We start from the raw sequence: 122,828 nt of genomic DNA, 5'->3' as shown, positions 1-122,828 counted from the left end.
GCACCGACATTTTTTCTTTTCCCTGTTTGCACTTTTCATTATATGTCTGCATTTTTATTTTGGTGACACACTGTAACAGAAAACTATGTCAATTTGGATTACTCACAAAGGAAATTACACAGGGTACTTGTCTAGTAAACAGAAAAGAACTATTAGATTAGGATGTTGTCCTAATTTAACATGCAAATGGTAATGCCATAAATGCCAACTAACTGTGTACAATTACCCTAACAAGCTTATTAAACTATACAAATTTATGAAGTTTTATGAAACACATTTCTTTTTCTAATAAATGCGTTCCAAAATGGTGTTTTTTCTTTGCAAATAAAGTGATCTAATGCACTGGTATACCAGCAATATATATATATATAATGCTTTTTATGCATTACATATAAATATCTGTCTGTATAGGTCTGAGAATGAATATATTAGCATATAATGCACATAAATAGATAATATTTTATATTATAGGTTATGTACTTGGGTAGTGACTACCTGTTGTAGGCTGATGAATTGCCATTACCATTAGATGTTGTTTTTCAGACTGTAGGTATGAATAATGTATATAGCCTCTTTAGCGCAAGAACAAAAATGGAGCCTGAGACCTCCAAAGGGCCCAGAAGCGCATGTTTGCCTAATAAAAGGTATCGACTTCATATAAAGGCTCTGTAGGTGTCCAATAGGTAACATTATAAAAACAAGAAAAGTGTTCCTCAGATCAATGACTTTTGATAAACTGCCACCCTTAACTAGTTTATTAAAAGTCTTTGATTTTGACCCAAAGAGTGTCCCTAATATTTGGCACGACCCTGACCCAAAGACAGTTTAGCCCCCTAGACAACTGCCTAGTTTTGTCTCTTAAACCATTCTGTTACTGAAATAAATACTTAATAATATATAATAATAGATAATACATCTTTGTCAAATGTTGACCAATCACTGAGAGCTATAAATCCAAGAAAAGTTAATAATGACGTTCAGGAGACATGTTGACATATGTTTGCAAGTCAACTGGGGCAAGCACTCACGTAATGTGTCAGTCCGAAACATGCTTAGAACATGGATTATATATATATTGGATAGCTATATATTTTTTTCTTACCTTGCCTAATAGGTTTTTGTTGTAGATTGCAAATGCAGCTTCCAATTAAAGTCATGGGGGGGGTAAATAGGCCTTGGGTATGCATTGTCCTCTGAAGAATACGCAGGCTGTCCAATAAATCTCCCTTTGTCCTGATTATGTTCAATGACAATTACTATGACTTTTGCCACATTGAGGCTGCAAAGTTCCGCTAGAAACAATGTTGGTGAACGAAGGCTACAAGCAAGTCATTAGTTACATGAGATCACGTTACAATGAGACAACTGTAGTCGATCTCAGCTTGTTCTTTCATAAAGCTAGTCATTTTCAGAGGCATTTAATAAGCAGCAGACAAATGATAAATTCTGTGTGTTATATCGCTAGTGAATCTTCCGTAGATGGCTGGTGGATAGGAGCTAGAAATATTAAAACGTTTCCTATCTGAGAGTGGTGTGTGAGGACCCGTGGGTGCGAGCACATATGTGGAAGGTATCCTTTGAGGGCGCTTGTAAAATGATTCATAAATTTCTGCTTTCTGTATGTGTCATGTGTTATATGAAAGGGCACTTTGGGATAAGTGTAAATGGGAATAGTCTCCAAATTTGTGTTTTTCCATTTGACCTTTAGACTTTAAACAACATTTCAAACTGGAAATACAATTACATGATGGAAAAGTTACCATATCCAAATATCATTCTTTAACTCCAAATCAAAGGCTCCCTCCTTCCCTTGCCTTGATTCAGCTTCCAGTTATGTTAGTTTGACCTTGTTTAATGCATAATGAAAAACATTTAATTAGAATTTGAAATGGAAATAGTTTAGGTTTTTGGTCGAATGTACTAAGGTTTTATGTGATGATGGTTTGGGACCAACAAGAAATAAGATAACTGGATCATTGTAAAAATGGCAGGTTGTGGGCAGCTGAGAATTGAAAGAAGACTGTGTTTGCAATCCACAGTCTGCCCAAACCTATCAGGAATTCTATAAAGCCAGAGTAGGCAAATATAGAATTGTGACTGGGTAGGTTGATGTGGCCACAATCCAGACATGTGGCTTCATCCAGCATCAGAGGCAATGACTGGAACCAGTGGCATTTACAATTTCCCATTTGGAAGATGGTCCTAGAGACTTGTGGTTCCAGGTGGTGATTTCTGTCTGCAACAGAAAAAAATAAATATATAGTTTGACAGCAGTTAAGAGCCATTGGGAACATCTAGTCTGCCTGATTTTCTTGCCTTGGCTCTCAATCAGCTTAGGCTTGGCCCACCTGTTGTTTTCTCTGGCTTGCCCACCTCCTATACCTTGTGTCTACTGTTCTACAACCCATAAAACCTCTGACATTTGTCTGTTGGTTGCTGAGTTAACAGCTCTAATTCATGTTGTAGTATTGATGTTTCTGTTTAACCCTCTTACCACAGAAGAACAAAGAGAGAAGAGCCCATATTACAATCGAATGATATCATGTTCCACAATGTAAAACTGTATGCTGTTTGGAACCTCTCAAAAACCATTGACTGTTCATTGATGTATGAATTACAGGCAGTGCACACAAATAAACTGCTGCTAGTCACTGGGCATAAATGATTCATGGATTTTATGCAACACATGCCCTTTTTTAAGAGAAAAAAGAAGGCTTTCTGTTCTTTTATCATGACTAGGACATTGGCCTGTTTTTTTGCAACTGGCGGATGTGTTTGCATCATCTGAGGAACGGAAGGGGTTGATGAAGGTTTCTCACGAGGAAGAGTTTCAGCCGCGGGATCCACTGAAGCTCAGTTAATAGAAAGCATATGACGAGTCTGTCTGGATAAATGCCTGGTACGATTTGATTTTCTCTGTTACCCACTCACAGCATTTCAGTGGAAAGTGCCAAGAGTGCACTTGTCCCTGGTTTGTGAGCTAAGGTCTGCTCCGTAATTAGAGATGACAGGAGATACAGCAATATGGCTTTAGTTTGAACCTCTTTCAGGAATCCTAATAGATTCTCTGACAACTTGGTGGCAACACATACTCCAACACAATTCTCGTGTGGCTGTTAGAGAGATTGAAAACATTACCGAGTGCCCTTGTCTATTTTTCAAACTCTTCAGAGAACTTAAGCAACTGCATTCAGCGATGAATTCAACTTTGAAACAAATAAGAGAAAACAGAACACTGAGGACTTTTTTTTTTTCAAAGAATGCATAAGATATAGAACAGATTATTATGGTTTCCCTTATGGTAAATTTAACTAATTAAATACACAGCTCGTGGTTCAGAGGTCATCCTAAATGGTTAAAATGTTCTTTGAGTCGTTTTCTGGGAAAAAAAAATGCCTATTCTGTTTTCAGTTTGTTCTGCCTGGTCAACTTTACTTCTTCAGGCGGTGTTCATTGAAGAAACAATGAGCGTTTGGTTACATTCCCATAGGGAGAGAAGAGACTTTAAATTTTGGAGTTGTATAGACCCACCTGTTCATAAGAGGTCTCCTTGTGGCTGTATATTACACTAAATTATATTTGACTAGTTATGTATCATTTATAATCATATATATTAATAATTTAAAGTAGATTTACAATTCAGCAGAGAAAGTTATGAGTCTGGGGATGCTATTAGCCAATGAAAGTTGTATTGAAAATAAGAGTTGCCCAAGTATACTATTTATATTGGGATTGCTCCAAAATTAGCAGTTTTCACCAGAGTTGCTCCAATTCAGTGTCAGGCCCTGGGTCATAAAAGAAGCAGATTCACATAGCTGCTCCTGTCCATGAAGTTAGTGGACTGGAATCACCATTTGGAAAGTGAATATGAGAAAACCAGATGATGAAGAGTTAGCTTGAAACATGCTGAGCAGGAATTTTATTACAGTAATAGTCACCTCTGGACTGAAATTCCTTGAATTTCACTTTTCTCTCACCCTACTCAGTTCTTAGAAGTTGTCCATGGTACTTTTAGCATATTCAATAGTTCTACATACTTTAAGTGAGTATGACATTAGAACAAAAGAATGCTCATCTTATAAGAAAAGGTCACCTTTGGGTTATTCAAATTAAAGTTCTGAAAATTTGAAAGACCTTGCTAATTAGGAAGTCCTGAATATTAGAGTTTAAATAGAGCAAGCAGAAAAGGTCACGATGATGACCTTTTTTTTACATTTTACCATTGAAACACATTGTAAAAAGATGAAGATCCAAGAACCCATAAACAGTAGATATATGAGATAAATATTTTATTTTGTTGCACTAGTTTGCTAAGTATGTTCATTAATGGGTAAGTGCCAATATCACAGAAATCACAACATTATTTTCTCATCTATTTTGGTTAACAATATATTTTAGACAATATCTGTTTTCTCATTTAAGTGTTTTTTGGGAGAGGGTGAGCATCCTTTGCTTTGGTTTGTGATAAAGTTGTGCAACTTGAGATAAATAAAAATAAACCATTAAAACAACAGCTTTGTAGACATTAAAGAGGGTTGCCACTAAACCTTTACCTCTTTACTGAAGCATTGTTGTTACAAAGTGCATAACAAAAGGAAAGCAATGTTTTTCCATGGGACAAAAATTATGAGCACATGCAAGCTGTAAAGAAACCCAAACAGACATGTTGAATGACACAGGACATTCAAGAAAAAAGAAGAAGCTATGAAAAAAAAAAGTAAAAAAAATTAAGAGGATATTCTGAGGGGCTACAGCATATGCATGCGACACAAAAACAAGAGCAGAATCTGAGAACCAAGCTGTTTTTTCCAGGGGGGGGGCAAAATATCCTCCCCACCTTATCTCCTTACTTCCTCCCCGTTGCCTACCTTTGTTAGCTCAGTTGAGAGGCTGAGTTGTATTAGTTACCTATTTATAGGAAAGGTTATATGACCATGGTAATAGTATTGCTTGCAGTGAAATCCTCTCCCCATTCTGCAATCGGGGGAGAGGACGTTACTGAAATCGTCATCATTTTGCCCTCACTTGAACTCGGGGCAATCTCAGAGATGCGGAAGAAGATAGAAGATAGCAGATTAAAGATAGAAGAAGATTTAATAAGTATTTAGCAGAAGTGATCGGCAGAGAAGGTAGGAAACATTTAGAGTGTGAGAGGGAGAGTGAACATGAATGAGAGTGTGAGTGAATGTGGGCCCATTTATTTCATATAAAATTATGAGCTTTATGCTTTTTTGTGGGGGGTCTGACCTACTTTTTAATGGCTTGGTACAAATACAGAATTTACCAAAACTCTGTAAATTTTCAATTCTTACAAATCTAATATTTCATACAAGTCTGATATATATCTATGTAACACTAAAACACATCCACTGTTGTTCAGCTTCTGTTGCCAGTTCAGACCTAGTCATGTATACCAAGCTGGCCAGAACTTAGTAGACAACAAGCTGAAGGCAAATAACCTTTGGATGATTCCAGCTTTTAGTAGTATATTAGTTAAAGAGTTTTATGCTTTCAGAAAAGAATTAACCCTGATTATAATGCATTTCTTTAAAGTGACTAATGCAACTTTAACACAAAAATAGCAAATATTTATTTTACTTGGATCACTGTGAATACACCAAATTTCAAGGAAGTTTTCAATCATATCTAGTGTTACTACACCTCATTTTTAAAGTGGGTTGTAAAATGATTTCAGCCTGTCAACGTCTCCTCCAGCTGTCAAACTACTTAGCGAGAAGCAGTAAAAAAAAATACTATGTGCCTCAAACAAAATGTACAGAAAACCGTTGAAATGTAACTTATGTAAACTTACATTTCAATAAAAGGCTGGATCCTATTACTGTAACTGGTATATCCCCCACCGCAAACACTGTTATACAATAGCATAAAGTATAGTATTAAAAGAATATCTAGATAAATAAACATGTACCTTAGGTTGAATTGCACATGGTTAAACATTCTGAAACATGCTGTGTCACCTACAGTGCAGAATGTAACACTTTTACAACTAAACCTAATTCCTTTTACCGCCGAATGCCCAAAGCCTTCCTAGAAATATCTATATGATCATGTCAAATTTACTCAGAGGATGCTTACAAAACGCATGTAACTGATAGGTAGTTATACAATATCTTTTTTAGAAGTTTCCCTTGTTTTACAATATTAAACCGTCAGATGAAAGAATAAAATGACAGATCTACTAAATGGTTTGCTTCCATGACGTACTAGAGAGTGTAATTAATGATTTGTCCAGGAGGAACAGCACCTTGAATGATGGCATCTTCATATAATCTTCATTAGCAAATATATTTTTTTATGAGAAGTGAACTGATTGTATTTATTGAAGCAAACCTTCCTAGTGGGTTTTCCATTGTCGTCCACATGGAGAACACGACTAAAGACCCACAAACTACTGAAGTGAACACTATTTACACTGAAAACAATTGGACTGGACGCTTTTACGATAATGGTTTTTGCTCACTAACAGGGAGTTATAGAGAAGTTGCAATGAGATAACTATTCTGATTTCACAGCGTTGACTGGAGAGTTGACCTATTGAAATGTACGCTTAACACAGTACAAACTGAATTGTTCATCTATAAAGTTGATGAGATTATACTTTTTGTACTAATAAAAATATAAAGTATATATAAAAGTATAAAGTATATATAAAAGTATATATAAAAGCAAAATTAGCAAATATTGAAACCTGCATGTAATAGTATGGACTAAACAATCAAAGTTCTGCATTTTTAAACCTTTATTCTAGGATTTTCCTATATATGTGTTTAAAAAAAACGACACAACAAAAGTGGATGAATATTATTTTTTTATTTAAAAAATATTACATCACAGTTTAGAATACACCTTAGGATTTTTAATTATCTATGATCACACTCATTATAAAATATGATTCTCGTGAAAGGAAATATTAACAACTTAAAAAAACCCTTCCCTGTAAAATATCCCCTCTGAAAAAAACATCTTGCTTAAAATTTTCCTTTTTCTTTCAGAAAATATAATTTATTACATAACATTTACAACACATGGAAATGGCATTCCATCTACAACACACATACTGGAATTAATAAGTGTATAATTAATACATAGAGGCAATGGCGGCAGATGAAAAATACAAGTTAGATGTGGTATCGATCTCACTTTCATTACTGATAAGAGGTCTATGAGAATTTTGCGAATGGTAAAAAGTTGGAGAAGAGACTGAAAATATTGTGTAGGGAGGTGAGATACAAAAGAAAAAGTCAGTTAATTAAAACCCTTGATTAAACAGCTAGATTAGGAAGCTTAAATGATAGCACTTGAATTCTTGGCTGAGCCAGTCTCTTTTTTAGGGCATTTGACCCAAATTTAGTAGTGACTATTGAATATGATCAATAGTCTTAGTTTGCTTGGATGCTGTGGGTATCTGATCTGATTACTGGGCCTTGTGGGCAGTTCTTTATCCCAGGTTAACTCTGCGTTGTTGGAGTGGTGTTTGGCCCATTTTTGACCAGTTTTGGACACTCCCGATCACCTTATGACGTTAAAGGAATTGGTTACTAATCCTTCTACCCCTCGGAACCTGGCCCAAAAACTCCTGACAGCCATACTTAGCAGGACAGTTGAGGGTTCTAGGTAAGACAGCTTGGAAAGCTCCTACGTAAGACTACAGTTATAGACCAATTCATATTGTCACCAATATGATCCCAGTGTTCGGCTCAGCAGGAGTAATCCCTACATGCAAGCTCTAAATTGAATATATCTACAGACTAAGCGGTGTATTCACTAAAATGGGAATTTGCAGTTTAATTTCAACATTTTGATAAAATCCGATCCGTTACTTGTTACTAAAAAACTTCCAATTTATCGTGTACCAGATATTGATCTGATCCAGTATAACAAATCATTGTTGTATCTTCTCTACTACACTGTGAAGTTTTTAACAATTTCATAAAACAAATTAATTTTTGAGGTAATTCAGCTTGGCATTATCTAAGATTTAGAGGTTGCTAGGAATGCAAATTTCATAAAAAAATGTGCATTATAATGCAGGGCACGTTCCTGCGCTCAGCATACAAGCTTATATGTAGCACATACATTTTCAGTTTTGCATATGATGTAGAATAAAATGCTGTATTATTCCAAATGTCGTGGAGATGTTGATGAGTACCTTGTGTTAACAAGTGAAATAATCCGTGCATAAGCAACTCGAAAGGCCACACAATATCATTCATTAAATGAGGAGGTAACGTTGTCAGACATACAGTTGGGAAAATGAGAATTGTGGAAAAGCTTATAAACCAGTCATTATATAGGAGAAGTCGAGCAATCATTGTTTAGAATTGTGCCCAGTGCTTTCACATTCGCCCCGGCCAACGTATACAAAACATAGACGGATTTAATCAAAGTTTATATATATATATATATATATCTTATCTGAAATAAAATTATTACATTCGTATCTATATCTTATATAGTCTACAAGGGAACAAGTCTCCACTTTCTGTTTTACTGGAAATACAAAAAGTTACCATGACTCAATGGAGACATACCAAATACAGGAGAACTTTGACCCCCATTTAGTTCCCAGTCCTGTATCATAATTCAGTCAATTTCTCCAACAGTGCTGCGTTACAAGCTGCCAGATCCCCGCTGTGTGTGGTGTTTAATGGAAGTAACAAGCAGAAGATGAACCACCGGTCCTTCCTGCCCTGGGACAACAAAGCGGTTGGGGTGCATTGCAGAATTTTTACAGATGTTTATATTCCTATCTGATCTCCATTAAGGCTTCATCAGTCTGTGAATATATGGCATGTGAGTGCTGCTAGGGGCCATTGCATTTTATGGATTACAAATATTGAACAAGTCCATGCAAATTGGAACTGGGAGGTATCCTATATATGTGTGTATGTCCAATAAATATTCAGTTATGGAGCGGCCACAGTCTTCATTCTTGGATATTTCTGGCTGTCTATGGTAATGAGAATGTTCTTTTCACACAACAAAAGTTTGATCTAAGTGAACTGATGGGGAATGTTACATTAATAGCAATAACTACCTTAGATCTCATAAAAACCTTTAAAAAAATCAGATTACAGGAGGTACTAATAACACTGTAGTGTTTAGGATCTCTAAAGAACCAAACAGAAAATTCTGCTGACAAATAATATAAGAACATTTGTAAAGAATTAGAATTTTGGTGAATGGAATGAAGATACATGGAGATTTATTTGAGGCACACTTAATGGTTACTCACCTAAAAGACTTTTAGTTTGTCTCTCATTTAATTAACATAAGGGTATTTTGTTGACTGTTTTCTCAGCCATTTTTTTATGGGGTTATCTTCAAAGTGCTGCTATAAGTGTTTTTTTGCTACATTAAAACTAACACATTCCGTTTACTAAAATGTTACTATTTCTAAAAGTACTTCAAAAATGGAGGGTGACTCTCGGGGCAGATGACACTCAGGGTACGCTCCCTGCCAGCGGGGTAACTAAGACCCTGCTAGACAAGTAGAAAGGATAATGTCCTACTTTATCTTATCGTTCTCTGTTAATAAACAATTTGTTAGTACATGGTGCCATATATTTCAGTACAATCCATGTTTTTATATGTTCAAAAACCTATTAGATTAGGCAATAGGCCTTTACGGGTGGATGAACATGAAATAAGACACAAAACACTCATAGCGTGAAAGGTCATTGGTTCTGGAGACATAGTTGTCGTTCATACATGTGTTTGTATTGATCAGTGTGCAAAAGTTTAACTACCGATATCGACAAGCCACAGCATTTACATTTTTCACCACATAAAAGCCAATGGTTAGTGGAGGGATAACAAGCGTACGGCCCGGACGCAAAGGTCGCGGTTTAAGTTCGGGGAGGGTTCCATCATCCACCATCACAAGATGTTGCCCATTCAGCTGCACAGACCTAAGAAGGAAAAAAAACACACTTGTTAAATTAACTAATTTATCGGTAAATACATGGAAGTTATTCACTGCTGTGCTGGGAGGCTTAGAGTCCCTCAGGCCTCCTCTTTGTATTCCAAAAGATTTATTATACACAACCTTCCTTAGTATACAGGTAAAAGAAATATTTGAAGACAATCAATCATAAATACGCAGATAATCAATGGGGGATTTGGTTGGACATATGGCACTAAACTAAAGATGTGATTAGACTTTTTTGTGATGGTAACCTACATCATCTTGAAAGTAATTCCATAACCATATTACTAACTTAATCTATCAATTATCTATACTTTCTTGTGGTTTCCATTGATGTGTTCTTAGGTTGTTTAGGGTCTATTTCACACATTTAAGAAAGCCGAGATCTTTGTCAAAAGGTAGCCAATCCAATATTTAATCTAATAATTTCCTGTCCTGAAATGACCCCCTGTGGATCCTCACCCAGACTTAACTAGGCTGTCTGAACCAACCAACAACAATCAGCAACGTTACAATACCCATACAGATCCTGAGGAAGAGCAAGATAAAATAATAACTCCCATAGTATGCACATAAAGTATCCTTCCAAACGGCATATCTTCCTTGTTTTAATCTGTAAATTGTATTACATGGGATTATGTGCTGGACAGAAATACAAGAAGGCATTGAGAATAGGACAGATAAGCTTTAAACAACTTCGGTCTTCTAAGAAGGATAGTAATTCTAGCTACAAGATAGCTTTCTTTGTCATGTTCTGTACATTTAATTTGCTGCTACAAGGAATTGTTCTTTGTGGAAATAAAAATTGATGATGAATTGAATTGAGAGCTCTTTGTAATCCATAAAAAAACAGGCTTTACGCAGAATTTTTTTCTCTTTCATTTTAAGTGAAGTTTGCATCTTTTATTTATTTAAACTCTGTGTACACAAAACACTCAGGGCTAAAATTCTGAAAATGTCTTAACTTGGCCAAAGCTAGAGAACTTGGCAGCAAATATTAGGTTCAGAGACAATAAGATTGTAGATTTGCTTATTATCTTTTACAGCAGAAAAAAATGGACAGACAACTGAAAAGTATATTTGATATTATTGTGTATTTAATACTTTTCCCAAAAGGATAAAGGTAGGGAGTCGATCTGCTAAGAGCCTACTCTCCACCCTTATAGTTTTTGGCTATAGCTCTCAGCCACCTCTCCACCCATTCTGTGCATCCATCCTTTGCTTTCTGTAGCTAACTTTCACTCCTCCATCCAGACCACTCTACGGCTAGCTCTCCCTTCTCTGCCCCTGCCCTTTCTGTGGCTACCTCTTTCCCTTAATTCTGCCCATTCTGTACCCAGCTCTGTCCTCCATCCTGCCCATTATGTGGCTAACTCTTTGCCCTTTCTTCTGTCCATTGTGTGGCTATCTCTCTCTCTCCATCATTCTCATTTTGTGTCTAGCTCTCTCCCTCCATCCAGCCTATTCAATGGCTAGCTTTCACCTTCCATCCAACTCTCTGCCCTCCACTGTTCCCATTTTGTGTCTATCTCTAGATTGTAAGCTCATTGAGCAGGGCCCTCCTCACCTGTTGTTCTGTAAGTCAAATCGTTATTTGATTTACTACTTGTTATGTCCTGTCTTCCCATTCATCCAGCCTATTCAATCGCTAGCTTTCACCCTCCGTCCTGCCAATATACATATATAAATGATTCTGTATTTTTTTTAAATTAAATTGTGGAATAGTAATCCATCTTTTAAAAGGTTGTAAAAGGAAATGTCAACTAACCACTAGAGGGAGTCAGTGGAATTTATACAAATTACTATAATCTCTACCAAAGAAATTGGAATTTACTAGGATTCAGGGTGTCATTACAGTAAGATGTATTATTTAAACAAAACTTGGTTTATGTGAACCATTGGCTATGCTCCGTGACCATAATTTTCCAAAATATAAATATGCTGTATTTCAATAACGACTTATTTACAAATGAATTGTAAGGTAGGAATGAGGACCAACTTGCAGAAAAAATAGAAGCTAGAAGTGGTTTACTACAGAGGGGACCGCCAAGGGCTAAACATCAGGTTCTTTTACTGGGTAAATATTAACTTATAAGATGGTTTCTTGATGCTGTCCCATTTATGTGAATCTTTTGTATTGGAAGCTGAAAATATTAAGGGCTTCACCATTTAGTGCTGTTATTTATATTTGCCCCAATGTACTTTGCTGTCTTATCATTTTGCTGTTTTCTGCATTTCAGTTATCCTGTAAATAGCCATTTTCCAGTACAAATATATAATATAGCAAATAAAAACAAGGTTCTAAATGTACCATAGAAACCATAATGAAAGCTCAATTTCCATTTTTGCATCAGATATTGCTCATAAAGTTGTCATGTTTTCCTAAATAGCAACAAATGTAGCTGTGTGCTCAGCGTGGCCCTAGGGCAGACAACTATTACAAACACAGGGGGAAAAAATTACAGACCTGCACATTTACTAACTGTCTAGCGCAGGGGCGTCCAAGTTTTTTCTGCAGTGGGCCACTTCATCAGAATTGTATACGTGCGAGGGCCGCACTCATTTTTCACTGAGAGAAAATATGGCCTTTAATAAGATGCGCAGATTAAAATAAAGTAAATGACACAAAACCTTTACTTTTCCTCTCACTGATTTCTGGGATTTCTGGGCCTACAAATTCAGGATTCTGGATAAGTAAAAATAAAATAGTTCTATTTATTTTAGCGATCACTAAAATGAAAATTCGGGACCAAAACCGAAAATTCAGGGTTCACTTAGCCCAGGGGTGGGCAATTAATTTTCCCATGGGGCCACATGAGAAATTGGAATGGTTTTAGAGGGCCAGACCTCTACAAACTACAAACTCCGAAGCCTTGTCCATTTTGTTAACTTATGTGCTGTTTAATAAAGTTATTCAAGCCTACGTCATTGGTAGAGGTGCTTGAATAAGTAAGGCCTGAATAACTATTAGCACAGCACAGAAGTGAACAAAATGAACAAGGCTTCGGAGTGCATACCGTATTTTTCGCTCTATAAGACGCACCTGCTGATAAGACGCACCTAGATTTTAGAGGAGAAAAAAAAGGAAAAAATATTTTGAGCTAAAAAATGGGCTAAAATATTTATTACAATAACTGAATAAGCTATGAACACAGTAAGACACACGCAGTAAGACACACACAGACACAGTAAGACACACACAGACACAGTAAGACACACACAGACACAGTGAGACACACACAGACACAGTAAGACACACACAGACACAGTAAGACACACACAGACACAGTGAGACACACACAGACACAGTAAGATACACACAGACACAGTGAGACACACACAGACACAGTAAGACACACACAGACACAGTAAGACACACACAGACACAGTGAGACACACACAGACACAGTAAGACACACACAGACACAGTAAGACACACACAGACACAGTGAGACACACACAGACACAGTAAGACACACACAGACACAGTAAGACACACACAGACACAGTGAGACACACACAGACACAGTAAGACACACACAGACACAGTGAGACACACACAGACACAGTAAGACACACACAGACACAGTAAGACACACACAGACACAGTGAGACACACACAGACACAGTAAGACACACACAGACACAGTAAGACACACACAGACACAGTGAGACACACACAGACACAGTAAGACACACACAGACACAGTAAGACACACACAGACACAGTGAGACACACACAGACACAGTAAGACACACACAGACACAGTAAGACACACACAGACACAGTGAGACACACACAGACACAGTAAGATACACACACACACAGTAAGACAGACACACACACACAGTAAGACCTCCCTCCCTAACCCCCCTTCTCAGTATCTCCCCTCTAACTCCCTAACCCCCCCTTCTCAGTATCTCCCCTCTAACTCCCTAACCCCCCCTTCTCAGGATCTCCCCCCCCGCCCCGGTCACTTACCTTAAACTCCTGTGTTGGAAGCGTGAGGCGTTTGTCTCGGGTGCCGGCGCTTCACTGCTGATCGCCGGCGTCTGACGTCATATGCCGGCGCCCAGCGTAAAGCGCCGGCACCCGAGACAAACGCTTCCAACACAGGAGTTTAAGGTAAGTGACCGGGGCGGGGGGGGACACCGGACTCATTGGTGAGTCACCAGGACACTCTTTGCGGGCCGGTCCGAGCTATTCAGCGGGCCGGATGTGGCCCGCGGGCCGTGCTTTGCCCAGGTCTGACTTAGCCGAAACTGAAAGTGCCCCCCCCACACACTTTTAATAAAAGTAAGTTACACACCAAAATTGTACAAAAAATTATATATTATGATTGTTAATAGCAATCTCAGGCAAACCCAGATTCCAGCAATACTAGTTGGCTGGGCATTGTATTTTGTGTCCAATTTTAGCGTGTAACCACGCTTTTATTAAAAGTAACACACCACAATTGGACAAAAAAAATCAACAATATGACTTGGCATGATTTTTATACCCAGGCAACCAGTGAATGCTGGAACCTAGGCATGATGGGACTGTGATTGCTGTTAGCAGATTGCTGTTAGCTGTTAGCAATCACACTCCTATCATGCCAAGTCAGCCAGTACATGCTGGTACAGGGTGGCTGTAAGTGCAGACCCCATACTGCTGGCAGCATCAATACACAAGGGGGACAGCTAGCCAGGTTTCAGCATGTACTGGCTGACTTGGCATGACAGGAGTGTGATTGCTAACAGCAAACACACTCTTTTTATACCCAGGCAACAGGTAAATGCTGGAACCTAGGCATGATGGGACTGTGATTGCTGTTAACAGATTGCTGTTAGCTGTTAGCAATCACACTCCTATCATCCCAAGTCAGCCAGTACGTGCTGGTACAGGGTGGCTGTAAGTGCAGACCCCATACTGCTGGCAGCATCAATACACAAGGGGGGCAGCTAGCCAGGTTTCAGCATGTACTGGCTGACTTGGCATGATAGGAGTGTGATTGCTAACAGCAATCACAGTCCCATCATGCCTAGGTTCCAGCACTTACACATCCATGCTATCACACACAAATTCATTCATTCACAGATTCATTCCCTCAATCAGACATACTCATTCACACAACCTCCCCCACCCCCTTACCTGCTCTACAGCTCTCGATGCCGCTCACAGACTTCAGCAGGGGGCGCGGCCTCCCTCGTTCTCCCCACAGAGGAGGCAGGACTGGAGCAGAGAATAGCCCCTCCCACAAGTAAGCAACAGGGCTCTTGTGATCCTGGCTGCCGATCTCACGCGGGCCGCACCTCGAGGTTCCGCGGGCCGCACCTCGAGGTTCCGCGGGCCGCATGTTGGACGCCCCTGGTCTAGCGCAATGCATGAATCATTTTTATGAACATTTAGATAAGGCTATCTTTTTTGGAAGGCATGTTCTGTTTAAGGTTGGTATTTATAATTCCTCCTGAGGCTTCTGACAATGAGATCCTTGTTTGTAATCTTTATAGGAATTGCCCGACGCTGTCGTACATGTGCAATTCTATTTCTTCGAGTTCCAATCAAAGCTTTATTTTAACATATTTTCATGCCTGAAAAAATTCAATATATTTGATGTCCATAGTAGGAATGTAATCATTAATCTGAACCCCAATTCTGTGCCACAAGATCAGAAATAGGGTCATTAAAGTACACAGTGGAGTGTGTTCATCAAACGGAAAGACATTTGGAACACATTGATGACTAACAGAGGGAGAGATCGTGCAAAAGATAAATGAGAACCAGGAATAGGTTAGACCTCCACACACTGCTACATACTAAAACTGGGAATGAACCATGATGGAGTTAGGTTGCAGCCAGAGTTTGCCCCAAGCTGTCATGCTGTGACACCAGTGTGAAGATGAAATTTACACTGCACCCCACAGTTTTTTCATGTATGCTGATAGGGTTTAGTCTCGGCTCTTACAGTTTCCTGTCCAACATCTGCATAACCAGTTAAGGATTCCTGAAATTCACCATTCTCAATATTCTCTGATCAACTTAAAGGAAAAGTGGCTGATCAGCTTCCAACGGCAGCTAACCATGATGTTCCTTCCAAGAGATAGTAATAATTATAAATAAATAATGCCCCATAGGCGATTACCTCTGGTCAGAGGGTTAAAGAGTGGATAAACATAGTGGCTATTTTATAGATGGTGGTAGGTAACATTAGTGTCCACCATAGACTGCGCACTTGGGTTCAAACAAATTTAAACTTTAACAAAATTTTCCAATTTTGTGAATTCATATAAATGTCCGAAAAAGGAGGGTCCCACAACAAACAAAAACGAAGCAGAGAGCTCAGAATTTTAATTTGCATTTCTTTGATTTTCTCATTCTCTCACACTCTCTCACCCTGTCTCTCAATGTCTCCCTACCTTCTCCACCTACCGCTTCCATGTCTTGGATGAGTAAATGGACTAAAAACGAAAAATTTGTCCAAAGTCATTGATGCATCTGGGGCATTTAATGTCTAATGTCTTCCAAAAAACCCCCAGAGAACTGTTGCCCATCCCAGTTTATAAGCAGAGTGAATATTTAAAATCTATAGTTTTACATTCATCTGCAATCTTGAGCATTAATTTCAAAAATGTTTTATAACCTGAAATTAATAATTTATCAACAAAATATATTTTTCCTAAAAGCAAGGTTTATAAAAATAGAGGAAACTACCTGTTTAGTGCATAATTCCCACACGGCTCCTGTCTACTGTGGTGCAGAGAAGCCCCAGAGCCATCTACTGAATGTGGTGCCATCAAATAGACCAGGAAGACATAGGAAAAAAATATATAGTTTTCTAATGGCACTTAGGTAGTTAAGTGTAGTTAAAAAATTAAATATTACAAAATTAATGAGAATCCTTTTTAAATAAACTAATTTCAGGGGAAATAATATGAAAATAAATTTTTTTCTTTGGCCATAACATGCAGTAATATAGGTTAGTTGTATCTTATGTTGTCCACATAAACTTATCTGCAGACCATTGTTGTCAGCCATGTAATATGTTGCATGATTTTCCCGGCTCATATGCCACACTGAGCTGATTCTAATGAAGTCTGTTCCTCCCTCGGCTTTCTTTCGTCAGAGTGTCTGTCTGGGTGAATAAAACAGAGTAATTCTATTGTTTCCTGCAGGCAGTATGATAAGGAGCCAGCGTGTTTGTCTAGTAGATTGGGGCTCAGATAACAGAGCGAGAACTCATACTAATGTTTGTCAACATTATCTGATGAAAAACTAGAACTGTTTAATTTGAATCTGTTACTAGTAATAAAAAATGGTGGAAGTTCCCCTTTAAGGGATAAAAATGATTATGTGTCACCGATTAAGTCAATTTAACCCAATTACCTAATTATCTAATTTTTATATTGCACTTTTGCATGATTAAATCATGTGTATCACAGATACAGATTTTACTTATCTCTATCATTGGGAATATGAATTTTACTCTCTAATTGCCAGCAGTGATCAATGTGTTCCTTTTGTTGTATGTTTTGTTAAGAATGCCTGATATTATTATTATTATTATTATTATCCTTTATTTATATAGCGCCAACAGTTTACGCAGCGCTTAATACAATACATAAATTCAAGGGATATGACAAGACAAGAATTGACAGACTAAGACAAACCGATACATTTGGTGGAGAGAGCCCTGCTCGCAAGCTGATATAACTACTACCTAACATTATTATGTCAACCCAACCACAGCGTGGGTCATGGCTCGATCACAGGGTGGGGACAGATATTACAAAGGAAAATATAATGTCGGGTCGAATGACATTTCACTTAGTGGATCAGAAACTGGCAGAATATTTGAGGCAGAATTCTGTTGTCTGCACAATTTACTTAATAAAGTCCTTCCAATATCTTTATGGTCTCCCACGTCTTATTCAGAAGATATTTTTGGGAGCTGTGTATAAGTACTTTGTACAATAAAAAGATCATGTTACCATAGCTGGCAAAAGTGTTTAACACAAAATCTAAACATGTCCAAACCTCTTTAAGATTAAGAACATTTGTTTAGAAATGTTGGAATCTCAATTTTCTACCAATCTTTACAGAGGAGTTAAATGTTTGGGTTTGGATCCAGAGGTCTGGATGAAGCACTAATTCTCAGAACATTAATCTAAGCCAGGACTGACACACTAAGCACTACAAAACCTTTCTGAAGCACAGTCTGGTTTTCTTGTTTTAAATTGTATTCGGCTTTTTTAAGAGGGCCTTGGGTAGAATTTAAATGCTTAAGAAGCCATGGCTTTGATAAATGCACCCCTATTTTACAACTGCCTGGTTTTAAGAATCTCTTGAAACTTATTAAAAGGAAAGGCGGCTACTAGAAGTTTAACAGAATCTTTCCAGAATCTTTATGGATGTTATCATCAGAACGAGCGTGAAAACATGACCGACAAAAGCCAGGGCTGCTCGTTGAAGGATACTTCTTGACTGATTTTTATGCTTCTTAATTCTTACAGTGATGACGGTGGATCACTGGAACCTCTATTAATCAAATAATCATAGGGAGCTGTAAACTGCTTCATTATCCAAATCTGATATAGTTCTCCTTGTCAAGTCAGGTTATCGGTCTCTATTGTGCTATTAGCAACTTTTACAATTGCAACAAAGTGGGAGAATAAAGGCTTTGGTCCCAAATCTATTACAATGACAAAGGTCTTGTTGCAAGATTTGTGTTGCCGCAGTGCTTGGTCCATCAGTGATCCCAGTGGTATTAGACATGATACAATATAAGGGAAAATTTGCTAAGTAAACTGGGAGCATCAGAAATTTATCTTCAGCACAGCCACAGGCCTGACTCAGGGCATTGACCCTTTCACAGCCTCAGTCCCATACCTGGGAACTTTTGGGCTCTGGCTACCTGGAGCCTACCCTTGCAGAATGTGGCCAGCACTACTACCTGCTGACGCCAGTGGGCATTCCTGCTGACGTCGCTGGACATTTAAGGGAGGAAATTTGCGGGAGTGGAGTCTTAGGACCCCGCGACCCAGAAGATTCAGGTTGATCTGTGAGGTTAGAAAGTCTTTAATAACCCATTGTACCTGTCTGCTGGTACCATCTAAATAATAACAATAATTAACCCGCAAACATGATTAGTCCTTTGTAATTCATAGTGAGGTTGGTGAGTTGAAACTCCTGCTTTACATACAAGACTCTAGAGAACATCATTTGCATGTCGCTAATGTTAGTTATCCATAAAGTTCTATATTCTCTTTATGAAGACTACAAGAATGACAGAACATAAATAATTCACCCATTACATCCATTCTTATTTTGTTAAAATACCTAGAAGCGTTCTTATTTGATGTGTCAGAAGCCTGAAGTCTTCATTGTTTTCAAGGGGACTAAGCTTAGAGTTTTCATTTGAATTCCGCAACTTTTAGAAGGTGCCCCCCAACATTTCTAACGTGGGTTGTGTTGAGATGGCCCTACATACCTGTCTATGAATACCCTGGGATGAAAATAATAGATTCCAGGCTATTCTCAGCCCTAACTTTACCATGGTGAATAGATCCATTTGTGTACTTGAGATCTGGAATTTTAAATGGTAAACCTACTAGCCTGCTTGCATTGTTTATTGTTTAGTTGCTTTTTTAACTAAATTACATTTTGGTAAAGTCAGTGCAGAATGTCGATTGGTCTGGACTGATTTTTTTCCCTAGCAAATTATTGAAGCATCTTGTCATTTCAGGAAAGAATGGAAATTCCAGGATTAAGTGTGTGATTGTGCAGCACGTGGCTGAATTTGGCACTATTGAGTAATCCATCAAATTTACATTTTCAAGAGAGAGACGTGCCAAATCTACTACAGTGGTTGGGATGTGATTTACAATTGTATATTAAACAGCAGGGGGCAGACGGTGATTCCAAATTTATTTCATGTTTGGGAAAGAGGAGATTCATTATGTGTCTCGTAACCTGAATAAATAACATTTACAGTAACTGGCTATCCACAGAAAGCCCACTGCATAGCTAGCAACAAATCTTTATGTGGATATATTTTAAAAGCTGGGGGCGGCAAACAATCTTACTTTTTTGGCGGAGAAGCCTCTGTTTGTATTCTTAAAGTTCAGATATGAATGCAAGCCATAAGGTGACTTAAAGAGAAAAGTAACCACATCTCGTACTGATTCAATAGTTTAGGAACAGCTAATAGGCAGCCCACAGCTTCTGTTGAACCAGAAGTTCTATCAACTCAGGACCATCAGTGTGATCAGTGATCTTTGTCACTCATCATTGTATCTGTCTTTGAAATAATAATAATAATTCTCCAGTGGCTCTTATGAAGCAATCTAGGAGATTGTTATGTTCCTGGTGTCCTGCTGGTACTTTAAGGTTTAAATTGCCTAACACTGACCTGGAACTGCGGTACGCTTGTTTACATTATACTAAGCACTGCATTTACTGGCATCATAAATTCAAGTAAGTTCTTGAGCTCACAGTTGTTTGGGAGGTCTACATATTTCAGCTGTACTGGGTTTATCCATAGGTAACATATGAGGTCCAGCCAAGAGAGAAACTCTTAAGTTATTATAACAGATACATTGTCCAGTTGGACATTTTAAGACATGCTGACAAAAGAACCCCATGTTTTACTCATTATATCTCATTATATAGATACCTAAAGCTCTGGTTCTGATCTAGGGCATTATTTTATGCCACCGGGGCAGTCATGTCATTCTTTTAAAATGTCATACTGAGTTAGGTTCATTGATCTCTATTTCAATGACATCTGAGCAGTGGTTCATTGAGATTTGCTGCTTGTTCATATACCCAACAACTGCCTGTCGACATCATGGATTTCATGGTTCAAGATTGAACAGGATTGAAGGTCCTTTTTTGGTTCTCCCACTCATCGTTTTACGTTACTATACGTATAGAAGACATATCACTTAAATGGTCAGCTAAAATATGAATTGACATAGAATCAAAGTATCCCAACTATACATGTAACAGGTTTTCAGCCTGCAATGCACTTACCTTGATTGGATTCCCTCTGTCCCATACGGCTGAAGTAGATACTGATGGACAATTCTATCACGCAGTGTCCCAGCTAGCTTAATTTTTTTTCTCGACCGATGTAGGTTGATGATGTAAAGTGTTATTGATCCTCGTACATAATTGTGGCTAATAGGTGAAAATAAACAGTATAAATTCAAACCATTCAACTGATGTTGCATTTTTTTGGTAAATGTTGACATTAGAATTAGACTTGTGCATTCGTCTTCAGGCGAACATGAAAACAAACACGAAGAGTGCGTTTTCATGTTCGTTCCGAAGACACGCCGAAGAGAAGACAGCAGCGGTAAAACGTAGGCGAAGACGAAGACACACACCACGAAGATCTTCGTGATCGTCTTCGTCTTTGTCTACCACTCTCCCCCCTTCTAACTTACCTTGGCATCGCGGCAGTTCACGGAAGTGGAAATCCGCAGGTTCGCCGTCACGGGTTACAGGGCACTGCGAATGAGCCTATTGGTCGCCTACAGGGACCTCCTCTGGCATCAACCAATTGGTTGCTGTGACGGACTCGTCCCTTCAGGCACACCGCTGTGGATATTATACAGCCCAACCACCCGTTCCCCTGGAACCCAGTTTCTATGTTATACCCCTTTTTCCTATTGCCCAGAAGCTGCCCTCTGCCGCCCACACCGCCAGGCCCAGTACCAAGACATACAGGTTTTACTTTTGGAACTGCTGGGCGGCTAGAATAGCCTCCTGCCCCACTATGTGTACCAGACAGGATTATCTCCACAGGTTGCCCAGTCAGGGCTCCAGCCTGACTATCGGTGGAAGATATCAGAGGCTAATCCCGTTATCTCTCCTATTGTTCCTGGGAGACCTGAATCCCCCATTTTAAGGGGGCGGTTATGTTACTCAGACGTCTCATTCTGTGTGTTGATGTGATTATATGGATATATATACCTGTGCCTGTGTACAATAAAGTGTTCTTAATGTTATACCCTACACTGAGTCTCGGCTAGTGACTGGGGAACCGGGGAAAGTGTGTTGTCCCTGGCTAAGAGAGCATTAGATAGCGGAGGTAGTAGGTTGGACTAGCCAGATCCGTGACAGTTGGCTCACTCGCACGCCCTTTGTAATCCCTGACAGCGAACCTATGGATTTCCGCTCCTGTTAACCCCTTCGATGCTGCGTTAGATAACGGGAGCGGAAATCCGTAGGTTAAAGGGCCGTGAAAGCGACCAATAGGCTCACTCGCACGGCCCCTTAACCCCTTAAGGTGCAACAAGTGCACCAGGAGCCTAAAAGTCTGTACGAGCGACCAACAGAGTCGCTCGTACAGACTTTTAAAACCCCAATGCTGCAACTTACCCTGCAGATCCCACTGGTGTCCCTGTTCTATCAGTTAAATGTCCGTACAAGCGACTTTATTGGTCGTTCGTACGGACATTTAACTGATAGAACAGGGAGACCAATGGCATCTGCCGAACAAGTTACGGCACCAGGAGTTTAACAGTCTGTACGAGCGACTCTATTGGACCCTATTGGTCGCCAGCAGGGGACTCGTCTGCCATCAACCAAAAATTTTTTTTAGAAAAGACAGCGTTTTTGCTGTTTAATTGCCTTCAAAACATACACGTGGTGATTATAAGTTAGTTTTCTTTTTTTCAGCAGTTGCACCTATGCTTTGGAAGAAATCCTAACCCAACTTGCAAAAGTTGTGCTAAAAATGCAGTTTTATGTTTTTAGACTATTGTGGAGAAATGGGTAGATGAAAAGTGTTACACTGACCCTGGTGAAATAGCCAAAGTTGTCTGCTTTTCAGGAACATATACTTTTGTGGGACATTTTTGTAAGCTGTGCTATTTAAGGCAAAATTTTAAAATTTTACAGCACCTAGTATTTCTATGCAAAAAATAAATAGATGAAACTCCTAAGCATATGAGGTGTTTTGAGTTTTCTAATTTGCATTAACTGTGTTCAATGTTTAGTGGTTAAAACTTTGGAGAAAAAAAAACTTTTCACTTTACCCACATTTTTATAGTTTAGTCCAAATCCTCTGTATTGTAAGCACAGTGTAACAGATTTATATTATTATTATTATTATTATTATTTGTAGTAGTAGTATTTTGGTATCTCTATCAATATGAATATATGTCTGTCTTTTGTATGTTGCATATAATTTCCATGTTTTGCACTTGAAAACGAAAGGTTTTATACATATTAGCGTTAACTTTTTATTACAAAAGGCTGCAATGACACAGAAGCTGCCTTACCTAGCTTTTGTGTATTATTTTTGAATATATATGCACCAGGAGTCTTCTCTGTATACTCAATAATTAGAAAGGATGTCTACATACTTTTGGTCATATACAGTAGTGTGTATGAATATATAAAGTATTGGGACTCCTGACCATTACACCAGCAGGGACTTTTATCATATTGCATTCTAAATACATATACATTTATATAAAGTTGGTCCCCCCTTTGCAGCTACAACAGCTTCCACTCTTCTGAGAAGGTCTGGCTTGCAGTCTCCATTCCAGTTCATCCCAAAGGTGTTTGATGGGGTTGAGGTCAGGGCTCTGTGCGGCCGGTCAAGTTCTTCCTCACCAAACTCATCCAACCATGTCCTTTGGGATGAACTGATACAGAGATTACGATCGCTATGCTCAATGCCAAGCATGGAGTGTTGTAAAGCACACCGTCACTGAACTCTGTATATAATGTACGTAATAATATTCAATAACCGTTCTGTTTTCATTCTATTGATGATATGTAGAGTGATACAGCATGTTTTAGATATATTTTACATTTAATATGTACTTCTGTAGCTTCCATGGTAACTTACTTATGGTAACTGGTACAATGGGCGTAGATCCTGAGTTTGTCTCGTATTACTTTCCCAGGACGCGGCTTCCTTTGTATACCAGCTACATGAACTGCCAATACTTTGGGACCCACAAGTTTCTTAAAAAGAAGTGAAATCCAGTAATCCTGTAAGAGAAAATGAGTTACTAAGTAGACAATCCTAAATAGATAATCGGTAGTAAGCAAAATGTTTTCTGCCATTCAATGGGCTTCTTGTGCTGGGTTTCACCGTGTCTTCATCTGATTCTATAGGCATGAGATTTTAATGCATGCGCAGCCATCGGTATGTATACTACAGTGTAAAGTTTGGGGTCACTTAGCTGTTTTCATAGAAAACAAGGACATTTCTAGCTGTAACATAATTGCAAAACATACACAAACAATTTGCAAAGAAAGCTGTGGAAAACCAACAAAAATGGTTTGTTGCTACCTTTACTTGGCATTGTTTAAGGAGGTGTTTAAAGGTACAGACAGATTTATCAAAGGCATCTTGATATACATGATATGGGTCTCGGTTTCGAAATAAAGGTGTTTGTGCTAGAGCTTCAATGTTTGTATCATCTGTTATCCTTCTGATATGTTGTTGCCAGCTTCTGGTATTTAGATTATTATGCATCTGCTGCCGGCAATTGACCTTAAATTGTTTTTGACCCTGCATGAACTCAGCTACAACATGACTCTACTCTCATAAGAACTCTGTCCCTCTTCCTTATCTGCCTTTAGTAATTAACTCAACATTAACAGGGCCAGATTGGGATTAAAATTGGCCTGGCACTTTAAGGCCAGCGGCCAATAAAATGACATACACAATGACATTACAGGCCCCATTAGGCACTAACCCACCATTTGCCTGGCTGGCCCAATAGCAAGTCCGATTTTAAGCAATTATTTTAAAAAGTGTTTGAATTGTTACGTTTGAAAACCCAACGGAATGGAATGTTCCTGCTGATTGTCCATTGATTCTAATGGTCGACATGGTAACTTGGTAATAAGACAATTTTTTTCATGCTAGCACCAAATTCACTTTGGCAAAAACGTTATCTAATAAGAATAATAGGAATACAGAACTGACACAGGACCGGACCTGGACTGGCCCTCGAGCAAACCAGGCCAATGATTGGTGGGCCAATGGCCGACAGTTCGTCACCATCTTACACCAGCTGAATATGCCTGACTGCTCGCTGCGTGACATAAAAAATATGCGGCAGCACAAATCCAGCCGGCAACCGCACAAACGTCATTTGTCAGCCACTGACCTTAAAAGTGTCAGGGCCTCCAAGTCATCCCCAGTCCAGTGCTACACAGGACATATATCAGCCACATATGTATAGAATGTCTCTGACTGGGGAGGTATTATGTATATAGTGTCTCAGCTCTGTAAAATGAGTTTATATAGCTATAGATATCGCCATTTGACGCAAACACCCAAAAACCATCTTCCTCCATGTATTACTTTCATTGTTTCACCATCTGAATGTGATAATGAACCATCCTGATCACATTACTAATTTGCAAATTTTGTAATGGCCTTAAAACTACCATGTACCTCGACGGCCTGTATGTTGAGTAAAGAAATAACGAAACTCTGTTTGGTGTGATGGGTGCAATCATGCTTATATGTAAGATTTTAATGCTGCCAGATAAGACAGTAGAGATAAATATCTCTTATCAAGCAGCAGGTGTTATTTACATAGAGTAACAATAACTTTTAAATAACTCATAGTCTAATGCTAGCGTTCCAGCAGTATGACTATCAGAAATAAATGCTTTATTTTCCTTCAAGCTATGTTAGGTTTGGCTACAAAGTAGCTCAGTCCGAGATGTTTGTCCACAGCAGAACGTTGGCTCTCGCACAGTTTGGTCACCTTTCTTTCATTCTACAGTTCCAAAAGTGATTTAAAAGGAAAATAATGATGATGTCTGCTGCAGCTGGGAAATTGATTGTCCTTTGGCCGCCAAACAAGAGACTGTGTCATATTTGGCTAAGTCTGGCTGAGGATGATAGGAGCAATGATTTGGCTTCCCACCATCACAGAAAGCCGCCCCTAATTGCTTCCGGTAGGACTTTTCATGCAAAAACCCTCAGTTTGTTGTAACAGTTTAAAAGAAACACCTACACTTTTTTAGACGGTTCATTATCACGTTGGGCTAAAGCATCTCCCGAAATCAGAGCAGTCGAAAGTAGTAAACCAGGGGCTGCTTTGATGCAGTTCCTGACTCTCCCTGGCTACAGGCACAGTGTTGTCGTAAAGTTATTAATAGCAATTCAAACTTTGGAAGCTGGATCAAATTAGTGCCTAATGAGTAGCTGTGTCTGATTGTTCTTTTTATTGCAAGCAAGTGCAGGCTAAACAGCTGGCCAAAATGAATAGAATGTGAATCATTAGTAGAAATTCAACACATGATTTCCTTGGGCTTATTAACTTAAACTCTTATTCCCTGGTGTTAATATGCTGGCGATTATTTTTTGTCTTGTGAACATGCTCATTAGGATACAGACTTTTTTGTGTTACATTAACTGTAGACTATTATATAGCAGGAGGCAAACGTCAGAACAAAATGCAATGTTCAGATAGGACATATAGAAGTTAAAGAGACAGCATCGTAACTTATTTACTACGTACTAGACAGCAATTTGCTCATTAAAGTCATTATTAATAATTTATTATCAGTTTATTAATAATTTATATTAAGTTATCTGGTTAGGATAGAGCTTGGTTATAGGATCTGTTATTTGGGGGGTGAAAAATATGGAATACTAAAACAACTAGGGAGCTCGTCATCATGAGCCGCTCTTTTAGTCGCAGCCCTTTTGATAAAAATCCATAGGTATTGCATAATATGATAATATCATGATTTAGCTACTAATTTTCAATGAATGAAGGCCTAATTATAACCTTTATGTGTTTATGTTGGATCCAGAACCCCACATTTTGATAATAAAGTATACAGATTCTGTGCATTAATAGTGGCTTGTGGCCAGGTGTGTTCTAGGGGCTGTTAAAGGTTAGATCTCCCTAACCTCACAATGTATTAGGGAGGACCAACTAGAGGGAGCTCCACATGCAGAAGAGGTAAGTTGGACCCACATAAGTCATTACTGCTTGAACTATGGAATATATAGGTCCAGCAAACCCTCATTGCATGAGATGCTCACTGGGATTGGTCTTCATAATGCTTAAGAAACAACACATTGAAATGTTCAGCTCCCTTTAATTTCCCAACCCTTTCATTCTCAATATCTTGAAATTCTTTGTCCACTGGGTTGGGAAACACCCAGCCATTGGGGTTTGGAGTGGTGGCTTAATTGGATTTGAGAATTATAGTAAGTCTGTAAATTGTAAGCAATACTTAATGCTATTTCCAATCAGCAAATGTTTATGCCAATATCACAAGCACACCTTGTACCCGCTAGATCAATATCTTACACTTGAAAAAGGGACTTTATTTAATAAATTAAAGAACAACAAAGAACATTAATTGCTCTCTCCTCCTAATTATAATCATGTGTGTTTTGTCTTACATTGGCTGCTGTCTAATATTATGGTTAGCTCCTGTTCTGTTCACCAAAAGGTATGTTCACTTGCCTATATTTTTAACAAAAAGCATAATTCCATAACACCTGACAATTAAAATGTAACAAATATAATAATTTTTTAATTGCCTTCCTCAGCCCTCCGAGGGTTTAATTAATCCGTTATATATTAATTCATTATATATAAAATCATACTTCTTGGGGTTACTTTATATTTGAAAAATGTTAAAATGATGAACTAAACCAAGCAGTTCTCCAATCCTAACAGCGATGAATGAGAACGGTGAGATTGTTGGCTGCGTTTTCATTCCAGTACAAAGCTTGTAAAACACGGAAGACTTTTAATGCACATCGAGCCTTTTAGGCAGCTGTACCTGTAAATTCACAGTTGGACAGTTAATGTTTCAAGATTTTTTATGGCTGTGAACTCGTTGTCAAAGGACCTGAGAGTGTGAAGCCCCATATGGGTTTAGGATAAGAGATGTTGAAAAGATTTAAGAGCCAATTTATGGAAGGACGCAAACCTTTATAGCTTGCACCCCCTCCATTTTTTCCAAGACAAAACTATTTAAGCTTGAAAAGCCCTTCACACAATACTGATACATCAAACAGCCGGATTTAGCATTAAACTTTCTCTCTTTTGTCTGGGTTGTGCAGCCGTTAGTATTTTTTTATACATTGACTTTTTCTAACAGTATAGAAAAAAATTCCAAACAGCAAAGACTGATTGAACCAAATCCAGCTTTATATGACCCAGTTGGAGTTCCTAGAATAAGCCTTTTACTCTTTTTTTTTTAAGAGGACTTCTCTTAACAAGACAGACTAAGCATGTGGATAAATTTACAAATTGAAAGACTTTATAAGCAAGCATTCCGCCTAAGCCGTGCATATGTGAGTGTAAACAGTATGTATGGGGGTCTTTAAAGTTTCAGTGGATGTTATGAGCTGCTAGACAGACAGTTCTGCCTTACTGGCAGAAATATGCATATATAAAAATAAAAGATGTGCACCAGTAGATCATGTGCAGCGGTGATGGAAGACACTGGGTCAATGGGAAATGGGAAATATAAGATGAAATATTTTAAATAAAAGAGATAGTAGTTCTCCTCTAGCTTATAGACGCACCGTAGGCTGGTTAAACTCAGGAAAATGATGGCGGTTCTCGTGGCTCACTATTGGGTGACATTGAGGAGCAGGTGCTCTTCATCACACCTTGTGTCCTCATAGCTGAGTGCCTGGAAATGATGTCATATCTTCTTTTTCAGAAGGTTGTGTATCAGAAAGGAAGAGTGAAGCTTAAATCTCCAAAGTCTCAGTGGGCTTGTTATCTCTGCAATCCCCAATCGGCCATTTGGTCTGTTGCCCACCAATGAGGCTGATCATCCAATAGGGCGATCTGTTGCTGGTAATCCGGCACAGGGATGCTACTCCACGGCTCTATAGAGATTTTTTCTAAGCCTATTAATGGTACCACAGCCATCATTGAGCCTTATGGCTGAACAGAAACTGCTCATTCTTGAGAATTTAGAAGTGGAAAATAAATTATAATAATTCATTTCATTTATAAAAATTCTACATATGGTTAAAAAGTTTGTATTGCTTTGTCCACTCCAAACATCAATCTTCATTCTATTTCGCACAATAAAAAGCAACCAGATAGACAGATGAGTCTTACATGTCACCGAGTGGACGACCGAATTGTTTGATACCTTGGTGACTGATTGTTCGGATCGTGTTCCACGTCTCTCAACGAGCAGCTGACTTTATACAAAGGCCACATGTGGAAAAGTCTTCATCAGGAGCAGGAATGAGCGGCTCAGGTTTCGCATCACAGCTACCCAGCACAGGTATGTTTGACTGCTTTCATCTTCCTGATAGCTCCCACGGGAAAATAGCAGCCGTTACACCTAGATTCAGGTCAAAATCTGGAGTTGCTGCTTTTTTTTCCTGTCTCTGTGGCTTTTTAAACTGTTTAACAATTTTCACCTGTCCATAACTGTTTTACACCACGGGATGCCACTTGCCAGATTGGAAGAAACTGGTTTTAGAGCTCTCCTTAAAATGCATTTAGTGGAGTGGGATTACATTTAGATGAGTGGGATTTGAACATGAGAAATAAATCACTTCACTGCTGTTTCTTTGGAGTGGTAAAGTCACTATGGGTCACATTTAACACGCATATTTTCAAAATACTAAAGAAAAAGAGGAATGAGCTTAATAATGTAAACGAAGAGATAAATTAGTAGAATTTGTTATGTTGATGTTCACATAATTAAGGAAAAGAAGTAGAACTATGTTTTACAAACAATAGTGCAAGATGGTAAAATAAAATAACTGTGAGTTTGGATCACAATCAGAGTTGAAGGATGTTAAGAACAATTAAGAAGACATAAAGAAAACACTACACTAAACCGTGTAGAAGCAGTTCTGGTCTCTGTTTTTAGCCGCTGTCAAGAAAAGGTTTCATATTTTTGAGATCAAACTATTTTCAACACTTTTTAGTGCATTTGATAACGTTATAAAGGGTCACACTACATAAAATGATTTTCATACTTTTTATGAAAACACTTGCGCTAGAATAGGCTTTAGATCCGGCACACTCATTCAATGTAAGCATCATGCGGGGGACAAGATCATTGACCAACGGTTTAAGTAAAGAAGGATGCTCTATGTTGCCTAGAAGCCTTAGTGGATCCTCGTATATCAGGGATAATGTTGCAAAGTGTCAGTGTTTAAAAAGAAATCAAAGGCAAACGGGAACAAGCTTACACTATTTAGTGCTCTCACTTTCTGACCTCAGGTCTCACCGCAAAATATCTGTTGACATTCTCAGCCTCCCTGTTTCTCTGTGTGACAGTTCATATGCCTCAGCTGCTGATTTGTTTCTTCAGGATGAAGCATTACATTTTGTCTCGTGTTTTTCCAACCTTTCAGAGGTAACACTCTCCATCTGCTTTCAACATGTTACGCCCGACACTAACTAATGTCTCCTATTAGTACTAAAAGAGACCAAGCTGGAGCGAGTCTATTTCAAGCAGAGTTCAAACAAGCCACACGGAAAAGTGCTTTCTACGCCGAATACCCAAAACGCTTTGTCTATTGTGGAGCCAAAATTTCATTTTTTAGAAGGGGCGCAAGCAAAGACTCAGAGTGCTTTATATAGTAGTGCAGGTTACAAGCTTGGCAGGGCTCGAGCTAAAACAACGAAAACCTAGAGCTCCATCAAGTTGAATCCAGCCATCTTGTGAGCTGATGACTTTAAAGTCAAGGTTGGCATTAACTTAAAAGCAGATTAAGCAATTGGTATTGATATAAACAATTATAAACTATTTATCAGAGTACACACTAGGAATAATCTTAATAGAGTGTAAGCTTTTGATACATTTACTTAATGTATCACTTTGTATTCATGTCAAATCTAGTCATCTCATACCCCTTAAATATATATATATACATTGTAGAAAGAGCTGTATAAATTATTGGTACTATTTAAATAAAAGATAATAATAATAATAATAATTAGTGTAGTTATTACAAGCTTACCGGCAGTGGGTTAAAGTTTTGATCTACCAGATGGTCGGATCCGTGATCAAAAAATGAATGCCGTATAACAACATCAATTCCTTGATTAGCAGACATTCCTAAGGTGTTCAGCCACCTAAGTAAAAAGGTAAAAGATTTTTGTTAATCATAGAAGAATAGGGGTAATTACTTTCAAATCCTATCACAAGCTTGGTAATGAAATTGTCTGTTTTGTGTTCCACCTAGCCATAAATGTCAGTGGAAAAAAGATACATTAACCAGACGTACCACTTCTGATTTGGATAAATGATCCAAAGCGTGATATTGACCTTTGGTTAGTGGTACAGGACACTTCACTACAAATTTTTGGCTATTACAATACAAATGAGAAATAATAGTTAATACTACATACAATAAAGAAGAATCAATATTTGAAGAGTGAAATCTGCAGTACATTAGACTAAAGAATTTTATTGATACATTGTCAAAGAGAAGCCAAGATCATGCTGCATCTTCACTGGAGGTGTCACATAACAGACATTGATTCATACTAAAAGGAATAACCTTTCTTGGTCCTGGGAAAAGCCTAATATAATACATTGGGAGGTAACCCCACAGTTGGTACAGTACTGTTTAGTAGACACTCCTCACCCACTATTAGAAAGGGTCTGGAAGGCTGGACCCATAATCAAGTATGATTAAAATCGGGACACGACAGCAGTGTGGTCAACACAACTCAATATCAGCAGCAGCGGTCACCTGCACACCTGACGTGTTTCATCCATTAGGGGCTTAATCAAGAATTCCTAACAAAAAACATGCCTTAAACCCCATTGGGAAATCTGATTTCTATTAATGTTGGGATCTTTTCTTCTGAAAAGTACAATTCTGATTTAGAACAACAATGGGGAACTTGAGCTCAGGTGATGCATAACCACAGATTGTGTTTAGGTCTTAGCAGAGAATTGTGTGTGGCTCAGGGGAATTTTTGTTTATTCTTTAGTAAAATAAGAGTTTTCAATGTACATACACCGATCAGCCATAACATTATGAGAACTGACAGGTGATTGGGATATATAAGGCAGCAAGTCAACATTTCGTCCTCAAACTTCATGTGTTAGAAGCAGGAAAAATGGGCAAGCGAATGGATCGGAGCGACTTTGACAGGGCCAAACTGTGATGGTTAGACAACTGGGTAAGAGCATCTGCAAAACTGCAGCTCTTATGGGGAGTTCCCAGTCTGCAGTGGTCAGTACCTATCACAAGTGCTCCAAAGAAGGAAAATCGGTGAACTGGTGGCAGGGTCATGGGTGGCCAAGGCTCATTGATGCACGTGGGGGGGGCGATGGCTGGCCTGTGTGGTCAAATCCAACAGACCAGCTGCTGTAGCTCATATTGCTGTTTCTGATAGAAAGGTTTCAGAACACACAGAGGAGTGCAGTTTGTTGTGTATGGGGCTGTGTAGCCGCAGACCAGTCAGGGTGCCCATGCTGACCCTGGTCCGCTGCCGAAAGTGCCTACAATGGGCACGTGAGGATAAGAACTGGACCGCGGAGCGATGGAAGAAGGTGGCTGGTCTGATGAATCATGTTTTCTTTTACATCACATGGATGGCCGGGTGCGTCGCTTACCTGGAGGACACATGGCACCCGGACGCATCCATGGAGGCCGCACCTCGCAACTTACAGGACTTAAAGGATCTGCTGCTTCAGAGGTCTAGTGTAGTCCTCTGCAATTATGATACAGATAGAAATGGCCTTGTTTTCCATAAAAGTGTTAACCTTTTGATTGTTGTGTGTTTATATATATATATCTATATATATTCATTACTGATAGCATGAAACCCGTTACCGGTAATGTATGCAAACACTGTTGGAGGAATGTTTAGGTGGCAGACTGCCTTTATGTAACACCCGAATGCAAACATGTTCAAATTATGTCCCATGGTATTAATTTACAGCCAAAAACAAGCATTTGAGGTGTTCTATATAATTTTCTTCTAATAAATGTTTCCAGAACCTGTGATCTACAGAGAAATATAAACACCAATAATTGTTGTTGCCCAAAAGCACTTCTCAAGCAACTCCTATGAAAACTGTTTAAAAAGGAAACCTTCAGAGCTTTTGGCATAATGGCTTATAACGCTTGTTTTTAGTTAGTGTAATCGCTTCGGAGACATTTAGTTTAAACATTTCCATCAGGAAAGCTTAGTTTTTTTGCTAAAGGTGGCCAGACTAGCATATTATATCACTTTCCTTAATTCCTTTACAAAGGCTGCCTAAACCAATCAAGAACAATCAGCAACCTAACAACAGGACAGAGAGAACATAACGGGGAGGAATAATCATGCAGCTGCTGAGAACATGATGATGTATGGCCCCTGGTAAGCATTAGGTTTAGTTAGGGTGTAATACCTGAAAATCGGGTCAGAGCCACTTTCAACCGAACCGCCTCTAATCCTCTTCTCAGTCGGTAACTTTATAGTATTACCGATGCCAAATCTCACGCTTCATGGCTTAGTTAAAGGTAAATCTGGCAACCCCTTTCTTCTCAACTCCATTCTCGCGAAGCACGTGCTCTCTCCATACCTTTGATATCTTTACATTTTAATGCACATGAGCTCATTAATAAATACCAAAGCATAATGATATAAATGCAGGACTAGAAAAGACATAAACAGCTGTGTTTCTATAAAATAGTCCAGATGCTGAAAATTATTTATAGCGTATATTTATGGTTAGCTATGCATTTGCCGCCAACGCTTATATAGTTCAGTAGGGTTAATGATTTTATGTTTGTTGAAGATTTAACAGATTCAAAGGGCCTGATTAGCCACATTTGAAACAAAGAAATTTTGCATTAAGGTAAGTGTAATAATTGCAATATGCATCCAAATGACTTTTGCATGTGAACTGCGATGCTGCTGAGACATAAAGGGAGACGTTTCCGCAGTGAAACTGCGCCAGGTCCGAAGATCAAATATGGCGCATTCTCTGCTATCACACAGATGTTTGATAGAACTTTCTGCCAAATTATTGCACTTGACATGCTTGGAGAAAAAAGGGTAAAATATTAAAGATATTAAAAATATTTAAAATATTGAAGCCCCCGGGGGGTCAGAATGGGCCATTGACTGGGTGGTGAGAGGGCTAGGCCTTGGCGGCATTTTTTGAATAAGGCAGGGTAGGGGTTAATGGAGGTTTATTTAAGGGGTGGGTGCCACTAGGTTAGGCGCCATTTTGTTGTCACCTTACCTCTTGTTGTTTGTACCACCCTCTCTTTTTTGTGTTGAGTGTTCCTGGGGAATGTGTTTTTGTCACGGCCGTGCTGGGAGAGCATGTGGTGGTACTCGTGGTGGGAGGTTTCCTGGCAGGTGGTCTGGGTTTGGGCATCCCCGTATGTCCTTCCCTGTGTGGTACCTGGATAACCTGGTACGCTTGGGGTGATTTTTGTTACAGTTAATGGTTAATGTTAATTATTCATGTTAATTATTAATGTTAATTTATGTTATTTATTGGTTTCAGTGTGTTGGTCATCGTCCTGTTAACGCACCTACTTTCAGTTTTAGGTCTGCGTGGCAATGGCTAGAATTAAAATAAATCGGCTGTGGCCTTTTCTAACCCAACCTTGGTTGTCGTGTATTTATTGGGGGGGTTATGTGTTTTTGGGGAGGCAGAGCACGGGAGTCAAGGCTGCTGCAGTGAAGATTTCTATTATGTTATTAAAATGAGTGTTACTCACCACCACTCAACTCAAGTGAGCTTCTGCTGTAATAGAGTTTGGGTAAGCCCTGTATAATGCATAATTCAATGAGTTTTACATATATACACATACATTACCAATTAAAATATGCATTATGCCACCTCTGCCCTTCTTGTAGGGAAATTGCCAGGGTTTTTTTTTTAATACATATTGAATTCATGCAGTTGAGAACTCTAACTATAATTCAGGTAGGTACGTAGAGCCGCTTTCCAACAGAAGTGGTAGAGGTAAAGTAAATTTAGTATAAAATACACAAATAACATAATAAAATAGAATTTGTGTCTGTATGATACTGTATATACTAATTGATATGTCCCATCTACCCTTTGTATAGTGCTGCAGAATCTGACTGTTATATAAAACAATAAATAATAATAAAAATAATAATAAAAATAATAATAATAATAATAATAATAATAATAAATAAAATACAAGCTGTAAAATGAATCATCATACATATATGTATAGGTAAAGTCTCATGTTATTGGTAAATGTACATATTTCTGTGCATTCTCAGGAATTATGGAAGCTTATCTCCAGAGCCATCTGTTTCTTAAAAAGTTCTAGATAAAAAGTTAAATGGAAAATATATTTGTTACTCACAGGAATCCTGCAGCGTATGTGTCCGACAGGTTGTTGGTACCTCTGGACCATGGAGCTGCCACCCCTCCAAGCCATACCTTCTTTCCAGGGCTGTACATATTTACCACCTGTTCACAAGATAAACAGGGGTATGTTGCAGTTTTAGTACAAAAGCAGCAGTAATAAAGAATATATATACCGTATATTTAGTAAGCTTTTAACATGGTTATTTGTGCAATAGGAAGTTTATGGCGATCAGTGTATAGAGATAGAGACATTCATGGTAGCCTAATGGTAAAACTGGAGTCCTTAAGCATGGTTCGCAGTTAATAGAATTAATAGTATAGTGCTTCAAACAACAGTCTGCCTACTCTCTACATCTATCATGACCCAAGACAGCCATGGCACAGGGGCAGGAAGGGAGGAAAATCTGTCTACATTTGGAGCATGCGGCAACATGGTGGCTTGCAGAAAGCTTGAGGTGTTACAGTAAAAAAGCTAGAAGGTGGGGAAAAAGATAAACGAGAGAGTGAGCATTTTAAGCTAATTTAAAAAAATATAAATAATATAAAACTATGAAATATAAAATATAAAACTTTAGGTAATATAAGCTAGATTGTTTTAATGTTACAAGATAGCAAATCCTATTGGCATTTGTGTCCCAGCCTAATCTTATCTGTTCCTCACTGTAACGTCAGAAAGGCCATGTTATAAATATCATTATTTTATGAGAAATAAGTAAGCAAACCGCTTGGAGTAAAGGCAAACGTTTTCACACTGGAAACATCGTACTTACACAAATCAAAAGTTCCCACGCAATCTATCCCTATGCAAATCATTCCAGGTAACCAACAGTATTATAGAAATATTTAACCAATATGTTATCATATACAGTGTATGTATATATTTATATTTATATATATTTATATATTTATATTTATATATATGTGCTCGTCAGCAGGGCACCCTTTACCAGAGCCGGCCTTAGGCGTTCTGGCGCCCTGTGCGAACTACTCCTCTGGTGCCCCCCTCGCTACCCCCCCTCTGCCCCTTCAAACTACCCCCCCCTCTGCCCCTTCAAACTACCCCCACCCCTCTGCCCCTTCAAACTACCCCCCCTGCCACTTCAAACTACCCCCCCTCTGCCCCTTTGAACTACCCCCACCCCTCTGCCCCTGCAAACTACCCCCCCCTGCCCCTTCAAACTACCCCCCCCTCGGCCCCTTCAAACCCCCCCCCCCTCTGAGAACTTCACGAGCAACCGCTCGGCGCCCCTGCCCGGGACATAAATGAAAACATTGGGATTTTTTTGTTTGTTTTAACTTTATTTAACATCCTCCATGTTAAATTAAGTTAAAAAAACTTTATTTAACATGGAGGATGTTAAAAAAAGTTAAAAAAACAACAACAAAAAAACCGATGTTTTAATTTAGGTGCAGAGGGGGCGGCAGCGGACCCTGCGGCGTTGGCGGCGGACCCCGCGGCGGCGCCCCCTGGAGTGTGGCGCCCTGTGCGGTCGCACAGGTCGCACACCCCAAAGGCCGGCCCTGCCCTTTACCTAATGTATTGGTTTGTCTTAGTCTGTCTATTCTAGTCTCATCATTCCCCTTGAATATATGAATTGTCAGAAATGCTGACACTATATATTTCTTTTTGTGCCATGCTGGAATCACTAATTATATATGTATAACTATTTTAAGTATTAAAACGTATTAAATGCATAACGCCTTAATTTGATTATGAATAACGATAACAATTTATGTCACTATTAGAAACTCACTTTCTGAATTTTTCTAATTTGGTCAGAAAGCGCATCCAGCAGCCGAGTTTTCATGAAGTCCATCACTTTTCCCACACGTCCATCAATATAGTAACTAAAAAATGGAAAAGATTTTTTTTAAGCTAAGATAAATTTCAACCCTCTGAATATCAGTATGTGCAAAAAAAAATAAAAAATGGAAAACAACAATGATAAATTATTTTGTTCTATGTTTAGGTTGTATTAGAGATGCAGATGTTAATGAAAATGTACAAAAAAAGCCTTCGTTTTAAGTCGTTACATTTTTAAGGAGAGAACAAAATTATTTAAAAAAATTCTATACACAAAAAACGAAATTTAAATTAACATTTAAATAAACTTATTTTTGGAAGCAAATGTGCAAAGGCATCTAAAACACCTTTAACATCTTAGTTCTCCAACTGCACATGTTATATTTTTGCAGACATCATATTCCAGAAAAACCTCAGAACTTCAATGTGTTTCCTTTGTAACTAAAAGTGAGTGTCAGCGGCAATGTACTTTTGTGTTATAAAATGCATCTGGGGCACCTATTAACCAAAAACTACAGCCAAGAATAATCTGTTTTCTCCATTCTTAAAAATGGACTAGATTTTGAAGCCACGTGACATTGGTTCCCAATGGCTAATGTCAGATAAATATATGAGTCGGCGTGCATGAAATAAAAATAAAAGCTTTGAATTATACTATTAATAAGAATTGCAGTTGCTGCTCACAAGTAGCTGGAATAATATTTTAACTGGACCGAAACTTAAAACTGCCATTTTTAAGTATCACACACAATTTTGTTTTATTCCAGGTCTAAGAGTGAAAGGCTGCATAACTTCACTAAGCAACACAATAATTATTCACAATATTTTAGGTAGAATAGAATAAAACTTAAAAAATAATATTTGTTTTCACAAACTAAAAGGAATGTTTTGCACATTAAAAAAAAATAAATTACTTAATAATAATAATTAATTGGGTTTTTCAGACTTGATATATACCAATGTGGTATTTTTTGTAACTGTTTGTATAAAACAAATTAAAAATAAATAAATAAATAAATTACATAATTTTAAATATTATTTTTTATATACAAATTTACTGAATTTTCACTATTTAAGATAATTTATTTACAAATAAAAACATTGGTTTATGCGGCTGGGAATTCTAATTGCAGAAAATAATAAAAGCGATGAAAAGTTCTTGAGAAATTTGAGAACACTATATTTTTATAAGTTCATCTTTTGTTAATTGAAAAGTAGACCCCAAATTTAAAATGTCAAATTAAAGAATAAATCTGATGTGATATTGTGGTGTGGCTCAGCATGAAGAAACCTTGGTAGGTGAATGCCGCCATATTTTTCAGCCTTTTCAGAAAATGTGTGCCATTTTATTGAATTTGTGTCAATTATACTTGAGTAAACAAAGTCATTATCTTTAGTCAGCTGATGAAATTTCTGAACCTTGAAAAATGAAAGTCACTTAAGGAACAGACATGAAGAGTCATCGATAGATCTTCTGTAAAGGTACAAAAAATGTTACTTAATATTTACACTACATATGAAAGACACATGTTGATTCTGAAATGACCTCATAACATATAGGTAATCATCCTACTCAGGAAACTATCATATCCAGCTTGAAATATTAATCTTTTCCAGGAACAAATTATATATTATTTGTGCCATGTTTAGGACTGTTACTCTAATATGAAATCTACAAAGAACAAAGGAAAGAAATTATAATTTCGTGGGAATTTTGTGGACAAAAAAAAAAAAAAAAATACCAATTCCGAAAGCTAATGGCAAAGATCAAATTTTGGAAGTTTAAGTCCTAAAAAAAGCGGAGCTTGTCTAGCGAGAACACACATTGAATCGATACATTCATTTTGTCTCCATAAACTATAACATATACGGCCGCTTGTGTAGGGGAGTCGGAAGAGATCAGGTCTACAAATGCACAGCTCGGTTGTTTTATGTATGACATATGACAGTTCACAAGCGCCAACAGTTTCAAGACGTATATCTGGGTAGCGCTGGCCAGTAAACTTTCAACACGTAGTGTTCTGCACCATTTTTTCCCTTAAAGTAACCTATGACTTCATTGTATGTGAACGGGGTCCATGCAGAACAATACGTTTCAATGTATAACCGGCCTCCTCAGAGGCAGAACGGAAAGGAAATTCCCTAAAGCAAAATCACTGTTTTTACTTGCCAATTTCTCCTTTTATTTAACATATTCTAACCCCCTCAACATGCTCATTATATTCCAGCTATTAAAACAGTCTGAGTTTTTGAGGAGCACCATGCCTGATTAGAACAAATTAATTGACTTAAATAGAAATTCAAGACATAATCTTGAGCTCCTGTGAGGTTTTAGGCAATGAAACAAAAATCTGTTTATAATTCTTACTGGTGGGGTGTCTGGATTATGTATCCCCTGCAACTCGCCCCGGAGGAATAAATCTAAAATCACAGGGTTCTCTCGCTCTTTGCAGATTATATTTCTCATTTGGTACGGGTTCCCATTAAAGTAAGACAGCACAGGGTTTTTGTGTAATTTGGTTCTATTTCACACATTTAGTCTTCCTCCAGACTAGGAAGAAAAATTATCCATTTTTGTTAAAAACACTAGATACTGAAACTCTGTTCTACCATAATGAGCAGAAGTGTGTGCGATCAACTATGTAAGCTCTTTTACCCTGGGCCCTCTATTTATTTTGTCCCTATTTCTTTCACTGAGTAGTCTAAGCAAGGAGGGGGAGCCAGACAGATTCCTACTATAGAGCATGGAAGGAAGTCATTGGCGACAGTGGCCAGGCTGAGTATAGGCACGCTTATGAATAGATGCTTTGTAAAGTAATACCTCTGGTGGATATACTAAGTACTGGTCCTATCTATAAGCCATGTTTAATTGGGTAAGGAGACCGTTTAAGAGTAATGTTTGCCGTGCAGCTGGGACCGGGGTGAGTAGCAGGTTAGGACCTGTGATCAGGTTACGGATCCGTGTGCAGTCTATGAGAGATGCAACCTCTGAGCTGTACCACCAGGTCCAGCCAGGTCCGTGACAATCTTCAATTAAACGTCATAATAATTTAATCGAGCAAGTTACTTATTATAGAAAAAAATACTGACAGCAAACAAAAAAAATAAAAAAAAAATATAGAAAAAAACATCCAAAAATCTTAAAAGGGATGTCATTAATGGTCGAGATTTGAAACACTGCTGGCTGAGATTCATGAAAGCTGGAGTTGAGATGGAGACCTTTTAGCCACCGGTGGATTTTGGGTGATGGACATGCGTGTGTGCGCGCGCGTATTCATGTCATTAGCATTACACTCTTTAAACAAACTGTAAATTACCATTCAAATCAAGTAATTACTGATTAATCATTAGTCTAATTAAAGCAATCCCAAGAATAACTAATTATTATTCAAACGCATCAATTCTAAACCACTATATAATTGGTATAACTAATCCTACACTATTTTACTTATCCAAATATTGAGACTGACTACTATTAAAGTAAAACACTAAGTCATGATTAGCACAAGTTCTAAGTCTGTAATTCATCACTAGTAAAGAAACCAGTAATTGCTGATATCACTGATATTAATAAAATGTAAATTACTAATTAACCTCTATTAAAAGATTAATAAATCTGTTTTAATTAAACAATTAGCAAATCTCTAATTATCTTTCAAATACACGATTCCAACTCACTAATTACAATTCACAGTAATCTTATACAACTACCTTCTCATTATTGCCATAAAATAAGTCATTGATTACATGCATTGATGTAACAGAGTGATATTATTATTGCTATACATATTATTAAAGTAAATATAACTAAATATCATAATTGTTATTAAGGAATCCTTAGCCAGTAAATAATCTAAACTATTCAAGAAAGGTAAAGTCACCAATTAACTATTCAAATTATGCAAATTAAAATAAATTTCTAATTAATCACAATTTAAATAACTGTTTAAAAAGAAATGTTAAAAAACCCGATATTACCTACATAAACCATCTTATGTGTGGTTTATAATTTTGTTTATTTATCAAATAAATAATCAAATAAATCTATGAATTATTACTGTTAACCATGGAAGCTTTACAAACGTTCTCATAGATCCCTATACACTGTCATAGAACTACAGTATTAAATCTAACATAAAATGCACTAGAAAGTGTTTATAGTTTATGTTGTTTTTTTTTTTTTTAGATTAAACAAATTGAACGTAATTTAAGGTGAAATTGGGTTTGTGAACTCCATTTAAGTCTTGATCAGTTTGGAATTGTATACGGTCCTATTTAGGTTCCGAAAAAAAATGCAAAAGGAGAAGGAACTAGATACACGTTCTCTAAATCAGACATTACAGCTGAACCAAAAAAGTTCCAGGTGCAAAACTTTCTGGGACCCGTGGGAGAAAGCCAGAATTTAAGCAGTATACTCCAGCTGAGAGGGGAACATCTGCTAGCCGAGTATACAGCACTGTACGCCAGGATTGATGTCCTGAACGCTTCTCAACACTGCATTTCGGTGCAATTTGTCTACAGTATGTTCCATTTGATTGACTAAACAGTTCTAAAACGCTCATCAATACAACTAGGCCTGTAACAAAATACACATTTAACCCAAGACATACCAAAAGGTTCATTGCTTTAGCCTTTTACACTCAAAGTGTAAAACTCAAAGGCTACTTTCATGCCAATAAGGCTGTCCCGGCAAGCAGATGCAATCAAACTAAATCCAGGAGCAAGCTCAATTTTTATTACCTCCATTCGGTGCTTTGTGCTTTAGGTTAGATGCATATATCTTCATTGATAGAACCCGGTTTTGTAATGTTCTGGGTATTAATTGTACAAAAATCTTTTTCCATTTTTCACCTAAAAGTTATAATCGATAGAACGTAAAAAATGGTATGGCAACAATAACATTGTTTTTTAAAAAATATTTTAGTACCACATTCTGCATTATCTTCAGTAGTGTTTAGAACAGGGGTAGGCAACCTTTGGCACTCCAGGTGTTGTGGACTACATCCTCATCGTGACTTTAATGAGTGGATATTTTGAGCTTCAGCACTAGCAACATGGTAATTTAGGTTGAAAAAAGACCTAAATCCATCAAGTTCAACCCTTCTACCTATCTACCTTGCTTCCAATCCAAAAGAAGGCAAAAAAAAAAAATACGTCCATAGGTGTCATCATTCCCCCAGGAGTTGCAAATGCAAATGCAAGAATAAAATTCACTTTTTTCGACAATATCTAGGTTTAATGCGTTATTATAACATTATAGCACAGAGTCATATACACTTGAAGTCACAATTCTGCTCCATCCCATTCTAGGCAGTAATCTGGGCTCAACAGCTTGAAGATTTCACACTAACGGAGAGTACAGTCATCTACTTATGTAATCATTTCTTTTGTCCATGTAGTTTTTTTTTCTAGATACCGGATTTCATGATGTGGAAGTAACACTTATTTGTTTCATTGGAATTGTGATTATGACGGAAGTAGAATCCCACAGGAATCTTATATTCCCAGGCATACCCCCACTCACTAGACTATGAGGGCATTGATATCACATGTTTCTCATATGTTAAAGAATATCAGTAAAGTAATATTATTTACAATCTGATTGAATATTACAACACAATAAACCAGGGAACAATCAATCTCATATCTTTTTTCCATATCTAGTTTCCATATCTTGTACAAATTGTCATACAAAACCAGCTCACCCCAATAATTCATTCTTCTGAAATCAGACATTTCTAAATATTTTACATAGATGACCAATTAACCAAAAGAAAAAAATACTGGAATCAGCAAATACCGGAGTTCATCCGAGATGCAATCATATGTCACCAATTTGACAATGTGGGGGCCGCAGCACTTTCCATAGAAGAAACCATTCTTGATGGGCCCTTCATAATGTATAGTTAATGAGGTGAGATGAAATATTTTATCTCATGAAAACTCATAAATCATTATTTCACGAATGCACCCATCTGCTTATGCTCTAATTTCTGTCTCATTTCTGCCTCCCTCTCTCATTATCTAACCAGACGGCTTCTAAGTTCTCAGTCTCACTACTCCTGTCTCAAGAAGAGAGAGATAAGTGAGAGTTCATTTGATTTCCAGACAACTTCCAAGTCATGGTTAAAAATTCCAGCAGGTGCTTTGATGTCATTAAACTGCATGAACCGAGACTTTCTCTTCGAAGCTAACCGCATCTCCTAATATGCAATATCAACCATAAGTAGGTCCTTATTACCCACTAGCCCATGAGTTCAGTTGGCACGTATCAGAGTTTTACAGAGGCTAAGTACTTTGGCCTAAAATTGACATTAAAACTTTATAATGAAGAAATGCATAAGCTACAATAAACTACTCATTGGTACCCATTTTGCTCTTGGCCACACAGACGTGGACCTCCCTGGTCTCTTGCGTCTAGAGGGATACCAACTGTACCCTACTGACAAGGCCAATGAAGGCCAAAATGTACGTCTGGGGCTATGGGTTTCCTTGTGCAGGGAAAAGTTGCCTCACAATTAGTTTCTGAACATCTTGAGACAGGATCAGACTGATATGTTGAAGGACATTTGTTCCACTGTAAGAGCACAAAAGCTAAAACTTCAGATGCTCCCAAGCGAGGATGCGCCGTAGGACAGGCTATAAAGCGGCTGTCCGTTCTTGGTGGAACATCTCAAATTAATTTTATATAATAAACCATTTTGCTCTTAGAGTAACAAGTGAGGACGGTACTGAACTCTCCAGGTTGGTGACTTTGTGAGGGAAACCATTTCATGGTAACTCCTGCGATATGGAAGCTGTCAATCCTGTCCCACGGACATCAAAAAGACTGCAATGTTTCCTGAAGCGTAACCTACAACATGAAGGCACGCACGTTCAAGATGTAAACAGCTTGGTGCTTGTGACGCTAAAGACAGAGGAAGCAGCTGCGTTATGTTTTTTCACATGCCTAAAAGTGCTACTTTTTCAAATAAGGGATTTATTGGGATTTATTGCCCATATCTACCTGCAAAAGGTTTTGAGACAACTCAGACCTGGTTCCGTTCCAATATCATTTAAAATATTTATTGAAAAGTAATATATATTTTTTGCATATAGTAAAAATAATAACTCTGTTGCTTAGCATTGTAATATGCCAAAAATTTGCTAAATCTGTCACATGGGAACTAAACATTATAGAAAGGAAAATATATGAAACTCTGTCAATATCCTATAGATTGAACTGGGCTTCCAAATTCAACTACTTGTGTGTTTTTCTTTTACAGTAAGCGCCTGCTGACCAGATACAGTTGATTCTCAACGGATCTTCATATTTCTGTTTTACTTGTCAATTGTAAGCAGAAAGGGGCCTTGGGACATTTAAGCTTTTAAAGTCCAGCCACCCCCTACAGGAATGTTAAAATGTAAATTTTAAAATAGACCAACAAATTTCAGCCCACTGTTTTTCCTACTAATGGCATGCTATTGACTTTAATGCCTTTTTCTTAACATAGATTGATTAAGTGTCATTCTAACACACAAAAAAAAGACTGCTGAATGAAACTATCCAGACCCGAGTGGCAGAAACACTATCTTAAGGAAACACAAAAAAAAGTATAAGACCAGATACATGTTCATTCAGTAGTAGAACAATTGTCTAATGTCTAATTTGGCTTATCACAGGTGCATATTCCCCCTGGGCAAATGAAAATTTATTTGTGATCTTAATGTGCGGTAGTGATCGGCTTGGTAATTCCCAGATGTGGTTTTCTCCGAGATTCCCAAGAAGATCATTCCCAGACCATCGTTATTGTTAAACGAGAGTGACTTGTTTCAGAAATGTTTGAAGTTTATTTCCAATAAATATCCTGAGGGGCCCATGTAAAAACCTGCGATTCCAAAATTGAATGAGAAAAGAAAAAAGTATACTTTGCAACAAGTTTTAAGAAAAATGCAAAATACCTACTGTTGCCAGGTAACGGCATCCACTGTTCTCCCAGCCACCTTCATAAAACTGCAATAAAACACAAGTATGACTTTGTCAGTGATTAACACATTAAATGGACATTTACTACATGTACACAGCACGGCCAGCAAAAAAACACTGGGGTACAATGCCAGAGGCGGAACATTGTAGCAACTTGAGTAGTAAATAGCAAAAATGATGATTTTTTTAAAATATGTCTTAAATATATGTATTTCCCAGCTTTTCAATAATTTCAAATAATTATATCCACACATGTGCGCTAGTAAGCAGGAGATGCTTTTCGGCTGAATTCATGTCAGGGAAGGAGTGCAAATATATAGATAGGGAAAAATTACAAAGTGACACTCAAGTGTCCTAAACCAGTCACAAGGGACCAACAACAGTCCAGGATTTAGGAATTACCCTACCGTGTTCCAACCTGGATTTGAGAACCACCATTCAAAATATATTTCCATTCACTAATACTTCATGTATTGGATTCTGAGCTGGAAGGGGTAACTAAGATGTATTTCTATAAGCATGAGCGTATTTGAGAACCTCTTGTTCTATTGGATCTATGGTATGTACTCACAGGGTATAATGTTTTGGCTTACGGTACCACAAAGGCCATTAGCTGTTTTTCTTTTAACTTTTGAATCTAAGAGTATATGGGGAAATAAAAAATAATAAAAGTGAACACACAGTACAGTCCACGACCTTACAATGGAACAAATTACATAACCTCAAAACATCTGATTATTCGCTGAAAATGGAATGTGTATAATCTAATAAAAACATACATGTATTGGTGTCTTTGAAGGCAATCCACACGGGGGAAACATGTAAAAGTGAATATTGGCTCAGCAATAAATTAGAGTCCAATGTACGGTGTAAGCCAAACCAATGGGCCAAAGGTCTCATGTACGAGGCCTAGGACTGTATACTGCACAAAATCTAGCTGACAGCAGAAACTTCCTCTTCTACACCTGGCCTTCCAGTAAAGCTCAATTCTGAGGAAATTGGAAGCCAAGCAAATTGTAATCGAAACACTCAATGTTTTTTCCGATGTAGTTAATGTATCATTAGGTGATATCACAATGTTTCCTAAGTACATCATAGCCTTCTCTGCCAAACGAAGGCTGGTTTCAGTGCTTGCTTAGGGGCAAGGACAGCCAAATAATAAATGTTCTCTTTTCTTTCTGAATTATTTCCTCCTTCTCTGTAGACAAATATTCACTCAAATGATCTTGGAAGTGGGTAACAAATAACTATGTAAAAGTGAACGGTTTAGTCATTCACTCAGGGTCAGCCGTACCGTATAGGTGACCTAGGCTGTCTCTGGGGATGATCTGGTGAAAGGCCATGAGCTTTTCTCCTATGTCCACAAACAAGTTATAGAATATATGCTTTCTTCAGCCATGCTTCAATTATTAAAATTAATCTTGACTTGACTGTCCCAGATTTTTTTTTAAAAACATTTTTTTTTCCATTTTGACTTCAGGTATAGGCTGTGAGCTTCCCCGTGTGTTAGACATTTGCTTCACATATAGGGTTTGCTTGTGATTAGGCTTTACAATGACTGCAATGTATAGTATGCTGATCATACCACTTTCTGCATATAAAATGAAAATAATTACCTGTGAAATACTTTACTTAATAAATGAAAGGTTGTAGGTTTCTAGGAAGTTACTTTTTCTATGTTGGCCTCATAAACGGTATGGACTTCGACTACCCAAAGACAGGTAGTTTGTATTGAAGGTATTACTGTTAGGACACAGGCACTTCATTAATAATTTGGAGGCTCAGTAAATATGCAGTTTCCCCCAAAAAAATAACTAATGGCAATAGTGGCTGAATAATGGCTAAATAGTTGCTAGTGGCAATAGTTTTAATATTGCATGGTTATTCCCATATTAGTAATTAGATATTTGGCAAATAGAGATATTTTTACAACTGCTTGAATAAGGCAAAAAATGTAAATGCTATTTCTGAGAAGCGCAAGTGTGTAGCAATGGGAACTTTTTACAATTTATCAACTGTTTGTTAATGTTTTAATAAATTCTCACGCAACATAATATGTGGTAATTATATTTTTCTATATTTTACTTTTTTAGTACATGCTCTCCTAAGTGTCTCACTGATACCAATTTAAAACAATGATGTAGGATGTACAGTATATCCTAACAGGATACAATATTATATATATATATATATATATATATATATATATATATATATGTACACACACATGCTCACAATCTTTTTTTAGTGGGTATGGGCCCTTGCAAGCTGTTTTGGCTACATATGCTTTTATTTCCTACAATATCAACTTAATTCTTTATTTTATAGCATTTTACAAATAAAGCGTAAAGTCATCACATTTTGCTAAGAAGATAGAACCTTTTTTTAAATCTTCAATCGTCAATAAAACAGTGTTACTTACTTGTTACTGATGTTCTCCGCATATCTAGTCTTTCATGCAATTTTGCCGCACTGCCGTAGACCGGGGAACCACCGACGCTGTACAATTTCAACATTTTAAGAGTGATCATTGACGCATGTGTCTGCCAACATCATCCCCTTTGACCCATACACGTCGATCCCATGTTACCGCCTTCAGTTTCACCTTTGACCGGCTGTTGGACCAAGGGGATCTGAAGATAAAGCGGAGTATGTGGGTAAGTGCAGGTTTGCAGAGACGATCAATGCAGAGAACATCAGTTCACAAGTAATTATAAAATGGGAGCCTTCATGTATTTGGCCAGCATGTCCTATTCTTTGCTTTAATCGTTCTCTCGTTGAAGAAAACTCACCAAAATTGTGGACCAGCTTTTTGAATCTTTTAAAAGTGAAGATTTGAGTGCAAGACACAGAAATTTCGTTCTAAATTACCTACTCCATAAAGAAAGCAGAGAAGGAAGGTAACATACATGGGGTGCTTTAAATGCTGCTTTGAAATACAGCCTACAACTACAAAGGCATCAGCAATACAGAAATAGATAAATACGAATGAAGGATGGTGTGCGAGGCTATACAAGGCAAAGGAGTCAAAAACAGGCTATTTAGGAGCAGCATGGAAGCAACGTGAACTGTTATCTCTCCGGAGTTCCTTTCCTGCCTGTTTTCAGGAAATACAGAGATATGTGACACCAACAAAGATTTTAATTAAAAAAATGGACAGGACTGCTTATTTAACTTAAATTTAAATTAAAATAGGGATCTAGAGTGGGGACTCTTTCCTCGGAGCAATATATATATATCAGAGGTGTTAATAATATAAATATACTATATAATATAACATTGCAAGAAACAATGATTTCAATTATTCCAACTGACATAACTGGTGATAACAAGTTTAGTAGTTAGCTTTGCCCTTGTGCTCCCATGCAAATTAAGCAGAATATGTTTGGTTTTTTTTCAAAAAAAAAAAAATAAAAAGGTAAAAAAAACAAAACCATAATGACAACATCAGATCTTACATTACTCATTGATACATCCATATGGTATCCCATCAAGGGAAAGTGTTTTAAACAGCATTGGGTATTAATATTATTTAGTGATTGTAAAGGTTTCTTTTTTATAACAGATTATAAAGCATTTACTTTTTTGGTTTTGGTTATATTTAATGAAAATATCACCAATAATCTAAAGAATTAGCACGTGGTAACACTAGACTCAGCTATGGAAAGTTAGCTATGCCATAAATTCTCTGCAAAACATGGCTTTTGAAAAGCCATGACAGCCTCCTAAGTTGGGCATTTTACAAAGAAACCTATAAATGCCTAATTTTTTCATGGCTCCTAACAATGATGTGCATATTATTTTTTCATAATATCTTCACAATCTGCACAATCTATTTTAAATGCTTCTGAAATTAGAAGTTATTGGTGTAAAATAAATATCGGGGATAAAAACACAACGTTAGTAACATGTAAAGATTATGTTGCAAAGTGCAAACCTGCCAAAATAGTGATTTGTGGATTCATAACTTAGGCATTAACTGCTGCATGGCTGTGGGAGCTTAGTATAGCAATAAAGTACTAATATGAAGTGTCTTGATTTAGAGGTAGATGACAGGTAGAGTTCAGCACATCTTAGATCTGTGTCCTTACACATTTACAAAACTGTAATGTATTTGACTAAAAATCACATGCTGTACAATAGAAACTATTATTACATACAGGGACGGACTGGCACTTTAGGTAGAGTGGCTACCTGATAATATAGGTGCGGACAATAGCTGGATATGCGGATATACATTTGCCCAGTGTGCCGGATGGCCGGTCTGGGCCAGAACAGTCAGCCCCACTGTCCATCTTTCGCTGTTAGGGAGATCAGAAAATGTCACCAGATCTGTAAAATTGTTGAGGTCTGTGCTTCTGAGGCACAGTCCTTGTAGTGTAGTGAACCTGTGCTTCTGGAAATTATATCTCAATGCTCTCCCTCAATACAATGAAAGTTGTAAGATGAGTACATGGTCTTCCCTTACACCTCCACATGAGTAGGTTTGCTCACTGGGCTGAGGAGTGGTGTTTGGTATCATCCCAATTCCTCCACTCCCTGACCCATTCAAGTCTCTTGGAAGCTAGTACTCCCATTCCTCCCTCCTATAAACTTGGGTTCTGTTGAACATGACTCTACAGATAAAGTTCCTCAGGACCCGGGGACCTACCAAGCTCGTGTCAGGTGGAATGTAGGCTTCTGCATGCATCTCAACTTAAAGTGAGTCTCTCAACAAGCAAGTCCAGAGAGGAAGTCAATGGGGACTCAATTATTATTTTTCCAAGAGCTCAGAAATGTTCCACAATATTGTATCAGAATTCCATTAAGTTCTTAACTGCTTAAAACAGAACAGACCTCTTCATTTGCCGTGGAAAGATATGAGACATCATGAAAGCCCAGAGAGGGTGTACAAGGGGAGAATCAACATTGCTTTATGGCTTTAATGATGAGTATTTTATTTTAAGCTGCTAAAGCATTTTTTCAATAAAGCTTTAAAATAGAGGTTTATGCAGTGGTGTATTTAATCACAACTGATGTTTGTCAAGTCAGAGTTTTAATCCACACATCAAGTAGAAACATGTAACTTGCCTATTCCAGAACTTTAAAACCAGAGCTGTACCAAATGGGCATTACATTGTTTTGGGGTTCCCTTTCTGATAACTGTGCTTTGTGTAGCTGGAGTGCAGGAAAGACGAGCACACGCTGAAGTGTCAGCTACATACCCATCAAGAAGGACTAGAACATTCTTCTTTGGCCGTCCAATATTCGGCCCATATAAATTTGCTCGAGAATAAGTACGAATAGACTGCAGCAAGTTCTTTAGCTGAACATAGTCCTTCCCTAGTTGGCTGCCATTAACGGCTCGGCTATTCAGTGTCCTGTAATTGTTGGGTTCTGTCAAAAGAGTATAACATGTGAAGAATCTATTATTATGATTAGGTAAGAATTAACTTTTTAAAAAACACACAATAAAAATGGAATGGATAAAATATTTTCTATGCAATCCTTTCATGCATTATTTATGATTGTAGGCCGCGCTGTTTTATTATCCCAAAATAGAAAGTACCATGTAGAAATAGTAAATATACATTGTCAGCCTCAGAAAAGCATTAAGGAAATCTATGTTCTCTCTCTGATAACTGTTTTCAGTTATTAGCTCAACCAACAAAGGCAGCAAGACTTCCAGTTCTATATTATGTCGGAAATGGCAGCCTAAAAGAGGCTTTATCTGCTATAAGACAAGTCCATGCCATGCCATGGTAATATTTTTTTTGTTATATAACAAAATGCAAAGTGAGTGAACAGAAGAAAAAAATCAATATTTAGCGTGACCACCCTTCTGGGTACACAAGCACAAAGTCAGGGATGTTGTCATATAGTCATATAGTCAGGTGTAGATCAAACAACTACACCAAACAGGTGCCAATGATCAGCAATTCAATATCTACGTTATATGATAATATTTAAAATGGAATAATCATGTGGTCTGTTTGTCCTTCTACTGCAGTTTCTCATTGAAATATATTTAATGAATGGTGATTGTATTTTCTGGATTATAAAAAATCCCTCTTAAAATATATATATATATATATATCTCATATTCTGGATATTGCCAAATTTGCTGTAATTTTCTTTCCTTTCATTTGTGTTTCAAAAACGTCATTTTTTTCTATTCCAAGAAATATGGAATTTACTTAGTATATCGAAATAATATAATTGGAGGATAGGAAGAGCTCCAGAAATGTTATGTTCTTAACAAGTGGGCTAGAAAACAAAATAAGGAATTTCCTGTCTCTGTGTTTTGGATTTTTTTGTCCTGTTGGAAAATCCAACATCTTCAAGGAACCAATTGAAAACTATAATTTATAGAATTGCAAGAATTAATTCATGCTAGTGCAGCAATGTAAAAATAAATATTGACAAAAAATGCAAAGAAACGTTTTCTAGAATGAGTATATTATACAGTAACATGGATTACGACTCTCAGAGGGCTACACAAGTCTTTATTAATATTTCATATATTGGAAGTTCACGAATTACAGCTGAATGAACCATTTTTAAGTAGCAACACTTAGATTTAGTAATAAAATCTATTTTTATTGCTGCTCGCATTTCTACAGTGGTCTTCTTGACTGCCAAGTCTTACCATAGAATGTACTCCAACCTCCAAGTGAGATGTAAGATTTTTTTGTCTCTTTACTTGTGTACAAAAACAGTGGATCCCAATGCCACAAATAAACAAATACAGGGAAACAAGATGATTTTTCTTACCATTTCCCAATTCCCATGAAATGTTGTACTTTTTGCTGGCGCTGTATTTCAGTAAACTGAGCACGCTGGAGCTGTTCCAAGAATTATCTGCGTTTCGACGAAGAGCATTAAGTCCAAAAATCAGATGAAGTCCAGAGCAGTCGACAAAGTTATAGAGTTTGTCAAGAGACCTGGCTGGGAGGAAGCAAAAAGCTTGTAAAGCACATCAGCATTTCAATATAGAAACCAACTGCAATTTACTAGATGTGATAAGGAGATTAAATGTATTCGTTCTGCAGTAGATCCTGCTCATTTGTTAGGTTCTATTACATGTGTATTCACTGGACCTCGCTCAGGAACGGTATTTCAGTAATGTCATTTATCAAACAGTGCAATGTGTGTCTGTTAAAGTTTTCTTAAAATGGCCTAAACTTAATATGTTTGAGGCCCCAGAACATTCGAAAAATGGGAACACTCCTTGGTTTCAAAACATTTCATATACGTGTTATGTTCCCAAGGCTCAAGCTTTTTGGGATCTACAGTTAACTCTTTTCCTTATAAATAGAAATAATTTGACATTAGACAAGAGAAAGTAGAGGCAGGAAAAAGGAGAGACTATACAGCTGTAGGCAGACAAACCGCAGACACAAAAGAAAAGTGGAGATTACTGGGCAAAAGTAGTAACTCAGAAAATTAATAGTCATGTAGGAAATTATATTTTAACGTCCAATGTAACATTCTCACCATCTGATCAGTATGTTGTTTCATCTCAAGTGACCTCAGAATATTTTAGAGTAATAGCATTTTTTTAAAGTTTCTGTGAAAAACAAGGTATTATTTAATGCTGTCTCTTCCCCTTATCTTTCCTCCACAGAGCTAGTCTGTCATCTGGATTCTATCTTCTCCAGACTGCTGACACCTGATACATTAAAGGACTAAGTGAACATCAAAATCAGAGCTGATAAAGCCCAGCACTCCCTTTATCACCACTTACACCATCTCTAGAAAATTATGAGTGGACATAAATTGTGTATATATAACACTGTAAAAATTACACTTGCTACATGCCTAACCACTTTAGAGTAGGAGAGCACACTGGACTGCAGATAAATGTTTTTTTGTGTTTGGCAGCTAGGAAAGGGACAAGACTTTGGCCGACCCATATCGAGCTAAGAATATGTCTAGCCATCTGGTATTCAAGAGCTGAAAAGTGACTCAGCTTGATATATATGTCTGTAATTGTGTATTTGTGCATATAATATGCACAATAATGCGCGTTCTAACAACAAACATGTATCCTTAGATTTTGGTTTGCCATCCTTTGCTGGCTGGTTATACCCACTGTCCATTTATTTTAAATCAATGTTAAATGGAATAATTTAGCTACAATCATCAATTCAACTCAAAGAGAAAATATTTGGAATCAAAGTCATGTATTTTATAGGCATGTTTCTACTTAAAACATCCGTTATATATGTACATTTATAACATGGCTGCTACATAGCAGCTGATTTTTTGCCTTTGGAGAAAAGAACTATAGATCTAAAATCTGTCCGGAAGTTCAAGCTGTCATTTCCAGTCTGCCTGCCTTCTGACATTAATCTCCAGACTTAATTTGTATCAGTGGGTTAAAGAGCAGTCCCACCGATTCAACGCCTTGGTAAGCAGTATATAAGTGTAAAATTAGACGTAGTGGCGGGATAAGCAATATATGGCCATGTAGTGTGATGGAATTCTCATATAGTGAATCTTTCTTTGTCATTCATTGCAGCGAATAGTGAGTATAATATCCCTTTAAAAAAAACAAAACAGTGAGCATGTGATCACTATCATTTTCCATGGATAGAAGATCTGTCTGTCACTGTTGTTAAAGCAAATTATTGCCCACTTTGGAAAACATGCAACTTTTTGTTTTTTTGGCCAAATCTTTTACAATGCAAATCAGGCTTTTGTCTACCCTTTACAATTTGGTTATTTAAATTTACAGCTACCAAAAGATGCACACAATTTAAGAAAACGGTTCTAGAAAAGCAGACAATATTGTGATTTCTATCAGGGATTGGGTAGGGTAATAAGTAATGTGTTTATTTGTCTAAAGGGATCAGAGAGCCTCATGTCTGGCAGAAAATCTTTTTTTTTGGCAGGCTCCAATTTGAATTCAGACTCCAACCTTGTATTCAAGAGAATTTTTGAGTAGTTTATTATCGTGATTGTACTCGTGCATTCTTTAGTGTCATGGGGCTTCCTTGGGAAATGCTTCATAAATACTGAATCTTCTCCCTTTTTGTAATTACGTAGTCATCCATTAATACATGGACTCACCAGCTTAGCATTTTCTCATACAGAATTTTGGACTGGACACTAACGAGTATATAATCATGCAGAAATTAGCTTGTTGTGACATTTTATTTATTAAATAATTGATTTTGAACCGTGATAATCCTCAGAATACATCCATCATTTATTTGTAGAATTTACTTTTAGAAAGGCTCCAGGGTAAACCAAAGTTACTTTTTTAAAGTTATCTTTTACCTCGGTTCTAACTACGCCATCCCCTCTTAAACATAAAGAAACATTTATGAGATCCCTGGGGTATTAAGTCAAACCTGGTATTTTGACAAGTTCTGCACAGAGGCAAGACTTTGCAATGCATCCCCTATTGATGTTCAAGGCATGGACTATGTCATTCTTAAGTGGTGCCTATGACGTCTATTCTTTTGAAACAATAATCTAGACGGCCCTTTCTCTATTAAAGGAGTAACATTGTACCTTTTTTTTACAGATATCCCAAAGCAAGACAGCAAAATGTTTTTGGAAATATACTTTTGTAATATTCTATGGTTCATTCAAAAAGGATGTAAAATACGTTATAGTGTTCCCATCTTGTTTATCTCAATGTGTAATATCCCTTAGAATTTTTTTTATGTAGACTACTAAAAAAAGTTTAGAGAACATAAAAAAACTATTGTTTTAGGAAGGAAAGAAACTTAATTAATGATTTACCAAATTTACTTAATGTTTTCACGTATATATATATTTTTTATTTGAAAACATTTCTTTTTTTTCGGGGGGGTCAAAGATTTGGTAGCAGAATTACTAATGGATGTCTTTAAAACATTTGTGAAAATGCAGTCATTGCTAACTGTCATACTGAAGAAGGAAGAACAGAAAATAATCCACATCAATGTCCTTTTGCTAAATTAAACTACTGTCATAACTTAATAAGTACAAATATTAACACACACAGTTTGTATATGCTTTTGATAGCAGAGTAGAAAACTGAAGGCTGATTTAAAACATCAAAGGGACTCGAGGGAAAATCCTTAGGGAAAAGCAATCCCTTTTTTTCACCAAACGTTTTTTTTCAATGTGTTTGTGAATTCTGGGCCTGTGTTAGCATCAAAATACCATCATGAAATCAGTTTGGAGTTTGACGGAAGTTCTGGGTAGTTTTTCCAAGCTAATTACATCCTTGTTCTCTGCGGCGCTCTTTGCTTTCATGGGTGAGGTGTTGGTATGGGGTTAAGAGACGCTTCAGTTTTAAGTGGAATCAGGTGTCTTTCTATTTTCAGGGACGTCTGGAAAATGTCACGATCCTCTAACTAACAGGTACTGGCAGGCTAGCAGCATGCTTTTTGGAGAACTTTGCTCCTGCTAGGCTTTAAAGTATCTTTCTTTTTTGTTTTTCTTTTCCATTTTTCTCTTTCCCAATTTCTTATATTTTGTCTTTCTCAGTTTCTTCTCTCTCCTTTTTTTGTACTTTTCCTCTTACTCAATTCCTTCTCTCTTCCCTTCTTCTATTGTTTTCTCTTTTCTTCTTTCCTCGCTTCTTTCCTTCTTTGTTTCTTTTTTTCTTCCCATGTGTATTATTATTATTATTATTATTGTCATTTATTTATATAGCGCTAACAATTTAAGCAGTGCTTTGGTACAGCGCATAAGAAGGAAAGTACAGACAAAAATAGAGAAGCCTATTCAGCCAAAATATGAAGTAGAAGGCCCTGCTCTCAAGCTTACAATATAGAGGGAATATGGAACATGAGAGACATAAGGTGAGTGAAGAGGAGAAAATATAAACAAATGATGGCATTGGAGACCAGTGATAGATGAGTTACACTAGGTTTATAAGCCTGCTGACTCCAGCCACATAGAAATGAAGAAGTGCTTGGAGACTGCCGGTTAGTATACTGAGTGAAAGAATCAATAGACAGCTAATATTCTGAACAGCGGAAAAGGATATTTACCCAAAGGTGGGTTACTATTGGTAGCGTAGGGTGAGTGGGCATTAGACAGTTTGAGTTGAGTTGCTGGGGAAAGGTGTGTCTGGAGTAATCTTTATTATAATTATTATTATTATTTCTATCATTTGTATTTTAGAAGTCTCTATAAACCTAGAGCTATCACTGGAAGGGGCAAACATGTGGCTCGGTGATGAAAAATATATTTGGCAACCAAAAACAAATGTGTTTTATCCAATTATCAATACACATTCACCAAACAGAACCCCACGTAGACATTATATCACAATTTATTTTATTTATAGTTTTGTTCTTATAATATTAAGTGAAAAAAGAGAACTATGAAATCAAAGGGGCAGCTAGGATATTGATTATTTTTAGAATTGTTATTGAATGCATTTATATTCAGCATTTGATCCGTTTTGATATTTAAAATAGCATTTGATCCGTTAAATGCGTTTTCCCCTTTAGTTCGCCCTCTAAAAGGAAATCTCCGTCCCCGTATAGTAAAATCTGGCTAATTATAGGCTACATGCCAGACCTCGCTAATCAAAAGGGCCCTCTGGTTACCACTAATCCACCAAGTTCAATTTTTAATAGCTGTACAAACTCGCAGGTGTCATAGAAATGTCAAACTATAAACTGAATCACACTGTAGAAATTATTGCATGTCTTGAGGTAAAATGTCTGGAAATAGTAACATTTTTGGCACCACTCTATTTCCCAGCCATTATTTCACTATAGTATTTTTTTATATTTTATATATCTGTTATTTCTTTTTTTTCAAGCATGTTGAGCCATATTTATATCCTTAATGTGAATATATATATATATAGGATTGATGAACTCTTATACTCGCTACAGGAATGTTACCAGAAACGTATATTATTTGGGTATCTGGGAGTTTCTCAAACTTCAGGGCTATAGAAAAAAATATTTGTCCTACTGACACTTTATTTCATCTCCATGACCCTCTAATTATCCAACCTATAAACATAGAATACTATGTGATATGTTTAGTTACATCTTTATTTATAACAACTGTCACTTCCTTAGAGCCAAGATATACAAGGTCCTTATTTATGACTTATTTATAAGTCAATGCTTTAGTCAACGTAACACACAACATATATTGTATATTTAAATGTTGCACAGCATAAACTAGATATACTGGTGTTGCAGACATATATTTTGTTTAGTTTTGTGTATTTTTAGTATGACCTGATTTATTTGTTATTTAATCATGCGAGCTGTATCTGCTCCCTCTCTGCTGAAATCTGCAACTAGATTATGGCTCTGCTTCTTGAGATGTTTTACACAGAGGGCAAGTAACATAGTAACATAGTAACATAGTTCATAAGGTTGAAAAAAGACCAAAGTCCATCAAGTTCAACCTATATACATATTGTGTCCCTACTGTGTTGATCCAGAGGAAGGCAAAAAACCCTTATGAAGCAGATGCCAATTGCCCCATACCAGGGGGAAAATTCCTTCCCGACTCCAAATATGGCAATCAGAATAAATCCCTGGATGAACGTTCTGTCCCTATTAATCTAATATCCATAACTTGTAATATTATTGCTTTCAAGAAACACGTCCAGGCTCCTTTTGAACTCTTTTATTGAGTTTACCATCACCACTTCCTCTGGCAGAGAGTTCCATAATCTCACCGCTCTTACTGTAAAGAACCCCCGTCTGTGCTGGTGTAGAAACCTTCTTTCCTCCAGCCGTAGAGGATGTCCCCTTGTTATAGATACAGTCCTGGGTATAAATAGGTCCTGGGAGTGATCTCTGTACTGTCCCCTTATATATTTATACATAGTTATTAAGTCCCCCCTAAGCCGTCTTTTTTCCAAACTAAATAACCCCAATTCTGATAATCTTTCTGGGTACTGTAGTCCTCCCATTCCCCTTATTACTCTGGTTGCCCGTCTTTGAACCCTCTCCAGCTCCACTATATCTTTCTTGTACACTGGTGCCCAGTACTGTACACAGTATTCCATGTGTGGTCTGACTAGTGACTTGTACAGGGGTAGAATTATTTCCTTGTCGTGGGCATCTATGCCCCTTTTGATGCACCCCATGATTTTATTTGCCTTAGCAGCAGCTGCCTGACACTGGTCGCTACAGGTAAATTTACTGTTAACTAAAACTCCTAAGTCCTTTTCCATGTCAGTCGTCCCCAGTGTTTTCCCATTTAATACATATTCCCAGCCTGGATTTTTCTTCCCCATGTGCATAACCTTACATTTATCTGTGTTGAACCTCATCTGCCACATCCCAGCCCAAGCCTCCAACCTCTGCAGATCCATTTGTAATCGTGCGCTGTCCTCTATTGTGTTAACCACGTTACAGAGCTTAGTATCGTCTGCAAAGATTGATACTTTACTATGCAATCCCTCTACAAGATCATTAATAAATATATTAAAAAGAATAGGACCCAAAACTGACCCCTGTGGTACCCCACTAGCAACAGTCACCCACTCAGAGTATGTACCATTAATAACCACCCTCTGTTTCCTATCACTGAGTCAGTTACTTACCCACATACACACATTCTCCCCCAGCCCAAGCATTCTCATTTTATGTACGAGCCTTTTATGTGGCACCGTATCAAATGCTTTGGAAAAATCAAGATATACGACATCCAGCGATTCACCCCGATCCAGTCTTGAGCTCACCTCCTCATAAAAGCTGATCAGGTTAGTTTGACAGGACCGATCCCTTGTAAACCCATGCTGATATGGAGTCATACACTTATTTTCATTGAGATACTCCAAAATAGCATCTCTTAGGAAACCCTCAAACAGTTTACACACAACAGAAGTTAAACTAACAGGCCTATAATTCCCCGGGTCACTTTTTGTCCCCTTTTTGAATATTGGCACAACATTTGCTATGCGCCAGTCCTGGGGAACAGACCCTGTCACTATAGAGTCCTTGAATATTAGAAATAGGGGTCTGTCTATTACATTACTTAACTCCCTTAGAACACGGGGGTGAATGCCATCTGGACCTGGTGATTTGTCTATTTTGATTTTTTTTAGGCGGCACTGCACTTCTTCCTGCGTTAGACAGGCGACGTACTGGGGCATTTATCTCATCCTGCTGTATATTACCTGGCATTTCATTTTCCTCTGTGAATACAGCAGAGAAGAATATATTTAATAGATTAGCTTTTTCCTGATCCCCGTCTATAACTTCTCCCTCATTACTTTTTAAGGGGCCAACGCTTTCATTGTTAACCTTTTTACTATTTATATAGTTAAAGAACATTTTGGGGTTTGTTTTACTCTCTTTGGCAATGAGTCTTTCTGTCTCCAATTTTGCTGCTTTTATCTGATTTTTACATATTTTATTTTTTTCCCGATAGCTTTTTAGTGCTTCCTCACTGCCTTCCTGTTTTAGTAGCTTAAATGCCTTTTTTTTGCCATTTATTGCCCCCTTTACATTTTTATTTATCCACATTGGTTTTCTCTTGTTCCTGACTCTTTTATTCCCATACGGTATGTACCTTTCACAGTGAGAATTTAAGATATTCTTAAAAATCTCCCATTGAGCGTCTGTACTCTTGTTTTTGAGGACATTTTCCCAATTTACAGTGTTAAGGGCTTCTCTTAGTTGATCAAACTTTGCCCTCCTAAAGTGCATAGTTCTTGTGGCTCCTCTAAGAGTTCCCTTATTGAAGGACAAGTTATAATGCATCATATTGTGATCACTATTTCCTAGATGCCCCCTGACCTGCACATTAGTTACTCTGTCAGGTCTGTTGGTTAATATTAAGTCCAGTAGGGCGCCCCCTCTGGTCGGGTCCTGTACCATTTGGGACAGATAATTATCCTTACTTATAGTCAGAAACCGGTTTCCTTTATGAGATTCACAGGTCTCGGTTTCCCAGTTTATGTCGGGATAGTTAAAGTCCCCCATAATAACCACCTCATTGTGATTAGCTGCCTTGTTTATTTGCTTTAATAATTGATCTTCTGCTGCTTCCATTATATTTGGTGGCTTATAGCAAACCCCGATCAGTATTTTATTATTTTTCTTTCCATATATTTCTACCCATAATGACTCCACATTATCATTTCCCTCACATATATTCTCCCGCAGTGTGGCCTTTAGGCTGGACTTTACATAAAGGCAAACTCCTCCCCCTTTTCGTTTTTTCCGATCCTTCCTGAATAGACTATACCCCTGTATGTTAACCGCCCAGTCATAGCTATCATCCAACCATGTCTCTGTTATACCCACTATGTCATAATTTTCTTCAGACATTATTAACTCCAGTTCGTCAGTTTTATTGGTCAGACTTCTGGCATTAGTAAGCATACAATTTAGAGGTGTATGGTTTTTTTCCCTATGCTGTCTGGAGACTCATTGTCCACAATGTAGCCAGTCAAATAATTAAACACCGGCAATTTGGAAAGCGCTTACAATTTTAATAAATTTATATTGATCAAAACAAACCGAATATACTTTATATTGCCAAGTAGCAGGGGAGGGCTGGCAGCCTAAGGCCTGGGGGGCAAATCAAGTGAAGTGGCTCCGCCCCCTCACACTCACCTTTCACCCCTCACGCTGCTCCCATCACTATGCGGCCATCAGACTGCTGGAAAACTGATCTAAACGGCCGCTGGGTGCTGATGCCACCGGCCGGAGCTACTTTAATCCTTTTTTTTAATTATTTAATATGCCGGATCGGCTTGCCATATTAAAAATGAATAAATAAAGTATTAAAGTAGCTCCGGCCGGCAGCATCAGCACCCAACGGCCGTTTAGATTCGATTTCCAACAATCTGATGGCCACATAGTGATGGAGCAGCGTGAGGGGTGAAAGGTGAGTGCGAGGGGGCGGGGGCGGAGCTTTCACCCCTCACGCTGCTCCCATCACTTGGCATACGGCCGCTGGGTGCTGATGCCGCCGGCCGGCGCTGCTTTAATACTATTTTTTTTTTCATTTAATAGCCGATCCGGCTTGCCATATTCAATTTTAAAAAAGCGGATTAAAGCAGCGCCGGCCGGCGGCATCAGCACCCAGCGGCCGTTTAGATTAGATTTCGGGCGGCTTGGGGGGCAATTGCCCCCCTGCCCCCCGGCCCAGCCCGCCCCTGCCAAGTAGTCATGTTCAAAATTTGAATGTCTTTTTTTTACAAAGTGAATTGTATTTGATACAAGAATTAGTGAACATTTTATGAAATTAGACAACTGGTTTGATTGGATTTATCAAAACAATATAAATGAACTAATAATACAATTCCATTTATTATTTTAATGAATGTTGAATTAAATAAAAATAATAATTATCTCGTAATATTATTCCTTTACATTCATTAAGCATTTTGCTCCCAGCATAATCCAGGCACGTATTAAAAGTATGTTTGATTAAATTATTTTTCTCCCACAAGGAATTCATAATTAACAATAACAAAGATAAAATAATTACCAATTAAAAGTAACTAATACTGTAATTTATATAATGCTTCATTTATTCAATAAGGAGAAAAAAAACACTACTCTTGTCTCTATTCACGGGAAGCGGTAAGTTGTGGCATATGGTCCAAGTCAACATGAAATTAGTCAACATTAGTCAAAAACTGATTATGGATAAGTATGGATTTACGTTTTAGCAGATGGACAGCCTTCTATTTCCCATCCCAATAATCAGAACCATGGACAGAGGCTTGGACCTGCTGGACAATCAGTAATGACTGCTAGAAATGGTTCCAGCTTATGGGTGCTATGCTCAAAGCTTCTGCTCTTTTCTTGGAATACAGCTGTCCAGAAGAGCTAATTCATAACGTATACTCGGAATGCATACTAGCTGAGGGTGGGCTGGGAACGTATTTAGTACATAGGGGCCAAAATGTACGTAACAAGAAAATATATCACATTCAGATCAGGAATAGAAACATAAAAACAAAGAATTTAACATCAGGTTTGGGACATTCATTCTAGTCTGCCCATTTTCATACTGTAAATACTCAAACCCAAAATCAGTTCTTGTCCTTGTCTTAGATTCAGGTTAGCCATATACCTGTCCCATGCATGTTTAAATTCCCTCACTGTATATACCTCTACCACTTCTACTGGGAGGCTGTTCCACTTATCTGCTGCTATATAAAGAAAAGAGTTCCTTACATTAGTGAAGCAGGGCTTCCTTATAGCAGCTCTATATCCTAGCCATATGAACCTCTTTCTCGACGGGTCTTCAGTTACTTTCTTACCACATCTCCTGTCCAAATTTCAACCTGCATTGAATTTAATAGATGTAAAAGTCAAACTAAGCCTGTCACACACATTAGAGTGCTGCAGATGATGTCTCCTATTTGCAGTTTCCAAGTATTATCCATTGAACTTCCTTATGCGGATTCTAACCAGATCTGCGAAGTACTGCGGGACATTGGCACCAATGGTGCTCACATTTACACAGGAATTAACACAACAAATACCATTGTCCCCCCCCCCAGTGATTAATATAACATTGATTTTGTCATGGTGATGGATTTCATTTAATGGGATCAGTTATCATCTTTATCATTGGTGTTGTTTTACTAGGCAATAGTCATTGATCAATTATCAGACTCAATCCAATGACTTCCCAAAATGCGATGATTACATTTAACAGAACATGTGTGATGTCACCCCAAGCTACTCGATATTGAAGTCTACAGACTGCAGGGCTTTTCTGTAACATAAAGCAGGAGTTGATTAAGAGAACTGTTTATTTACTAAAAGGGCCCGTTTTCTTTAGTCAGATAGAAAGGTCAATACCCTTAATAATAGTAATTGGCAGATCCTTCCACATTTAAGGAATTAAAGTCCTATGTTCATATAAATGCATATTGCACATTTTGTATGGACTGCAGTACATTTTACTGCATGCATGGTGCAGGAATTCTTTATCCTTATTCGCTATTGGAGAGAGAAAAAATTTCTGCGTGTTTTAACTCCTCCCCCGGGTGCTCCTACTGAACGCAGTGAGCATACCACAGTATGCTCTTCCACATGCTCAGTAAAACCCCCATTCTAGCTGAGCTCCCATGGAAACCAATAGGAGTAGCAGCAGCCAATCACCAATCAACAGGATAATTTTAAAAAATGATTCCTAATAAGCATACAAACAGAGATATCAAGCGTTCTGTTGTATTGCCTTGGCCATTTTTAATTGATACAATAAAGTACAATAAAGATGTATTTTGAATATTTGGGGTAAAAACTGTAGGGGGATTTCTTACCTGACATATTTCTTAGACCCAATATAAAAAAAAAAAAAATAGAATAAAAACTATGGCTGCATGCACGTGGGCGCTAATCCCTGTATATTAATTATTTCCAGCAATATCACCCGAGTTACAACATGAATAACTCTTTTCAGCCGTTTCCATGGATGAAAAAAAGGTGAAAGGAATGTGTTTTATACACATGTGTAAAAGGAGGTGGATAATGTTGGAGTGTTTTTGTTAACCAGATAATATTTTTGCTGTCACCTGTGAGGTCTGTTTGTCCCCAGTCGCTAATGAGCTTGGATTGCGTCCAGAAGTCTGGGATTCATCCACAGGTAGTAAATGTTTGGATGGCAGCCATAATATCTGGTTTCAATATTCAGATGGTAAAGCATTTGCATTACATGTATGGGATTTGGATTCAGTGCCCACTTTAAATCTTCCCTGCTCGGAAATCAAGAATGTGTCAATAGTTGCCAGCTTGTACGCTAGCACCAAACAGGCGATTTTCTTTTAACTTCTCCAACTCTACGCACCCACAGAGCACTCCTGTAAGCGCGGAGATGTACTCATCGGTCCAGGAGACGCTATCCCTGAACAAAACATAGCCCACTGCCAGTTTTTTTGCTGACAGAAAGAGTATTTTCCTCGCATATAACAACAGATGTCTGTAAAGCCCAGAAATCTACGATGTGTGTTCCTAAATGGGCTGACAGCTGGCACAATTGCACCAGATCTCAGTCCTAATTTTTACACAGTTTAGCTAAAACACTTTCCTGTGATCTTTATGATTTATCAACAAACAGCAGTGTCTGGAACGCTTTTGAGAATTCATTCCCAACCAGGCAAATGAAGGAGCAATATATCTGAAGTTTTAAGCTACGTGAATGCAGTCAGGCACGGAGATCATAAAATATAGGTTTGCGAACTATGTGGAAAAAATACCCCGCGATGCTGCTTTGATTTTATTTATTTTTTTAGCTATCCAAATAGAATCTTTAAGATTGTTTCAAAAACTGTTTCAAAATGTTATTGTCACAAATAACCCTTAGAATGACCAGATTTATGTAGAAGAACAAATAATGTTCCTCTGCATGGAGAAAGAGGAAAGTGCCCCGGAGGGCTTCAGACTTTGGGTTAGGCATATGGGCCCAGGTATACAAATAAAATTGTTACTCATGTTTTCTTATTTCAACAATCGCTTTTTTTCACTTAACCTACATAGAAAATGACGGCAGATAAGAACCCTTCGGCCCATCTAGTCTGCCCAACCTCTGAATACTTTCCTTAGTCCCCGGGCTTATCCTATATCTAGCTCAGCCTTATGCCTATCCCATGCTTGCTTTAACGCCTTCATTGGATTTACCTCTATCACCCCCCCTGTCATGTATTTCTCCCAGGTTAGATATGTTAAGATCCTTTAACCTTTCCTGGTAGGTTTTATCCTGCAATCCATGAACGATTTTAATTTTAATAGCCCTTCTCTGGACTTTCTCCAAAGTATACATCCACTTTTTATCACTACATACCTCTCCATTCTCTTGTTTTTCTACTCCAATGTAACCGTCATCTATTGTCTTCCCACGATGTCTCTCCTTCCAAGTTTTACAAGTTTGGTTTGTACATGAATTGGACCTCACATTCCTGAGAATTATGGTGGAAATCATAAACCAGAGTTGTTGAATTCCAGGCCTTGAAGGCCACAAACAGACCAGGATTGAGGTAAATCATTGCTTAGAACACAAATGATTTAATTATGATTGCTCTTGCTGTGATAGCAAGAAAGACCTGGCCTGGTTACAGCCCTTCATGCCTCGAGTTTGACAACCAAAGACAAATATAGCTTTGTTCTCAATGTACTCTTGAGTGAAAAAAGGCAACTATTGGTAACATGAAAGAAAAAACAGGAGATATACTTATATCTGTTTTGAATATTTAATATAGTTAGTAGAACCTTACTTAACAGAATGTTTGGGATGAGATAACATCTAATGAGGGAATTAGTGTTAGCCTCCATGGGTAGGTGAGAAACACGACCTAGTAATAGAGCAGCTAGAAAAACATGGCATGCTATTAAAGCACCAAAAAAAGCTATACAGAAAAAACAAAAAGAAGCACAGAACAAACCCAGTCGTTGGGCTAAAATGCTTTAGATACGGCGGTGATTATACGTGACATATGGGTAGAGGGTTATTTTTTGTTACCATAGTAGATTGCCTGTGCTTTCTATCGCTGCTACATACAGTTCCTCACTGTCAATGCAAACACCCAAAAGTGATTTGGGATTCTATTTAGCTACAGTTTGTATTCTAGAAGCTAAACATAGAGGTCCCCAACCATAACAGCAAAATATCCTGTGTTTACTTTATTCTACTGGTGTAAAAAGATCTGAAGGCATATGTCAGATGTAATAATAATTAACATCATTTTGTATAATTCTTCAGACACCTGTTTCTTGACTAAGTATCACATGTGAAACGCGTTAGCTGAGGAATAAGCGAGATGCAAAGTATTTAGCGAAACATTATAACAGATGCGCTCTGTATACATTTTATACTCTCCAGAATGTCTGAAGATTACAGAAATGTTTTTCCCTCTCGATAAGATTTACATGCAGGAGGCAACGTGGCTTTTTGCTTAGTTGCTTAATCAAGACATGTGACGATCCCCACAAAGCACAGTTAATAATTTTATTCTTCACGTATACAGTATTATTTTACCGACTCAGTCTCCTGAAACGTATGCATCCAACCATATATGAACTGTGTATTCTTAGCATAGACGGCAGGCCCCGACTGGCACCCCAAACAAATGCCGGGTGGCCTGGTGGCTAATAGCATACATAATTATCCTTACAGCCACATCCAGTAGCAGGTCGGGTTCTATAGTGAGTGGCTGTCGGCTGGACACGTGCAGCTATACGTTGAGAGAGTATAGGAACTTAACTTGTAGCCACTCATAAAAATTCAAAGGCTACATCTACATGACATAGCAGCCGCTGGCCTTAAAGTGCCAGGACTTCTTAGTCGTTGATAATCTCAGGGTCAGAGAGTAATTATCCTGCTTCAAGATCACACATCATTACATTTCCCCTTGTTTTAGGACATGTACACATGCCAGCGGAACTTTTTGTGTGGCATCAATCACAGATCCCATTGAAATGCATATAAGTGTTATTCTCCACATTTTTTATTTATTTTTTAAAAATACTTTTTTTTTTTGTAGCTAAAAAATGTATTTTGTCAATTCGGTAACAAAAACCCCCAAATTGCAAACTGACAAACATGAAAACTTAGCCAGAAACCAATTACGCATCTTGGCAGTGTTAAATGTTTGTTAACATTTATTAACCATGCCACATATTCCAAGACAAATATGTATCCATACCATATTTAGAGAATTTGACAGATCTGGAGATATTTCACAGGAAGCCATGGCTGAGTCTGGAATGCCTAGTAAACAAAGTGTCGTATACACAGTATCTTTATGTTAGTAAACTATGTTAAATGTTTGGTTCTTGGAAACGCATATGTCGCAAATATGAAAGGCAACTTATAACCGCTTTCATGCTGCCAGTCCTTTTGGATTATCTGTGTTTACCTGGCTTCGGGTGGGCTTGGCTTCATATGAAATTTACTATTTAGTTTTTGTAATTATACAATTATGCAATTGCAGCCGATGTAACTAAAAGTAAAGCCCAAGAATTGTTTGTGTCCTTGGAAGAAATTAATTTTCAGATCTTGTAAGATCCAATCTGGTGATTTTTCCAGGTATTTGGGAACACGTAGGTTCCTGTGACCTTCATAGATGGACAGCACGTTCTGTAGAGGTCTGAACCAAGTGTAGAAATGGTAGAATGGCTTAGATAGGATGTCTTGGTTGAATTGTGGGCCAAAAAAACCCAATGGGTGGAATGAGAAACCCTCGACTCACTTCACAGCAAGGAATGGCGTAGAGTCGTGTTGATGATATTGTTTGCACTTTCTGCTCTGGGCATCTGGAGTGTTTCAAAAACTTAAAAAAAAACATCTAAACTGAAAACTGTCTTAAATAAAAACGGAAATGTTCCAATCCAAAATCTCTAATTCAAACCATGTTCATAATTCAGAGTAAGTATTTTTAAAAGAAAGTTAAAGAAAAAGAAAATGTACCGTTGCACGTCACAGAGATCACTATAATAAACAAGAGAGCTCTGCCAAAAAGAAATGCCTTTTCCTTCACAGCGCACCCCCAGCTGCACTAGAATAAGGAATCTGCCCGCGCCGCACAGATCCACTCCGAGGGAGGAGAGACTGCAGAAGGCAAAAAGGCAAACAGTCGTAATGCAAAACGCATGCTCTTAGCTGGATTACAGTTATGGAAATATCCCTGCTGTAAAAGAAATATGTATCAGAAATCAAGAAGTCCTTTGTTTTCTCTTGATAATACTTTGCAGAGCTCCGAGACAGTAAAAAGATTGACTCAAAATTACCAGCACAGTTTTGTGCATAAAATACTCGGCGTGAAATATTCCTTGTTTGCCTGCAACTCCTTATATTTAATGTATATGCAGTAAAAAAAAACAGCATGTCATGTTGCGATTCTCTATAAAATACCAATTTTTTACTTTAGCTGTAATTCGGACTTTATGGCAGGCCGATTCTGTGCTCATGGTAGATGCTGGTTTTAGCCAATAGCTTACTTTACTTTTCTTGTTACAAATGTTGTATTAGCCCAAGCACAAATTGAGTCTTAAGCTGAAGTTCATAGCTGGTTTGTGGCATGAACTTTAGCTGAATGAATGTAGATTGAAATATTCTAGAAAACATCTGAGAAAAAATGGGTTTTTATGCCTTAATGAGTAATGTAAATATTTTTAGATGGTATGTCCATTTTAAACCTACCCTCAGATAACTATAATTTGTATGCACAAATTATGCACCTTAATAAGTGTATCTAAATAATAACAGGAAAAAATATTACATCCCAAGTGTATTATTTTACATTTATCAACATTCTTCTAATTTACTTAAATCTCTTTCCATTTTTCTTGTTCCACCATGAATGTCTACCGGTCATATGGGTTCCAATACTGATCCCCGAGATTCCCCACTGGTAAAAAGAGCTTCTTCTGAAGATACACCATTAACTACAGCTTTTATCACTCAACTATTGGCGTATCCATTCAACTATTTTAACATCCAAACACGGCAATTTATGAGAGACAGTTTCAAATGCCTTACCGGCTATATCTACTACTGCTCCTCCCTGGTCTAATATTTTAGTTACCCAGTGAAAAAAATATGTATTAAGTTAGTCTAGCAAGATCTCCCTGCAGAAAAAACATTTCCATCCAGATATACTACAATGTTTATCCACCAACATCATGGAATCGCAGACAAAATCATGAACCGGTGGCCATACTCTGTTTTGTTTTATGTTTTGTTTTTTCTTGTAAAGTAGCCATTCTAATTGTTTTGGGTAAGGTCACAGATGATTGGTAGCATTTTGCATTACGGCTTAAGTATAAAAGGTGATTTACACTAACCAGAAGAAGCCAATCACATTGCCTCCCGGTGGTAATCTCAGGTAGGCATGTTGCAACATTTTTAAAGCAATTTTTTTAAACATAATATAAACCCAAGTAGCTATGTTTGCAAATTTAAGTGACCAGTATACATGTATTACAGTAAATGCTACCTTTTGTGTATACGATAGGGAAATGTACTCTATCTTCCTTTTCTTCGGGATGTGCATGAGAACGTTATCTTATCAATGACCTATTGTGGAGTTGCTGATTGTAGATGGTTAGCTCATAAATCCTTGGCAAGGTTAGGCGAGGAGAGAGAAGAAAACACCAGGGCAGGATATTGATCAGATAATGCTGCCACTCTAAAACATATCTCAACCTTCAGGGGGTTAACATGTGTATGAGAGTTTAGTTTGTAGGGCATCACTTTTAGCCCACAAAATGTATAGGAAAAAAGTTATCAGATATTTTACATCCCCCCCCCACCTCATTGTCTCTATGCTAGTACTAATTTGGCATTGGGATAACATTTTCAAATATGGCTGCTGGGAGGACTACACATGCTATGCTTACCTGCAATTGACCCCAGCATTCACACTTTTTTGAATGACAGGTTCACTTTAAGCAAAACATACCGGCTATAGGTAGTTTTAATTGATGAGTTTAGTTATGCTGAAAGCGGTGCGGCATTTGGTTCCCTACAAGGAACTACACAGAAATATATTGAGAAAGAATGTTATTTGTCAAGTTACCTTTTAGAGGTATAATATACTGCGGTGGGGTGACATCCCACCACGCTCATTATTTTAATCTTCTGTGTCATATTTAACAATAAGCATCTAACATAGAAAATGTTAAAAGTGAGAAATGAATTATTTCCTTAACTGAAAGGCATTAATAGGTTAAGAAATATGTTTGATAGAGATTACACGTTGTATCCTAACAGGTGCTGGCAGGTAAAACGGTGAATTTCCCTTGCCCTCCCACCATGAAATATCTCGAGGGAATGTGTCCAGTCCTTATGATATATAATTGTAGATTGCAATCTCAGTCTGCAGTTACAATAAAGCAATGTGTTAAAATAGGCATGGCAATAAATTAACAGAAGTTGGCTAATCAAAGATAAGCAGGTCAATTCGCTCAAGAAGGATGGCTAAATTGGTACCTGTGTTATTATTATCATTATTTTGTTCATTTCCTTTCCTATGTGCTTAGTTGTGTATAGGCGGTAAAAATCTAAACTCCAGTTGTAACTCCAATGGATGCGGAAACTTTCAATATCGGCTCTATATTTTTTCTAATTCCAATAGAAGAATGTAGCATGGAAATGCATTGGACTCCATGCAGAATATCGGGAGGCGGTGTGTTCCGTTAAATAACTACACGTTATTAATCATTTGCTGTAGCCCATAACAATTCCATGGAATTGTAACTATGTAATTATAGCAGGCAAAATGTAGGATCTTTATGTATACTACTGAACACAGTCGTACATGTGTGTGTTCTGGATAAAGCCACTACTACCGAAGATAAAACAAGTGATGAGTCATCTAGAGAGCGTCATATTTACATTAGAAGTCATGTTGCTCGTGTATTCTGTGGTGCATATTTGAGGTAAAACACAACCCTCACGGATGGTTTATATATCTTTCCATTTCATGGTTTTTGCTTTTGATAAGTATTTGGTTTGGCAGTAAACGAGATGTGGACAGTTCCTCAAAGCTTGTTCAATACAACATTTTTGCTGGAATTGTTGTACATTTTTAGGGCGTAATTGTGCAACAGAGGATAGACATCTATAAGATGCATATCTTCATATCACTGACTCCTAGGGCCTCAGAATGTTGAGATATATGAAGAAATGAAAATGTGAACAGCTTTTACTTGAGTTAGAGGGCTGGATAGCAGTGGGCCATAGACTAAAATTCCCAGAATACCCTGACAATGCTGCCACAGCATGGTAGAAGTTGTTGTCTAACAAATATTGGACAACCCTTGTGTTTCCTAGTGATGCCAAGTGATGTCATGTAAAACAGCAATCCATAAATAATCCAGAAGGTGGTAATACAGGCTATAATGGATTATTTTACATAAAAATATGTTGCATGGGTATAGATGTTTGTATAACTTTACAAGTTACAAGAATTTTTTTATATATAAAACAGTGTTTGCAACTGAGTAACAATTAGTTCTTGTCCCATTCAACCTTAATGGCGCACTCTTTAGTATATTCATTTACATACGTCAAAAGATGTGCCTTCACCTTGCTGCCTCTACGGAAACCAGGATATACTAGTATGTAAACCTCTTGCGCATATTTGGTAGCACTCCATTACAGTCACTGAAGCAGCAGCCAATCACATGTATGCTAGCAAAACATGTATTCATATAGCATACATGTGATTGGCTGATGTCACTCTTCCATTGACTGAAATGGGAGTTCTACTGGGTACGTCCAGGAAGTGTACTGCAGTATGCTTCCTGCTATCAGTAGATAAAGCTGGAGGAGGTGTTAAATCATTCAGAAAAACTCCAATAACTAAAGAATGCCTGCACTGATTTGTATGTAGTAAAATGTACCAAGGTCTATGCAAAACAGGCTCCAATGTGCATTTAACTCAAAGATAGGGCTGATGTGCTCCTTTAGGACAAGATTGTAGTTCACATGCCTTTTCCCTAAATGTGGTTGAGTAGGGGAAAAAGCAGTTTAATTGCAAATAATATTTAATATAGGCATTTTTTTATTTAAATAACTTTACTTAATTATATTAAGCCAACTTAATGGAGTTTAAGACATGAAAAACATTAATTGCAATGATCACATACACACATATTAATTTTGCACTCGTGATCCCATATATACAATGAGTATAGATAAAAAAGGGAATATATGTTTTCCATTATAAGACAAGCATTACATGTAAAACAAAGATGCAGCAGATAAATAGAAGGAGCTAAGAGACTAATAGCAGGAAAAATCAAGTGATTATAAGATTTAAGCTTGGTTGTTTCCAATATAAACACTTCTTAAGAGAACTATCCATCTCATAGGCTGCCTAACTGACATGAGGTCAACTCTTTACATGAGCAAAGTAATGTTAATGGTGTTAATACTGTCCAGTGGTTTGTTGAAGACATAACATGGAATTCCAAATGGAGAGTGAAACTGATGAAACATCTCAAACTAAGTTTGGGATGTATTCTTCTAGATTGCTCATATTGCTGATGTGAGCAGGGCCCTCCTTAGCTTCTGGTTCTTTAAGTCCAAATAGTTTTTTGATGTACTGCTTGTTATGTCCTGTTTACCTATTGTACAGAGCTGCAGAATATGATGGTGCTATATAAATCAATACAAAATAATAATATTAATAATAATATTAATAATCATTCTTCAGAATGTACACATAGAATTATAGTCAAAGCTCAATAAAGGGCTTAGGCAGGAGCAACTTATATTTAATACAGACTTAAAGATGCTTTTACTTCTCTGGTTATGGCAACTCAGTGTTGATAGAAGGCTACATTAGACTTGCAAATCCCCCTGCCTTTTTACATTGCAAAATACGTTTTTTCGGCTGTTTTTTTTTAAAAAAATGTTGCTTTTGTCTCCTTTTAAATCTAGAAATGGTTGCCTTTGACAAGCACATGTCTTTTCTCAAACTCACCAACTATTTTATTATTCGTGTAACATACCAGACACTTTTTAAACAAGGCAAATGCAAAGTACAGTCTACAGTCTCTGGAAAACGCATGCAATGTTTGACAGACGCTGAAAATTTTGCAGGTGCCTCGCACTTTCTGGGGGGCTTTCAACAGTTTATTTCCATTAAAGTTTCAATCATTGGCTAACGTATAATTTATGGTTAAGGAATTTGTCCTTCTATAAATCGTGTCTGATGCCAGGCATCCCCTAAGCCCCAGTAATTACCCCTTACTTTATTCTAATTACAGACTTCAGACGCCTGGGGGTCCGCCCTCAGCTTTCTCCAGGTGTTAGTGTGCCTGATAATCAATTTCCAAATCTCCACTCCATATTTTATCAGCATGCATGCTCCACGTATATATATATATATATATATATATATATATATATATATTTAATACACTTTGCTACTAACCCTAATTTCAAAATAACCAAATCAGTAGAATGCAGATATATTTATTTAAATTCAAAATATATTTAATTGTTAAATATCCTGGGTTTTTTTTCAGAATATTCCTATATAATATAAATATGGAAAATATTTATTTGAGCAGTCTATATTTAACCCTTCTATGAATTCCAAAAAAACTAATTGTGAAAAATATCTGAAATGGTAAAATGTGACTAACTACGGATATCTATGGTAGCACTGCTGACCTTTTTGTTTTGGCCTATTTATTAGAATTTTATAAAGCCATCTATAATTTTAAGGGAATTTTTTGGAGCGGCAGGGTATAATGGTCTATGAAAGCCTTTTCGCGCATTAAGAGTCTGCTCTAGAACATGAAAATGCTTCTCAAAATTGTGTAGTTTATTCCTGTGATTAGGGAATACTGGAACCACATTTGTGCAGCACTACAGAATGATGTGCTTCATTACTGATATCAGATTGTTCATGTATTTACAATGGATCACACAGATCACTATAAGGCTTTTGCATTTTTTTAATATTTTTTTTTTATTATTATTTTTTTTATATATATTTAAAATGAAGAGCTCAAACCAGGACATGATACATAGTAATGTGACCATATGGGATAATCTTGGGTTTATGTATCACTACATTCTTCATCTATAGAACTATATCACTTACCCCCTGTATACTCAGGTTTGACTAACAAAATCCTTATGAAAAAGTGTACAGCTTCACATTTTAGGTTTGCAATTAAAGATTTGTACTTATTTGGGTATTCTTCTTTAAAAATATCAGCCTGTATAAACACAAAGTTTTAGTTTTGATGGTGTCCACGTTCACCCATTAACACCAGAAACCATTGCTAGCTAGATTCCTCCATATGTCAACATAGTCCACATCGTTGCACAGTGGGCAGTAGCACATGCAATCGTCGGTGGCATGACAGACACACAGACACCCTGAGGAAATAGGGAGAAAGGCCCTGTGAGTTAGGGATTCCCTCTCTGTGTACGGAAGGACAATTAGAGATGTTGGGGGGGGGGGACAAGATATAAACACAATGAAAGAGTTAAGGAGGACTCTCAGAGCATGCAACGTACACCTGGGATTCATTAGGAGAGCCAAACAGCTGGCAGTCCTTTAAAACCCTCTGCAGCCATGCTGTGGGAGGAAGGAATATAACTTAAGAGGAGTTGAAAGACACCCCTTACCCTCCTTATTCAGGAAAGACCAGAGTTAATGGCTAATGAGCAGGTTGCATGAGGAGACACAATAAGGAACCAGTTTGAGATCTTTGGCGGGAATGTGCTCATGTATCAAAGAAGTAACACAAAAACTGGTTAAAGAAACAAACCTCTACAACCACCAAACACATAGTGACATCACTACTTTTATTGTGAACTATTATTGTTAACCATTGTAATGTTGTCAGATGAGTGTCTGATCTTTTACCCCCCATTTAAATTGGTTTATTCAATAAGGAGAGTTGTAGTTACAACTCCTTGACTTGACTATACATTAGGAAAGGCCCTACCGCAGTGAGTATCTACTGCAGGGATTGGCTGGCCCTGTATAATGTATAGTTAAATCAGTGCGATTTCTTCTAAGCATCCTCACACATTGAATTATGCATTATACACTAGAGAAACTTGAGAGTGTTGGCCCCTCAATGAATAATGGAATGAGGGCATTGAAATCACAAATCCCCTTCAAACTCTCCTGACAATACTCGTTTTAGTGAATAAACCTCAAAATCTCTATTTCAGTTTAACCCCTTAAGGACAACAGGTTGTCCTAAAACCCATTAATTACAATGCGTTGTGAGCCCGTACATGTACGGGCTTTGTCATGAACAGGATAATGTAACAATGGCAGCCGCAAGTCATGACGATTTCATCCTACATTGTAAATGTGTATTACTCCCCCATGTCATCGATAAAATAAAACAAATGTGTGCATCATGGGTATCATAAATGGGCACGACAGCCATGGCTTCAGATAAAGATCTAAAGTCGATTTAATGTACCAGTTTAGTTACCCTTATTATGAAAACAAGTAAACTATTATAATCACGGAAGAAATCTGAAAAAGATTGAACTTCACTGGCTTCCTGAAAATCACAAACTAGGTTTGGTCTCTCCCCAGCACAGCTTAACCATGGAATTTTAGCCACGTGCCAGAAAAATCGAAGGCTAGCTTTACCATTCTTTTAAGTAACATATGTTTTGACTCAAATTGTTACTTCCCTGGTATGGCAGTTCCTTTATAGCCTTCAAGCAATTAGGTTAAGATGTATCTTTTTTACACACATTTTGCCCTAATCTCTCAAAGACCATACACCACTTCATAGCGAGATACGTAAGGGCGATACTTTGTTCTTTCCTGGAACAAATGTAATTCAGATCTACAGAAACAATCTTATTAGTAAATAGTATATGCTACAATTACTTTCAGCCTCCAGTACAATGTAATCCCTTGAGGCAGAGTGATCAGAGCACATAGAAACTATATAAACATTTCTTTGTTTATTAAAGATTTGGTTAACTATTTTTGCGAGTTCAATTTAAAAGCAAGTTACAAGACAGGCATTCACAGTGCTCCGTGGGGGTTATGCCGTACAGCTATCCAACTGAAGAGCAGCTAAGAAGTGTTCAAAAGTTAGGTGAAGGTATTGTCATCATAAGTTCTAAGTGCTTGTTCTTTGCCCATCTAGTTATCTACCAATGTTTCTGGAATACAGGGATTAGATGAATGACTCAACGTGTGCCGGGGCTATGTTGCGCATTGGTTGGTATTACTGAATTACTTAGAGGCAACCCTAGCGGCTTTTAAATGCTGTGCAAGAAATGTTGAGCTGGCCCTGCATAATGCATAGTTTAATGAATAAATCTCTGACTGATCTACAGCTCTCATATGTGAAAAATATATAATATAGCCTGGACCCCATAACCCTGGAGTATCTCGGTCCAGGCGTCCAATTAATTTGTGTACTTACATAATTACTTTGTTATTTGCCCTTTTTCCTACACATAAGGATAGTATTAAATCAGAGGACCTGGCTTTATAATGTACTAAGTATAACCAAGCTGTAGTGTAGCCTGTATTGAATACAACTTATGTAACCAAATTTAATTTACAAAATCAGCTAAAACTGAATATCAAAGTGCAGTTACAGTTTATGTCCCTGCAGTTTATCTTGAACCACCATTGAACTCACCAACCACTATAATGTGCAGATTAATCTACCACAAAAAAAGATAGATTAAGATAGAATTTGGCTACCATGATAATATAATTAGAAAATATACTTGGGACATATAGTTTAAAAATGATTGAGAAACAATGCTGTGCAATGTGGTAAACCTTGCACAATGTTTCCCAAAGTCTACACAAGTTGTTTACTTTACATAATGCACAAAACACATGGTCACGTGGTTTGCTGAGATCTTCATAAACTGTGATTTGTGTAATAGGAGAAGAAGGAAATTTGAAGTCATTTCATCAAAAACAAAGACTGTTTTGATAAAACAAGTAAAAATCATGTGCCCCGGAGGTTTATTCTTTCCATTGTACATACACTATATGGACAAAAGTATTGGGACACCTGGCCATTACACAAACAGGGGCATTCTAAATATATAGACATTAAAATGCAGTTGGTCTGAACTTTGCAGCTATAACAGCTTCACTCTTCTGCTGAAAGGGACATACCAAGACATTTTGGACAATGCTCTGCTTCCAACTTTGTGGGAACAGTTTAGGGAAGGCCCTTTTCTAAGCATGACTGCGCCCCAGTGCTCAAGGCAAGGTCCATAAAGACATGGTTGTTTGAGTTAGGTGTGGAAGAACTTGACTGGCCGCACAGAGCCCCAATTGAACACCTTTGGGATGAACTGGAACGGAGATTGCGAGCCAGGTCTTCTCATCCAACATCAGTGTCTGACCTCACAAATACTCTACTGGATGATGGGCAAAAATTCCCACAGAAATTCTCTAAAATCATGTAGAAAGCCTTCACAGAAGAGTGGAAGCTGTTATAGCTGCAAAGAGGGGACCAACTACATAATGTCTATGTATTTAGAATGTGATTGTCAGGACTCGGGTGATCAGGTCAGGTAGGAGCCCATGCGCAGGGGATACTTGGGGTTCAGTACGTAACCCACGGTGCATGATTATGCAAACAAAGACACCACAAACAGAAATCCAGGTAATGCAGTGTATTTCATGTATATAACAGGACCAGCAAATAAGGGTAATATAGTCTAAGCAAGTAACCGGACGTATGGCAAAATAAAATACAGGTAATAAGTCTTTTGGCAGGGAGCCCGCTTGGAAGGGCACAACAGACAGAGAGCCCGCTTGGAAGGGCACGACAGACAGAGAGCCCGCTTGGAAGGGCACGAAAGCCACACAGCCCGCTTGGAAGGGCACGACAGACAGAGAGCCCGCTTGGAAGGGTACGAAAGGCACACAGCCCGCTTGGAAGGGTACGAAAGGCACACAGCCCGCTTGGAAGGGTACAAAAGGCACACAGCCCGCTTGGAAGGGTACAAAAGGCACACAGCCCGCTTGGAAGGGTACAAAAGGCACACAGCCCGCTTGGAAGGGTACAAAAGGCACACAGCCCGCTTGGAAGGGTACAAAAGGCACACAGCCCGCTTGGAAGGGTACAAAAGGCACACAGCCCGCTTGGAAGGACACAAAGCAGGGAGTCCACTTGGAAGGACACAAAGCAGGGAGTCCACTTGGAAGGACACAAAGCAGGGAGTCCACTTGGAAGGACACAAAGCAGGGAGTCCACTTGGAAGGACACAAAGCAGGGAGTCCACTTGGAAGGACACAAAGCAGGGAGTCCACTTGGAAGGACACAAAGCAGGGAGTCCACTTGGAAGGACACAAAGCAGGGAGTCCACTTGGAAGGACACAAAGCAGGGAGTCCACTTGGAAGGACACAAAGCAGGGAGTCCACTTGGAAGGACACAAAGCAGGGAGTCCACTTGGAAGGACACAAAGCAGGGAGTCCACTTGGAAGGACACAAAGCAGGGAGTCCACTTGGAAGGACACAAAGCAGGGGGTCCACTTGGAAGGACACAAAGCAGGGGGTCCACTTGGAAGGACACAAAGCAGGGGGTCCACTTGGAAGGACACAAAGCAGGGGGTCCACTTGGAAGGACACAAAGCAGGGAGTCCACTTGGAAGGACACAAAGCAGGGAGTCCACTTGGAAGGACACAAAGCAGGGAGTCCACTTGATCAGGACAAAAAGCAGGGAGTCCACTTGATCAGGACAAAAAGCAGGGAACCAGGAACAGTACAGGTGCAGAGCCACAGCAGGAAGGTCCATAGACTTCAATACAAAGGCCCTCACTGAAGGGCAGGGCAGGTTCATAAAGGCAGGGCAATCCAGGTAACAAGGCCCAGCTGGATGTAGACTAGGGCTCAACCCAGGTAACAAGGCACACCTGAGTTCTGAGTGCTCCAGAGGGTGAAGGGTGGCCACTAGTGGTTGCAGATGTAAACACCACAGGTATAAAAAAGCCATGGTTCAGGCAGTGAAAAATTGGTTCCTGACAGTGATGTCATCAAAGTCCCTGCTGGTGTAATGGTCAGTGTCCAAATACTTTTGTCTACATAGTGTGGGTTACAAACAAATCTACATCTAGAGACAATAGAAAACTGTATTTTTAGACCTAGAAACCAATGTGGTGTACTCTTTATATCAATTTCCTTGTCAGGAAAGACCTAGCGTTATCATCTTAAGCAATTTGTTAATATTTCTAAAATTGGTACCAAATTAATTGTTTCTGCATACTCAAAACAAAATCGCAAAAAATGGCCATAAAAAAAAATGCATGTTACGCACATTAGTCTCAACTGAAAAAGATTAGGTAAGTCTGGGTAAAAGGGCAGAATAGAGAGGCCAGTTGGTTTTTATCTGTTGTCAAAATCTGTTTTTTTTTATGTATTTCCGTGAACGTTTAATTTCTTTTAAATTGACGTGGGCAAATGGTTTCTGAACCGTTGCAAAACAGTGACAGATAAGTAAACAAACTGATAGAATCAAGTGGTTTCAAAAGGAAAAGTTGTCTCATCTGTATACACTTCTAGCTAGTCGGGCAGCTTCACGTACGCCATGGTTCTGCTTACCAGCTGTACAAATCCATCCAAAATATTTAAACACTTTGTTTCATGATGTTATGCTATAAGAATATAATTATATACTTAAGTATGATAACCTACCTTGTACGGGTTTTCAGCATTTGCACGATCCCTTGATGTACTCCTGGTGCTCCTTAGCAAATGCATAGGGGTATTCTGGATAACCCCCTCATATGAATGTGTCCCTTTGTCCCTTTGCCTCCCCAAGGTATTTATGGTGCAGATGAGCGCCTTCTAGTCACTGATTGGATTTTTCAAGCAGCCAGTCAGGGGTAAAGATTGATCAACTGTGGAGGATGACGACTGCTGCAGCTTCCACCTCAGGTATACTTTAATATGCATTATTCTTAAGCGGGGCTGTCACAAAACACAAGGCTTTTCTCTACTTATGCAACTTATCGTCTACCTTTTGGGTCACATAAAAAATAATGAATTTGCCATCTCCAGCGGCAGATTGGGTGCTGCGGCATGCGATCAGCGGATGGAAATGCCGGACACACGCGCTACATGAACATAACAAAAATGCCAAGGCCACCTCATGATGAACAGTCCGGCCCTGGCCATTGGGAAAGGAAATGGGCATTTAGAAGTAATCTAAAAATATTAGTAATACGTAAGTTTTATTTTTCCTATTAGAAGCCCTAAATGTAATGCATAGAACAATCTACATGTTCATGTTACCCGTATACAAATTAAATGTATGTCCCAGGCTTTGCGGTTTAATGTTCATTCTGTGACTGCTGTAACATTCATGATCTCATTTTAAAAATGATTTTTGCTGTGTTTAGGCATTGGTTTAAACAATTCTTAAATGTACCACATTATACATAGTAACACTAAATAAACACACTGAAATCTAAGACTACAATCCGTTGGGTTACCCCACTTAGATTTTTATAGTTTTAAAGATATCATTTCCATAAAAAATAGACATGTTTTTGCAAAGTGTTCCTCATAAACTCCATCATGTAAAATAATAAAACCAGCATGCCTTATGTTTATAAAATGATAATAAATCACAGAATCAGAATCTTAAAATCGCCAATATTTCTGTCATTCAGAATTATGTGCCACGAATAATGTTCTGACTAAAAAAGGGATTTGTAAGGACGTTACCCTAAAAGATGTGCAGAAGTTTAGAACAAGTCCTATTACGGTAAAATGACAACAAAAATATAATCTGCTCAACCATGAATCCCATAAATCATTGCACCGTCACTTCGAAAAAAGCACGCCGCTGAAGAAGTGAAATAGTTTCTATAGCAACAGTATTTTTTATATATAAACCCACCAGACATTACGAACATAAATGTATTTTAAATGTACTTTGTAAATAAATAAATATTACTAAAAGAGTTAAATTCATATTTTAAATATTAGAGATATTTAGAGAAATAGCCACTTTCATCACTTGCCTACAGTAGATTGCCGTTTCAACAGTAAATTGTTAAGCGATCCTTGCTGAATTTTCCTGGTTAATTATATTGGCACACGCTTTACAAGCTACCCCTCTCTCCCCGAAAACTCCCATATTGTGTTGAGACTCCGTAAAAACGCTCTGTATAATTATAGGCAGAACTGTCAAAACATCACTGCTGTTCACCAGAAAAAATATTCTAGCTCATCCAATGTTAGAGCAACATTTTTTACTCATCTGTTTAGATTTTCTTTTACTAGTGGAAATTTCCAGTCCTGATGAAATTAGGAATTACAGAAATTATGAACCATATCTTTCCTTTATGATCTTGTGCCATAACTGGCCATTGGGCACACCGGGCATTTGGCCGGTAGGCCGGGCGGCTCAGGGCCGGATTGACCTAGGGGCTGATGGAGCTGCAGCTCCAGGCCCCTACCTTAAAATAGGCTCAGTCAGGACCGGACTGACTGGGCCTATGCGGCCTCTACGGCCGCATTAACGCAGGGCATAAGGGTCACCTGCCCCTTAAGCCCGCAGCAGCTGCGACCGGGTCCGCAACTCTAGGGGGCCGGGCAACCCCCACCATGGCCGGCCTTACGGGTGTGCGGACGCACAGGGCTTAAATTAAAACATTGGGGGGTTTTTTTGTTTACTTTATTTAACATCCTCCATGTTAAATAAAGTTTGTTTAGCAGTTGCTGCTTACTCCGGCAACAAGGTAAGTAGGGTGAGGGAGGGGGGTGCAGTGAGAAGGGGCAGAGGGGGGAGAGGGGTTAGATAGAAAGGGGGAGAGGGGATGGATAGTGAGAGGGGGTACATATTGAGAAGTGGGGAAGGGGGTACATAGTTAGAAGGGGCAAATAAGAAGGGGGGGGTAGATGGGGAGACGGGGTAGTGTGAATGCATACGAGAATGAATGAATTAATGTGTGGATGAATTGTGTGAATGCGTATGAGAATTAATGAATTAATTGTGTGGATGATTTGTTTGAATGATTTGTGAGACTGCATTAATGAATATGTGCTAATGATTTGTGTGAATGAGTGAGTAAGCCTATTTTTTTGTCCCAGTCCGGGCCTGGCCATAACTATGTTTAATTATATATATATATATTTAACATATAAAATATCAATATATTGCCTATACATTTGGGTTTTAAGATTTTTTAAATTATTTTTTTCAACCCTCTTGAAGCTACCAGAACCACAAAGCTCCAACTGGAGAAAGGCAGTACATTAATAGAGACATGGCAGTGACCATTCTCCCTCCCCACTTTCCTTTATCTCTTCCCTGTTTTCTTTTTCATCACTTTTACATCCTATCCCCTGTATCTCTCCCCCTACTCCCTTTTTTCTCGTTTCTCCTTTCCGTTTAATCCCACCTTAATGCTGTCTTTTCCTTTCACTCCTGTCCTTTATGTTTCTCCCCTGACTCTCCTTTCTCTCTCCTCTCCTTTCTCTCAGATTTCTCTTTTATCTCTATATCCTCTTTTCTCACTCTCCACTTTTTTGTAATCTCTCTACTCCCTCTCCTATCTCTCTACTAAACTGAACATTTGGTAAAAATGCCCCATTTTTATACGCTGACCATCCCCTAGCCCAGGGGTAGGCAATCTTCGGCTCTCCTGATGTTGTGGACTATATCTCCCATAATGCTCTTACAGTCATACTGCTGGCAAAGCATCAAGGGAAATGTAGTTCACAACATATGGAGAGCCGAAAGTTGCCTACCCCTGCCCTAGCCACATCTCCAGTCGCAACCTCTCAAGGATGTCCGGGAAACAAGTTGGCAAAAGGTGGCAACCCTAGACTGCATAAAGCTTTACAGCATGTTATCTGGGAGCCCCATTGCCTCAATTTATGCCCCACAATGAAAGGCTATGGATATTGCAAATGTCGCAAATGTCACAAATGTTTTCCTCCAATCATTCAGCGCTGATTTAATTAATTGTGTCCATAAGCAAACCTTTAAGCTTGTTGGAGACATGGAGAGATTTTAGATATATAACAAAAATAAATTAAGCTTCTCATAATATTTTTTAAATCAGGTTCCCTGGTCAGGTGTTTTGGGACATTTTTTCCTAATTAAAAAGTAATTATTATATATCCCTAGTCTATTTTAGCTTTATTTTTGTTAGCCTCCCTGTGCACAAAATGAAAATAAATATCTGTAGTTTAATCAGTCTCAAATGTGATTCACTAATCCTACTCACTGTATTTACGATTGACAGGAATCATTCATAAGGGATTCTATTCTATAATTAATGTATAACACATGGCGTTCCAGTTACCATGAAAATTAACTTTATTTTTAATAATTTAGATAGTACTTTTTTTTATTGATTACATGAAAGAGGTAAATAGCAAGGACTAGAAAAGCTAGGCGGATACTGGAAATAAGGTCAAGATTGAGTGAAATGGGGCTACAAGGGGGGGCAGAGAGAAATCAGATAGCAATAGATAGATAGATTTTCATCTATCAATCTATATCTATCTATCCATCTATCTATCTATCTATCTATCCCAAGAATCTACAAAAGCCCTGGTTCATTCACTTATGGTTGACCCTGGTTCATTTACTACTGCAATACTCTTCTAGTTGGCATTCCACTGTCTCGACTCCTCTGCAGTCTGTCCTAAATGCTGCTGCTAGGCTTATCTTCCTTGCACGTTGCTCTTCTTCTGCTCTGTGGCAGAACTCTGTGGCTCCACTGGCTACCTATTATCTTTAGAATTCAATTTAAAATCCTGGTACTAACATATAAGGCCCTCCATAACACTGCTCCTCCATACATTTCTGCCCTCATACGCAAATTCTCTCCTACTCGATCCTTACGTTCTTCCCATGGGCTAAGGCTCTCGTCCTCACTTATCACCTCTTTCGTTTTCCTTCTACAAGATTCTCGGTCTTCCCCATACCTCTAGTATCTACTTCCACGGAACCTTCAGCTTTCACCCTCCCTCCCAACATTCAAGAAACATCTCAAAACCCACTTCTTCAGAGAAGCCGCACCATCTTTTCTACTTTTCTCTGTTCCTTATGTTTGTCTTTACTCTATTCCAGCAAGATTGTAAGCTTGCGAGCCTAGCTCTCTCAACCTAATGTATCGGTTTGTCTTAGTCTGTCAGTTCTAGGCTTGTCATACCCTTTGAATATATGTATTGTATGAAGCGCTGTGTAAATTGTTTGTGCTATATAAATGAAAAATAATAATAATAATATATCTACCATTTTGAAAACTGACTTCAGGCAAAACTGCTATTATCCACAAAAAAAAAAAAAGAAAAAATTCTGACAGTGACATCCAGTGATTCAGTGTTTTTCTTTTTTATACCCAATGGGAATGCCCTTATGGTTTTAATAAATTATAATGCTGAGCTCAATGGGAGCGTCTAATTTAATTTATTCCGCGTTTTTATTAATGCCAGCTTCTAGTGGAATTTTATCTTTGTTTTAATGTGAATCTATAGGGGTCAAACAGATCTCTCATTACTAGGAAGAAAGTGAAAGACTGACAGCTTTTCTCAACTAATTCACTTTCAATTTTTATTTTCCCTCTGAAATTATTTATTTTCTCTCATGATAATGTTAAATGTTGATAATCATCCACATTGATATTTCATCTAGAAAATGGAAAAATTAAAATTAGGAAGATTTGGCAGATTTTTCCGTTAGTTATCTGTTAGTTTATGTGTAATGTATCTAAGGTCAGGCTCTGTACACATGAGTGCTGATCTGCTCCACACTAAGGTAAGAGCTGCAATTTCAACTGCGAAATATAAAGGGCCATCCACAGTGAGCGTCTCATGCAAGTAAAACATACTAATGCTGAGTTCAATCAATGGGATTTCATTTAAAAACGCTCTTTTTGCAGAAGTATGTCACTGTGGTTAGCCCTTCATGATGCATAGTAAAGTTGGTAACTGCAGTTCCACTGATCAACAATTGTTAAAAAGTCATCTAGCCCATATTTAAAGGAATCTATGTAATTTGATAGCACAACAAAAGAACCCTGATAACTTGCTAGGCAGAAATCATAAATCATTAAACCCGAGTATGTCTTGACATGTGTATGTGAAGAGGTCCTAAAACAGTAGGCACCAACAATAAAATTTTAGAAGCCATGGTTAACCTTGGCTCCTGAGATTCGTCTACTCTTTACTATGAAATAATATTTGTCATTAATCCATCACGTACCCATAAGTTATAGCTGAGTGAAACAATCTAAGAGTGGTGTGAATGAACATGAATGTGTGGAATGAGTAGAATAAAGAAGGTTAAATAGAAATAATGCAGTGTATGAATGGTTTTCATCAATTTCTTTCTGTTTACGGACCTACAAATTGAAATGTCACAGGAATCAGATTTAAGTTCTTGTAATATCAACAATCTGTTTGAAGGTGTGCATGGATCCCTATGGCAAATGTTAAAATTTGGATTCAAGGACAGATGAAAGAAGAGGTCAGGTTTAAAAGGTGTTGAGGAGGTGTCATCAAGGGAAATGCTTGGAAAACCAATCCACTAAACCATTGCAAAGTCTCTTTGGGTCATTGTGATGGACTCGTCCCTTCAGGCACACCGCTGTGGATATTATACAGCCCAACCACCCGTTCCCCTGGAACCCAGTTTCTATGTTTACCCCACACCGCCAGGCCCAGTACCAGGACATACAGGTTTTACTTTTGGAACTGCTGGGCAGCTAGAATAGCCTCCTGCCCCACTATGTGTACCAGACAGGATTATCTCCACAGGGTGCCCAGCCAGGGCTCCTGCCTGACTATCGGTGGAAGATATCAGAGGCTAATCCCGTTATCTCCCCTATTGTTCCTAGGAGACCTGAATCCCCCAGCTAAAGGGGGCGGTTATGTTACTCAGACGTCTCATTCTGTGTGTTGATGTGTTTATATGGATATATATACCTGTGCCTGTGTACAATAAAGCGTTCTGAATGTTATACCCTACACTGAGTCTCGGCTAGTGACTGGGAAACCGGGGAAAGTGTGTGTTCTCCAAGGCTAAGGGAGCACAAGACAGCGGAGGTAGTCGGTCGGACTAGCCAGCTCCGTGACAGTCATCTTTGGGTCTTCAGCATTAAACTTAAAGTAACGAACTCCCTCTCCAATGTGCAGGGTACAAGGAACATGGAACTGAAGCCAAGATAAAAAAAAGTCCAGTGACGTCCTTCAGTAAAATAGGTTAATTTTAAGATATGTGCTCTTACAATATGGGTATTAGAGTAGCACCATCTAAACTAAAGAAACCCACCAACGCAGAAAACAAATTCCTATGATAACATTTGTATAAATCTACCTATACAATAGCTTCGTGTTTCATGTCCTTCTGCTTGTAGGACACAAAATAGGAAGCTGTAGGTAGATGCATATACATGTTGTCATAATAATTTTTTAATGGAAACAAAATTAATAAAAACATTGCAAGTTAAGTTACAACGAACAGACCACTTATCAAAAAAATATAATCCAACAACAAATTGTTTTACTTATATAATTGTGTTATGATCAATAAAAAAGACGGTGGACACTAGTTCAGAAGCCTTTGTCATTAGAACACTAGTTATTTGTGTAAGAGAATTGTCTATGTTATTAAAACTACCTAAAGCTTGGATCTTTGACTTCGTCATAAGTGTAATTGTAGTTGATCTCAGGGAAATTGGGAAATGTGGCTAAAGGTGGCAAAACTAGCATCATCTAATTAATGTATTGTTTTCATTCCTAAAGTTATGGCCTATCTCGACCTACTAGTTCTAGAAAGGCAGCCTGAATAGGGAGGAATGACCATGCAGACCCTGTAGTATGGATGGTACATGTGCACATAAGGTTGTTTTCTAATACATAGGCATTTACATAGATATTTTAGGTTTTATAGATGTAGAATTTGGGGAAAATGTTAGATATTAGATATGTCTGTTAGATATTAGGGTGAGTTTATCACATTAATTCCTACATGATCATAAAATTTGTCTACACTCTTCAATCTCTCCCATCTCTTAGATGAAAAGAGAATTAGGAAAACGTATGCAGCTCAAAAGAAGGTGATGGAATCAAGTGTTACTTTTCAACAGGTGCTCTCTATTAACTTTGGTGACTCATGTCTTTTTTTTTTTTTAGATTTTTAAGTGCACTAAAATCTTCCAGATAGTGGGAATTTAGGATGTGTGTTCTTGAAGTTTATACCTAATCAAACAGCTGCACCCCTGCCACATTGGGGAGTTGTGGTTTTCCATGGAATATCATGCAAAAGAAATCAATAGTTAACAGGAAGGGGGCTTTGCCTATTGTTTGTGTAGGAATAGAACTTTTCCATTCTCGCTAAATTGGTCAAATCCTTTAAGAATTACACAGCTAAATCCTAGGATTTGCAAACACTCTTAAAAAGTTGAACTTTGGAAGAGAGTCAAACCAGCAATCAGCTTGTCTGGATCCAGGGTAATATGTAGCTGTCAAAACGAAAGCATTAAAAATAGGTATGTTGCGAGATTTATGAAACTGATGTTAATGTGCGGCGGACAGGTTGTCTGTTACATGTGTTAGTGAAGGTGATTTATTGGAAAAATGTAATGGAGGTTTCTTTGGATTTCTTTGAATATTCTACTTTTAAGAGTCTCTTCTCACTTAGATGAGCGCAGATAAACACTTTAGAGTAGAGTTTTCTTATATAAATATAAAAATAAATTCTGTAAAAACATCAATTCTACAGTATCATTCGAAAAGGCATCAGTTTTACTTAGTTTAACTCGGATACATTTATAAATAGTCTTGCTTTAAAAAGATAAGTTTTTGGATGGGTTGGAGACATATGTAAGTTGTCATAGTTTTATTATTTATTTTGTTTAGTTTGTAAACTATTGGCCGCCGGCAGGGGGCTCGTCTGGGAACAACCAATAAAGAGCAGCTTCCCTTCTTTTGGTTGATGCCAGACGAGCACCCTGCTGGCGACCAATAGAGTCGCTCTTACGGACCTTTAAATCCTGCGATTCTATGGATTCCCATATTAACTCCTGCTATACAATGGAAGACTTAAGAAGATAGGCTCTAAAACCAGCAGAAAATGAAGAGAAAAATGAATACAAAGAACATATATATATATATTCGCCTGAAACCAACACGGGCAAATATTTGTAGAATATAAAGATTTTTTTTCACCTTATGTAGACAATGTATCAATCATAAGTTTCTGTTTTCATCATATGCATGATCACACCTCACCTTAAGTTATTGATCTACTATGTTTAATGTGCTCATTCATGTTAAAGGGTTCAGGTAGTCTTGGTCACGGTAGGGTGGGGTGGGAGGATGCTTAAGGACAAGAAACTAATTAGATAGGCTAGTTTTGACATTGTTGGCCACAGACGTCAACTTGCTTGAAACAAAATAGTTTATTTTAACCTAAATAATTAGAAATCTGAAATGATTATCCTGAATGCAAAAAAAGCTATAGGTCCTTTCAATAAATATATATAGATATATATTTTTGGGTATCTACATACATTTTTCCAAGGGGGAGCCAAATACTAGACCTGGCCAAGGGGCAGGGCATAGGCAGAATAAGGTGGGGTATTGGTGTTGCTAATATACCCCACCCATTCCAATTGGGGCATGGTATCATCAGAATGATATGGAGCCTTGGCACTATCAATGTCATTGATCATCACGGTTAATGCTGTTGCAGCCTTACCTGTAAAGTACACAGACAGATACACTTGTTTATTTTATTTATTATTCCTGCCCGGGCTAGCCTTTTAAGATGTAGCGACATCTAGGCGTTTACTGAGGCTCCTCTCTATTTAGTTGGATGACGAGATTGCCCACCTCCACCTGCGAACGCCCATGAATTTATTTATGTTAAGGAGCTATGAAGGTAACTGTTCCCTGAACTTAATTGCTGACAACTATACTTACTACATTTTCACATTTTACAATTACATCACTCTTTAAATACATATTGGAAACCAGAAATAGCTACACATGGCGTAGTTTGCAGTTTAGACTTTTTCTGTCCAAGGTTCAAAATAATTATACATTAAGAATAATATGTAAAAAAAAAAATAACTGACATAACGAAAAAAAGAGACAAAATATAAAAAGGTAAATGGTAAATATTATATGGAATAATATGATTTCCCAGCGGGCAGGTTAGGAATTATAATTTCCCCTTACGTGTCCGCAGTATGGAAATGTTAATAAGGTTCATTAATTATAACCTTAAAAAATGCTCGAACAATACAAGAAAATCTCATTTCACAAACCACTAGTATTGTACATATACAGTATTAGATATATTTGTTGACTACATTGTAACTAAGGGCACATCAAGTTAACAGCTGCTGCAGAAATATACTATTAAATTATTAAATATTACTATTAAAGAAAAGAAAATTATGTTCCACTGGAAAGACGTTGATAAACCTGACATTTAAAATAAAGAAAGGAAAAGTACAAATGTATGCTAAATTAATTAACCTGGAAAATATTGGAAAAGGCCAGGACTTGGATCAAGCACTTTCACTGACATCTGGAAATCAAACAGTCTTTGAGTTCATATGTAATCAACACTAATTTAATTACATTTAAGATATGTTGTTGACCGGAAAAAAAATATATTAAAAAAAAATAAAATAAAATATATATATATATATATATATATATATATATATATATATATATATATATACCTCTGTTATCTGGAGTACCTTCCCAAATCATAGTGTGTGATTTTATATATTTATACCATATATATATTTATAAAATCACACACTATGATTTGGGAAGGTACTCCAGATAACAGAAACTCATAACATGCTCCATCCTTGATATATATTTGTTTCTGTTGCCATTCAGTTTCTGTCTGTATTTTATTTATTTTTTGTTAAGTCATAAAAATAATATTTGTCTATATAAAATATCTAAAGCTATGGGAATTATGAATCAAAAAGAATGAAAGATTTTGTTCATGTTGTTCAGTTACTCATACAATGCTCGCATGCTGTGTCTTGCTGGCATCTCTGGATTAAGTGATTTTTGGGCCTGGAGTTAAATCTTTTGATGGCTTTCTAGAAGAAGCCTACCTACTACCCCACGATAGCACCCCTCCTGGGACTGACCTCAGTCAATGCTCTACAACTTTGAAGTATGAAGCTATTATTTTATTTCATGAACAAAATTGGGTCGGTTGTTGTTCCAAGTGGCTTGTTAAAGGCACAGGAGCCTGGGGGTTCTGGTTCCAGTCATGTTAGAGTGACCCTGCTTACTGGTGGAGCACCTCATCCCAGAAATCTTCTCTGTTGACTCGGGACAAATTACAGCTCCATGTGATATGACATGTGCATCATAACGTTACATGCATGTACTTTAGGCTAGGGCCTCTGCATACTTTTTAGGGGTACCCAACAGCAAGCTGAAGCAGGACATATTCTCATTCCCAACGGTTGGAAAGCCCACTCCCTTGATATTTTGTACAGTAACAAGTCACTTAATAATTCTCCAACAGAACCAAAACACATACACATACATGCATGAGATGTTTGCATCACTTCCATCTGATTGAAATATTATTATACAAACCCCTGAAAGTTTGACTATAGATCACCAACAGTAACTGGAGCTCCCTTTTCGGTATGCAGGAATGCATCTACATGTTTAATGTGTCTAATAACATGACAGTGCCTCTTGTGATCCTCTTATCTGTCCGTGTATATACAAGGCAGAATGTGAAGACAGACAATTACATCTAAAAACACCCTGCTTCTAAGTATCCAATCATTATCACTCGCTGACATGTCCAGACTGCCTTTACAGAGGTTTGTATGTGTCAGAACCTTTCCATTATACGACTTGTTATTCTCCAGACTATGTCATATAGTGATGTTTTGGACAGAGAAACCAATGGATGTTTTTTCAGATACGTTCACAAGCTGATAACTTTCTAGAATACAGCGCAGTATTTATAATCAGACATATTTTTATGACGAGTAACACAAATATTTTAATCAAAAAAATGACTTATATGGAACATGGTTGAATAATTAGTTTTAAAAGAACAAATATTATTAGACATTTTAATGTTAAATAAAGACCCCTTTGCTGACAGATTTATTCTCATCAGCAACCTATAAATCAGACATAAAAACATAATATTTAGAAAAGTTGGCTGGGTTTTGTTATGCTTGTCTGGTACACTATAATATTTAATGACATAATGAAAATGTAAACTTATTGTCAATGTTTCCAAACTGTCCTGCTACAGGATCAAAGTGTCATTAGCTAGCTTGAAAATATTTTGAGTCCTGGCATACAACGTAAAGTATCCCCCCCTTAAAAGAAAAACAGCTGGAACCCAACATTCTGACCTCCCCTGTAAACAAATGTAATAATAAGTAAAGAAGACATTCTGAAGCTTGTTATATCTCTTCTCCGCAACATTGGCCAAACATTTGAACAAAGTTTACCCCACCTTTGAAGACGTTATTGCTACAGGCCACAACTTTACTGTGTAAAGAGAATGTATTTATGGAAACTACGGGTCTGCGGGCTTTCAAAGATGTAGACTATTATTTGTAGGCAGCCCTTAATCTAACAGGCAAAATGTTGGCGATTGAAAATGTCTGGAGAAATATGAAGACCTAAGAGCCTTTAGAAATTCAACACATTAAATGATGTTTTTTTTAATTTCTAAATAAAATAATATTTTCTTAGATAGATAGATAGATAGATAGATAGATATCATTGACAAACCAACTGATTTAAAAACTAGATAAAATGATAAAATATTTTTTGTATATCAAGCCAGCTACCTCTGGATCCAAACATCCGCACTGTTGTAAAGCTAAGGAACCATGGCTATCTCTAGTAGACTGAACGGGGGTTTATTTGTTTATTAACCCAAAAACAGTGAAACTCCACAAGACATAGTCTTAATAGACTACATACTGATACAAATCCAAAATAAAACATGCAATTTTGCATTGCTTAATGTTCCACAAGTATAACTGATTATTACTAAAACAATTTATTTAATCAGAAATAAACAATGTTGCGATAATTGTAGACATAAATATTTTAGACTTGAACTGACAGTAAAATCACAGGAGGAATGTAACTAATTTCAATAAAATGCAGAATTACTTGTATATAATAATGACATTAAATATAGTTATCTAAACTTGTGTTTATTTTTAATTGCCTAGCAGTCATTCTAAAAAAGTAATTTTAAATTGGTGAACTGTGTTCCATATTCTGAATATACTTCTCAAATTTTTCTATATAGATAAGACTAGTGTTTCTATCCCCCAATTTGGCCCAAGGATCGATCTAGAATCAAAATAGCCAAAAGGTAGCTATCCAGCTATTTGTCTACAGGGGTGGCCCAATTCCTTCATGAGAATTGGGCCACCCCTGGCCAAACATTAATTTGTATTCTCAGTACAAACATGTGTCTTATGAAAGTTTTAAAAACAATGGTGTTTTAGTTCATTATTGAACCTAACTTTACTAGCAAATTGACTTGGTTATTGTTCTAAATATGTGTGCTATAATTATTTCCACCTTTTAGACAAAGATATGAACATTTCTGCGCCTTGATGGATAGCATTTTTGTTTGAGAATGTATGTGGCATATTAAATATTGAATCTAATTGTGAGCTCATTTAGAGATGATGTAAAACTGTATGCTCAGTGAAATAACAAAGTTTGATAAATACTATTGTGATAAAATGTCATGAATGTATTACCATTGGTGTACATAGGGTAAAAATGGAGTGTACTATTTTAAGAAATGTAACCTCTTGTAAAGTAATCACACAGACAAGCATGTGCATTTTAAGAGGGATAATCATTCATTCGAGTTCTTGAGAAACCTATTATGCTTTTCTCTCTTGCAGCCATTAGTTCCTAATATATGTTTCAGAAATGATCCACATCAGAGACATTTCACCCCATAACTGTACGTTCACCTGCTAATTCAAACAACACTATCATGAACAGAGTGCAGCCCCGTCTGTCTGCCTTTATGCATCACTATATACCGGGTTCATACAGAGTGCACGTGTAGGAAAAGAAAAACAAAGGAACGTCAAATCAAGAAATACCTCCAGATTTGTCTTAATAGACATTTTACAAGATGAGTAAAGGCATGAGGCAAAATGGTCTATTTAAGAACTGGTAAAAGTATACTTTATATGATAGGACTATGGGAAAAAATCAACACTATGTTACATAAAATATCAAATGTCATGTTTTATTATGAGATCACTGGATACTTCAGTTCATGTTCCAATAGCACAGATTAAAATGAGAAACAAATATGAGGTTAGAGGTGCAGTGTAGACAAAGGTTAGCCTGTCCACCTTAATGAGTGATTTTATCAGGAACTGTCTCATTGCAGATTGTGTTTGATGCTCATTATTAAACTAACATTATTAATAAAAAAATAAAATAATATATATAATATGAACTATGGTTTTCTTTTAAGCTGAATGACACATGTTGAAGTGGCCCCTCGTTAATATCTTTGTGATAATACTTACACAGAGGAATTGCACATTTGTAAGCAATCTTTAGCAACCTGGGAGACAGGGACAGGCTAGCTGCCAAGTCAGTCCAAATATTTCAAGCAGTTTTTCGGCATGGTCCCACTGACCCAGGTAGCTGCCCCACTATCCTACTTTTGTGGGCAGTGGGAAGCATGGGCTGGTTGGGGCAAGGGTGGTGGAAGCAGCACAGACCACTATTCAAGCTTCCACTTTGTCTCTAATGTGGCTATTATGTAAGCAGGGCAGGTAGCCCCATCTGACCCCCTGCTAACTAGTCATGCCCACTTCTGTGGTTGGTCCACACACCATAACACATGTCCTGATTTGAAGACCTGAAATGTTGGGCATATGGTCTGTGCATGTGTCAGTTACAGGGGGGTAGGGTCAAGTAGAGCCAAGTGGGCCCTAAGCAGAAGGTGCCATCCTTCTCCTGATAGGAGATGGGCACAATTTTCATAAAATACACTAGCTACAGTATGTTTTTGTTGTAGCCATGATATTACAGCAAATTGTCCTTGTTACAGAAATAAAGTCAATAGGGGCAATGAGGTGACACTATAGTACGATCAAGTGTCCATTCATTGATCCCTCATCGCGTTCATCTAAAACATTACTTAAAGTAATGTTTTTTTAGTAAAAATGTTCTATTGTACTTATGAAACACATGTCTATATAAATAGACATCCTAGGCGATTCAGTTCTCATGATGCTCAACCGGCCAATTAATAATATAACAACTACCGGAGAGACACTGGTTATTTCCAGATGCTGTATATAAATCGAAGATATTTGATCCCTGATACCTAATGATGCTGTCATAGTTTAAATTTTCCCTTCAGCTAGACATAACATTTGCTGCATGATCCTGATGTGTGTCAAATTCAACTCATTTGGAAAGGAGTTTTGGAAGTTGATTTTTTAGTGTTATTTTAAAATATTTTACATATTTCATTGGCATGTGTTGAGCTGCATTGCTGATGGTGACCATTGACACAAATATTTATTGTATGATCCAAAGCATGGTCCTCAGGACCAAAAGGCAATTTGGGCTCTATATAGCTGACATAACAAGTGACTCATTTTAAAACCAAGAGCTTTAGTGTTCATGTTGTGAGAGTGTTATGTTATCCCTGTATTGTTATATAATTCTGGGCATTAAAAATATCTTTCTAGTTGAGAATAGATAGATAAATAGATAGATAGATAGATAGATAGATAGATAGATAGAGCTAGAGTTTACAACTTCAGAATATAATACTTGTATAAAAGGAGAATAACGTTTGAAACAGAGATAAGCAACCATTTCCCAAAGTCCTATGGACTACTCTTATTCAAAGCTAATAATGCCTCATGCTCCTATATCCTACGTATCCAGGCTCAAATCCCACACTGCTCATGCGCAGGCTTGGTAAGCTAGGCCAAGGTTTAGTTCACAACCAGTTCACCCCCCTCTACTAAATGTTCAGCATAGCAGCATTTGCCTATCCCTGGTCTCAAATGGCATTGAGTCTTTACCTGTTAATGTCAGGTTGCTATAGGTGTTTGAGAACTGTTCTTTCAGTAAAACCAGGTGCATCTGAGCAGCCTTCTCTCTTTGTAGTTCCAACATGGTATCGGGGTGTTGGGCTATATTGCATCCTTTTTGTTTGTCAAGAGAAATGTCACTACGAACAATATCTGTACAAAGACACAAAGAAGAAATAGAAAAAAAGTGTTAGTCTGCAGACTTTTGAACATTTTAAATGTCTACCTTTTAGTTTCACAGATTTATACCAACCTTAGGGTCTAAGGGTACATGAGCAGGCTCTCAGGGTCTCACAGTCTCAACATGACTCCTTATACTCTACTCATCTAATGAAATCTTTGCATCAAAGTGGTTTTTTTCTCGTGGGTATAAATAAAGCTAAAATCATTTCTTGAATACAGGTAAATTAATTCTAAATATTGTTACTTCCTGGAAAGTAAGAAGTAGTAAGAGCAGTTATTAGAATTACTTTGTTGCCATCATCACTCCAATACATCCCCTGTGATAGACTATTAAAGGTTTAATATTAGCGCTACATAAAACCGCTTGTACTGTTCCTCATTCCCCTGATTAAAGCACATCCCTTGGAAAACGCTTCTGACATCTACAAGGATCATTAAACTTCGTGTGCCTGGACTACAAGTGGGTTTCAGGTCAAATAATTGGGATGCTGGCAGGAATAGCGACCCGTATTCCCCTGCCTAGGCCCAGTGCCCAGACTTGTTTGATGATCTCTACCCAACCCCTGCTTATGGGTTGTTGAGGCCAAGTAAGAAGGGGACTGGGCAGTTGTTGATCATCAGAGTGGTTTGAGGCTATTTGTGAAGGCCTCGGGACTGGCGACTTACAGGAAATGCAAACTGCAGGACTGTGTTAAGCTCATAGCTGCACCGCAGGTTGCATTTTTATAAGCATTCCTAGTTAATGGGGGAGGTTTGGTCATGAATTAGACCACTGCTTCACTCTTTTAAAATATAAAGGCACAATGGGGATGCTATATAATGGCATCGCAATCCCGCACTTTTGTCACATTTCTTACACTAAAATCCAACAGAATTAATGACAGGTGCGCCAACCTTCTACACCTGGCAGATTATTGTGTTGGTAACTGCAGTGCCACTTATTATAAATAATATTATAAATAATAAATTATAAATAATATTGGAATGTCAGAAAAATGCCATTTTATTGGGCTCAAAAACACCAAGTCTTGCTTTACATTGTAACTCACAATGGCACGTCTGTTAGGTTCCTATGGTGATAGCACCACTAAACTTTGCTTTTTATACATAACTCACAATATAACATTTGCTTCTGTGTGATGTGGTGAGTCTATCAGAATTTGGGGGGCTGGGATGATGTTGTTGATCTGTGTCCACCCCACAATGGTTTCTTTGTGCATGAAGGTATATTGAATTCAGTAGCATGATTTCTAGTGCTAAAGTACTATGTATGGTTACTCTGTGTAGATATCGTGGAAAGGTCTGTTAGCTGGCTAGCTGCAATAATGCAATGACTCACATGTATTTAAATAAGGGTTTTTAAATCAAGAATAATGACTGGCTTTAGTGCCTAGGGATTTTTTCTTTTTAATATAGATAAAATAAAAGGTGTTCGTAGTGTCATAGTAATGGATCTTTTTATTTTTTAACAAAACCATTTTCTACATAATATCTCAACGTGGGATCCACTTGTATATCTATTCATATTCATTCAATTTTATTTCATTATTCATTTTTGCAGCACCTTTAATACAGTTATTAACAATATTTAAACATTGAGCATAATTTCCAAGAGACCGGTAAAAATATTTTTTTCTCCTCTAATTTCCTCTTGTTAATAGATATTGTGAGATGACTGGAGGTAAAAAAAAAAAAAAAAAAAAAAAAAAAGAGACAGCAATGAGAAAATAACTTCAAATTTTAAAATACACCATTACATGCTGTGTTTTATTAATTTATTTAGTTTTCTTCTTCTAGATCTGCAGAAGTATGCATGGAAGGTTGAACTTGACGGACTTACATATTGATTTTAACTTCAGTTACAATGTAGTAAAAAACAACACATTACAGATGGTTACAATGTATCTGATCTAACTTTTGCATTTACAGGATCTGACACTTTATATAAAACATATTTCCATTTTCATTTGAGTAGCAGTTAAAGCTGATTTTTGCCCTGATATTTCAGGATGTAATTAGGCCTGAGGCTCTGGAATTAGAAAATCTCCTGATAATATGTTCAGGCCACTTTCAAGCAAAAACTCTGTATTCCATGAAAAAACTGAATTCCGAAAAATGAATAGTAAATGACGAGAGATCTCTGCTTCAACAGCTACTTGTAATTGTCGAAAGTTGTTATTATTTACAACATAATACTATTTTGTTTGATAGCGTTAAGGGAAATCAAGTTGTTTTGATGCTGGTGTACATGAGTGCACATCACTCGGGGTGTACATTCCCAGGTCTTTCCCTAGGTTCAGGATTGAGCCCAGGAGTGCCCGTCCTGCCATCAGCATCTCTGGACATTAAACAGGCTGGGGTGCCAGAGACATCAAAGAGTGATACTTAGAAGTTCTGCAAAGTTTTTCCTATAGCAAAGAGTGGCTTTTTTTTTTTAAATCAAATATCATATTTTTAGATAACATTCTCACATGAATAGTCCATTAATCAGGAGGAGTTACTTTCTGGTTATCTCCCAATGTCTGGGGGTGACATCCAAAAAAAAAAAATAAAAAAATGAAGGTCTTGGCAAGCAGAGTGACAGTAATATAAGTAAAAACTGAAAAAAGTAATGTTCACAGCAGTTACAATGGTATTTATACCTCTACAATATCCTTAATTGATTTAAAATGAGTGCCATCTAGAATATTTTTGAATTTTGCCTTTGAATAAAATTGCTTTTGAGATCTTCAAATTAATAAAATTCATATGGAAACTACCATACTAATTTAAACGTATAAAACTGTGCAAACTCATTTTATTCCACCACAAAATCTTGGGGTGCATGAATTAGTATCCAGTGCCAACAATTTATAAAATGTATTATTAGGACCCACAATCCTAGGTTTTAGTATTGATATATTTTTTGGGGTGGTGTGATGTTCTAGACAACAAAAACATGGAGAGAGACATCAAAGGGACAGTCTCCCAAAAGAAGAAAATTAAAATACTGAGCTCTAATGCAAGGAATGTTGAGATGTGGGCATTTTAATTAACCTTGCCTGTGCTCCAGGGTCTTTCTAAATTGCAGGCCCCTGTAGTGCCGAATGGAGTTGATAAATTCTGCCATGAGATGTATCTGATATTATGTACTATGCTTGAACATTGACTTGTTTGAGTAAACCACTTGTGTAAGAGATATTACATGTGATGTATATGTATGGGATCTTACGCAATAATTGTGTTAAGGGTTTAATAACCAGCATCAAAAAGTGAACCACAGACCCTCATTTTACAGAATGTCTGAACTCGCATAGAATATCCTCCCGGCGTGTCTAGTTTTAAGTTACAAAATTGAGAAAATATGTGGGAAAATCTAAGTAAATTGTGCTCTATTTACATGCAGAATGACTTGCTTTGTAACAGAGATACAAAACTAGTTTATGTTGTAAACAATTTAGAAATAGGAGTTCTAAATGAATTTCAAACAGCTTTTTAAAAAAATTAAAAAAGAGTTAATTTTTAATAAAGAAAGCTAAATTAAAAATTAAAGTAAATGTTAAGATATTTTAAATGTTTTTATCAGTTTTAAACATCATGTTATATAATCCTCATGGCAGAAGTATTTACATATGGACAGCTTTAGGATATCTGTCCCTTGAATCTAGCAGAGTGAGCAGGAGATATGTGCATCTCTAACACAGATGTTATCCCTTGTTGCTCATCAGTCACACCATAGTGGCACAGAGAATGACACATATCCTGGTGCCTTCACTGACCCAGTGTTTGGAACCCATGAGTGAAAGGAGATCATTGCATGTAGGCTCGAACTCCTCATTAGACATCATGACTCAAACACTGGAAAAGTTCAGTGAAATGATGCTTTAACAGCCAAGTGAGTTTATGCATTATTATTATTATTATTATCGTTTATTTATATAGCGCCAACAGTTTACGCAGCGCTTAATACAATACATAAATTCAAGGGATATGACAAGACAAGAATTGACAGACTAAGACAAACCGATACATTTGGTGGAGAGAGCCCGGCTCGCAAGCTTACAATCTAGCATGGGGCTCCACTCCACTGAGTTTGCTGACATGTAATATCTGATGGACCCAACTATAGAAGAAACAGGCATTGATAAGTGAGGTACCATGTCAACATAGCAACCAAACATTAGAATGGCCACCAGAATCCCTTTTTGTACCTTACCCCACTGTCTGAGAAATTGTAGGAGTTACTGCGCATCTATTCTAGCCACGTGACCTTCATATTAAAATATTTCATGTTTTAGAAAAGTCTATATGTGTAGTGTGTATATATGTAAAGCTAAAATGAAGCAAAATATAACAAGAAAGCAATCTGCAATAGGAAACTGCCACTCACATGGCATGGTTGAGATTCCTTTTGACGTGTCAGAATGTAGATACTACACATTCTAGGTTGTGTATGTACCACTCCTTGTAAAAATGTTCATTCTATCTGTTATACAAGGGATCCCAACTCATTTGCACGGGAACAGTGAAGGTTTTATACAACCCCATCAATGTGCCCTGAAGAATTGGGCTCCAACTATACATCAAGACATCAGAAGCCCTAGCAACCAGCACATGTTATTTAACTTGTACAACATAAAACTTAACAGAGAAAAAAATAAAGTTTTATACTGACACTAGCATGTTCCATAAAGAAACTATTTTAATAAGAGTTTAGTGTTCCATAAATCAAATAAACTTTACAAGTGAAGTACAACCCTAGAAGTTTGTATGCGAACCGAATTCCAAGGGGATTTATCTGACTTTATTTATAATAGCTCTTAATTAAAAAGTGTACAGTTGATCAGGGAGGTCATTGTATTTCCACATTCAGACTCGCTGTCCTTTATGAATGATTAGAGGTGAGCTATACAAGCTCAGAGGCTAACCCATACTTACAACACCAGATCTTTTCTGATTTATCTGCTAAAAGTGAACGCATGGGCCCTCAACAGTTTGAATGAAAAGATTAATTTCAGTAAGGCCCCTCAGAAAAGAATGGAAGCGTGGACATATAATTTGTGGTTGGAATTATACCTTGAGGACACCTGCAATAAATTTAAGGGGATTTTTGTAGTAAACAATAATTCCATAGTTGTGGAGCAGGAAATAGCCCGTACCACACCTTTTTTGATTTATACAGATTCCTAAATACACACCACATGTGCCCTCCCCTTGCTCTCCCACAGGCAGTGGCAGAAGCTCTGTTCCACATTTAGGTGATGAAAACTTCAGAGCCTTGCTAACAAGGTCTGTGGAGAACTGCATAGCCAGGGGCTGCAATGCAGAGATAATACATCTCATACAAAGATCTGGACTCATCTCAACGCAGACTTCTATAACATAAAGGGCTATGTCCTATTAGCTGAGATGAATTAGATCATTGTTTCATATGAAACATCTCCACTGCATATACACTTATCTCAATACCAACATCAAAAATTATAATTAAATCAATGAGAAAAAAATCCCATTGTGCATCTGTCATTATTTTCCACGAAAAAAGTATGATTTTATTAAAATGTTGTTACATAAGCTACAATAACTATATAATAGGCAACATAAAAGGCTATGTCCTTTTAGCAGGGATAAATTAGATCATCGTTTCATCTGAAATATCTACACTCAATACCTACATTAGAAAAACAAACTATTAATCAATGAAAAAAATCCAATTGTGCATCTCATTACCTTTTTGGAAATAAATGTGATTTTGTTGAAAAGGCTGGCCATATTAGCTGACACATTTAAGACATATCTAGCAACTCCACTACATGTATATCAATGCCAACATAAAAAAAAATCAATGGAAAAAGAACCCTATTGTGCCTTTACAAGTTACAACATAATTATGTGTAAATATTTCTACACAAATGTCAATGCTTTAATATAATTGCAACAGACATATAGAAACTTGTGTCAGGACTGTAATTTACCAATAATTTCCCCAGGAAATTTTTTATATATATATATATATATATGAATAAATGTTGGGAAAGACATTGTAACTACGTGCTGAAGGGGTTAATATGTAGGGTGATAAAGCAGGGAAAGGGGTGTATAGGGAGAAGTGGCTGTTTTATGTAAGGTGGAGTGTCTGTCTAGAAGGTATGGCTTAACAGTGATGTAAAGTAAATTAATAAATCTTTATATTCTACATATATTGCAAAGTGATTTTGGGTTTATTGTGGGATTTTTAAGGTTTGTAAGGAATGTAGTTGTAGTTATATATGAACCAGAGCCTGCCCACTAGTAACACAGACTGGAATGTGTGCAGACTGTATTTAAAGCAATTACATAAAATGGTTGGGGGTCTGTTTGTCTGTTTTGTTTGATGAAATGTTTGAGATATTTTGGATATTTGCAGCTTTTTGCAACATTTTTTTTTCAGTGCCATAAACATTTGGGTAACTTCTTTCTGGGCACTTTTAGTTTTGTAAGACCATAATGTTCCAGTGGAGGTGTCTGAGTATGTTGGTGCATATTAACCTGTTTATTGCCAGGGAAGAATTCAACACATGGTAAATCTACTGAGCAGAAAGTGCAAGTGATTTACAGTTTGTCTCTGATGCTTTGGTTAATAAAGTGTTAAGTCTCTAGATGCAATAATGTGAATCGTTTTAATGCATTTATGTAGATAAGCAGGATACATTACATTGTAGTTCTACAAAATCTTTCATTAAGACAACAAACCATACGGGAGTTTCCTGGGCGTGATGGGGATGGGAGTTGCAATGTCACATGCCAGTAAATACAGGGATAGGCTACCACTGCCAGTGGACTACAACTCTCGTCATGCTCTGCTGGCCACTGCCCAAACACTGTGGCATCTAGAATTGGCAGGGCTATGAGACTGTAACTGGTGCAGGAATAAAGTCCTTACCGTCTTCATAATTCTTTAAGTAGTAATCTGGCCCGGGTCCACCTCTGCTCTTTGCAGGGTTCTTGAGGTTCTGGAATTGTAAGAAATCTGTCCTTTTCCCCCCAAATCTCAGGAAAGCAGGGGACAGCCCACGGGCCAAAGTTATCAGCCTTTTGGAACTGGAAAGACACAAATGAACAATCTTTTCTATGATCCGGAATACATTTATAACACAGCACATATAGGTGCAGATCCAAAACATGCAATATACCTGTACTTACCATCGCCAGGGCATGATGCCATATTTGGCAACCAGAACTTAAATCAAGGCAATATCAACATCATAACAAGGCTGCCTGAGATTTATGTGAATTGCAGTCCCGAGCAGCTGAATTTACTGCTACATGACTAAGGACAGGCGCTTAGTCTTGTGGACTGCGACTCCTATTACCCTTAACTAACAGTTGGGCTGACATAGGTTTCTTATACTTTCATGGGCCTTTCAGATAGCCTGAAAAGCCTGTTTATTTAAACGTAATGCTTTTTATCTGGGCTTAGGTGGTACACTTTTCAGGTTAGACGGTTTAGGTGTGTGTGTGTGTGTGTGTATATATATATATATATATATATATATATATATATATATATTCACATCACATCAGTCATGGAACAAATACAACTGCACCAGGTATAAAAAAAAACCATATATGTAAGGGCAACAGCCCAGAAAGAGTTCTGTGTGCTTTTGAATGACTATATGGAATAATTTGCGTGAAAACTCTCTATAGAATGTATGCAGGTTGCTTATGTACACTGGAAACACAATGTTCTTTGGGCTCCTAAGCAAAACAAATGTGAAGCCCATATTTAGCTCATGGGGCTGAGAAATTATCCATACACTAAATAATACAATATTTATAATGATCAATATGTTTAAAGAGAACTACATTACAGCCATATAACTATCAGCAATCTGAGTAAACTCATGTTGACTGTTTGGGTATCCCTTTTTATCCTGGATCCCCTTAGACCAAATGGGGGCTATAGGCAGCTTCTTAATCTTCTTATATGAGAGTGCCACCCCACATTGGAGAGAGGAAATGCTTGATGGAGTGAACTGCTAATGTAGGATATGTCTTTCCATAGATTAAATTGTATGGGTATTTTAACTTCAGGTGAGGTATGGGGAAGAGATTCCCTTTTTTCAAAATGTTAGAGTTAAAAAAAAGTCTTCTCCAATCGGGAGAGACTAGTAGGGAGATAATTTATCATACCAGCTCAGTTAAATGCTATCTGATGTGTATTTAATCTGGTTGCTATTTTATGCCTGGCATGCTAAGTCCCTGCCTCATCAAGATCCAGCATCCATATGTATACCTAAATACAAGGGTTCATTGCAGAGGGTATTGACCCAGATGTCAGCAAACGTTGACAAATAATAAATTTTAAGTATATTTTAATGTGCTTAGTTTTTGAGACTAATGGGCCAATAATAAAATTTACTGATGACGTTTGGAATTATGGAGAAAAGTCAGAAGCAAAAATATCCCTGATCTCTGTTCTTCTACCCAGTATCTCATCTATACTGATTCCTAAAAGTATTTTTTCTGAAATGCCACAATTGATGCAGTAGCGTGTTCCCTAGTTAAACAGCTGGTCTAATATTTTTAAAACATAAGCAATTAGAAGAAAATATTTTATAGTTTATTTAAAGTAGGTTGAATCTTGAAATGGAGACAAAGTATATGATTATTTAGATGTAATGTAGGGAAGTGTTACTTTACAGATAGAGTGGTACATAAATGAAACAGCCTCCCATCAGAAGTGGTAGATGTTAATACAGTGAGGGATTTTAAGCATGGGAAAGCTATCCTGAATCTAAGAAAACACCAATGAGTCTTTACATCAGGAAAATGGGCAGACAACATGGGCCAAAATTGTTCTTATCTGACCCCAAATTCAATTATTCTTTGTTTCTATTACAACAGTATCCACTTTTATTAAAAGTAATATATTTACAAAAAAGACAAATCATATTTAAATCACCACAAAGGAAGGAGAGCACATCTAGAAACTAGAAACCTTTGGATGACCTTTCTGTCAATTAAAAAACTCACCTTGCTATAGTTAGTAGAATTATGAAATCTGATACAAAGAAATCTACCTGCTACCCTACTTGATTAGTCAGTAAAATCCTAAATGTACTTAAATGTGTTTTAAACCTACAATTTTTTTTCATCATAATTAATTTGTTTGAACATCTATACCTAGTAGGATTATTCAGTCAAATCTAGATGTGTTATAGATTATATGGTGAATGCAAATAATCTGTAATAATGTATTTAGAGCTAGCTCTTAAAAATAAGATTTTTGTTAAAATTGCATGCTATTTATGGAAAAATCTTATACTTATTTGGTACCTCTGATTTTACAATGGTAAGTAACTTGAACACATAACTGGATATCTTTATATAATTACCACTATAACTACTTAGGTCAATCAGGGAGATCTAAGGCCACACATTGTTGACCCTTTCAGTGTAAGGGACATATGAAACACATTGAAAACAGCCACTGACAGTGCTATTTATCGGTAATGAATCTATAATAATAATTACATGCTGGATTCATCTGACATCATGAGTCAAATGGATGGATCACTCACATATTTGGTGACTTATCCTACAACAATAATAATAATCATTATTATTATTATCATTATATCATTATCTTATTAGAGGACATTTTTTAATAGCAAAGCAGCATTTCTATTTAAGTAAGAAAAAATATTGCTTGTTTTATTTTGCATTTTATTTTTTCTGCTAGGGTTTTAATAAGCTTTTTAATAATATAACAAAAATAAACTTTTAATAAATAATCAAAAATAATGTATTCAATAAAATAATTAATGACAAAATCGCACTAAATTATAATAAATTCACTTATTTAGGGTGATTAATTTTAACAAAATCTCCAATGCCGAATGATTCCTCTTTTAAGCGCGCGGGGGGGGGGGGGGGGTATTTGCAAAGTATTTACCCGGCCCTCTGGCTGTTAAGAGGTTAAAATGAGTATGGTATGTTATGGAGCTAGCTCTGATTAGAGGCTTGCATGTTTTCTTCCTTCAATCACATCTTTGAGTTGCATTATTCTATCTAGCAGTTCAAGTCTTAAGATCAAAGAGGTTTAGGATTGTTTTACAGATCACATATTTTCTGCATTGGGGAAGATTTTTGGCTTGTAATATTTATTTGTAGATCTAGGAAGTAGTCTGTATTTGGAATTGCAAGAGTCTGTGGAGAAGAAATATATATTTTTAAAAGAATATATGAGTTTCCTTATCAAGTGCACTGTAAACATTTAAACAGTGCACATAAGCTTCAAATAATTATGCAGTCAAGAGGCTAAGGAAAATAATTTTAAAAGGGGCTTCTAATTGTTGGTTATGTGTAAGCACTATGTTTTTTAAGTCATAACTGATAAATTTCTGAAATGCTTTTTACATTGCAAACATGTGCATCTTAATGCAAACCAGTTCTCTGCTCCATTAGAACATGGTTTATAAACCTTGAGAAATTGTTTCAAAAGCAGTATACATTTCATGTTAAATCATTAGATGATCTCTCCACTATAATATTCTGTGGTCTTACCTTAAAAAGTCCAGCCAGCCATCATGGATGATAGAGGGGTCCAACTGAACAGAGAGGAAGTTTTCACTTACAGTCCTTATTGGGGTCTTGGTGTTCACATCAAGCAGAACCAATGTTCTTCCCTTCATGCTTGAGGTCCTGGGTACTGGAAACACTTTCCCCTGGGCAGGTTGGTAGGAACATGTGCAGCTGGACACTAATATCAGAAAGAATGTGACCAGTAGAAGAACATGTTGGGGGGTGAGGCAGGAAGGTGATGGGGACATTCTACAGAGTGGCTTTGATCACAGCTACCTTCTTCAGACCAGGAGTGGAGGCACTCTGCTTTAACTAATTGTCCTTATCTCAAGTGCTTGTCAGAGAGACCCCTTTTTGCTATGTTTTGGTGCTGCTGGAGGGGAAACCCACGCCCCTGACCAGCCTTTAAGCAACTTCAGCCAAAAGTCCCAGTAACCAGCACCGCCCATTTAAGAGATTCCTGCTGCAGACACATGGACTTCCACAGCTGAAAGGTAAGGTGGATCTTTAACCCCTTTCATGCATACATTAAATCAGATTTGCAGACTGTTGGGGGTCAGCTGAGCGTGTAATGGATCTATGTGTGCTAGTGCAGCACACTGTGAATACATTTCATGCAGCTGCCCTATGCGTTGGTCTGTTGCAACCCCTGTGATGCTTTATTGTTAGTTTCTTGTATGTAATATACATTCTAAGCTGTGTGGCATTATATATAATGCATATATTCTGTGCCTTGTGAATGATGTGGAGTATATGTAGTATACATTACTCTGTTACCATGTGCATGTTGGGAATATATGGTATATCTTATTATGCTGCACCATACCCTGTCATGCTGAATGTTTTGGATATATATTGTAAATTTTATCATGCTTTGATACAGTAAATATATATATATATATATATATATATATATATACTGTATATATATATATATATATATATATATATATATATATATATACAGCAGTTCTAGTGCAAATATATTAATTGTGAGCAATCAGCAAGGACATTCCTAGCTTTATATATAGGACTCTTCTACTCTATACATGATATGTTGTCTATGGCCTATGTGTAACATTATATCTGTGAGTTTGCATGTGTACTTTTTGCCTGTCATAAAGTAGTTATGCACAGGATAAATCCTGGCATTCTGTGTATAATGGATAGAATACTCTGACTGGGAATAATGTATATATTTCACTGCTACTTTGTTGTAGCTAACTTGCTACCATTCAGTGCATATCAATCTCCCAGTTATATCATTTATATACTACTCTCCTTGTCTTTGTATCATGACTGTAAAAGCCACCGTTCTTGTTATAAAATTATTGTCCTGATGGGCTTCACGTAGTTTACAAAAATACCTAATAATAATAATAATAATAAAATGCATTTGTACCATCTCTGTGACATACACCCTGATACCACGTTTCAAACTGTCCATTACTAATCATTAAGGCGATCTCTTATCCCCTTATTATCCTATTTAAGAACTGTGACACATCGGTCCCTTCATTACCAATCTGGATCCTTCAGTTTTAAGGGATGTAGCCTTCTGTTTCACAATGATTGTAACATGCACCCTGTAACTTCCTGCTTCAGAAACAACTATCTTTAATGAAATTATGTATCTGAATGGTTTTCACTAAGTGACTTGGAAATGTAACTTGAGGATAACTAGGTGGTTGGGACCCCTGAAATACAATTACCCCAGACCATGGGATCAGAACAGTTTTTTCTATATTCGTCTATCTACTCCCATGTGCATCTTCATATGTAGTTTTAGAAATGTTGGGAATGATTGAGACATTCAAACTCGGAATGACTGTAATGGTCAATATAAGTATAACTGAAACTTCAGCTTAACAACAGACTGAACAATTCATTGGCTCAGTCGCCAAAACATATAAAATTCAAATGCATGTTCCAGAAAGGAGTGAATCAATACAAATGGCCTTAGACCTGGTAATACCATAATAATTGGAATTTCTCTGCTATGCAAACAGCAACCCTAGCCTCAAAATAACCACAATGTCAGAGTTAATGTGTTCCTTCACTCTTTTTTATGACTCTGGAATCCTGGAAAAAAATGTTTTGGAAAGGTATCCCTTTACTAAAAAACGTTATTTTATAGGGATTATGTGTTCATATTGATGATTTAGCAGCACCCCAAAGTGTATTATACGATTGTTAGGGTGTTCATCCATTCTTCCATCATAAGAAGGATGCTGCATAAATTCCCCTTTTAGTTAAAATATCCCATAAAAATAACAACAGCTGTCAATTCCAGACAAATATACCTATCTACACCTGGGCGTGAGTCTGCACAAGCAACCTAAGTATACTATTTGTTTTATTGGGAAAATATTAGATTTGATTAAAATGCACAGCTATTAAGCAATTATTATTATTGTTGTTGTTGTTTTACAGTTAGGGTTTTTCTTCATTGGACAAATCCACTATAGGAATACTGGAATTATATTAAATGATCTCTCCAAATTACTTTTGTTTCAATTCATTGCTAGATATTGTATTCGTTATACACAAGTAATTAATTATCATCTGAATTATGGCATGCTTGATATTTGTGTATATGCTCCTTTTAGCAGTTGCAGCATTATAAATTTGCATTAACAGACAAAAACATACCTTAAATCTATATTTGCAATATTGTAAAAAATGAATGTGTGCCTAGGCACAGGTTTGAACTATTTAAAAAAAAAGTTTAGTTTAGTTTTTGAATTTGAATCTCAAAGTAATTTTTTAATGGAGGCTTACGTATATGTGTGTGTATATATATTAATATTTAATACAACTTGCAAGCAATTTTATAAATATTGGAACATACTACTATAATTTATTTTAGATGTCTATAATCCTTAGGGTTTAATACCCAGTATACAGTTATACAGTTATATAAATATTACTGTAAATAATATTTTTGCACGTATCAATAAGAAAAGATAGGCAAATTGTTCACTAACAATTGAATCGGCAAAGAAAACGATTTTAATGATTAATTGCATTTTTTCGAAATTATATTAATTAGATATATTATTTGTATTTTTTCATTTAGAGAATGGGTATTTGAGGTCAAGTGAGTTACTGTTCTAAAATTGTGTACAAATATACACCAATGATTTAACTAGTTCCTTTAAAAAAAAAATCTAAGTCTTTCATTTTGCAAAAAACTTTTATGAGGACGGTTTTTGTTAATTTGATTTATATTAATGTATTGTTATGATTTGAATCTCGTCCACATGAGAATTGTCTAGGTGGTAATTAAAGTAAATGTCGTATAGTTAACATATTCAGTGTATATGTTAAGGGTTTTTTGTTTAATAATTAAAATGTTAACACTTTGTACAATATGCAGGACAACAGGTATATTAATGGACTGTAGTTCGAAATTAAGATAATTATCTATAGCAAGGGTATGTCATAATAAACAACACACATTTTTTCAACCTGATTCATTTTGTGCATTGTATTCCTACTATATGTTTTATCACAAGTCGTATAATTACTAGTACAGATTAAAATTTTGTGAGTCAAATATATTTCTGCCTATTTTTTTTTAGGAATTGGTCTATGTAGATTTAATTAATCACAATGCATAAAGTCTTAAAATGGCAGGAGATTAATATAAATACAATAAATTGATTATCCATTCTATTAAGGGAGTTTTTGCACTTCCGTTAATAGTTTTTTCTTATTAACCCAATACCTTCTGGATCACCTTGTAGACCGGTTCGTCAGTGAATGAATAAAAATATTTTAAGCAAAAGTTGAATTAATGATGGGAAATACGGATTCTTGGGTTTAATAGGGTTATATTCATTCAGCATTACGTTCTATGTTTTATTTTCATGGATGGTAAAACTGAAATTTTGGGGTTTAGTTGTGTATTAAATAAGGTGATGAAAGGATATTTAACAAGAGGCTCAATACGATCCAGTAATTCATGGCCATCAAATAGCCAGACCAAAATACAAGATTACCCCTCCAGGAACTGGTTAAAGAGGCTCAATAGCGCCATCTAGAGTAACAACTGCCTATTGTCTGCCTTTATACATCTTAAACAGACTGTGATTACATAATTAATAATTGCCTGATAGCTTTTGCACGTTCGGTGACTGGATGCTGCATGTAAATGTCCCATGTCTACGAAAAAGCTAAAAAAAAACTAAGCAAACAAAATGGACCCCAAGGGTGTTCTGGGGTCTCAAGGAGCTTTATTGTAAGCTTATAGCTGTACTGATTAGTTTAACAATCATGGCAGAAACACAAATGGTTTGTATCCAGGCTTCTATAGTTTTAAACATTAATACTATGTTGAATAGATTATAAAATCGCAATTCCAGGCCCCTCTTCTCCTTCTGCACCAGTATGTTTAATATTTTGTTCAATAATTTGTAACTGCGCTACGGAGCCTGCTGGCGCTATACAGATAAATGCAATGTAACGCAAATCTTTATTTCCTACTTAAAGACAGTTAAATCGCCCACAGCCTTTATAAAACAAATTATAAAAATGTAATAGATAGAGTGCAGAAAATTTTAATTTCTCTCGTCTTCTGAGGCCTCAGAAAGAAAGGACAGAAAAGTATATGTCTCTATAAACCTGTGTTCCTAGGTTCCAAGGGCCCACTGCATGAATCCTTCTATACAACCCAAATAAAGACAAAGTGTGTGCCAAAGCAGATGAAAACTTCGTTTGGGGGTGAAATATATATATATATATATATATATATATATATATATATATATATATATATATATATATATATAATAATTATTATTATTATTTAGCAGTTGAATGCCGATCTTTTAGTAACACAAATAATCTAAAATACATTTTCCAAAGAGGGCACAAAGCGAACAAAACATTTGGTTTGATTTAATATTATCTGATCTTTTCTTAGTATTGAACACAGGCATTTCAAAGCCAAAACACGCTTAAAAAAATGAAATACCACGATAGACAATTGCAGTCATGAATATCAATTACGAATATATATATATATATATATATATATATATGAGCTATAATCGTTCATCCTTATTGTTGATTGCGTTTGTCGGGTTTTGTCTTTAAGAAATTATTACAACTGTCTATAAAAATATAAAAAATGAATAGATCGCATTGTATAGTTACTTGAAATGGTAATTTATTTTTGTAGCAAATGAATAAAAACTACATGGCATCGGTATTTACATGCTGATAAACAATTCTGTAGAACGATTAGATTATTAGGTTATTTTAGGCCGATAATTCGTAAATATTTTTTATTTCTAAATACTTTGTGAAAATAACTTTTCTTTGGAAAAATAACGGAACACTACAACTAAGTGAAAACTTTGAAAATAAAAATAATACATTTATTTACATTTATGTTTTTCAATAAAATTATAGAAATAAAAAAAATCGATTTGATATCACATATTCCTATAATTCGTTGAAAGCCGAAACAAAGTGCGTGATATACAGTAGTAAAAACATCAAGAAGGATAGATAGATGATGATGATAGATAGACAGATAGATAGATAGATAGATAGATAGATAGATAATCGATCGTTAGATAATGGATACAATTAGTCAGCATTGCAAGAAAGTGTTTTGTTACATTTCTGATTATATTTGAATTCGCATCCGAATCCTGTCGCTGTGAACACTAAACATGGGCTGTAAGGGTATAATGGCTATTAATTATATAGCAGACAGTAGGTTAAGATGTGTGTCGGGATACCAATACAATAAATAAGTCAGCAGCACAAGAGTTAACTAATGGTTTAAAAAAGACATTCCATTGCGTATGGTCAATGCTGAACGGTCAATTTACACTAAAAACAATAATTTTATAAAAATTATTAATTTTCTTTTCTCAACCTACACTAATAAAAGAAGATTTCTATTGATATTCTTAATTTTCTTTTGTCCACATACACTGACAAAAACTTATTTTGATCAATATTGTCATAATTGCATGACATAAGACTCAGATCCCCAGTATAGTACAAAAATACATATTATTTTTGTCTTTTGACTTACCTGGGAACTCGATTTTTTGAACTTGTCTCATTTGCTGCATGCATAGGCATCTCCCAAGCTGCTGTAGACTGTGCAAACCCTATCAGGCACAGCCACCATGCAGACTGTATTTAGTCCACAGTAGCTCTGAGTGCCAAAGAACTAATGGAGGTTTAGCTTGTAGTGAAAGGTTAAATATCTTCTATTATGAGATATCTGAGTTGAATTCATCATCTTTTTCCAATAGAAAAAGCCTCAGAGGGAAACATGCTTTACCTTCTAACTGGATGCAGGGGAAATTATTGGCAGGAAATGGGAAGTTAGAAGCACAAAACTAGTAAAAATATAAAAAAAATACCAATTTCCTCAGGTGTTACTAAACTGAAGTATTATGGGTAAAATATACTTAGTGAGGTTAACCACTTCATTCTTTTAAAGGAGTTTAATACGCTCTGCTACTGTTTTGCCTTTATATTTTTTTTTTTGGTAATTCTTGTCCTACCCCCTCTTTTTGCCATAAGAGATTAAAGAGGGCTTCGAAAGCTATATAGTTTTAAAACTGCTATTAAAAGTAGAATACATAACTACATAAATCTATTAGCTATGATCAAATATATGACATATATATATATATATATATATATATATATATATATATATATATTGTAAATCTGGAACAATTTGCTTACAATATTTTATTAGTCGTAGTAGTAATAGAAGTATTTTTGACAGGTCTGTAACCTAGAAAACTGAGAAGGAAATCCTCTCACACCACCGAAGATAAATATTCTGAGACAGTTCAGGATTATAGAAGTTCAACAGTAGAGGATTTCCATCACTGGCATATGAAATAATAAATGGTGTGCCACTAAAAGTCCAGAATACACAGGCATATGAATAGGTGTGCATTGTACCTACTGTATGTACACGTGCATTTTTATACAATTATTGCATTTAACTCTTGCATTATCTTAAATCCTTACAAAATGAGAGTCATAGATAAAGTAATTATTTTGTAGTTTTATCATCATATCAGCCAATAAAATGGCCCTGCACATTTCTATTTATTCCTATAGTGATAAAATAAAGTTTCAGACTTTGCATTAATCACTTCCATTTACGTATACCCTAGAATTTCCTACAATAATCTGAGAATAACAGCATATGATTACCTGTAAAATATTATGTTCCTAACTAGTGAATAACTGTCTGAGTAAGGGGTACCTTCTTACCAATTGAACCCCAAAAGGAGTGAAAACTAAGTTGTGTTCTATCAAAAAAGGTTATAAGTTGCTGTCAACTAGTAGAGGCATTTAACTCAATACTCTTTACACCATGTAGTACTCTGCCTCTCTTAGAAACATAGAAATATAGAATTTGATGGTACATAGGAACCACTCAAACCATCTAGTCTGCACATTTGTCCTGATGTAAAGTCTGGGACCTTCATCAGTCCTTGGGTTTGTCTTAGATTCAGGATAGCTTTATTCCTATCACATGCATGTTTATATTTCCTATCTGTATTTGCCTCTACTATTTCTGATGGGATGCTGACCCATTTATCTACCACCCTCTTAGTAAAATAAGACATTTATGAAATCCTAGCCAGAATCCTATGGCAGCATAACTGAATAACAGGGGTTGGGTAAATAAAAAGAAAATAAAGTAACAAAGGTACAAATTCAAGAAAAATAGATGAATCATTGGGTTCTCACTTAAATTCATGTTTTGTAAAAAAAATGCCTATGTTGACTCTAGGAAATAATTAAAAATTAAAAATCATATAAAATGACAACAACATTATATGAGATACAAAATACATTTGTATATCAAAATACAGTTGTACACTTTTGTCCCCACTTTACTAAACATGTTACCAATATTTTAAAAGGATTGAATGAAAGTATAAAACATGATAATTTAATGTTTTTATTGCCTTTAATTAAAAAAAATATAGGTTCAATCTCCTTGATGTCAATCTTACCAGTGATCAAAGATATTTTTGAGTATATGTACATAGAGTGGATTTTTCAAAGCCACTGTTTATAGCCTAGCTAACAAAATGCAAAATGTAACTTGCATTACATATTTTGTATAACATATTAATTAATGAGAGGTATTGATACCAACATATCAGTTTGGGGAAAACAATCTGACATGGTTTGTCAGTTGAAACAAGCATACAAATTCCTGTGTTAATTCATAGAATTCTATAATGAAACTAGTGAACACTCTATAGAGGGTTTCACCCAGTTCTCATCTAAACATAGGTTTTATTGAAGATAGGAACCAGTTGTTGAGACTACTATATTAATACATTTTTCAGCTGTAAATTTACCTATTTCTGAATTATAAATAATAACTAATTAAACAAAGTCAACCACAAACTAATATCGAAAAAGAAGACTATACCACTGTCACACTAGTAAAAACTTTGGATGGATCTATTTGGAATTGGCTGGTGTCTCAGAGTGGAACACTCATTTGAGATCACACAATATAAAAAAAATTTTTTTTGGAAATACCATTTCATGAGCCAACATGCAAAAAGATGTCACCTCACAGGTCTCATCTTCAGAATGAATTCCTTTCATGTCAAGATGAAACTTCTGAGGTCCAAAAAGCTTTTGTGACTCTATATCTGGGTAATACTTTCGACTAAAGACGTCATAGTCTTTTGTGCAGCTAGTATGGCTATTTTGATTTTGTTTATTAAACTATCCCTTGATATTTTCTTTTTATGTATTTAAATTAATTATGATAATTCCCAAATTCTCATTTGCTATAAGTTTGTCTGACAACACAACCTCTGATGATAATTGCATAGCTTGACTATTGTTTATGCAAAACATGTCAAAGTAGTGTCTTCTTTCCTCTCTATTCAAGGAAGGTTTTCACCATTGAAACAATCTACCAGGGCAAAATTTTCTTGAGCTTCATAATGACCTTTTAAATGTGTATGTGCAGTGATCAGATATTTACTTCTAGATTAATGAAATCCAGTTTGACCAACTTTGTTCTAATGGTAATTCTGATACCCCTCTCAGTTACAGAATGGCCTTTTCTATTTTTAAAAAAAATTGAGACATGTTTGGGTTCAGTGTGTAATTTAAATGGCACAGGGTTCATAGGATGCAGGATGTTTGCATAGTTAGAAGCTAAGAGACAGCTCTGAACAGACAAATTACCGTATTTGCTCGATTATAAGACGAGGTTTTTTCAGAGCAAATGCTCTGAAAAATACCCCTCGTCTTCTAATCGGGGTCGTCTTCTAATCAGACCTCAAATAGAGGTCTGATTATGAGACTAAGATCCAGATCCCCCGCACCGCTGCAGGGGACCTGGATCCTCCTGTCTCCCCCCCACACACACACTTACCGGTGCTTCCTGCTGTATTGCCGGGGCAGCGGGTTGACGTCTACGCGATCCGCGTAGACAACGTCCGCTGCAGCCGGAAGGAGGTGTGGCTAGCAGCGGGGGTTGTCTGAGTCAGTCGCGGATACCTTCCCCGACTGTCAGAGATCAGAGTTCCCCGCACCGGTGCGGGGAACTCTGATCTCTGACAGCCGGGGAAGGTATGCGCGACGGACGCAGACAAACCCCCGCTGCCAACTCCACCTCCTTCCGGCTGCAGCGGAAGGAGACGTCAACCCGCTGCCCCGGCAATACAGCGGGAAATTGGAAGCACCGGTAAGTGTGTGTGTGTGTGCGCGTGTGTGCGTTAAATGGGTGCATAGGGCATTTCTGGAATGCCTTATACCCCTATATGCCACTCTGGCACTTAGGGGGTTAAAAGGCATATTATGGGGCAGAGTGGCATATAGGGAGGTATAAGGCATTTCAGGAGGCAGAGTGGCGTTAAGGGGGCATTTAATAGAGCACTCTGCCTCCTGAAATGCCTTATACCTCCCTATATGCCACTCTGCCCCATAATATGCCTTTTAACCCCCTAAATGCCAGAGTGGCATATAGGGGTATAAGGCATTTCTGGAGGCAGAGTGCTCTATACAATGCCTTTTAAATCCCTTAATGCCACTCTGCCTCCTGGAATGCCTTATACCTCCCTATATGCCACTCTGCCCCATAATATGCATTTTAACCCCCTAAATGCCAGAATGGGATATAGGGGTATAAGGCATTTCTGGAGGCAGAGTGGCACATAGGGGGTTAAAAGGCATATCATGGGCCACAGTGCCATATTGGTGTGGCAAGCCTGGGGGCAGATGTGCGTAACTGGGGGACAGGTTGGAAAATACAAGGAAATAAAAACAAAAAAAATATTTTTCTCAATCATAGCTTTTATTTAAAAAAATAGTTTACATGAATTAACATTTACTGGTAAAACTTTTTTCCTTTAGGGTCGTCTTATATTCAGGCTTTTTCTTTTTTTCCTAATATTCAGATTTTGGGGGGGTCGTCTTATAATCAGGGTCGTCTTATAATCGAGCAAATACGGTATTGACCCTCAATAGTTCCTTAACAATATGGCTCACCACCGCAAATGTATTTCTTTACATCACATTGGAAACATGAATTAGAGGAGCGTATAGTGACCATAAGACTATATGAGCCAAATGATGTTTTTGCTGCTGTCAAATTCTGTTTCTATGTTCTTAGAATATTTGGACCTAAGAAGGGATAAATCCATAGAGATAAATGTAAGAGAGCACAAAAAGTTGAGAATTAGCAATAAAATCTTAGGAGCCGTGGCTACCGGCTCCAGTGATTTGTCCAGCATGATTTTACACTTTTTATAAAATGATGTTTTTTGTTTGGAGCAATAGATTGCACCTTTTTGTATAATTTGCATACGTTATTGCTGTTATTTCTTCCAGCCAATGCATTCTCATCTAACATGAAACACATATGATATAAATAAATGTTTCGTGATGTAAAAGAAACCAAAGCAAAGGCACACAAATTTATTTAATTAAATCAGGGGCCATGGGCCTGACATGGATTTGTTTTCAAACAATAGTTGAAGGGATGTTTAAAAAATGTGAATCAGCTCCCACTCAAGAATTTGCTCATTCCAATCCATTAGCACAATGGTTTAAAAAAATGAAATAAAATGTGTAACTACTTACTTCTACTCCAGCTTCATCAAGACATAACAATGAGACCACAATAAAAGGTTTGGGTAAAAATTGTTTTCAATTGGCATGGCTTATTCACGCATACATTAAACTGACTGCCACTGTTTATATTTTTCTGGTTTGTTTTGGATTAAAAAAGAATTGTTAGCTACTGAGTTTATTCTTAAAACTGTATTTTGTACGTAACACGTAGATACAAACATGTGTCAAAAAAATCTCCAAATGTAAATGCATACTAGGCAGTGGTAGCATAAGGACTTGAATTCTAGGGGTATTCACCGCAGTCATATAAAATCTGGATTTATTATACATGCGACCTTAAGAACACAACTGAATTCAATTAATAAAAAGATAAAATAAGCTCTATGGATAGATCATACAGTGGAGCATATGGAGAAACATTTGACGGCAGGTAAGAACCATTCGGCCCTTCTAGTCCGCCGTTTTTTTTCCTGATGTAAGACTCAGATTTTAATCAATTCTTGAACTTGTCTTAGATTCAGGACAGCTTTATGCCTTTCTCATACATGTTTAAATGTCCTTACTGTATTAGCCTCTACTACTTCTGATGGGCGGCTGTTCCATTTATCTACCACACCCCCCAGTAAAATAAAACATCCATACTTTACATATAACTCTGTGATCCTCTAGGACCCCTGAAAAAAGGGACATATAACGAGTGGCTAAGCATTGGCACCTAACAATGTATTTTCAAAAATAGGACTTGGTGACCCAGAACAAGCATTATTATTTAACAATATATGTATGAATATATAGTTAGTAAAATTAAGTGTTTTGGCTTACTTTAATTTACCCAAAATCTATGGATTTACAAAATTCTGGTGTGTGGATCTCATGTATGGGTTAATGTGTTCTTCTGTAATTTTTATGCCATTTAGAGATTAAGGGGTTTGAACCCTATTCAGCCATCCATGATGTATGTTAACTGTTATCTTACAGCAGTTTTGTTCATTTTTAATGGAGCCCTATTAAATCAATGACACGGTTAAAGATGTTATTAAAAAAAATGTTTTATGTACAGATGAGGGAATGGGGCATGTGTAGAAATTGTGACCCTATGGGATTCTCAGGATATACCCTTGAAAGCCACAACTAGTACACAGGCCCCTAGCCGAACAGCATTGTCTTGAGAATAACAACATAACCCTGCACCACGTCCTACACAGTCCATTAAATGGTTAATGGCATCATCTGGCAATAGAGAGGTTAAATGTGCATGTCCTTTCTAGCGGATAAGGAAAGTAACACACACTTCATCATGTCACGCAACTCTGTTCACACAAACAGCAAGGTCTCTTGGCAGCAGAAAGCAGAATTTAGTAAGTGTTACAGTCAGTAACTGCCAGATTCTTTCTTAAATCTATCCCTTAGCTGATAAGAAAAGAAGAGATATAGATTATTCCTTTTAAATGTCTATCTCTAAAGCCTGTCTATGTGCCAAGTTGTTGCTCTTAAATATTGATTTCAAAGTGAACAACGTAGGCCATTGAATATACTATCCAAACAACAAACATTCTTATAAAAAAAGTTCTTAAAAGAAACAATCAGATGTACAGTTTGGTAGTTTTTCCCATTCAAAAACCCCACTATGTCCCCTAATACCGTATTTGCTCGATTATAAGACGAGGTTTTTTTCAGAGCAAATGCTCTGAAAAATACCCCTCGTCTTCTAATCGGGGTCGTCTTCTAATCAGACCTCAAATAGAGGTCTGATTAGGAGACTAAGATCCAGATCCCCCGCACCGCTGCAGGGGACCTGGATCCTCCTGTCTCACCCGACTCCCCCCCCCCCCCCATCATACACACTTACCGGTGCTTCCTGCTGTGTTGCCGGGGCAGCGGGTTGACGTCTACGCGATGCGCGTAGACAACGTCCGCTGCAGCCGGAAGGAGGTGTGGCTAGCAGCGGGGGTTGTCTGCGTCCGTCGCATAGACCTTCCCCGACTGTCAGAGATCAGAGTTCCCCGCACCGGTGCGGGGAACTCTGATCTCTGACAGCCGGGGAAAGTATACGCGACGGACGCATAAAAAACCCCCGCTGCTAGCCACACCTCCTTCTGGCTGCAGCAGAAGGCGACGTCAACCCGCTGCCCCGGCTGGAAGCACCGGTAAGAGAGGGGGGAGAGCGGGGGAAGGGGGGTGAGAGAGGGGGGGAGAGAGTGTGTGTGTGTGTGTTAGTTAGTTAGTTAAATGGGGGTATAGGGTGTGTGTGTTAAATGGGGGCATAGGGCATTTCTGGAGTGGCGTTAAGGGGGCATTTAATAGAGCACTCTGCCTCCTGAAATGCCTTATACCTCCCTATATGCCACTCTGCCCCATAATATGCATTTTAACCCCCTAAATGCCAGAATGGGATATAGGGGTATAAGGCATTTCTGGACGCAGAGTGGCACATAGGGGGTCAAAAGGCATACCATGGGGCACAGTGGCATATAGAGGGTTAAAAGGCATATCATGGGCCACAGTGCCATATTGGAGTGGCAAGCCTGGGGGCAGATGTGCGTAACTGGGGGACAGGTTGGAAAATACAAGAAATAAAAACAAAAAAAATCTTTTTCTCAATCATAGCTTTTATTAAAAAAAATAGTTTACATGAATTAACTGGTAAAACTTTTTTCCTTTGGGGTCGTCTTATATTCAGGCTTTTCCTTTGTTTCCTAAGTTAATATTCAGATTTTGGGGGGTCGTCTTATAATCAGGGTCGTCTTATAATCGAGCAAATACGGTATTAGCCACTTTTCAAAAATGTGCAAGTTATATTGACATCGCTGGGTTACTTGGTCCTTAAGCCAATATAAAACAATTCATAAATAATACAAATATGACAAGTATAGAGGCATAATTCCAAACAGAGTACAAAACAAAGATAACATTTAAAAAATGTTGATGGTTTATGTGTACCAGATTTGTTAGCAGATGAGAGCCATTTAACCCATCTGGCCATTTACTGCTCAGACCTTATTTGGTCCTTAATCTTGTTTTGCATTCAGGGCAAATTTATGCACATTTACTGTAGTAACCTCTGCCACCTCTGCTGGAAGGCTACCTATCCACCTTCCTTTCCATTGTACACTGACATATACAGAGTTGAGCAATGTACATTGTATACTCTAACTGTATACTGATGCCAACACACACATGCATTTTAACCAGGTATATGCATGGCCATGGTTCATGGCAGACATTTTCACAGTGCCCTTTAAATGCCTGTCCAAACAAGCATATTAATGCTTGCCCTTACACACAAACATCCTAAACACACTTGCAGTTATTCGCTTACTTGCCTTTACACACACTTTCCCCTGAAATACAAACACATTCAAAACATAGACACATACCCCCTCTCTCATCTCTCATTACCTCTCCCCTCTTGGAAACCTGACCATCACACCATAGGAGCTTGTTAGATATCCCATTTCAAAACAATTGGCATTAGAACGGATTTGCCCCTGCCCTCTTGTCCCTATAGCAGCCTCCACGTTCCGAGAAGGCTTTCCACAAAACTTTGCAGTGTTTGTGGTAAATTGTACCCATTCAGCCAAAAGAAAATTTGTGAGGTCAGACACTGATGTTCAACAAGAAACTTGGCATACAACAGGGGTTCCAATTCACCCCAAAGGTGCTCAATAGGGTTATGGTCAGGGCTCTGAGCGGGTCATTTCTGTTTATACACCAACCTTCTCAAATCATGTCTGTATGGACCTTGCAGTCGTGCTGCAACAGGAAAGGACTTTCCTCCAAAATGATAACATTCAATTGTCTAAAATGTCTTTGAATTATGTAGCATTAACATTACCCTTTACTGGAACTGAAGGGCCCAAACCCAGAAAAACCATGCCAGACATTATCCCTCCAAATTTTACAGTAGGCACTACAGTGGCATCCATGAGGCGCATGAACATAGATTTATCAGACTTCTTAGATAGTGAAGAGTGATTCATCACTCCAGAAAACATGTATCCACTGCTCCAGAGTCCAGTGGCGATGTGCTTTACACCACGCCACTCCACGCTTGGCAGAGTGATCTTGTTTGTATGCAGCTGCTCGGCCATGGAAATCCATTTCATGACACAGCTCTCGACGCATAGTGCTTGTGCTGATGTTGCTTCAGAGGTTTTCTAACTCTGTGGAGAATAATGCTACAGAGCCTAGGTGATTTTTACACAGTATACACTTCAGCGCTCTGCGGCCCCGCTCTGTAAGTGTGTGTGGTCATTATGCCTAGATGCTTCTACTTCACAATAATAGCACTTATAGTAGACTAGGGCAGATCTAGCATGACAGAAATTTAATGTACAGACTTGTTGCAATGGTGGCATCTAATGACATATTTAATGTCACTGAGCTCTTCCGGACGCCCCATTCTACTATCATTGTTTGTCCATGGAGATGGCTGCCTATGTGCTTGATTTTATCCAATGGGTGTGGATGAAACGCCTAAACTCAATAATTAGAAGGGTTGGCCACATACTTTTGGTCACATAGTGTGTTATTCCAATACTGGACCTTTGTTTGCCTCCTTGATTAAATATTAATCAAAAAGAAGCAGAAAATAACATGATGTAGGCTGCCATCTTGAGTAGATTTTTACATTATTTGACAAAGGCTAAAATACATCACAGTGCTTTAATGGCGATACCATAAAGCAGTACAAGGCATCTGAGACATTTACCCCTTATTGATGTTGATGATGTTGTTCCAATAAGGTGTCCAAACAGTTTGGTATATATACACGGGATACATTCGAAACATGTCACACCCTAACACATCTTTCAGACACAAAAGCAACTCTGTTAGACATTAAATCCTGAAATAATGACCTTTTATAGCCTGTAATCAGGAAATTAAATGCTTTAACAACAGGGTTGAGTGTCTTGCCTATAATAGATTTTTTTCCATTTAAGTAGAAATAGCCAAATATCTTGAATGTGGATTATAATTTTCTTTTGGAACACTTATTCGGAAAGGTGTTTTTTTTCATTTATAAGCCACTTCGTCAAAATACTTTCATATATTTGTACTGGCATAATTATGTTCTAGAAATGCCCATTGTATGGCTAAAAGACCAAATTTACTCAATGATTTACTAATGTAATAAAAATTATAAGATTAAAAATATTAAGAATATTTTCAATATAAACTGAATTGCTTTTTCAGATAATGCCAATGGTTATACTGATTGTAGATATGGTTGAGTAATTCAGCAAAAGATATGATGTTATTTTCTTTAAAAAAAATTTTTTTAAAGCATCTCAATTATTAATATAACAGAGCTTTATATTCTGGAACTCAAAATAGCTTCTATGTTGGGCCAGGGGGCTCTGCAGCTCAGAAACCATATTGTCCATGTGTTTAGGACAGAAGATAGCGTTGCTTGGCATCCAACCTCTGCACCTTCGATCACTTAAGAAGTCTAGGGATGGAATAATCAAGGGACAGCAATCTGTGCCACAGTGACCAGATCTTTGGCACTAAGCTACCGGTGACTGGCCCAGAACCCAGCACCTCTCCATTGCAGACGTACAAGAAGGTTTGATGATACAGAGAAGTCATGAAGCCAAACATAACCCAAAATGCTACCTTTCATTGTGCTGATTTGCCATTAAGCTAGGGTCTATCTCCCTGCAGTACAATATTCTGTGATATCAAGCAAAAATAAAGTCTAATGCCTCAAATGCCCTCATCAAATATTAAAACATCAACATCCCCAGGCTGGTCCTAATACTTAATACAGGGTCAGTTGGGTTTCTTCTACCTGGGCAAGCCAGACTTCTTAAACTGTAACATTTCACTTGGTCAGTTTGCTCTGGGAAGAACACTCAATAAGGTTAGGTAGCATGAAGCACTAGAGGAGAGCAAGCTCATGTGTGCTTCAAGTAGGTGTGAAGCCAGGTAATATATACCAGCTATATATAGATGTATTATGTCTGCTGGTGAGGGGGCAGAGAGCGTTGGGGAGATGGCAAGGTGTGTCTTAGATATATCCTCGCTGATGCTGTCAGCAGAGACAGAACACAAAACAATGGTTCTTCTCTCACTTCTCCTGCAGCAAAAGATGTTCACTTTGACCCCGCATTGGTAGAGAGGATCAAGTTATGACTCCCTTTACCTAGGTAAAAAAAGAGCAGTAATAAGGAGTAGCGACTGACAATGGTGCTTGATGCTCAGAGAAAGCATCTTGTAACTTCTAATATAGAAATCATTTTCCCAGATCATCTAGGTCTGCTTAGTAGTAGGCAGCAGACATATGTGTAGGTCAAAAGAATTCACTTTTCTGACCAAATTCTCTAATAGAAATGCTTTGCCATTTTATTTATTGTTCTAAAATAAAATATTTCAAGAACTTTGATAACCAGTCTGTGCAATAAAATAAAATGTATTGTCTTCAAAGTTTGAAGAACCATCAGTATGTTTTTGTTTTTCTATACCATTGGCATAAAATCTAATATTATTCTTTAAATGTATT

The 122,828-nt window shown here is 37.3% G+C and overlaps 1 protein-coding gene across 1 annotated transcript; it reads right to left on the bottom strand.

The window, feature by feature from the left end:
• Positions 1–9,766: 9,766 nt before the first annotated feature.
• Positions 9,767–105,321, bottom strand: LOC149277627 (inactive heparanase-2). Its single transcript, XM_089502675.1, has 12 exons — positions 105,194–105,321; positions 101,565–101,722; positions 94,472–94,633; positions 51,767–51,940; positions 50,218–50,389; positions 44,993–45,040; positions 36,998–37,091; positions 35,239–35,345; positions 30,895–31,009; positions 23,797–23,942; positions 20,964–21,110; positions 9,767–9,932 (listed from the first exon to the last, which is right to left on the bottom strand). The coding sequence occupies exons 1-12, from the start codon at positions 105,319–105,321 to the stop codon at positions 9,767–9,769; spliced, it is 1,617 nt and encodes a 538-aa protein (XP_089358801.1).
• Positions 105,322–122,828: the final 17,507 nt, after the last annotated feature.

Source organism: Sceloporus occidentalis, unplaced genomic scaffold (assembly GCF_023333645.1).
Source record: "Sceloporus occidentalis isolate IW3139 unplaced genomic scaffold, rSceOcc1.0.p SCAF_208, whole genome shotgun sequence".
NCBI lineage: Eukaryota > Metazoa > Chordata > Lepidosauria > Squamata > Phrynosomatidae > Sceloporus > Sceloporus occidentalis.
Note: the sequence above shows the minus strand (reverse complement) of the source record. Positions and strands in the feature narration are given on the sequence as shown.

What these genes read in the sequence shown, in the direction of transcription:
- LOC149277627 (XM_089502675.1), bottom strand. Translation starts at nt 105,321, where the DNA reads ATGAAGGGAAGAACATTGGTTCTGCTTGATGTGAACACCAAGACCCCA. An exon ending in ACATACGCTGCAGGATTCCT is followed by an intron (nt 31,010 to 35,238) that starts GTGAGTAACAAA and finishes CTTTTTACTTAG; the next exon opens with GTGGCTGAACACCTTAGGAA. An exon ending in ACAGAGGGAATCCAATCAAG is followed by an intron (nt 9,933 to 20,963) that starts GTAAGTGCATTG and finishes TTTCCTTCTTAG; the next exon opens with GTCTGTGCAGCTGAATGGGC.